At 44.3% G+C, this 144,179-nt stretch overlaps 2 protein-coding genes across 6 annotated transcripts; one reads left to right on the top strand and one right to left on the bottom strand.

Annotated features, from left to right (window-relative positions):
* Positions 1-56,947: 56,947 nt before the first annotated feature.
* HEMK1 (HemK methyltransferase family member 1) lies at positions 56,948-101,525 on the bottom strand. 5 transcript variants are annotated; one of them, XM_044451357.1, is made up of 12 exons: positions 101,401-101,491; positions 99,920-99,985; positions 98,969-99,419; positions 97,109-97,200; positions 93,037-93,130; positions 77,945-78,106; positions 76,219-76,283; positions 69,810-69,859; positions 68,309-68,414; positions 66,101-66,196; positions 61,107-61,220; positions 56,948-60,188 (listed from the first exon to the last, which is right to left on the bottom strand). In XM_044451357.1, exons 3-12 carry the CDS (start codon positions 99,212-99,214, stop codon positions 60,095-60,097), a joined length of 1,119 nt encoding a protein of 372 aa, XP_044307292.1. In that variant the 5' UTR covers positions 99,215-99,419; positions 99,920-99,985; positions 101,401-101,491; the 3' UTR covers positions 56,948-60,094. The 5 variants fall into 5 exon arrangements, with proteins under 5 accessions (XP_044307292.1, XP_044307293.1, XP_044307295.1 ...); XM_044451358.1 differs by lacking the exon at positions 99,920-99,985 and having other exon boundaries at positions 101,401-101,525; XM_044451360.1 differs by lacking the exons at positions 99,920-99,985; positions 101,401-101,491 and adding an exon at positions 101,270-101,289.
* Positions 101,526-101,610: 85 nt separating this feature from the next.
* Positions 101,611-126,082, top strand: CUNH3orf18 (chromosome unknown C3orf18 homolog). Its single transcript, XM_044451602.1, has 5 exons — positions 101,611-101,760; positions 111,049-111,451; positions 112,571-112,596; positions 112,929-113,058; positions 121,950-126,082. Exons 2-5 carry the CDS (start codon positions 111,218-111,220, stop codon positions 122,019-122,021), a joined length of 462 nt encoding a protein of 153 aa, XP_044307537.1. The 5' UTR covers positions 101,611-101,760; positions 111,049-111,217; the 3' UTR covers positions 122,022-126,082.
* The last annotated feature ends 18,097 nt before the right edge of the window (positions 126,083-144,179 follow it).

The raw sequence follows: 144,179 nt of genomic DNA, 5'->3' as shown, positions 1-144,179 counted from the left end.
GCACCACCTGGCCAGCATGTGCTCGGTGCGCCCTGCTCCACCCCCTCCTCTGGCACAGGTGAGAGCTGTTAATCACAGGTCGGTGTGTGTTTTCAAATGGCAACCCGTCTTTTAATGAAGCCCATGGGGAAGTGATGGGGAATGTGCCTGTGATTATCAGGAAGCTTTCCATGGATCCCTCCTCTAAAAACTAGGTGCGTCTTATGGTCAGGTGCGTCTTATAGAGCGAAAAATACGGTACTCATAATCCAGACTCATCTTGCATAGTTGTATAGCCAGACAGTTCACACCACACACTGTCAAAGTAGCTGGATGAGCAGACTTTGCTTAATCCTTTCCTAGTATTCTGGGTGTGTCCAAATGAGCAATACTGTCACATAGAAGTCTAACAAGTGACAGAACGGCCTAGCAGTTATAGCGTTTGACAAGGCATCTGGGTGATCCAGGTTCTAGTCCCCGTTTGGCTATGATGCTCATTGGGTGACTTTGAGCTCATCAGAGGCCCTCAGGCTAACCTACTTCACGGGGTTGTTGTCATGAGGGTAAAATAGCAAGGAGGAGAACCTTGTAAGCCTACTCTGTGTTCCTTTCAAATGAAATGCAATCATAATAATGAGGACTTATTATGTGTGCAACTGACTTTTGCATGTTTATTAAATATAGCATTTCTGTCTTCCAAAATAACTAATGCATAGTTTTCATTCCCACTTACTAAAAGATGACTGCTTAACCTGGCCATGTATCCTTTTACTCAGACAGGGACTAGAAAGCGGAATCACATGAGACATCTGGGGAGGACGCAAAGGGGAGTGAAGTACTCATACAACCCTGGTGGAGTGATTTCCAGATGTCTGGGACCTGATTCACCCTTTCCTTCTGGATTAAACTGGACCCAGTCCACACTTTCTACCCTGAAGAACTTTGCTTGCTTGCTTGCTTATTTTTAATTGTGAAGGCTTATACCCTTCCTTTCTGTCAAATGATTCTCAACATGGCTCATGAAAAGGTGCAATAACAGAAAAAGAAAGAAAAAAGTTTCCCTACTCATAAAGGAACCCATCCCCTTGTATCTTAATGACAGCTCTATAAAAGAAACAGAAAAGAGAAAATGACAAGAAGCTGGTCGTGACCACTTTGCAACACCCCAGCCTGTACTGGCTCTTTTGGCAAGGAACCCACAATGCCCTTCTCATTGTGAACCCTCCTCATAAAGATCTGAGGTGAATAAAATGGAAGCTTGTATCTCTTCTCTGCTCACTATCATAAGAACAGAAGTCTTATGGCAGAGGAAGAGGGATCTGGCACCAGTGATATAATGGAGATGAGGCACTCGGGGTTGAAGCACTGGGATTTTTTAATTAGTGGGGGAAATGCTGTCATCCTCCCTGCTCCCTCAGACTTCCCTATTCCTTCTGAGTTTTGTTGCACTCTGGGCGTAGAAGCACTACTGAAATGTGGAGGAATGGACTTGTCTTGATCTTAAATGGGTTGTGCTATGAAAAACCTTCCAGCAGAAAGCCTGGAACTCACATGTCAACTTTAAGATAAAACCTGTCTTACTGGTTCTGGGAAAAGACATTCCTGGAAAACATCCAGCTTTGTGTGTGTGTGTGTGTGTGGTAGTGGGCTGGCTACATTAGGGATGTCTCAGGAATCTCCTTCAGGGTGGGCTTAACTCCTCAACTGCAACCTATTTTCTTGTAGCCCCGAGCCTGACATCCTGCTGAGCGCACCGAGTGTATAGTTTGTACAGGCACCCACAGGCAGCGAGCCACGTGCAGGCTGCGCAAGTGGCGTCCCTCTTCTGTGCACATGGCTTGCAGCCTTTGTTGGGGCCTCATGTACAGCAGAGGAAGGCCGCTGGTTGCGCAAGCAGACTCCTGCGCATGTTCCTGTTCCTGCACTTCCTCCTGGCTCAGCTCACTTCCTGTGCAAAGGCTGAGTGCAAGAAGAAGCTTGACAAACAGAAGAGGGCCAAATTCGGGGGGGGGGGGGCATCACAACCCAAGACCATACAACTCTTAACGATACTCTAGGACTGCCCTCTAGTTCAAAGGTGGCCTCTAACTGAAAGGCTAGTTGAACAACAAAGATCCACTGAAAGGTTCTTTGATGGGCCTTGAAGTTGCCCTCTGAGAACACCCTGAGAGCAAACTGAGCAATGATCTTCTGTGCTATTTCTATTTATCACATTTTTTCCTAAATTTCCCTCTCTTCATATCGACTCATGGATGCCAGATTTGAATAAATTGGTATCCCCTTTTTATCCTATTTTTGTTGATTCACAAATGGCCACCCTAGTGTATAAATGCACATGCACACATGCATAGAGCACACACAGCCGCCTTCATTTTGGGATTCTCCAGGGAGATGTGGCTGTGGCAGCACTCCTGATGAGCACCTGTCCTTAAAAATGACCACACCACCACAGCCAAGCCCTGGGGAATGACAGGAGCATCCCTACATAAGGGCCTTTTCGGTGGTTGCACCCCATGTATGGAAAATGTTCCCAAGAGAAGTACTCCTGGTGCTGTCATTGTTATCTTTCCAGCATCAGGCAAAGACGTTTTTCTTCAGCAGACATTTATTATTTACTTATTACAAGCATTTGTATCCCATTCTTCCGCACAATAACTGCTGAAGTAATATTTTATATTCTTACGGAATGTTAATGACTGTTTCTGTCACTGCTGTGCCTGAGGCAATTTTACTGACTGTTGTAGTTAACTGTTAGAGTGCACTGTATTTTATTATGTTTCATTGTATGATTTTTATTGTATAAATTTTATGGTTGGTTCCTTTTTATTGTTATATATTTGTTTAAAATAGTACACTGCCCAGAGAGTCCTGAAGGGCTATGGGAATGGTATACAGATGCAATAGATAAGTAAATAGGTAAGTAAATGTAATAAAACAGGCCGCTTCTTCAGTCCCTTCCTACTAAGCTCCTAACTCTTTACTTCTTCCTTTCTTTGCCATTACAGTGATGTAAAGGTTGCTGACGGGGACGGGGCGTTATGCTCACATGACTCCAGTCCTCCATCAGCTTCACTGGCTTCCCATTGAAGCCCGGGCCCAATTCAAGGTGTTGATTATGACCTACAAAGCCCTAAACGGCTTGGGTCCTGGCTACCTGCACGAGCGCTTACGTCCGTATATGCCCGACCGCCCTTTGAGATCTGCGGGAGAGTCCCTTCTCCGAGAACCCTCCATGAAAGAAATTAGGAGAGTAAGTACCCGGAGGAGGGCTTTCTCTGCGGTGGCGCCCAACCTATGGAATTCACTCCCCAAAGAGGTCCGCCTGGCACCGTCGTTACTGGTTTTTCGGCGCCAGGTAAAGACCTTTTTATTTAAACATCATTTCAATTGTTAAAACATATGATCTGGCCTGGGCAACTTCTTCTTCCTTCTCTTTCTCCTCCTATATTTTTATTTTATACTGATAATTTTAATTTTGTATTTGTAAATCAATGTATTTTTTGTATTGTTATATTTAATGGTAATTTATTATGTACTATTGTATTTCAATGTATTTTATCATGTTGTAAGCCGCCCCGAGGTTTCGGCAAGGGGCGGCATAGAAATGTTAATAATAATAATAATAATAATAATAATAATAATAATAATAATAAAGTTGCTGTGAGGCAAACACTGTCACATGAAAACGTACTGAGGAGAATGTTGCTAAGCCACCCGAAGCTGGAGAGGTGCTATTGAATCCAACCAATTGAACTTGGGACTTGGATTGCATCATTACGCTCTGCCAGCCCTGAAGAAAAGGTTGTGAAATGGGAGAATTATGTGCCTAAGGTAATAGTGTAAAAACCATGTTATGACTGCAAAAGGCAGTCTGTCCTTCCTGTATGTGCTTCCTGTCACATCATATCCAGTGACACTGGTGAATGACAGTTAATGACTGTATTTCCAGTGATGGAATTCACAACAAATTGCAAAGTTGGAGAGACAAAACATGTTTTGAGTCTTATTAGGTGTTACTACATAATAATACCTGTGCTGTCCAACATGTAATATATAAGCTATTGACACAAAAAAACAGTATACAAAATAGGTCCAACAATTTGTTGAAGAAAAATGTTCTATCTTTTAGTTTAGTTCCATAATTTAGCCACTAAAAACAATCTGAGGTGCTTTGCTGAGCTTACATTAGCTCACTAAGTTGTATTCCACACTTCTGTAAAATAGGTAAGTTTTATTATCTTGCTGTTGCAGGTATGAGGCTTGAATAAACATGCTTACCCACTGTAATGTAATGTGTTCATGTAATGAATTCATGGCTTAAGTAAGACATCTATGATTTTCTGGCTCATAACCCATTCTACACCCAAATGAAATATACAAAGCAAAACACTTAATTCCAAATCGCGTTTTTCTTAATTGGGTACCATGGTCCTATTGAGTTCTACTGTTGTGGGTTAACTGGTCATTATATGACATTTTAATGATTTATTTAAAAGACACAATATAAAAGGGATGCCTATGAGTCTGTCTAGCTATTCATTGAGCTAGCATGTTGAGTTGCCTTTGCTAAGCTGGAAAGGCATGGCTGTGTAGCTGGATGGGTGACCACATATGGAAGTGGAGCAGGGGGTTGGACTTGATGATCTTATAGGTGCCTTCCAACTCTACTTCTATGCTATTCTTCTTCCGACCCTTTAACTGGGGAAAGAAAGAGGCTGGGGTGCCACCATGACACAGCATGACCTGGTTCTCTCCCCATTCCTTAGAAGGCCCACTTGATCCCCTTCTCTGAGGGTGCTCTTAACCCTCAGTGAGGCAGCCAGTGTGGTTCTTTCTGCACTCACTGCAGTGGGTGGGTGGGGGACCAACCTGAGCACAGGTCACAGGTTTGGTGGTTGGACCTCTTTTCCAACATTAGAGCTGGGATTGCTCTGTTAGTGGTTTTTGTTTTCAAACAAGCTTTAAATTTTTCCACATTCACCATATGATTGATCATATACAGGAAAGGGTATATGAAGAAAAGACAGATTACAAGTGGGAGTAGTTTATTCATATAGACTCTCCCACAAGCCACCATGTGCTGATGGAGGAATTTCATCTACGTTATTTTATGATGCATGACTGGAAAGCAGGTGAGGATTCAGTTGCTGCTCAGCCCACCTGATCTATAGAGACTGCTGTTCAACAAGAGGTGTGTGATCTGCTGAGTTCATCTGCTTCATCTTGACCTGTGTCTTGGTACTCTATTTAGCCATTATACGAAGGAGCTATTTAATTTGTAATACTCCACAGTATCTCTGCACACTGTGTATTCTCAGTGTACATTTTCTGCTGTTTTTATATAGAACATTTGTACTCAGCCTGGGTTTTTGTTTCCATGTATGAATTTCAGGAATAAAGATAGCCCTTCTTCTAATTCAGAGTCTGCCAGTGCTATTGACAGGTTTCAAAATAAAGACAGCTTGGGCAGCAAAACCTTGACTGCCACAATGGTTTCCAGCCAAGATAATTTCAAGTAGGCAATCCTTTGTTCTTTCATTTAATATATTTTGTTACTCCTGTGTAATTTTATTTTCAGCTTGGCTGATACCTTGCATTCCAAAGTATTTCATTGCTCACAGACCGGTATTTTCTGCATTTATTATAACCGAATTTATTCTTCCTTATCTGTATCTATACATAACAAGTTAGATTTGGCCTTTTTATTTGCATTTGCCGTATTCTAAAATTATTTATAATGCAGACCTCAGGCTATTAAATAGGTTTGTCAATGTAAGAATATTATTAAGGTAAAGGTTCCCCTGCACATATACGCTAGTTGTGTCCAACTCTGGGGCCAGTGCGCATCTCCATCTGCTAGCCAAAAAGTCAACGTTGTCTGAAGACGCTTCCACAGTCATGTGGCTGGCATGACTGAATGCCAAGGCACATGGAATGCTGTTCCCTTTCCCACCGAAATGGTACCTATTTATCTACTCACATTTGGATGCTTTCAAATTGCTAGGTAGGCAAGAGCTGGGACAAAGCAGCAGGTGCTCACTTCATCGTGTATATTTGAACTGCTGCCCTGATCAACAGCCCAGCAGCTCAGTGCTTTAATCCACTGCACCACCACATCCCTGTAAGAGCACTATTATTTGCATATAGATTTTATATGAACTCATTTTCTTAATTCCATAATTGATTGTTATGCCTAAGGAGACTCTACACAGGTTAGCTAACGGGTTGATTCCAAATGCAAGCAAAAGAGGGGACAAGGGGCAGCCTTGCTTGGTTTCTCTGTTCATCCCGATTTCATTGGATTCCATCCCGTTTGTTCTTACATCTGGTAAATTTGTGACAGACAATTTTAAAATGTATTGCCCAAGTGAGCCTCTAATTCTAAGATATGTCATCACTCCAATCTGTCCAATGCCTTGGGAGGCAACTAAGAAAGTTATTACATATACGTCTCTTTGTGCTTGGAACAGTCGCGTCTAATTTAAGAAACATTTAATTGGAGCTGCTATAAGACACCACTAGACGAGCCTAAAGTGATTTACTTTTTATATATGGGGAGCCAATTCATTCAGTCTGTTTGCTAATGTGTCAGTAAAAAAAAAAAAAGCATTTTGATTGATGAGGGTGACCGGGTGATGTGGACCTAGTCTTCAGGATTTTCTCCAGTTTCGGATAGGTCTTCAATATGTGATGGATACAATTGTGGGGGCAGAACCTTTATAATCATACTAGTATACAGCACAGCCATTTGAAGTAATTATTCTGCAAAAGGTGTTATAAAGGGAGCCATGTTCATGTGCTTCTTAATTTTCTGTGTAGCTATTTTTACCTCCTCCTCTGTGTTAATTTTATTTAAAAAATCATGGTGTTCTAAAGAGAACTTTCCCAGTATTTTTCTGATTTAACAGATATTAGGATCTTGTGAGGAATCTACATCTGGAAAAGGATAGCAAACAATGGTAGTGGATGGTATACAGAAGTTTTAATTTAAATAAATACAATGACTTTCTGTTGGTTCTGAATCCTTCTGCTGCTCTTGTTCTGCATAATCACTATAGATATAATAGAGACAGCTGCACAGGAAACAGCAATCTTACCTATATTTGCCTCCCGAAGCCAAATACTGTTTCTGATATCAAAATGTAGTCTATTCTTGTATAGCACTGATATCTGAATGAACAGATATTGAGAAACAGGATCCTTCAGGTGTCCAGCCAAGCAACCTCAAATGAAGTTTGTTCAGGACTGCCGCCCACCCTCTTCAGCAGAATCGGGGACTCTGCCCACTGCCCATGTGCTGGATCACAGATGAGATAGCGCGCACGCATGCCCCCAGCACACCTCCCTTTCTTTAAGCTCTTCAGAATAGCTAAGGGCATTCTGGAGAAGGGGAATCTGATCCGTATTAGAACAATATATAGATCCTAGTGTCCCCTTTTCTGCATGTCGCTTGCCCTTCACAAAGGTGCAACTGCCTCTGTCATCCTGCGATGCTCCTTCTACTGCACAAGCAAGACTGATATCCCGCGGTCTCGCCACACATCGGGATCTGATGATCCTTTGGCAAATGTTTTTCATGTGCCCAGATAAACAATCACTCTGCCTTCTGCGATGTGCCTCCTGAAGAAAGATGGCATTGGGCCTTCCTTTTCTTTGTTTTTAAGTAATACCTTGTACTCTCCATCATTTCACAGGCATGCCCAGTCATTGCAGATTCAATGGCACTCTTTTCCACTTACCATCTTCTCCTAGCACTTGCTTTTTCAATTTGGTGTTTCCACCGGCACATTTGTGGTCTTCTCTCGCACAAACAAAGCAACATGGTAGCATCATGTCACGCTCCCTCCCCTACAACATTTTAGCCGTTAACTGTTATGTCAACATCAATGAACTGCTTTTGAAAATGTGCTAATCAAAGCGATTCCTTGTGTGTTGTACTTCATGAGTACCATTGTATAGAAGCCACCTTGTGAGGGATTTGCTCTAAAAGACCGCATACAATTTAAAATAAATAAAATCAACAAATGCATGCCACATATTTTGGAGAGATTTGCTGGAAGGGGCAAAATGGCATAATCCAAAAAAAAAAAAACAGCCAACTTTTAAATGATAAGTTGCAAAATATAAAAGAAGCATGCTTATTTTGACATGTAGGGCTCTGTTGCTTTTATCTACCCTCTTACTTGACAGATTATTTCTTGCACTGACTTCCCTTGTCAACCTGTTGCCAGTTTCAGATTGTCCCAAGGCAGAAACACATTATGTATGAAGTGCCCGGGCTGCCTGAGAAATATGCTTCTTTCTCTGTAAGCAAGGAGGGGATTCCACACTGCAGCAAAGCAAGTGACAATGGGAAGCACCTCGGTGATTATATTATGTTAATTGCATCTTTGATTTTTTTTTCCATTTCCTGCTCTGACATGAAGGTGCACACATGCTAGTCATCTCACTGGAAAGAAATGGCTGAACTAAGAGCAGAGGCAAACAGCTTCACAAAACCACAGTTTCCAGGAAGAACTTTCCTGTTGACATACCCAGGCCGCAGGGTACTTTGTGTAGGTGCACACCTAAAATGTATAGCTAAGAAAAGATGTGAAGCCTCAGTGTGGCAAACGTGTTTGCGTGCAGTGATGAGGTTTCAACAGAGGCTTGATTCAAATTGGCTCCGTCAGGGAATGCAAAACCAAGCACTGGCAGAAATGTGCTTTCCATTTGCCCTCCAAAGTCTCTCTCTCTCTCATCACATCTTGCCAGACGTGACGCAGGCATGAAAAACAAAGGCACCAAAGTGCTTCCCGGAACTGTTCATGAAAACAGGATCTGGCTGGTATGATCCTTCCTCAAACGTGCTGGTATGCATATGGACCGTGGTGCAAAACCCTTGGAAATGGGGCACCAGCAGCATGAGGATTGTGGACTTTCTTGAGGGTGGGGGCTTTACTGCTTTCAGCGTGTTGAAGAAAAACCAAAGTACTGGTGTCCACAGCTTTGAAATGAGGGAACAAGAAGCTATGGGAAAAAGGATCAAAATGTTATGCTATGTCTGACTAATGAAGGAGTGTGATTGTGCGGGACTTCAGTTTCATGGAATCAATTCCATGACTAACCAGATCTGGAATGCACCTCCAACCCTCCTGCAGTTATGTTGTCCCTGTAATTATATCAAGGAATGCATTATATGGGAGAAGGAGCTCACTCTTCCCAATTAAAGAATGCATAGTGTTTTACTTGGAAATTTAAGTGCCCCCATGTCATGACAGGCACATCTTCCATGACCCAGGATATTCCTACCAACAGTACCTGTATGGTCAAGAAGAAGGGTCCCCAACACAGCATCCTGGAGCAGAGAAAGATCCTTCTTTTGCTTAGGCCATAATCCTAAGCATGTCTAGGCAGAAAAAAAACTCCCACCACAAAAGTCCTAGGATTTCTTTCTAAACATCCACAGGTTTGTGCAAGATTTTAGCCAGATGTGATATTAGCACGAGCCACAGAGGTGGACTCTACTCCTAAAGGTAGGAATTGATGAATTTACCCCCAGCAAGACAAAATAGAAGGGTTCACACTTCACAATAAGCCGCAGTGTGCAGAAAGCGATGAGGCAGGGCTTATTGGCCACCTTACCTTTGATGTGCCTGGCAGACTACTGCACACATTCCCTCCGTCATCTTAGGGGAATGTCAGGGTTTCCCCCTCCTTGCCACCACTTGTCAGTAGCACTGGGGAGGGGGAGCAGGGATCGCTGACACCCCACACCCACTGATCTTCAACCTGCATTGCTGACAGATGAGGCGCCTGGCTGTGGTCCTGGCCAGTGAAGTGGCTGATAGAGGTGGCAGGGAAGAGGAGAGAGCTCCAGCTGATTGTGTGCGTGGTTGGATGGCAATCCTTCCTCTTCCCTGCTGCCCCCATTAGCGTGTGGCTATGGCAGGCTGGGCTGCTGAGAATGTGAGCAAGCCTGCTTTGTTGGGAGTGGTGGGGGTCACCCTGTGCTGGGGAAGGAACAGGAAAGGGATCGGACTGGTGGTGGCCCAGTGCAGGGTTTGCTGGAGAAACCTTGCTCATGAGCAAGGTGGCTGCAGCAATTTTGGCACCTCTGACATGTGCTGCTTGGGCATTTCAGCAGCACTTGCCAGAGATGCTTGGCAACAGTCATAGCTGGGCCTAACAAATCCCACCACAAGCTGTGTTCTGCTGCTTGGCTTACAAGCCAAGAAACTGGCTTGTAAGCAGTTTCTGGCTTTATAAGCAACCCATGTTGGGTTTATGTGGCACAACACCGCCTTTGTGGCTTATAAACAGGGTGAGGCTGTCGCTTTGTCTGAACCCGACATGCATTTTTCCTAGCAGCTGTTTTCTGAACAGGGTCATGCCTCTGAATTATGCTAGGAGCAATGGGAAGAAGGAAAAATTTAACAAGAAAACTGGAAAGTGTGTTTCCAGGAACACATCCTAAAATGAGAGCTTCCCACAGAGAGCCTAGGCAAGCTTGCAGGTGCCAGGCAAGCCTTCATTCCCACCTGTGACCAGTGGTGTTTGCAGCCCAGGGAAAGGCCAGGGCTCAGTGGCAAAGCTCTCCACAGTGTGCAGCAGCCTCCATGTTTGTTCCTAGGATCTGTCTGGGCCAGGGAAGGGCTCCTGACCGAGCCTCTGGAGGCCCGCTGCCAGTCAATACAGGAAGAAGGAGCTAGACGGAGCAGTGGTGACTCCATGCAAAGCAGTTTCTGATGCTTCTACTTTGCCTTGCTGAGCAGTAACCAGGCAGTTGCTTATCTCAGGCACTTTTTCATGCTGCAGTTGTTCTGGGCTACCCGATGTCTAAGATTCCTACACATGCAGTAAAGGTCTTGCATCTCATTTCCTCCAGGCTTCTGGTAGCTAGAAACATTTTAACACTGCAGTGAGTGGGATGATGTGACTTGGCATCCTGCACCAAGAGAGGGTTGGGCCTGACGACCTCCTTAGCCCTTTCTAACCCTACGATTCTATGAATCTACAAATCTGTGAGGGGCACAGTGGCTGCCCGAGCAGGCATACATGGGTTCTCCTTGCTTTTGTGCAATTGGGCCCACTTGGTGACATAATCCTTGGAAAGCCACGATGTTACTCTTTGCACCCACACAGGAGGCGTACAAAGTGTGCTCTACAAATGTAGATCCGGTGTGCTTTTCCTATGCAATACAAAAAACTCTAGAACAGCCACTTCGCTCCTCCGATTAGGAATGGCTGTTCTGCAGTATGACGTCTACAAGGTACAGGCCAGCACGCTCTGGCTCACAGGTCACTTTTGAATTTCTCCTCAGCCAAGAGCTTGCTGGATTTAGGCAACCCATTATCCTCAGCCCCACCCACTGCACCTCATCTGCAAACAATAGAATTAGTAATACTTACCTGGATGTGAAGATCAATGATATGCTGCAACACTCTGGAATGCCACGAGTGCCACTGCTTTGAGCGACTGTTTTCTGTTCCTTTGAGGGGGAAGAGTAAGCTCTGTGTGCAGGGCCTGTCACCGCAGCTGACCTCTGCGGAAGCTGCAGTCCAGGCGGGGCTGGGCGCTTTCCCCGTGAAGCGAGGAGCCTCCTGGGGCATCTCCTTCCTCCCGGCCTCCCTGCCTCTCAGAGTGGAAGGAAGCGTGAAATGGACCTTCAAAGCAACTCCGAGGGCCGAGCACCGACCCCTGCGCCCGGTCCCGCGGCCCTCCCTCGCTCCGCGGCCGACTCTTGCTCGGCGGACTCCTGAAGGTCACCGTGGCAGCTCGCTTGCGAGTCACATTCCGCGGAATGGCAGGGAGGATTCCAGGAAGTTTCCCTTCAAGACCGGCAGCCACGATTCCTAGAACTGGGATTCACAGCTGCTGACTCCACAAAGATCTTCCTAGAAAAGCTGGCCTTTTCATTGCCTCAGGATGCAGGCTGCAGGGAGGGGGCAGCGGAGGGGAACGGATACGCCTCCCTCACGGGGAATTGGTGTTTGCCGTTCCCAAACTCTCTCTGTGAGTGTGTGTGTGTGGGGGGGGGGGCGGTTTGGCAGCACGGCACAGCACTGGGCTTCCTATGGCTCTTCCTTCTGTTTTCATTCACGTACAAGCACCACCGTTAGGCAGGCCATCCGCCCTCCAATGGAATTTAGTATGTCTTCCTACTCTTTTCCCCATCCCTGCAGGTCTCACAGGCAGACATTCAGCAGGTGAAGCTTTTCACAATTATCGTTTATTTCAGAAAGATTTGGAAATAGGTGGGATCAAGGAGAATGAGGCTAACCTAATGCTGCACCTGAATGCCAGGCCTCGAGTATTCCAGACGAGGAAGGGCCAGAGGTCAGTCCTATAAGTGTCAAGCAAGTAACAATATCCCAAGTACCACATCAATATCACATGCTCAATATACTCCTTAAAACTATTCTGAGCAAGACAGCAAACTGCCAGTTCTACCTGACATAATCAGTCATGTGCCTCATATTAGGAGCATCCACCGCCTAAACTCCAATTCTAGCATGTTTTTCTGGAAAAATATAATGAATTTCAATGGAATTGGCTTCCATGCAATGTATTTTAGGATTTCATTCTTGAAAGCATTTTCACATAGGACATCAGCATTGTGCTTTGCTTATCTTGCATTTATAATTTGAATGTAAAACTGACATGGGCTAGAATGTTTTTTTTTTTAAAAGACATTCCACTTCTTTTTCACTTCATTAATGTATCACATGTGCACACAGAGGTAGCTCGACTTTGGGGGCAATTGGGGCAGTGACTTCCCATTCACTTGTGGCAGAGCGATCTCACTGTAATCAGGGGCTTTTCCTCCCATGCCCAATGTTATCGCTACACCTTATTTTTGCCTGTCCCCTGACAACCTCTGCCTTGCCTTCCAACCCACCAGATCCAGTGGGCAAAGGCCAGTACCGCATGCCTCAACATGGCAACAAACACTTAAAGGCACTTTTTGTTTTCTGTGTAAAAACACCCTCAGGATGTGATCTGGTTGAAGGGCTTGGGAAGAGGGAGGGCAGCCTCATGCGCCTTGCTTTTCAGTCCAGATAGTTGTTCCTATGGAAAACAGAACATGTACACAGTAGAAAGACCTCTCCCCACCAGACCGGCAGTCCAATTTCATGTTAAGGCGCTTGAGAGGATGGTGCCCTCCAGTGCATCTGAGGACTGCAGGCTAGCTGGGAGCTGCAGGGCAAGAGCAGGGCAGGGGGAAGAGCAAGGCATGGAGTGCATACAGCTCTTTCCAGCCCGCACTTCACAGGACTTGCTCCCTAAAGCAGCCGTCTCTCACACTGCCGGGTGGTAGGAGCAGTCTTCCCAGGAACCAGGAAAGCATCCCTCCCACAGTCCAGTCAAATGTGAGAGGGAAACTGCTAGGAAGTAATAGCACACACCAGATAAACCCAGGATGCTCCTCTGTTCTTCCTCTTTTGCCCTGACTGCTCAGTAACCTCTCTGGAGCTATGTTTTCTCACCCTGTTTCATGTCCACATTCAAGGGAACAAAGGAAGGAAGCAAGCAAGCACAGATAGCGACTGTCACTATTTTAGGGGCACCTTTAGGGGATCATTCTGTCCTCAAGCCGAATGATACGGCATATGCTAAATTTGATAAGAGAACAAGTCAGATTAGCTATCGTTTACTTCCACCAGCACCATGGCTTGGTCTGAATGCCAACTTCATTTGGAAACTGCAGGACTAAATGGTCATGAACTGAGTGGAGGGAGTAGCAAGAAGTCTGGAATCATTGAAAAGAAACCAGAAAAAAAACCACATCCAAATCACGCTGTAACTTCTCAGCACTCTTTACTCAAAAGTCTCAACATGCTGGAACTTTGTCGGCTTCCTGCTGTGTGGAGTCTCGTAAAGCTGCTATTCACTGCAAGCAAGGGCCTCGGTCAGTGAATGGTACGTGCCAAGAGCAAGTGCCTGTCCCCAGCTCTGTCCTCAGCCAGGCTACTTTGTGCACATTCCTTGAATGCCAGTTAGAAACACTGCAGGGATAAGCAACCCAAGAGTGCTCCAGCCTAGACTGTGCCTTGACCACCTGTTAGTCTGGAAGCGATCGCAAGCTGCTAGTGAGGGGCCGTGAGCTTAAACCCTGCACACGGAAGAATCTTGCTTGCCACAGCTGAAAGCAGATGGAAAGGATGCCCTTTAAAGACCCCCGAGTGGAAGCGTCGTTGCACCAAAAGGTCTGAGGTGCAAATGCTGAAATCAGTGAGTAACTAGATCAGAGACTGCTCCAACCAGAACAGAACTTGGTTTGGGTGCCAGCAATTCAGCTCCAGTGTTGCTCATGGGCAGAGGCTGGTCACAGCACTGGTCACCAGAAGTGTCACAAGGGGAACCAGTAACCATGTTCCCATGTTTTCCATGTGGAGTGCTGCTGCTCGGGATTTTTGCCAATCTTTGGTGGGGTTATGTGCCTTTATTTTTGTATGGCAAATTCCATGGTTCCTCCGAGTGTCGTGATAGCTCCCTGGAATGGGCCCACTTTAGCTATATGAGGACACTTAAAAGCTGAAGATGGGAAACTGATGGAAGGAGGACACCAGGCCTAGTGCTGTTTCCCCATGGTCACCAAAGGCCACCCACCAGCTGCCCAGCCCCCTGCCCCCAGCTGCCCCTACTACCATCAAATCCCACCTGCTGGCTGCCAAAACTGCCCCAGCCAGCTAACGTTTCCACTGGGTTACTTGTAAGCTGGCTGTTGCTGGTGGTGGTGAAATGGTGGAAGTGACTTCAGCAGTGACTCATCCTCTTCTTCCTTCCCCACTCAACCCTCTTGCTAGCGGTGCAGCATGGAGCCAGTCCACTGAGCTGGCAGGCTCCATGGTACCTGATTGATTTGTTTGAAGTTACATTTTGAGCAGCTTCCATCTGAACCAATCAGATGCTGCCTTTGGGAGGGGGAAACAAAGCCACTGAAGGCACAGGAGAACATAAACTTAAAGATCTGCTCTTCTTTGCCATGTCCACTCAAAGGATGTGTTTGATTTGTTCAGGTTACTGATACTGAAAAGAGAACCTTTTTGTAGAATGGACTGCTGGGACTCCATCCAGACTTCCTTTGTTGGTCAGGTGGGCAACCAGCAGGGAGGAAGAGGAGGATGCTTGTGGCAGCTGTGGCAGGCTCGGGGGTAGGGATAGGCTCTCCCGGGCTCAAGGCCTTTGGCTTCTGCCTTTCCCTGGTGTTGGTCCTGGATGATCCTAAGAGAGCCTTCCACCTGGTGCCACAACCCCGTCGTCATCCCCACCTTGCTAGCTAGCACTGATGGAAGTTGTAAATTAGCGTGACTAGAGAGCACCAGAATGGGAAAACTATACTAATGCTTTGGGTGTGGCACCATGTCCACATGCTATGCACATGCCCACAGGATCCTGTGGTCTGTAGTGAATCGTGTGAGAGCCACTGTGGTATGGAGGTTAAGAGTGAGGGACTGGTCCTGGCTGCCAGTCAGCCATGGAGCCCACTGGTTAACTTCAGCCTCTCAGCCTAGTATGCCTCCCAGGGTTGTGACTGTAAGGGTAAGATACACAGGTGCACCTTGCAGGCAAAGGAACTCCTTTGGGTTCCTTGCAAGAGCAAGAAAGGTGGGGTATCAGAATAACATGTGAAGATTGGTGAATATTTTGACCTTGCAGCAGGGAGTTGGACTCAACATTCTTTGGGCCTTTTCCCACACTATGATTTCTGAGGATGTACCACAGGTTGATCTTCATCACTGGCTAGGTTTCACTCTACACCTTGATTTTACACAGATACAAGAAACTAGGTAGGAATAACAAACTAACCTGTTGTTCCTCAGCTTGCTAATGTGAAGTGCAAGTTTCAACAAGTCCCGTGTTAGCAATGCTATCTACCGTTGGTTATAATGTGAGATTGGAAGCCCTATTTTAGATCTGGAGGTGGTTACAGCTGCTTCATCTCACCACCAATCATTTTAGGAAGCCATTGTCACCACAAGCACAATGAAGTAACTTGGAAAAAATGTTACTTGCTGGCAGGAAATTAGGCAATGGAACTTGGGCATGGCAAGCAAGGGAAAGGGAAGTCTGACAACTCTGGAAAATAAGAAAAAGGCTAATTCCTATGTCTGGCGCTGATTTATGGGGCAGGGGAGCCCCTAAATAGCAAACATATATTGGGCGGCATATTTTATTATTCAAATAACTTTAGCACTTAACTTGTGGTTGCTCCTGTGGTTTAAGTAGCATTCTATGTTTCGGTGGAATCTTAGCCAATGGGGATGTAGTTTGCTGTTTTCGATGATAGAGCTTCTCCGTACACTCTGTAAATGCACTCCACTGAGAGCTGCTGCATCATGTCGGGTGCCTGCAAGCGCCAGTTTTGCACGGTATCCAGAGGCACCCAGCTTGCCATGGGTTGCCTGGTTGTGTGAATCTACATAGCTAGGGTTGCTTGAGGGATAGACAATCCCAGTAACCGGGGTTGTCTAAGATTCAGGCAACTTCAGTAAGCTGGGTTCAGACAACTCTGAAAGAGTAGATAAAGCCATGGTGGACTGTTGCCTTTTGAGTCAGGCTCTCTGTACTTGTGCTTGGAAGCAACCTCTTCCCACCACTGCACATTTAGCTCAGGCATAAATCATCACCAAGAACTGCCACTTGAGGCTTGCAAGTTTCTGCTCAAAGAAAGAGCTGCGTCTGGCTCGTTACTACTTTCCTCCCAGCAGCAGACCTCTGTTTAGAACTGAACAGGATTCCATATATGGCAGACATGTCGTTACCATAAGGCAAGCTGAGGTGGCTGCCTCACTCTGGAGAGAGACTTCGTGTGCTAACAAGAGTGGCGGAATTGGGGGAAACTCAGACCTGTTCCACAGGGAGCAATCGTGCACAACCTTTGTGTAAACTCCACTGTAATGAATGGAAGCTGAATCAGAGCACTGGAGTTCAGTTTGTGTCATTGTGACAGCTTGAAAAAGGACCACGTGACCACGGAAATTGTGGCAGCCATGGGTATACCTGCCATAAGGAGCTGCCAGTTCAAACAAACACGTTCTCTGCATGAGCATCTTCTGGCTACAGGTACAGTGGTGGTCCCACCTGCTCCCGTGGCCATAAACCATCCTGCAGTCAGCTGTTGTACTACAGAATCAGTACAGGATTATAGATTCAGGAAACAGAGTGTGATTTCATGGGAGTGGTTTACTGGAAGCCCTGGTGCATTATCTTTTTTCTCTTCTATCTAGAAAAAGGCTGGTTCAAAATCCTGCTTACCTCCTCCCTTTTCTGCTAATTTATCAGAAACTTGGGTTTTTTCTTCTTTATGGGAAAGGCAGTATTGTCAATGGTAGAACCTGTATTATTTTCTGTGACTGACAAGAGCAAATCAGTGATAGTGGTTTTGTTTTACTGTTTATTTCACACAATTTATTGTAAGCACCACCTTTATCTTATTTTATAACATTCTATTCTAGATCACCCAGCCTGATTCAGCAAAATAGCACAGCTCAAAAGCAAAGATTTAAGTCAATTCAGATACTTTGACAGTCCCTCTGCAGCCAATTGTTTTAAAAAAGAAAAGATGATTTAAAATATAAATAATGCAACGTATGCCTGATCATAGATGCCACTTCTTAAGATTACATGTATGACTAACTTCGTATTTTGGCTTTGTTTCCTTGGTGTCTTCTAAGAAAGCATGCATTTAAAATTTACAAAAGTTTCAGCAAAGTGGATCATTTTTTTTTACCGCAAAACGTACTAGATCAAGACATTATAAAGAAATAATGGACATTTGAGCCAGAATAGCAGTTTTGAGGATATTTCTGGATTTAAGCCAAGCACTCGTTTGGACGCTAGCACTAAGAAGCTCAAACAATTTATTGTTTATATGTTGCACAATAGAAGAGCAAAAACTAGATCCAATATGCTATAAAGGATTCAGAATATGAAATACATCACTTGGTGCTATTGCTTATGTTCACCCTGGAAGCAGGGATTCCATTTGATATCTACTGTTTTAAATGCCCCTCCCTCACACACACACTTCCTATCCTCTTGACCGTCTCTTTACAGTTTTGATTATGGATATTCACTTTTGCAGAGACTAAAAACTCTGTGGAACAAATTCTGCTTTTTTCTACCTACTGAATTCTAAATTCAGTGAAGGAGCAAACTTTTCTTGCTTCTAATAACCTGCCTTTTGCCATTTGTTTATTCTTTCAGAGCCTACTCATTCCTAGCATTAACAGATAAAAAGAGCAAGTTATAACAGCTTTTCAAACACCCTGTTATTGTATGAGCAAAACCAAAACCAAACCCTGTTCAGAAGACCCTGTTTTGGAGCACCATTCCAAATTCACTGGAGACTGGTAGGAACTTTTGGACATATTTTAAGGTTGAAGTGCCCCAAAACAAATTACACAATTTCCATCTTTCAAGAAAAAAACTGGATGCTTGCAAAGCATGTATGACACAGGTCATGAAAATGAAAATAACAATAATTATACTGACTTCAGGGAAAACCACAAAGATGCCTCCAAAACTAGATCTCTGATGCTAGAGATCGACAAATGGAATAATTTATAACCATTTTGGCATTCTTCAAGTGATTTTCTTGCTTTAATTTTACCCTCTTGTGGTTTTTACTGTTAAAAAAGTATTGGTTCTTTTACAGGCAATGCTAGATATATCAACATTTCTGTGCTTTTTCGAACACCACTCTCACTGAGCCAGTTTGCATGATCATGGCAGGGGAAATAAGCCATGGTGGGTAGCTTTTCCCATTGTAAATAATGTCCCTTACCAACGTGGCTTGCTGTGTCCTGTGATTGTTGGTCTGTTTTGGGGTTCTGGGGTCATTTGTTAACTATGACTATGATCCACCCTTGCTGGCTTTGCACATGGCAAGCTAGGCCAAGAAGGTAATGTGCAGATCCCCTCCCATCATGTGCAGCAGGGAAAATAAAGTGCAGGGACTTACTACCTTCCCCCCACCCTAACCCAGACATAATTGTTTGACTGGATCTACATATTAATGTTTAGCATTTATGACCGTAGAACAAACTCTGAGTGTATGAGTCAAGTAAACCTGAAGTGCTGTGGGCTATTATGTGAGATGAAATATAAAATCATGTCATTACGTGGATTTACGAGTGTTATTATTTGTTACCTTGCTGATACATCTGCCAGAACTTTTTATCTGCACTACAAAACTGCCTTTGGAGAGAACAGATGCTTCTCTGTTTAGAATGAAAAGCCAGATCAAGACAAGGTCAGGGACACAGCTACATAATTGTGTTCCGGCTTCAGCATAACAAATAGCATCCTTTCTTGACAACCTGGTGCTGTGACTGTTCAGATCAAACTACCTATTGTGAGACTGAAATGGACTATCCATCTCTAAGTGTTCAGGAGTAAGTCTGTCAAAGACTTGGCTGGATATTTATTGAAGTGGATTTAGATCCTGGGGCGGGAGAATGCTTGGGATCTCAATCTTAAGGTCAATTCCAGTTCTACAGTCAGTGTGTCCTTCACTGGAGGGGAAGCTGCATATTGCAAGGAGAGGTTTCTGCTTCTGGAAATCAGTAGATCTTGGGTCTAGGATCCTGAGATTCTGCACTAGGTCTTACAATAGGAGATCCCACGGGTCTGATTTAGTTGCAGTCCTCAACCAAAGTTGGACAACCCTTGCTCTGTGGGGCACAGACAGCTGTGTTGTTATGCTACAAATTTCTATCCTCTTTGTGTGTTACATGTGGGAAGGGGGCACCATACAATTACTGTGGAATGAGGTTACGGCTGCAGCCTTGTGTCCACTGCTGGAGATGCTGACGTCCCCTTTGGATGTCCGTGCATTAGCATGAGCATCTACAGTGGGAATGCACTCCCCAGAGAGGTCCGCCTGGCGCCGTCGTTATTTGTTTTTTGGCGCTAGGCTAAGACCTTTTTATTTAAAACTTGTTTTAATTGTTAATTTATTATGTAGGTTTTTTTAAATTTTTAAGCCAAGATGCACCGGGTTTTAATATTTTTATTGTATAATTTTTATATGCTTTTGTTTGTTTTAGTTGTGAGCCGCCCTGAGGCTTTGTTGTGATGGGGGTGGCATAGAAATGTTTTAAATAAACAAACAAAAAAATAAATGAAGCTGCTTTTCATTTAACAGGAGGAAAACAAGGCTCATTGAGGCTTCCACATATTTGCATCAACATGTAGTTGGGCCCTAAAAACTGAAGCTGGGAACCAAAGATTCTCCACTAGAGGAAAAAATAAAAAAGTATCCCACAGCAAAGGAGGTTCAGGACTGTATACAGTGTTAGTCCTACACTGAGTGGACTTCTTGAAATCAACGGAACTTAAGTTATACTAATATAGGATGCTCACCCATATGCTAACGAAGTGAATCTGGGATGAAATCACTTAATGTAACAAGTGTGTTGGGGTTAGCCTTAGTTTTTTTGGCACGTGAGAGAAAAAGAAGTTGCCACCAACCTCCCCACCTCCTCCTCCCTTCCCCAGTTGGTTTCCTCTCCCTCACGCTCACAGCTTGCTGGCCCTTTCCTCTCCTCAGGCAGCAAAGGGCAGTGACTCCAAAATGGTGCAAGCTGGTTGTGCCAGGACAGCACCACTGGCAGAACAATTGCTCTAAAAAAACAGTACGCAAGGGGAATGCCTTGTTGCCATATTGGACATGCATGGGACTCTCTCTTGACCTGCACCACTGTGGTAGAGGCTGTGTCACTGTCACCTTCTGGGGAGTTCCTTCTTATGATAGAAAAGTGAGTCATCCTTCCTCATGTGCTGCCTCTGGAATGGACCTTCTGCTTATTGTTGACCCGTCTGCTCTTTGGGTAGTCCCTCTGGAATGAATCATAGAATAATAAAGTTGGAAGGGGCCAGGAAGGCCATCAAGTCCAACCCCCTACTGTTGCAGAACACCACAGCACACCATCCCACTCAGATGGCTGTCCAGTTTCTTTTTGAATGTTTCTAGTGTGGGACACCACCTCTCTAAGAGGCAGCTGGTTCCACTGTCATATTGCTCTGACAGTGAGGAAGCTTTTCCTGATGTCTAGCCAGAATCTAGGTTGTCACAACTTGAGATGATTATTCCGTGTCCTACACTCTGGCACCAGCAAGAGTTCTCAATCTTCTTCTTTGTGACAGCCTTTGAGGTCTCTTTCCTCACAGGGCAGTGTTTCCAAAGCCTGGATCATTTTTGTTGCCCTCCTCTGGACCCTGTCTAATTTACCAGCATCTAATTTACCTGCATGGAGCCTGTATGCCTTTGTCCCATGCCTCTGTCTTCTACTTGATGGACGGCTTGCTCCCTTCTGACATTGAGCCTCTGAGACTGTTAACACTTTGTGCTGCTGACCCAACAGAGAACCATGGAAGAACTACAGGGAATTTACAGATTTGAGAAGTTAAGAAAATAGGAACCAGAATCATGATGAGGAGAGAGACTGAAAAAAGAGCCATCCAGCTACTTCAACCAGAAGATTTACTAAGCCCAAAAGAAAACCATGGTCTTTGTGAGGTTGTTTCCCCAGTTCATCTCTTGGGAGGTTTTACTGTATGAATCCATCTTCCTTATTATGCCCTCCATAGCTAGGAAGATCTTTGCTCATTATATTGTAACTTTTAAGCTTAAATCAAAATGAAGATGACTTGTGAATACATAGCAATGGATCCAGGATTTGCCTTCCATGGGAAGAAGAGCTCTGCTTGAGGAAGACCCCTCCATCTGAGGGATCCTTCAAAATAAAAAATACCTCTGTATTGCAATTCAAATCTGTAACAACCAGCAATTAAGCCTTAGGAGAGGCTTCCACAATTTGGAATGAGAAGAAGGCTGCACAAAAGCCTCAACCCAACAAATGGGAAAAGGGGGTGAGATCCAGGGAAGGGATGTGGCCTTCAGAGGAATCTTGGATGGCCACACTGAGGCTCTTGGAGGGCCCAATGCAGCCCCTAGGCCTGAGGCTGGGCATTCTCTGGTCTAGTATTTCCAGATTCCATCCTGCCTAAGCTGCCTTCCTATTACCATTACAAAGCAGTGGAAAAGACAGGAACCTTTCAATGACATTGAACATCTTCAAGTGATTGAAGCAGCTACTTTCACAGGTACTCCTTGTTACTAACAGGCCTGTATATGTAAGCACAAGGCCCATGTGAGTAATTAAGACAGAACACAGTTTTGAGTATTGCTTATTGCATGTATTTGTGCAGATTTTATTGGCTAGGAATGAAAGCAGAAAGGCCTCTCAGGATTGTACCACGTAAGTGTGTTACACCAGGCACACATTGGCAACGATGCATTTTCAATGGCAAAGTGGAGAAGGGTTCATGCGTCATTCTGGAGCAGATGACTTGAGCCACTTGTGCATTTGCCTGGGTTGACCAACAGCCTCTTGTAAGCCTGAAGCAAAGCCTTGCCTGTTCCTGTAAGCTGAAGCCAAAAGATGGTGGATCTAAATCTTTGATCCTATCGGTTCATCCCAGGATCCCAGAGCTGGTGGAGACCTCAAAGGGCACCTTGTAGTCCAAGGCACAGCAGCAGATTGGCTGCTGCAGCATGCCTGCCAGCCAGCCCCCAGCCTCATTTCAAAGGCCCTGATTCAGCTAAACCTTGCTCACATCTCTGCCCTTTATGTACAGACCAGGATGAGATGATGGTGCTTCAGCTTTCCAATGATTCTGAGGACCCTCCTTCTGCCTCCTGTTATGCTGAAGCAGTGGCGTTGCTGGAGATGCTAATGTGCCCTAAGCTTGTGGCCCTCCAGATGACTGAGCTTCTGGTTGCCTCCACACTGGTTCTGCTGGCTAGAATTGATGGCAGTTTTAGGACAACAGGTTTGGAGGGCCACCAGTCCTGGCCATCATAAGCTTTTCTGCAAGTACTTAGGATGAGACGGGCCAGGAGCTAGCTACACCAGTCCAACAACTGACAAATGCATCAGTGGAAATGCTTAAATTTGTGATGTGAGAAACTTGGCAACATTTTCCAACATATTTCTTGAGAATTGTAAGCCACACAGTCTGGGAACTGGTTGAAAATAGTCTGAATGAAGAATGGGAGGCATCTTAATGCTCTTATTTTCCAGCTTATCAGTGCAGGAAACCAGGGCTGGGGACCTGAGTTGAGCGACTCTCTCCCAAGATCAACTCAAGTCACCTCAGTGACTCAACTTGGACTTGACTCGGGAGCAATGAGCAAGTGACTCAAGATTTCCATATTTTTTACGACTGTTGCTCCAGGGCTTACTATGTGGCAGAATATCCTAGAAGGCAGGCGTGAACACAGCAGAGGTGGTGGGAGGGAGGAGTTTCAAGGAGTGGAGGCGGATAGGGATTTTATTTACCTACATTTCAAAATTCCACTGCAAACTGTGGGTTCTCTGCAGTGAACGAGCACTGGATTGTTGGCAGAGCTGGATTCAGACCACACAGTAACCCACACTTGAACAAGAACAACAACCCATACTCATCCCATATTGCCCTTTGAGTGTAGGTTATCAAATCCAATTAGAATCTTCCTTTGGGAATTGAAGCCAGTCACACCAGGGATATTGGGTATATGGTATTTCTTGCTAATTGAGCTCCAGGCAATGCGAATATTTTGGCCTGGCCAGCTCTGCATATTAATTAATAAAAAGAGATAACTGCAGGGAAGAAAATAACTGTTGATTGGATTAAAGTGTCCTGTAGAGATTGCCACTGAGTTAGGTTGTTGCCAGTTGGTTGCCTAATTAGGCCACTAGGAGATTTCAGGGGATGAGGGCCATCTTTGCAATTTCCTGGAACATGCCTGATCCCACCTCTTCTCCCTGGGTCAGATTTTAATTTGAAGAGAACTGCTAGGATATCAAAATATATTCAGAAGAGCATTTCTTCATCACAATCAGGAGGAACTAAAAGCTGGAACAGTACAGTCAGCAACACTCTTGTAACCAGACAACAAATGAGCCTGTTTAAGACCTCGATTCAACCCGCAAGTACAATCCAGATAAGCGCCTAGCAGAGTTACGCTGTAATCCCACCACATCCTCTGGTCATCACCCCCATGTAGTAAGGAAGCTATTAGGCAGATGGAACCTGTAGCACAAGTTGACAGTAGCACTGATAACCTGTAGCATTGATAGTAGCACAAGTTATGCTTACACATTAGTGGGGAGAGACAGTAATCTACTGCTGGATGAGGATTCATGCAGATGGATTTATCAGAAGCATTGATGGCATTGAAAACATCTGTTTGAAAGAGTGTATTGCTTCATAACACATCCTCATGCATATTTACTCAGAAATAAGCTGTGCTCACTGAGGCTTACTCCCTAGTAAGTGTGTTTAGAATTGGATCACTACCCCACGCATTTGTATGAGCACTCTAGGTACAGTTCTGTGCAGCAGACAGACTAATTGGAGGGGAAATGAAACTTTCCCAATGGTAAGGCAGTGCTTCCATGCACTGGTAGGTAGTCAGAAACCATTTCATCATCCTCACAACAACCAAGTAACATCTGAAGAAGTGAGTTGTAGCCCACTTATGTTTTTGTGGCAATAAGCCTTTAATTTTATGCACACTTAGCTGGGAAAAAACTCAGTGGGACTTACTTTCAAGTCACCCTGTGTGGGATTGCACTGGAAATGTGTGAGCCCTTAAGAATGCACAGATTTATTTGTTGGTTTTGCTGTGAGAGACTTAAGGTCCCCTTCAAACATCTAGCCAGCCATGTGAGAGTATGTTCTACATGGCAGCCCAGTTCACGTGCGACACTAAATCAAGGGTTCTTTACTGTGCAACCTAGACACACTTACTTGGAAGTAAATCTCCCTGAAGTCCATGGGACTTATTTCTGAGTAGACACGTTTAGGATTGCACTGTATGTGAGAAAGAACGCGGCCAAATGTACAGATATTTGCAATGTGCTTCAGTGTACTTCAACTGTTTGTAATGCAGTTCAATAAATAGGCCCAGGATTGTGGTTTAGATCTTGCTAAGGTTCCAGTGACTGAAAGAGAGACAGGCAAGCTGAAACCTGACCTTGGTAACTTGAATGAGAGAGAATCAAATAGAAGTAAACACTATTATTCCTGGAAAGAAGGGGGCAGAAGCTTCTCTACTCACAGCCATCCAGATTGGATGAGTCCCAGATTTCTTTCCCTGCTGCACCTCTCATTGTCGGGGTAATGTTTCTAGACTAGTTGCTGGCAACAAAACTGCCTTTTTAGCCAGGTTTCCATTCTACAGATTTGCCAGACTGAGGTGCAGGAATATTTCCAGGGGTAGTTTACTATAGTGACTTCCTGAGGCAACTCTTTGCAACAGAAGCCTCCTTTCCTTCCACTGTAATTGGCATCAAAACGTAAGGGACACAGTCATATGCATAATTAGAAAGAGAAGTCCTACCACTTTTCTAAGCTTTTCTGAGGCAGCATGGCTAGGTGGGAATGGGCAGCATGCCAGGAATTGTACGTTTTCTGGACAGGATTACACCCCACCAGAGTATTTGACTCCAAGTCCGGTCTTCCTTAACCTGGCACCCTCTAGAAGGGATGGACTACAGTTCCAAGCATCCTGTAGCAAGCATCCAGTACATGCCCACCCTCACCCTATACATGCTTTCCTGGGGGTAAATTCCATGCAACTTACTTCTGGATAAAAATGTGTCAAACTGGGAAAGGTGGTGAGCTGTGATAAAAACACAAAAAAACGCTGCAGGGTTTACAACTGTAACTCACACAATGTTCCCTGGCTGCTCTTCATCCTGCATTTCATTTCCCTTTCACCTGGCTGTCTTCCTCCCCCACAGCCATGTGCTGTGCTTGCAGCTTCAGATAATATTTCATGCGTCTGATGAAACAGTCTAGTCCACCAAAGTTTGTGACATAACACATGTGTTAGTCTTTCAAGTCCCACAAGACTCTTTGTAATTTGGAAGTATGCCCTGTTGGCTAGAATGCGACTCACTTCAGGGTAACCATAAGCTTAGGCTGCTTTTCAAGCATCGAAGCTGGGAGATTTCTACACTACGAGTTATTTTAAAACAGTCCAAGGATGGGGGCACTCTCTGGATTGGTGAGAGAGCACTCTCTTAGGTCAACCTGGACAAGGGCTGAGCCAAAAGCTATTTCCAAAAATTTAGCTGGGAGAGCACCACAACCACTGGTAATTTTGCAGCACATTTCGTCCCTGTTCATGTTCCCTTCTGAAAGTGCAGAAAAGTGGCCCCAAGCATTGTATAAACAAGATGGCAGGCATGTGTTTGACAGCATGACCTTGTATTGTTGGCATTGCCCTAAGCTATCTCTTATGATTGTTTTGAGGTTGTGTCACCTTATCCTCTAAGGCAGGGAGAGAAGAACACAACACACACAAGATCTGCTCTTGTCATGAATATCAAGTATTTAGAGTACATGGAAGCAACTCCTAGGTATGATGCCTCTGTTAAGATGCTCCTGTCCAAACGTGAAAGTGTATTTTAAGCTATAGGAAATGACAGTCTTGAGTATGCAAGAGCTGAGCCAGGGCTGTCAAGGATGGGACATTTTGGAGGGCACTCACTCATACGGTCACCGTAAGTCAGAGATGACTTGATGGCACATAAGAACATTACCTGGAGAACTTCCAATCCTCTCCTTCCTCCCACCAGCCTTGAAGCATTCAGGGAACAATGCTAGACATGTTTAGGCAGAAGTTATACAACACCTCGGAGGCCCGAGCCATCATCATCAGTTGCTGGGCAATCCTTTTCTGTCTAAACATGCCTAGGATTGTATTCTTAAGTACTTAAAAACAGAACAAAAGCTCTGCAGGATCAGACCAAGAACTTTTAGTTCTATCAGCTGGTCCTGTATTGTGTTCCCACAGTGGCCACCCAGATGCAGCTGAGTGTTTCCTGTTCAAGCTCAAGGCCGAGACAGAGTCTTAGGGGCACTGTGGTGGCGAGGAGCAGGAGGAAATGGCTCCCTCCACTTCTGGTCACTCCCAGGAGAACTCAGGCACCATTTCAGACAGAGGGCAGCCTCTAAAAGTAGAAAGTTTCAAGGCACATAACACAGTAAGATACATATTTACATGTGAATGTAAGTGTTGGCTTTAAAAGATGTTCTAATTGCAAATGCAAACAGAGATGGGATGGGACAAACTTGGGAAAGAATGGTTACAAAAGTGACATGAACTAGAAATTGACTGATCTGTCCATCTTGACTAGTAGCCACTAATAAGCTGTATCCTCTATGAATTTGTCTAATCCTCCTTTAAATCCATTTCCATTAAACGCCTCCCGATTTCTTTAATTGTCCTGCCAATTCTTATGCATGTTTCATCTGAGAAGAACCCACTCAAGTCACATCAAATTCCACTGTAGACATCACTTAGTGGCAACTTCTGTGTAAGCAACCCACTCACAGAATGCGAAACCAAGCTGCTGCGTATTCCCATTGTTGATTTTCCTTTGTCCCGGCTCGGCTCGCATCAGAATCTCTCAGGGCAACTGTCAATGTTCTTGTTTCCATTTGCCTTGTGGGGCGGTGGGGGAGGCTGCATGCCTGTGAGGAAAATCTGGCCGATGCTGCATTTTAAATAACTGTAGATGACACACATGTGGGCTGAGTTTGGTGCTGTGAAGGCTCTCTGTGCAGATGCAAGAGCCAAGCTGCCTGCACTCCTCTGGTTCTGACACTTAGTTTGAGGAAAGTCTTTTCTTCCGCAGTCCCTAATGAAGCAACACTGCTAGGAGGAAGTGAGTCACAGGATTCGCACTGTTTTGAGGGGAAGTGTGATTCAATGTTTGTGGCAATGGCTTTGTTCTTCAAGGACTCCCTAAGAGCTGATTTTAAAAAAAAACTTGTGTAACCCACAGAGACAGCTCACTGTACGACCTAAATCTGTCGATGTTCCCATGGGAGGGGTACTCCTACTGAGGACTGTATGTTAGCTAATTTCTTAGAATAAAACACCCGACCCTGAATGAGCTCACCAAGCTGAGGGCTTCAGCGCTGGGCCGTTTGCCCGCAGCGACAGCTGGGCTAGGAACCACAGAAACATCAAATTTATGAAGAGCTCAGCAACGATTTGGCAGGCACCCCATGTTTAGTCTACTATTTCCTTCTCTCTCATGGGCTGAGGACAACAGTGAAAGAAACCTCTCCGAGAGGTGGCCACTGGCACCTGGCTGAAAAGGAACAGTGGATCTCCAAAAGGGGGCACAGAGAGATGCAAGTCTGAGAGTCATTCAAGGGGAAAGGCTATGACCAGGCAGCCAGCGTGCCTTCCCAAGCGCCTGTCCAGGTATGAAGCGCTGCTGGAGAACATCAAAGCTCCTGCGCTCCCTTCTTAAGCCAACTTCTTTCTTTATTTTGTTATTAACATTGTATAAGATGTTTTCCATTTTTGGCTGCAACACAAACAGCACACATGCCATTAATACTACCTTCCCTGCTCAGGTCTCCTCCCACATTTCCCCTCTTGCTCCTTATATATTCCCATTTTAAAAAACAAAGTTGTTGGGACTGGATATTTCATCAAACGAAGATCCTTTCAAACAGAGGGTTGTCCTTTGACGGTTCTTTGGAGAGAGAACTCTCCAGTGATTATCTTCCCAAGGAAATGAAAGCCAGGGAAGTGCTGTGACCAGGAATGCTGTTGTCAAAATTTATTTATTTGTTTAAAACATTTTTATACCATTCCCTTAGCTTATTGGCTCTCTGGGCCATTTACAACATTTGAAATATAAACAACCAAACCAATAGCAATAGCAAAATTACAATAATAATCAATAAAAATATAACCAATAACAATAAAACAGAATATAAAAGCAGTAACAATATAATAAATAAATAATCCACGGTGCCATAGGATATAATATAAAATAATAAAGTTTCAACAAGTAAAATGTTGGCAAATAAAAAGAGTTTAGCTTGGTGCTGAAAAGTATAGAGTATCGGAACCAGGTGCACCTCTCTGGGAACTTGTTCCACAAATGGGGTACCAGAGCCTTCACATAGTAGCTGCCTTCTTTATATCCTTTAGAGGTGACTCCTGCAGAAGGACCTCTGATGATGACCTTAAGGTCCAGGCAGATGTATATGGGAGGAGACATTCCTTCAGAGAAACAGGTCCTAAACTGTTTAGGGCTTTATATTTCAAAGTAAACACCTTAAAGTGGGCCCAAACTTCAATTGGTAGCTGGTGCAGATGATATAAGACTGGGGTTCTCTGCTCATGTCTTCCAGTTCTTGTTAGGAGGTGAGCAGCTCTTATTTTGGACCAATTGAAGCTTCCGGACCATTTTTAAGGGCAGCCCCACATAAAGCACATTACAGCAGTCAACATGACAGGAGACCAGGGTGTGGATCACTGTTCCCAGGTTCTGTTAGTCCAGATAGGTGCAAAGTTGATAAATCAACTGAAGTTGAGAAAAGGCACTCCTGGCTACAGAGCTCACCTGGAGTTCCAGAGACAGCTCCAGGTCCAGAATTACACCTAAAGTCTACATGTTGTCCTTGTCCAACCCTTTCCAGGACAGGGTGGATATCATCTATTTGGGATCTACAAGGGATCCAGCTACCACCAGAACTTGTCTGGATTAAGCTTCAATTTTTTGGCCCTCATCTGATCCATCACCTCACTCAGGCACTGGTTCAGAACAGTCACTGCCACATTTGGATCAGATGAAAAAGAGAGGTAAAGCTGAGTGTCATCAGTGTACTGATGGCACTTCAGTCCAAACCTCTGAATGACCTCTTCCACATGGTTTCATGTGGATGGAGGATTATGCAGAACCCTGTGGCACTCCGTGGCATAATGGCCATGGCACAGAGCTAAACTCCCCCAGTACCACCTTCTGAAATCAGCCAACCATGAAGGAGGGAAACCACTACACAGCAGTGCCTTCAATCCCCACCCTATCCAGAAGGAGACCATTGTTGATGGTATCAAAAGCCACTGAGAGGTCCAGGAGAACCGACAGGGATGCACTCCCCCTGTCTTTCTCCTGGCAAAGGTCATCTCCCAGGGAGACTAAGGCAGTTTCTGCAGCAAAACTAGTTCTGAAGCCAGACTGAAATGGATCCAGATCATCAGTTTCTTCCAAGAGTGCCTTGAGTTGCTGAGCCACTACCTGCTCAAGCACCTTGCCCAAGAAAGGGATGTTGGCCACAGGCCACAGGTTGTTGATACCCTCTGGATCCGGGGTTGCCTTCTTCAGGAGGGACCTAATCAGCTCCTCCTTTAAAGGATCCAGAACCAGCACCTCCTTCAGAGAGTCATTTACAACCTCCCAGATCCAGGCACACACCCCTCCTTGGCCTGGATGATCAGCCATGAAGGGCAAGAGTCAAGTAAACAGATGGCTGACTGAACCGCTCAAAGCATCTTGTCCACATTATCAGGCCTCAACAATTAAAACTTATCCAGTAGAACAGAACTAGTTGGTGCACTGGATGCCTCTGCTCTAGGGCACGGTTCCTCAAACTATGGCCCGCGGGTCAGATCTGGCCCACCAGGCCCATTTATCCGGTCCACCTCAGAGGTTTTGGACTCGCTCAGAGAAAACAACCTCCGAATGAGCAAGCTGCTGCCTCATCACGTGTGCGCCTGCCACCGCCGCCTCGTGCGCCTCCATCGCCACCGCCGCCTCGCCGCGCCCACTGTCACACCCAGCGCTACCACTGCCTTGCTGCGCCTGCTGCTGCCACCTTTCAACTGGCCCCCCGTTGAAAAAGTTTGAGGACCCCTGCTCAAGGGAATGCATTAAATGTAGAGTTCAATATGAGGTGAATCTGAGGGATTTTATCCTCAAAGTGCTGAGCAAACTTGTCATAACAAGTTCTGCCTAGACCTCCTTGGGCTAGTTCATAATAACACTTGAACCACTCAGAACAGCTCTGCTGGGTGGCACCCCAAGGACATGATGCTGGCAAAAAAACCCACTTTTTGCTGCCTTCACCACCATGGAATTGGCTCGATAATGAGCTGTTAATTGTGTTCAGTCAGATTCAGTACAAGTTTTCCTCCACCTGAGCTCTGGCCAGCTACCTGTTTGCCTCATTGCCTGCAATTCAGCAGTACACCAAAGAGCCAAGCAGACTTTGCATGGGGGAAGAAAGTGTTTAGTGGCAATCATGTTGATTACCCAGGTCACTTCCTTATTCCACAGGGTGATCTGGGCTTTCACCAGAGCACCAACCATATCAACTGGAAAACCCCCCAGAGTCATCTGGAAACCATCTGGAACCATTAGACTCTGAGGACAGAAAATCTAACGGGTCCTCCACCTTTGCAGGGGGAAGAGAAGTCCAAATTTCACCTGGAAGTGATATGACCATGACAAAGGCATTAATATTACACCTTCAAATCACCATCTTTCTGTCCAGTCAAAAATACCTAACCCAATTCTGTCTCAATTGCCCAATACCAGGTACAAACACTCAAAACCCAATTTTGAGTAGACAGGAAGCCTGGAGAGAGGTAATGTTTTCCTACAGACTGTAGACACTCCCCCTCCCTGCTCCTCAGGATGGTGTTGGTGCTGCACTGAGTATCCAGGCGGGCATATTTGGGAGAGAAAAACATATCCCACCTCCCCACCCAGCTCTCAGTAATTCAAGCCAGATCAGCTCCTTCATCTATTATCATGTCATGATTAAAGAGATTTTATTCTGGGCTGACCTGGCATTTAAAAGCAGCTCCTCCAGGCCTGAGGGTAGACTGATACCTGGAATCATCTGGCTGGAGGAGAAGCCAGAGGAGGGGACAGGTGTAAGATATATGACCCCTCTTCCCCTCCGTTGGCTAGTAAGTCTCCCCCTGCTCATGACTACACTAATAGGGGTGCCCTGTTGCTCCTCAAAGTCTCTCAAAACCATGTTAAAATAAAACATTAAAGCCAATCAAAAAACATATGTAGCACTTCCCTACAATCTGCCTCTACTAAGAGGAGCCACACTGACAGAGTGGATATAAAAACAACAGCTCTTGCATTTTCTGGTTGATCTTATAAAAGGCAGGCAGAGTTTGCTCTCTGTGCATCTCATAAAGAACCACAACCACAGCCTGATACAGACTTAGTGTGGGTCTCTGCAGAATTCAGCAAATAAAGAATGGGTGGATAGAGAAAGAAGATATAGCCTCAAACCCACCTTGGAACGTTGCCATTCCCACAAGACGCCATTCCCTCTAGGTGAAAAAATTGGGTTCAGAGTCAAAGACTGCGGGTGGGGGTGGGGGTGGGGGTGGGGGGGGAGAGGGAGGGCCTGTTCTCTTAAATTTTCTCTGCTCCCCTAATTATTTTTACAACAGATGATTATACTTCCTATGGGCATTTTAGAAAACCACCAAGAAAGTTGTTGCTGTTCTTCTTAAAAGGCACTGTGCTACTATTTTGAGGCAGAGCTGCAATGGAATCTGCCCAGATCTTCCTAACGGTACATGCAATACCTGAGATGAAGTACTATTTCAAGTTAGGCAAACAGTTGTAAATAATTTTTGACAGTAGGGCTATGTTGCTCAGATTTCTAAATGCAGTTTTTAAAGCATAGCTGGTTCAACTGTGGAATAGACACTTGAATTCAGTTACAGTTATACAATCAAATGAAGAATTCATCCTGTCTACACTTTGATTAATCATTGCCTCTTCCCCTTGTGCAAAAATTTATCTTCTAAAAACCAAAGGCACTGGATTGCTCAATCAGATTAGTAGTATTTCCTTTCCCTTTCTTACTGAAGTTACACTAAAAATACTGGGATATATTAAACTTGTAACATCTGGATATCAGAGCAGCATTGAAATATACTGACTGTATTAGAAGGCAGTTGCAAGTAATGCAAATTAATACTTTTCAACATTTTTGAAGCAGTCCAGAAAGCATGTCAATCTCCTGACCATGGAGCATCATCAAAACATGTGAACTCCCTTGGATTTCAGAAAATTTGATTTTAATACACTCAGAGCAAGGATAAGTAGGATTCCATTGCAGGAAGACCCAGATAAAAGTGGAATGGAATGAAATGAAAAATGTCTGTTGGGGATCAGGGTGGGGGAATGATCAAATCAGCAGATGGCACACATTTGGTTGAGATAGCTAATACCTTAGGAACATAAATCAAAATAATTTTGAGAGGGTAGAGCAAGGTCCCCAGTTTTTTTGGATCTATGGATACATTTGTAGCCTGTACATTTGTAGCTTCCATGTAGCCTGAAGGGCCTGATCACGCCTCATCTTGGAAGCTAAACAGGGTCAGGCCTGGTTGGAATCTGGATGGGGGACTTCAACGTTGTGAACCACCCAGAGAGCTTCGGCTATGGGTGGTATAGAAATAATAATAATAATTTGTAAATTTGAAAAAGTGCTTTGGGTAACAACATAAAATGCCAAATCAGTAGACTGCTGCTTTGACATCAACCTGTCACGTCCTTGGATCTTCAGCTGCATCTTACCTAGTAAAAACATCGGTTTTGTGTCTATTGGACTCTGCAGCATCTTTAAAATAAGGGAAATTGTCTAATGTGGCTATTTGCTGGAGGTGGATTTTTTTTGAAGGAGATTATTACACAGATGAATTCTCTACTGGAACAGTATTTAATATTCACTGACGAACACACTCTTTGAAATTATTTCCCTGATCCATAGGAATTAAAAAATGGAAAGGGAAATGGGTTCTCTGAGCCTTTTGACAGCTAAACAATTGATATTACAACAATGAAAGGATAAACACCCACCGCTTATAATGCAAAGGATTAAGGACCTTAAAACCGAGGTTTCGGTGAATGGGGCGGCATAAAAATGTTTTAATAAATAAAAAAAAACACTTTTGATACAAGAATGGGTGGCTTACAGATACCAACATCAAATAGTCACTTATTTTGATATTTGGTCTGCTTTCGTTTAAACCTATGTATAATTGCTAGAAAGTCTTATGTATTTCATAAGTATTCACTATTATGTATATATACAAATCTAAGTCCATATATAGGGAACATTTTTGACAACTGCCCCCAGGTAGGGTTGTGATGAAGCTCCATGGAATCTATCCCTCCAGCATTTGCAGATTCCTCTTGTGCTTAGTCCTGGCTTTGAAAGTGAACTGAGCCAGGAGGAAGCCCACGAACACAGGCTGTCCAACCAGCAACCTTCTACATCTTGTGCCACATCACGTGCAGCGCAAACCAAGGATGCTGCAGGTGATGCGGAAGAGGTATGCTGCTGGCACAGCAGTCACCTGGGGGTCAGTTCCTGTTGCACACACACAAGCGCTGGGCAAGCTTGCCAGGAAAACCAGACCCACAGCTGCAACAAAGCCGGATGGAGTCCAAGGAGCTGAGCCCAGGGAATCCAATAGACTTCTGCCCCCAAAACAGATTCCTGACACATCCCTACCCACCACATTGGGCACCCTTCACAGGCACCACTGGAAGGGTCTGTGGGCACCACAGGGGTTGTGTGCATCATGTTGCGATCCCAGGGTTGGAGAACTGGACAGAAAATAGCAAAAGGAAATGCAAAGTTTGTCATTTCTGAAAGTAATAAAACACACAGGTATAAAATGGGAAATGCCTGGTTTGGCAATAGGACATGCAAAAATGTTCTGAGAGCTGTAGTTGATCAGGAGCTCAATATAAGACATCGGTGTGATGCAGATGCAAAAATGGCAAATGCAACTCTAGCTTGCATCAGTAGAAGTATAGTTCCAAAATCATAGAAAAAGGAAGTTCTTCTCTTTTTTATGCTTATCAGTCCTCACCTGGAATAATGAAATACCCTTTAAGAAGGGTTCACATAAATTGGAATTAATTCAGAGAAGGCAAACAAAGATAACCAGGGAACTAGAAACTAAGTCTTACAAGGAATGGCTGAAGGAATTAGGTATATTTAGCCTTGAGAAGACTGAAAGGGATATGATAACTAAGTACCTAAAGTGACAAAAGGGTTCTCACACAGAAGAGAGTCGCATTCTGTTTTCTGTCTACCAAGTTTGTAGGACATGAAATAACAAACTTAAGTTACAGGAATGAAGATTTTGGCTGCACATCAGGAAAAAAAACTTCCTGGGAGCCCTCAAACTGCCTAGGGAGCTTGTGGACTTTCCATTACTGACTAAGACTAAACAGCCATCTGCCAAGAATGCTTTAAACTGGATTCCTGGAATGAGCTGGGGTTAGATTCAACATAGAAAGTGGCCCCTTCTAGATCTATGCTTCTATAAGAATATTTCTGCTGTAGCTTATTCTTTTCTTCCCTGTTAGTAGGCTACTCTTCATTTTCTAAAACTCTTCAAAAATTATTATTTCTAATAATTGCTGGCAAGCACCATAACAAGTGCTGAAATTCCTTAGTGGTTTTTTAAATGTACATAAACTGTAGTATAGCTGCAAAATACAGGTTAAATAAAAAAGAGTTTACAGTTCCACCTTTTAAAAGTCTGCAGCCAGTTAAACTGTCCCCTTCCCAATTTTTAGGGTGGCTACAGGCCTATTCTGAGTGCTGCATACTGAACCTGTTTCACTGGAAACTGCAGTCTATAAGGGAAGAAACACTTTGAATCAAGAATATTCTGGCTGAATTAAGTCATGCCAAGTCAGTTTGGAATCAGTTAGAATACTGCACACTCAAAGTTACATTAGGACAACTCAAAGTCAATTATGGTGAAGTAAATCAAAGTATGTAAAATCAGGTCCAGTTAAGGCAGTTCAAAATGGCATAGACATGAGAGGTTCTTCAGAATTAGGGCTAGGTGAGCTATAGAAAAATGTTGTCTCAGCAAAGAACTGAAGTTTTCTGGGGTCTTCAAAGGCTGTCTGGGCTAGATTATGTTTTGTAATACCTAAAGAGGGCTGATTTTACAGCCTAAAGTTTCTGTTTGGTTCTGGAACTGGAGAAGACACAGGAGAGTCCTCCTTAGAGTGGGAGGACAAAGGAGAGCCTCATCTTCAAGTCAGAAGGGTATAGAGGAGGGAAAGTAAGAGGGGATTCAGCCAAATCCCCCCTCAAAGCAATGCCAGAATCAGGATGCAGGGGACATGATAGACTCCAGTACTTACTCAGAAAACAGTCATTTTAACTGACAGGATGTAGAGTTATTTTAATTTGGTACTTTCCAGCACTCATACCTCATACTTCTCCCACACAAGGAAACCCAAAGTTGTGCACACGGTGGTTGGAGCATCCGCTAGGTAATACCGCTTAGTATGGGCAGAATTTTTGCTACAGCATGGGCTTCCCCTTCCCTGGTGTGTGTTTCTGTACTGCTCTGTACTGTATGAGACAAAGAATGAATGAAAGAAGGCTTGATAGTGGGGGATGAAGAAAGGGCTGCAAAGAGAACTGAGTGTTAGTGGAAGGTAAGCTAGAAGATGGAACATAAGAGTCAGGACTCATTGAAAGGCATGATGGAAAATAATGGAAAGGCCCAGAGAATGACTTACCCACTATCAGCCCAATGGAAGTACTGGTCTTCTCATCCAGCAAGCCTGCATTTGACAACTATTTTAAATCCATTTTATGAAGTGGTCAGAGATCTTTGGCTATTTATTTATTTAAAACATTTCTACTCTGTCTTTACCCAAAATGGGTGTCAAGTCAACTGACAAACCAGTAACAGCACATTAAAATACAATATAAAAGTATACAATTTTATAAAATTCCAATTTTAATAAAACACTAACCTTTAAAATATTGGGTAAATAAAAAGGTTTTGGCCTGCTGCCAAAAAGCATCAGCACCAGGCACATCTCTCTGCAAAGCAGATTCCAGAGCTGGGTGCCACCACAGAAAAGAGGGTGCTCCGTATAAGGAGCTCAGTGGAAAAGCTTCAAGTTGTAATGAGTTGTATAGAAATGAAACACGAAAACAAACACAAGTAACACAGTACTAAGTTTTAAACATGAATTACACCAACACAAATACAACTTTATAACCAAAAAGATAAGAAGAAGAATCACTTACAACAGGGGCACATGAAATATGTAACCCAAGTTTAGATGTACACCTTAATGCGGTGAGGGGATTTGAGAGTGTATGAGAAGCCAAGAGCAGTGCCACCAGGAGACTAGACTCTCTGGTCATGAGACTGGTCTCCCAGCAGGGTCACCCAAGACTGAATAGTCAAACCTGAGGCACCGAACTCAGGTACCTCTTCCCTCGTAGGAGTGACTGTTACATCAGAAGAAGGGAATGGATATTGCTAATGATAATGGGGGCAGAGAGCTCCCAAAGAGCAACACTACTTATTTATTTATTTAGAAAGCTTCTATCCGCCCCATTTGCCGAAGCCTTGGGGCGTCTTACAACAATAAAGGTGCCACTACTTGAAGGCGACACTGTGAAATTGTGAAAGATTTTGGATACCTTGGCTTAATCTTCAATTCCAATGGAGACTGCAAACAGGAAATTATAAGAAGAATGAGACTTGGAAGGGTAGCAATGAAGGAAAGAGGAAAGATAATCAGCTATAAGGATGTTTACTGTAAGTCAAGGCTAAGATCATCCACAGCAGTCTATTCCTGAACACTATGTATTGGTGTGAAAGCTGGACAGTGAAGAAACACTGTGGACATCATCTATCTCAACTTTAGGAAAGCTTTCAACATAGTTCCCCATGGCATCCTGACAAGCAAACTAGTAAAAAGTGGACTAGATTGAAAAACTATTCGGTGTGTCCAAAATTGGCTGCAAAATTGGATACAGAGTGCTCATCAACTGCACCTTCTCAAACTGGAGAAAGGTAACTTGCGGTGTGCTGTAGGGTTCAATCCTGGATCCAGTCCTCTTCAACATCTTTATTAATGATTTAGATGATGAAGTACAAGGAATGATAATCAAATTTGCAGATGATATAAAACTAGGTGGAATAGTGAACAACCTGGCAGACAAAATAAAGATCCAGGAAAATTTGAACGCTGGGCTGAAAGCAACAGAATGAGATTCCACAGGAACAATGGCCAAGTCCTGCACCTCGGAAAAAGAAGGTGGAGGACTTGCTTTGATGCAAGATGGGGAATATGTAGCTCAGCAGAACTGGACAAAAAAGACCTTGGAGTTACTGTAGAGAACAGGTTAAATATGAGTCAACAATATGATACAGCTGCAAAAAGAGCAAATGCTGTTTCGGCATGCATTAATAGGAGTATTACTTCCAAATCTGAGAGGTGATATTTCCCCTATACTCTTCACTAGGCCTCATTTGCAATACCAAGATGCAGAAAAATTAGAAAGAGATAGGGCTTCCCAGAGCAGGGCAACAAAAATGATCCAGGGTTTGGAAACATCCCTGTAAGAGGAAAGACTGAGAGAACTGGGTATGTTCAGCCTTGAGAAGAGAAGACTGAGCGGGGACATGATATTACTTTGTAAGTACCTAAAAGGCTGTCACAAAGAGGAAGAATGAGGTATCTTCTTATTCATACCAAAATGTAGGACATGCAATAATTAGCTCGAATTGCGACAACCCAGATTCAGGCTGGACATCAGGAAAAGCTTCCTCACTGTCAGAGCAATGCAACAGTGGAACCAGCTGCCTAGAGAGGTCGTGGGCTCACCCACACTAGAGACATTCAAAAAGAAACTGGACAGTCATCCAAGTGGGATGGTGCAAATTGGTGTCCAGCAACAGCAGGGGGGTGGACCCGATGGCCTTCTTGGCCCCTTCTGACTCTACTATTCTATGATTCTATGAACAGGTCAAAGCAAAATCTGTTTGCTGTGAAAGGATATTATTTCGCTCATCTTTAAAGTTAGGTCATTCCATATTAATTCAAATAAGAAAGCCAGGCCATAAGTTGTAAGAGGGGGTAACTGCCCATTCAGTAATGCAGCTATGCCCTTCTTGCCATCTCTAGCCGATCTGACATTTCTTCTGACCCAAAATAACAAGAAGGGTCAGATGGAGCACCAACTCTCCTCCAAGGCCATTCTTCAGAAATGGCAGGTGAGGGGGCGTGTCTGCTTCTCGACTGTATCACTTTGGACAATGTGCTCTCCCAAACAAAAGTGTCTCCCTGTACATAGAAAACTGCACACTCGGGGAAAGGACTCTAGCCCCACTTTTCCCCTGCCATTCTATAGAGGGACCTGTTCTTAGCATTACCAGCATGGTGTGGTTGCTGCTCTTTAAGAATCACACGAATGCTCCATTAGACCAGCCTTCCCCAGCCAGGTGCCTACCAGATTTTTAAACCACAAGTTCCATCACCTCTCAGTCAGCATAGCCATTAGTCATGTTTACTGGGAATGATGGGAGTAACAGTCCAATATTTTGGAAGGGCACATGACTGGGTAAGTTGTATTAGACCAAAGATCCTTAGGTAAAAAAATAGAGAAGACTTCTAAGGCCAAATGCACTTTGCAGTCTAGTCATCTTCTAAAATAGGCAAGGTCAGATAAACAGCAACTGGGCTAGAAGAAGGAGATTTCCCTCGGCTTCCTACAACAGTCTCTCCAGCCCCCCAGAAGTGCTACATGGAGGGGAAGGGCATTCTGCAAAAGGGACGAACTGTGGTCTGTCTGTGGAGGTGGGAGGGAATCTCCCAAAATCAGGTGAAGGCACATTCCATGAGCCAAACCCTTTTGTCCCTGGAAGGTAAATACTGGATCTGAGCTATTAGCCTTAATACTTACGGACTGGGTACATTTGTCCAAGGGCAGGAATCAATTTACATGCTGGCTAAACAGCCTCTGGTCCTGCTTCACTTTTCCACTTAGCATGGGTTTCGTCTAACCAGGTTCTGCAGGTTAGCTTTGACTGGATTATTCACATCAAGCTTCCAAGCCAAAGAGGGAGTCCTTGGTACACTCTTCATTAATTATAGAGAAAAATAAACACGATCTCATCCAGTGAAGAGAAAGAAGGATTCAAGGATTCAAGCCTGGAGCATTTGGTGCAATATGCCTTTATTTTCTTTCTTAGTCTACAGCCAACATCGTGGCTATTAATATCCAAGCTTTATAGGTGCAGATCAATAAAACCCAGACAAACTGGGGAAAGGGCAGCAGAGAAAAGACTGCAAAGCTGTTCATCTTTTCCATTCAGCAGTTCCTGCCTACAGAGAATGTCAGTTTCTTGATATAAGCCTACCGGACTTCCAGGAACAGTGAGCTAAACTCAGCTGCTCTTCCCAGCAACATCCGAGGGGGCGGCTGGAGACAGAACACAACTGTGTTCTTAGAAAACCCAGAAAAATAAACCTTTGCCAGGGCTCCATGAATGCCCCCCCTGCTGCCGCCACCTGAAGCTTACAAACTTGGCAGCTCTCTGGTGCCAAACTGAACATACGGAGTTTTCTCAAATGAACACACAAACATTAGAGGTGGGAGCAGAGATAGCTTGCTGAAATAAACTGAGCACTAGAAGTGCAGAGTTATACATTTACAACAGTGGGCTTCCTACATTTTAATAATTCTCCTGAAACCAGTAACAATGAACTTTCGGTGGTTTCTTTCTTGGAAAATGCAAAGCAAAATAGGTAAGTCTGCGGCACGACTGTTGCTTGAAGCAATGCAAAATGACAAAAACAAAGCAAGAAAACATTTCCTACAAAACATAGTTCAGATAGTCATGGCTGACTAGCAATCCGTTGCATTTATTGGGCTCTTTGCTAATGTTTATACCAACAGGCAGTATCACTTACTAGTTAAACTGTTCGTTCATAAAGTGTTAGTTATTATTAGTGATCGTTAGTTATCAGCTTGACAATCGACAGCATGGTCTGTTGTTCCCAAATATTCTTTCAGCCTTCAGTGCAGTTGTATCCAGAGCTGCTGTTTCGCCGGTGGACAGAGACGGATTGTGGAATGGGGCTCCCCATGCTGTCCTTCGCGAAAGCCTCCCCACACCTCATCCTCCAGATGTACCCCACCTGGGAGTAAGCTCCGTTGCACTCCTATTTCTAAGCAGACAGGTGTAGGATCCCACTGTTAATAGATCAACACTTTTTCCTTCCCTCTTTTTCCTTCCTTCCCTCTTTTTCTTTTTCTTTTTTAAAAAGAAAATTAGATATATGGGATTTTGCTATGGCATGCAAGTACTGGCAGTATGAAATATTATTGTGCCCAAACCTCTGTGGGGAGACATAAGCACAATATAAATACATGCATTATTGAAAAGAGTCCCTTCCAGACACAGTCGCATAACATTATTGCTGCATAATCCTTCAATTACAAGGTTTCCTGTTTTTAGGGCTAACTTGTCTTGCAAACTGTTCTGGCATTACTAGAACAGAACTCTACAAAGCCTTCCTCATAATTCTCTAAACTGATCCAATCCCTCCCTCCTTTGCAACCTACAGAAGCCCGTCACCCTTTTCTGTTCAAAATGTTTCCATGCAGCTCTGCTCCAGAATGTACAGCAGCAAGCACGAGCGTGCAGAATAAAAACATTTTGGGATTGCCAGCAAAGCATCAGGCTGGTTGCTGTGCAAATTAACATCCCGCTTTCTCACCAGTTGCATGTTTTCAGAGGGGTTTTGTTTTTGGTTCGTGGTTAAGAAGCTTCCGTGGGAGGTTCTGCTTTTCCTCTTTGCTGCCTCTAGCTAGAGGCCAGCGGCAGTGGTAGCAATAAAAAAAAATAAAAAATAAAAAATAAAAAAAGAGGACGAAGGGCCATTGAAGCAGCAGACGGTCCAGTGATAAGATCGCCTTAGTGGAAGGGGAGGCCCACTGGGGTGTCTTGCTCAAGGGCCCTCAGAAACCAGGAACATACATTGGAGCCTTACGCTGATCGTTTTTAAAGTTTTAAACCTTAAAGTTCTAAACCTCTTTTTGGGTTTGTATGCTGATGTAGACTCATCCAGAACTTCAGGAATCTGAAAATGTTGCTCACATTCATAAACTTGCACTAGAATCTCACCCTCCACCCTTAAATAACTGCATCTCCAAATAGTAAATATTGTCGAGGGCCTTTGTATTTTAGCTCCTCTGTAACCCTTACAAGTTCCACTGTGAAATTCAGCATTTCATGAAATGTAGTCATGTACTTCATAAAAGATACAATTTATGAAGGTCTGATAACTGAGCCACTGACTCAACACGGGCATAATAGCTTTAAACAACAGGGCAAAGCTGAGGCATTCCCTTTAATTAGCACAAGCTGGCTAGGACTCAAAAGTGGTGAGATATTCCAGGCATCCAGAGCATAGGTTTGCATTTAGACTGGTGCCTATATTTAATGTACAGTACTCTAAGGGAAGCAATTCCCAAATAAATGCAGAATTCTACATGTGATCAAGGACTTAGGTTTCTTTCTTGGAACTGCATGCAGAAAGATTCCTGGGCAGAAGGCATGAAGGCAGAAGGAGGCAAGTTGCTGTCAATAAAACGTAGGCTCTACTCACCTAAGGATACTTTCTTCAAGCCACTCACAATGAAGTGTGCCCCAAATCAGGGGGTATCAAATTGTGGAGAGCTATCCAAGACTAGTGCTTCGAAGACCACAGGCAACGCTAGAGGAATTAATGACTACACACACATTCAGGGAGGCGACAGCACTTGCCTTACTCCTAAAGGATGTTTTTCTGCATTTTCAGAGGCCTGGGTCCATAGCTCCCCCAGTAGGTTTTCTGGACAACTGCAGTGGCTGGTAATTCTGTAAACTGCCAGGAACTATCCTCAAAGCTGTGTCCCAACCAGCAGACATGTCATTATGTCTCAACCTTCCCTGGAAAACTATCATGGAGGTCACATGAAATCCTAGACCATCTAGGTCAGGGGTAGGGGTAGGTAACCCAGCACCCTCCACATACTGTAGATTGCAGCTCCCATAACCTCTGATCACTGGAGTTGATGGGAATTGTAATCCAAAAAATCTGGAGGGCACAGGGCTGTCTACCTCTGCTCTAGACATACCACGAAGTCAGTTGCTGCATACATCATTCTTTAAACCCCGTAGTTTGCCTTTGCTGGATAGAGATGGCTTTTCCAGGAGAGAAATGGGCAAGTCAAAGATGTGACTGTTGTAACCATTCCCACAAGCACACCCAATCTGTGAAGATGCCCCAGTTGAGTGCTGTACTATACAACCTACATTCCTAGAAGCATCAATAATTTCACAAACTTCAAAGTCCATGTCCTCTTGTAATCATTACACCATTTTGCAACTAGAAAGTAGGTGGATGATCCTCTCAAATGAATGTGGGATGCGGCATTATTTATGTCCATACAAGATTAATTACTTCACCTCCAAGGACAATTTCATTGCAAATCCACCTTCCTTAATGCCCTATAATTCTTTTATGTGGAAGATATTTGAATCTGATTCATAGCTTTGTTATGAAAGCCCTTGGATACAGAGATCTTAGAAACATAGAAACACAGAAACAGAGCGAGTCAGAAGGGGTCTCCCAGGCCATCTAGTCTGACCTCCAGCACCAGCTGGCTCTGCTCATAACATGTCCACCATGTGCATGTCCAGCCTATCTTTGAACATATCTTAAGGGATATGTCAGGAGTGTTACCTTGAAGAAACCTTTTAGTTAGGTCATATTCCAAAAAGCAGTTCAATGCTTCAATCTTTGAACAGGTGTGTACCTTCCAAACCAAATCTGAAGGCAGAAGCTGTGGAATCTTAAAGGCTCATGTCCTAGACAACTGACTGACTGGGACTCATGCATAGTATGAGAAGAACTGTGGAATTCTTAATAGAAGAGAGAAGTTAAAACTCCAGCAAAACAAAACAAACCCCTCTCTGCTTTAGACAGGATTCTACCACCACACAAACTTTCCTCCATTTTCACAGCTCAATACTTGGAAAAGACTGTGACAGGAGCTTAGAGAGAGTCAAGGTTTGTTCCGCTCTTCTCTTCATGGCAACCTCTGATAGCACTTGGGGAAACTCAGGTAAGCAGGTTTCCTGCTATCTTGTCATGATCAGCTTGGGAGTGGTAGAAGAAAATGACAGAGATAGTGGGTTGATCAAAGGGGAGCTGGCTTATTATTTGTATTGTTTCTTCCTAGTGTATGCTAGGCAATTAAGGAAAAACATACTTGCAGCTTGCATTCCTTGGAAAATGTAGTGTCTCTGTTTTGGTCTCATTCCCTACTTCTTCCCTCACCATTTCCATTAATTCTGTTTCCCATGCTGAATGAGGTGGCATTTGCATCTTGAACTCTTGCCTTGATTCAATTTATTGTCCTTCTTGTTTGTCTAATTTTCTCCTATTTCTACACTCAACAGCAGATCCCAGCTTCCTATAATTTTCTACTTTTCTTGCTTGGTCTTCCTCCCTGCTTGATCTGTTATGATGTTTGACCCCCCAGATGTTTGGACTATAATTCACATCATTTTGGACCATTGGCTAGGCTGAGTGGAACTTGTGAGACCTGTAGTCTAAAACATGTGTAGGGTACCATGTTGACTGTCCCTGACTGAAAGCCATGGTGCTCCGTCTTTGGAGCCAGAAAGAACCGTGCTGGCTTCAAGGGCAGATGTGGAGGGTCCCTGCTGCTCCCTTGGAGGGCTTTTCCTAGGTTTTTCAAACACATTCCCAAGTAAAAACAGTGATTTATCAGGGACAAGTACCAGAAAAAACAGAGTGTCCCCAATGAACAAGGATAGTGGAGAATGTGGACTTGGGAGAGGCTGCCAGGACCATGTTTGCAGCTTGTGGGTTCTCCTGGACTCAGTGCTACTGTAGAAGCCCAAGTGGTGGCAGTGGCCAGGAGTGCCTTTGACCAGGTTGCATTAGGATTCAACACATATCATTCCAACAGCAGGACAGCTTTACTGGCTGCATTTTCACTTCCCGAAGGAATGGGAAATGCTCTCCTTCATTTTTAAAGCTCTCGATAGTTGGGACCAGATTATCTGAGCCTGCCTGAGCCTTCAGAACAGGCATGGAGGCTCTGCTTACAGAGCCAGCAGCAGTACCATCAAGTTGGTGAGTGGTGAAAGAGGGTCCTTTCAATGACATTTCCCATCTGTGCAACTCCCCTGCAATTTTCTGTTTGGTGAGCCATAAAACACTTATTTCAAAACACCTTTGGTTAGGAAGTGGGGTTTGCTTAAATGACATTGTTCTTGCCTAATTGCTTTTTAGACTGTTATGTGACTTGTATGATGAAAGATATGTTTTTCTGTAGTTTCTTTAGTTTTTAGATTAAAAAAAAAACCCTCTGATTTTTAAGAGCCTTCTGTATATGAAGCTTTTAACCCACCACTTTAGCAAGGCTTCTGCTTTCAGATTTTGACTGAAATGTCGGGAGTTAAGATTGGCTCCTTACACATGCTTTCCTCTGGGGGTTTTCTTTCTCAGCCTTTGTATATTTTCCATTATGCAAGGAGCCAATGTGGTGTAGCAGAACTGCAGAAATACAAGATTGCTTCATTCTGCTTCTTTCTGCCATTTACAGATAATGCTTCACTTTCCTTGATCTAAAAAATGCCTTGGAAATACTTGGGAAGCACAGGAGAGGCCCTGGAGTATGGCGACGTTGTGAAAAGCTCCCACAAACCACATGAACGATGAATCATGAACTCACCAGATATGCTTTCTGCAGAAAAGCCCAGAATTTGTTATTTTGTTGTTCTGCTTGTTACTTTTGCTTTAAAACTCTATTTGTTAACATTTGGAGGAAAAGCGACATATAAGTCTTTAAAATAAAAAGGTGTTATGCTTTGAATACATTATTGCAGGGTTGAGAAATCTGCTGGTAGCTGCTGGAGTCCAACTCCCATCAGCCTCAGCCAACTTAGTCAGTGGTCAGGAATTTAAAGAGTATTTAAAAATAACCCTATTACAGAGGATCCAGGGCCAACCCTTCCATGAAGATGAGTGAGACCCTTGCATTAAACAGAGGATTGCGAGAGCTGGCAAATAGCACACGCTCCCCATCCATAGCCCAGAGGGCTTCCTGCTGCCACTGCAGGAACACTGGCCCTGTTCTTCTGGTAGGCTGTGGCCACCACATGCTCATTCTGGGGCACCCGCAGGGCGCAGTGCCTTGCTTTGTAAATCCCACAGAGAGATGCATTAGGCAGCCAGTGCACCTATCCAGAGCAGGCCACATACCTCACTCTGCAGAGTTCTTCCTCAGAGTGAGGCAGTATTAGGGAGGCATCCCACAAGGCCTTGCTTATACTCAGGGGGCAGGGGGAAGGAAGAAGAGTAAAGTGGCAGGATGTGGCCTTGGCTCAGCCCTGAGAAAGTCAATAGCATGTTCAGAAATGCAGAAGACCCCAGATTTAGTTCCTGGCATCTGGGGCTGAAAGGGTCACTGGGCCATGGCGGGCCCACAGTCTCCACTGTCTCCACTGCCTCGAAATAGGAACAGGGACATGATGGTGCCAACTAATTGCATGACACTTTGAAGGCCTGCTCAGGGCTACACCCAGGGACTGATGTGGCCATCCGGTTAACATGTTGAAACTCTGATCATGAGTACTCTTGTACTCCAGGAATCAAATCAGACATTAAGCATATTCTTAAGGTACACAGAAGATGCAACACAACCCAGCATCTCAGAGTATTCAGGTCTATTTTCTAAGAAAGGTAAGTTTTAAGTGTAGCTTGCCAGCCTCCTCTGCCATTTCATGACATGTGCAGTGCTGGGGCTTGCTCAGTTTTCCACGGATGCCAAGTTGATGACCTTTTCCTCTCCCCAGTGAAAGCTGCTGCCACTCAGTCGGTCTTATGATGTCCATCTTACAGAAATACACTGCCACGCAACTCTGCAGCTAAGGACAGGCTGGAATGGGGAGGAAACTCCACCCGATGCCAGAACAGCCTGCCAAGGTCCTTTTGTTCAGCTGAAACTAATTTTCAGTGATCGATCCTCTGTGGTGATGGATTGCATTAAGAGGAAATGGCAAAGAGGCTATCTTCTGCTGCAGCGTGATCCCTCCACAAAGTCAGCATTGGCCTCAAATAGATTTTGTGTGATGCACTGTGGATACTGGGCCAACAAGTGAACCAGACACCAAAGAACACTCACGATGTTCGGCCATCCTCTGCTTCGCCCGCTTGGCCAGACTGCACTGCTCTTCCAGGACCAGAGGCAGCTAAGCAGAGAGCCACGGCTCAGTGGCAACGCTTTTCCTGGGGGTGCTTTGAGGCTCAGTCCTTGTTGTGGGGCGACAGCATCCTAACTGGTGCCATGTGCAACACCTCTGCCATGCTTCTGCCTGCTGCTTTCCCAGAGTGCAGTGATGGGAATCGGTTTCATTCCTAGGAGCAAGCGAGGTCCGAGCCAGCAGTGGCGTGCACTTCCTGCATGCCTGCACACGCGCCATCAGCTCACATGCCTACCTTCCCACACAAGGGCGCAGCCTGTGGCTCAGGGAGCACGGCTGAGTTGTGTGCCAGCTTCACCTTTGCTTGTAAAATATTCCTTGAGGTGCCGGTTGAGTCATACCTCTCCGTTCCCCTTTCCCAACTGAGGGACTCAGCTGTTCCCCTGAGGAGCTGCTCCTTGGTGCCCCCACCAGCGCGTTGGCTTCCCCTACTGCTCACTGACTCGGGGAAGAGTGAAGGTGTCAGAGCAGTGGCCGGCTTCTGGAGGGCTTCTGGAGGTCGCAGCTTAGTTGCTCCCCTTTCTCTGAGTGGAGTGGGCAGCACTTTGGGCAGAAATCACCAAATCCTGCCTGCAAGCCACATGTTCCCCATCCTGGCTATAGCCTCTCAAATTGCTCTTACGCAGTTTCCTTAATTATAGAATAGCCTCTTCTTTACCACAAGTGCAATGCTACTTCAGCATGAAATGTTCTGGGGGCCAGCTGTGTTTCCATGCTATTCCATAACTCCATGGAACTGCTGAGTGGAGTCATCCAATGTTTTGGATTATGCAGCCATCAGCACACTGAAGGTGCACAGATCTTTTTCTCCATTTCATCTTCTGAAGTTGAGCCTGTGAAGGGGCTATGTCAGTGTCAGACTGTGACTGTAGGCTGGATTATGACTAACACACTGAATCTCCATGCAGACAAGACTGAAAGGCTGCTAAGGGGCAGTGCCTCTGACCAGAAGGATGGTGCTCAACCAGTTCTGGATGAAGTTGCACTTGGCTTGAAAGGGCAGGCCTGTCACTTGGGTGTCTTCCTTGAGCCTTCTTTGTCACTGGCGGATCAGGTGGCCTCAGGGGCATGGAATGCCTTCTACCAGCTTTGGTTGAAGGGCTAACTACTCCTCTGTCTGATCAGGGTTACCCAGTTCAGTAAGCTCTGCTTTGGTGATCTCCAAGTTAGATAACTCCAATATACTCCATGTGGGGTTGCCTTTGAAGACTGTTCAGAGGTTGCAGTTAGTGAAAAATGGAGCAACCAGGCTAATAACTGGACCATCTGAGCACATGACACTAACCCTTCGGAACTTGTACTGGCTGCCTGTATCATTCTGAGTCTGATTCAAGGTGTTGGCTCTAACCTATAATGCCTTATGTGATTTGGCAATTCACTACATATCAGAGCACCTCCCCTGACTTAAATCTACTTTGTGCCCAACATCCAAGGCCTTCTTCCATACTGGACCTCTGAGTGCCTTCGTTTAGGTGCCACCTTTAAGGAAGGCTCAGCTGATATCAACAAGGAAGAGGGCCTTCTCAGTGGCAGCCCCCTGATTAGGGAATGCTCTTTCCACAGAAACCTGCCTGGTATCAACTCTGTTATGCTTTCAGCATCAGGATAAGGTGACCCTCTATGCTGAGGCATTTATGGCTTCTCGTGGCTTTTTGTGACAGATTGGGGGGGGGGGGCTTATGTCAGCTGTTTTTAACAGGTCTTGTATCTATTGTGTGAGCCGTCCAGAGATGATTGGACAGGCTAGAAATATGCCAAATAAATAAGTAAACGTTTTTGTAGTGAAATTTTATGTTTTTCTTGCATTTGCATTTTGTATTGTATAATATTGTATTTTGTGGGGCAGTAATGAAAACAAATAGATGAATAGATACTTCAGCCAGTTTTCTGGGGAATGCTCTCCCCAGTGAGGCTCGCCTGACCATGTCATTGCCATCTTTTTGGTATCAAGTGAAGATGTTCTTCCTTGACAGATAGGAGAGGCCTTTTCAGTGCTAGTTTTTATTGGATTTTATTGAAAACCCTAATAGTTTTCTGGTTAAATAATTTTAACAGATTTGAGCTGCTACATTTTTATATGTTATTTTAAAAATAAATATTTTTTCTTCTAAAACACAACTAAAATAAAGATTAGAACTAAAATAGAAACATGTAAAAATAAACACACAATTTAAACAATTCTTTAATATAATGTGCCTCCCCCTACCCCCAGGACCATAGACTACATGTTACAGACATAAAAACTCATTCAACCATTCCTTCAGGACATTTCCCCCTTCCAAAATTGCAGTGATTCTTCTGATGGTTCAAATCCTTTCCCTTTTTAAAACATACTCAATAAATGCAAACTGAATCTAGTTAACTTATTTTTCTTTATTTGCCCTTTTCTCACTTTAATATTGCAGGTTAATTTATTATTAATAGCTATATTCCAAGCATTTTTGTACGTTAAAAGCTGAGTATTGTGTTTTACTAAGTTGCGAAAAACAGCCAAAGGGTTCCTGGAAATAATAGGTATTGCGCCCAACATACTTCAGAAACAATCTTTTTCCTGTTATCAGGGGTTGCTTATGTTTTGTTTGCTGTATCAGAGAAAGAGTCCTTCCAAAATCTCTTCTGTGTTGTACTGCTCAGTCAACTCATGAACAGCCCAGAAAGCTTTGGCTATTAAGTCTTTGCAACATTTGACTCTCAGAGCACTCCTGTTTGTAAGGAGTGTCTTGTTTGTTTCTGTTTATAGGATGCTTGTAAGCATGAGAAGAGAACAGGGTCTTCTGGGATCTCACTAGGCTCCAGACTGACCGGGTGGATGGGACAGCCTATGCTTTGCAGCGAAAAGCACAAACTCATCTAGGCTAGTCTTAGCAGAGGCAATGGACTGCATGTACTGTGGATAATGATATCTTATTATCTCACACCTGCTAAGTTGGCAACAAGGCAAGAGGCAGCAGGTGCAGTTGTTGTACAAACAACAGATATCTAGAATTTTGGAAGGTCCAAGACTGGCTTCAAAATTAGCTACAAAGACAGATGCACCCATGTTTTCCTTTTTCATGAGGCTGCACAGTACACAACCTTATAAGAATCAAAAATACTTATACAGTTTTAAAGAGGAGTTCATTACTGGAAGAAGAATCATAATTGGAGAGCAATAGAGCTTGATGGGAATGACATTTTAACTGAAGCTTCACATCCTTTGGAAAGATTTCTTTAATTTAAAAGAAATAAAATTAATTTTAGTTGACTCTGTCTTTGAGTTATATAATACCTTCTAAGTGTTTCCCTCCATCCACCCCACAATTGTGTGATGCACCATCTCGCACTTCTAACTCGGGAAACCAAAAGTACTCTTCTCTACTGCCCTTGGTACCAGAATTAGAAGCAATGCACCTGGTTTCTGTGCTCTAGAATTGTAATCAGAATTGTAAGCCATTCATTGAAATGATGCTGATGTTGTATGTTAAACACTGCAAGATAGAATGGCTTGCATTTCTCTGCTGGTTTTTTCACAGTTCTCAAGAGATATAAAAATTTGTGGCAAAAGGCCTATTTCTACTCCCACTGCTCTAGTTTTATCTCAGCAAATATTTTGCCATTGGGTGTGTTTTAAGAAATGCATCAAAAGGGATGATGACATTGATTTACACAGTAGTTGTTCCAACTAGGCATGGAAGTTTGAAGGACTGCAGAATAATCTTGAATCACATTCACTCCTGGACAGTAAGAATTGGTCCAAATAACTTGTGAAAGCAGTCTGTGTTTGTACACCAAAGGAGACCAAAGATCAGTTGGTCTGGTGGCATTGACTCTTCCAGAGATGAAGAATCTGTAACTGAACAAGGTTATATGTGGTAGCTCTGTGGGAAAGCTTAACATTTGGAACAACTGCCTTTGAAGAAATTATTAACAGTAAAATTGTAAATACCACTTATCTACTGAATTTCAAGTTTATTTCAAGGAACTGAGATGCAGGATTTGGAACTGGGCTGAGCAATTGGTTGCAGGGATGGAAAAGTGAGAGGACTTTGCATTCCCAGGAGCAAGGCATGCCTTCTTTGATTCTGGCCATTCCCACACTGGCTGCTACTGCTTAAGCAGCTTGTGTTCGCCAGCTTGACCAACCACTCCCTTCACATCAAACTGTGGCACAGGCTGGCTGAGATTCAAGGCACGTAGAAATAGATTTGGGGCATTGCTCCTGTAAACTTGCTGCTAGTCATACCCATGCACAGGAGGAAGGAAAATTGTGGGGAGGGGGCGGGGAGGGGAGAAAGGAGTGACTTGGATCCTGTATGAGGAGCAGTTGACGGTGTAACATTTTATGGTGCTCGCTTATTTCTTAAATCCAGGCAAGGTATTGTACGGGCTTTATGCTGCTACAAAGTTTGGGACACATTGTGAACAGTATCTTACCACTTAGGTCCTACTTTTAATGAAAAGCTTTGTTAGGACCTGTTTTAGAATCCAAGCAAAGGTGGTTCGCAAAACTGTGGCAGGGAAGGAGAGGTGTTTAGGAAGCTCTAAATAACGGGGTGCAAAATCACAGGTTTCACACTCTGGACCCCAGAATCTTAAGTCCAGGAAGTGACAATCAACTGGATTTGTAAGCAATGGGAAGTGGTAACAGAAGATTAGGATACTAATCTAGTATCCTTCATACCCTCTGCTTTGCTCCAGACAACATGAAGGAAAGGGCTGTGGCTCAGGGCAGAGCACCCACCCTTCATGCAGAACTTCCCAGGTTCAATTCTGGGCATTTCCAAGTGGGTCTAGGAGAGGTCCCTGTCAGAAACTCTGCAGACCCATGGCCAAGCAGTGCAGACGATGAACCAACAGTCTGACATGGAATGAAGCAGCTTCCTATTTTGTTGTCCCTGCCTGCACTCCACTTTCATTCACAACAAACATTTTCTCATGGCAGTTCGCCTCTGGTTCTCCATCCGTGCAAACTTTCCTTCAGGCCTGTTCACCTACTAAGAGCCTGCCCAACTGGGTGCCTCCAAATGCCTGGGCCTAGACCTCCCGCCATTCCCAGCCAGCATTGCTAATCTACTGCCGAATGTAGTGACAAACTCAGAGGCACGATCCGAGCCTCCGCACTAAGGAAGGGTTGTTTCTGTGTGAGGCAACTTCCTGTTTAGAGCAGGGGTCCCCAAACTTTTTCAACAGGGGGCCAATTGACAGGTGCCAGCGGTGCCCGCAGGCCGCCAAGGCGGTGCCGCTGAGGGGGGTGCGGTGCACTCGCATGCGAGGCAAGGCGAGGTGGGGGGCGCGGGGGGCGAGGTGCTAGCTTGCGAGACTGTCTTCTCTGAGCGAGTCCAAAACAACCTCCTCGTGAGCAAGCCGTGTGCCCACGCGTGCATGGCGAGTGCAAAACCTCTGGTGTGGGCCAGTTAAATGGGCATGGCGGGCCAGATCCGGCCCTTGGCCCTTAGTTTGAGGACCCATGGTTCAGAGTACTGTGCTAGTGACAAGTGAGCAGAGCTGTGACTGTTGCCCTCGGTGTGGAAAGGACACTTCGGAGTGGTGGCAGGTGCTTAAGCAAATGCATTGGTTTCTTCAGTACTTTCCCTTCTTACTAATGAGGATGAAGCTTGCCTTGTGTAGAATGTAGAAAGATCAAAGAATATTTCCTGGAAAACAAAACATGGGTGTCATTTCCCCACTTCCTGGGAGGACGGGTAAGTCCCTTCTCAGCTCTTTTCATGAGCCATTGCTGCAATCTCCTCCGCCCTGTGCGTATGGGGAAACTCTGCCAAAACTGACTGCAGCTATTCACATCTCATGGACAGAGGTGGGACATCTCTTTCAGCCCCAGAGCCAAATTCAATTGTACAGAAGCTCCTGGGCCTGAATTTCAGTTGTATGTGGCAGCAAAGGCAGAAGGGGGTGGGAGAAAATACAACTCCCCCCTCCCAAGCATACTGCAGTCTAGAGTCTTCCTGCCAGTAACTTGAGAGAAGCATTTCATTGTTTTAGGATGTGGGAAAAACCAGAAACCATAAAATGACTGGCAGCTGGGGGAAGTGGGATGGGCCATCTGTTGAATTCTGGAGGACCAGATTTGACCCCTGAGCCTGAAGTTCCCCACCCCTGCTATAGGAAATGGTTTGGTCCAGTTTAAAGGTCTGTATTCCTTTAGCCTTCTAAGGCAGAGTAATGTTGCCCATGGTGGCAGAATGGAAAAAAAAAGCCTCGCCCATGTTTACTCCCAATCCATGTTCAGCAGCTGATGCACAATGCAGCCATTGCCATTGGCAGAGTCCACACCGGGCACATCCATACTTAGGGTGGTTTGGAGAGGTAGGCCAAAAAAGAAAAAATAATCCTCAGAGGCAGAATAGAGGCAGGCACACACAACTGGCTCTCCTGCGTGGCTTGGCGTACCATGGTTATATAAGGAAGTTCAACCACTTTTGGTCCAAAGGGCAAATTCCATTTCAACTAAGCTTGGGGGGGGGGGGGTCACATGACTGTGATGAAGACAAAAACCAAAATACCAAAATTAACAGCACATTTTAGCTTAATGGTCTAGATGCCAGTAACTAAGCTCTAGGAGAGAGAATCTGGACTTTTAGCATAAGGAGAAAACTGCACAGGTGGGAAAACACCAAATGATTGGTGGCTGGGGTCAAGATTGGTGACCTTCTGAGTCGATTGGGGTATTAAGCAGGCCCTGGGCCTGCGGTTTTGCACCCCTGTGGTACGGAGAAGAGGCCCATATGTGACCCGTGCAGTTAGTGTTGTTGTGACTGAAAACATTCCACAGGAGTTGACAGCACTAGGTCAGAAAATGGTGCTCGCAGGTGCCATGAAATCCTTTCTGTCTCCTCCCAAATGAGCACACTGCTGAGCCCTGCTGTGAGCCAGCCCCCTTTTCACAGGAAAGCAGCGCTGCAGCACAGCTAGCCTCATATTCCCACCAAGGTGCTGACTTGCAAAAGCTTGTCAAGGCTCCAGACAGGAATTCTTGCAGCCTGTCCTGGAGATGTCAAGGATCAAACCTGGGACCTCATGCATGCAAAGCAGATGTTCTGTCACTGAGCTCTGTCCCCCTCACGGGACATACTGCCAACCTCCATTAATGTAATCTCAAATCTTGCATGGATTTCAAGGAGGACAGGATCTCATTTCCCAAAGCCAAGTGCCCCTTCTGAGAAATCTGCAATGGAGCAGTTCTCTCTCTCCATGACAAGCTCCTCGGTGCAGATCAAAATTATAATCCTGTTGTTGGAGTCGTTGCGCCACCTCCTGGCACAGCCCATGTTATATGCAGACACTTTTCCAGGAAAACAAATTGTTAAACAGATGCAGCATGCTGTCCCCAAAGAAACCAAACCTCCAGGGGAGGGGGGAGAACAAAATCCAATCTCCGCCAATTTTATGTCAGAAAAACAACTCCTCTCCTTGTTGAGGCTCAAATAAATTAAAACATGTGCCAACCGAGAATGAGGTTCATTAAATCATGATGTGATTGTGCAAACTGAAAACCCTGAGAAATGTTACCTGCCTGCAATTTTAAGGAATAATTGCTAACTCTCTAGAGAGTCCATGAATCAGTGTTTGAGCATGGTAATAGATTGAATGAGGGCCAACAAACTGAGTTTCAGTCCAGACAAGATGGAGGTGCCGTTAGTGGGTGGTTCGTCTGTCCAGTCGGATGATATTCAGCCTATTCTGGATGGGGTTGCACTCCCCTTAATGGACAAGGTTCGTAGTTTGGGGGTGCTCCTGGATCCAGAACTGTCACTTTAGGCCTAAATGGACTCAGTGGCATGGAGTTGCTTAAGCTGATATACCAACAATGATCCTATCTGGACAGGCAGAGCCTGGCTACAGTAATCCATGCACTGGTAGCCTCTCGTTTGGAGAAGTGCAATGGGCTGTACGTGGGGCTTTGATCCAAAACGGGGCAGCAAGATTGTTAATGGGGACTGGTTTACAAGAACATATTATGCCAGTCCTCTTCCAGCTGCATTGGCTGCCAGATGAAGTCTGGGCCTGATTCAACATTCCAAGCCCTAAATGACTTGGGGCCATATGTACTTACCTTCAAAATGGCTTGAAGGAACACCCTGTCCCATATGTACTTACTCAGACCCTAAAGTCATATTTGGGGGTTCTTCTCCAGAAGCCCCTTCCAAAGGAAGGAAGGAAGGAAGGAAGGAAGGAAGGAAGGAAGGAAGGAAGGAAGGAAGGAAGGGGGTAACTACCAAGAGAGGGGATTTTTGTTGTGGCAGTCTGGCTATGGAAGGAGCTCCCCAAAGAGGCACAACTGAAGCCTACTGTGTATTCTTTTTGGTGCTAGGTGGAAACCCTTTTTGTTTTCCCAGTATAGAAACAATTAACTTGTAACCTTTAGTGTTAACATTCCATTCTATCCTGCATTGCTGCTATACCTCTTTGCTGGTTTGGTTGCAGTTGCCGTAGATTTATTCTTATGTTGTTTTTTTTCCCCCTTTCTTGTTTGTGTTTTAAACTTTTGTCAACCGCCCAGAGAACCTTGGCTTTTGGGCAGTATAAAAATGAAATGAATAAATAAATACTCAAATCGTGGACTTTCTATGTTAGAATTTCTTCTTGTGGGGAAACTGCCAGGCTGGGAAGCAGCTCTGACCCTTTAGAAGCTGCCATGTTAATATGTTCTGAAAGGCTTCTGCATGGAATTTTTTTCCCAAATGTGTATTAGATGCTGTGGTACACACTGTACTGAAAAAACATGCTTTTGTTACCAGGACACTTTGGCAAAGAAATTCAGCCTCACACAAGAGAGCATGGCAATTCTCTTAATGTGTGTCCTTAAGAGGTCAGGACTAGCCATGCTCCACCATTGGCATCAGAACTGTGACGTGAACACTCATGTGGAAAGGAGGACAGGGTACAGGCAGTATAGAAAAGGGCAGGGGGAGCCAGCTGGGCTTTGTAGGGAGAGAACCTGACTGCCTCTCTTGGCGAGCATCCCAGAGTCAACCTGACAGGGATTCTGAAAATGAACACCTTGAAGATGGGAGTTTTGGGAATTCAGGGAGAGGCACAGGCCTTTGAAGTGCCCCAAGATTGCTGCCTACAGGTTCCCAGGGAAGCAGGAGTGTTTTGGAAGGGACAGGAGGGGGCGAAGAAGGGGAGGAGAGCTGTGTAGGTCAGAGTCCTTGTGTAGCTGGCCCTTCAACAGCTGGAGCTACCCTGAGGATGTGGCCCACAGAGTCACTTAAAAGTGTTTTGGGGAGAAGCCCCCAGCTTGGGTTAAACATTCTTGACATGAACAGAGGCTAATCTTTCAATGCACTAGAGTGGGGTGGTCCAACAAGCAGCCTGCAGGCCACATGTGGCCCCTGAGGCCTTGTCCTGTGGCCTTCTTTCCACTCAGAGCACCCCTGTTCTTTCCCGCAGTCCGGATCTCAGCAATGGCATGGGCATGATTGCAGTGAGCTCTCCTGAGGCCACCAGCCCAGCTCTCTCTCATCCTGAGAATGGGTCAGGCTGGGAGCCTTGCGAGAGCTTGCCCCAGCACGTCCAACACTGCTACAGCATGGGAGGGATCTGGGTGGGAGAAACAGGGAAGAAAGGGATGGGCCACCCCAGAGGAGCAGTCATTGTGCTTGGCTGCAGTTGGAGAAGGAGCTGCTTGTGATCTCTGCAGAAATCACAGGTCCACAAAGCATTTAATGGTTAATTAAATAGTGTACATTAAATTCCTGTGTTACAATATGAACATGCAATTCATTGTGTGGCCTCAGGGTTCCATGTCAAAGTCCTCATGTGACCCTTGAAGTGTGAAAGGTTGGCCTGCCCTGCACTAGAGGGCTTAGAGTTGCTTTGTCTTGTAGTTGAGAAATGCCAATAAAGATCTGCATTGTAAAGAAAGTGTTTTTGGAGCCTGAGGGCATGAAGGGAAGGGCCAAGCCTGGGTTTGGGGTCAAATTCCAAGTGGAGAGAAATGTGCCTAAAGCGGTAAATGTGCGTTCTTGGCTAAAGTAGAATTTGAAAGGGCAAGAAGGAAAGATTAAAACATTGCTTTATTTGTGAGCAATGAAATACAAGAACCTACTGTCGAGTATGTGAAATTAAATTACAGGCTTGGGACCTCCAAGAAGCTTCTTTGTCTTATGCATCCCATCTTCAAGAAGGGCACCCAAAGACCTTCTGAGGCAGATTGTAACATATAGCAATTCCCCAAATAATCTGGTCTAAAGCTGCTTGAGGAACTATAGATTAAGACCAGCTCTTTGCATTGTGCCTGGAAGACTGCTAGCAGCTCCCACAGTATCTGTTATGCACTCAGGCATCCCAGCAGTCACCAGCATCAGGAGTGCTTTTTGTAGCCACTGCATCCATCTTCTTTAAAGGCAGCCCTGCATAAAGTGTGCTGCAGTGGTCCAGTTTGGCAGTGGCCACTGCACAGTTAATGGATTCAGTTCCTGCCACTCCAGCGCAGACTGCAGCTGACGCAATAACCAGGCCCTGTAAGAGACACTCGATGGCCAGAAAGCACTGAGTCAAGGAGCATCTCCAAGTTGTACACCTGTTTTTTCAGTGGGGAGGCAAGCCCATCCAAAACCAGTTTCTCGCCACCATTGGAACTTGCCAGCTTTCCAATTCATAGAAGCTCCTTCTTTCCCATACGGCATCATCTTGTTTTCTATCACCCATCCACAAGCACCAGACTACTCAAGTCCACGCGATGATAGAGAGGGTAAATGGTCGGAACAGTACATCTTTTAACTAGCTCTCAGCAGAATGTGACATTTACTAAGTGTTGCCTATGCAGAATCTTCTTGAAGAAACTACAGGCTTCTTTCAAATCTAGAAAAAACCTGCCAACATTTACAAAAGCAGTAATACCTCAGATTCTGTTTACCTTCACTTATAAAGCAACCAGTTTCTACTTAGTGCCTGTACTCCCAAACACCAAACAACTATTTAATGGCACACTTCACCGTTCTTGTGAAAATAACATGGCAGGCATTTTCTACTATTCTTGAGTGTTTATGACCAGTTTGGGTGAAAATTCTAATTTCTGCTCAGAGACTGTGAAAACACCCAAACCTAATCCAAATAAAACATGCAAAGGAATGATAAAATGTATAGTTGCATACATGTGGAAATGGCAGGGATCCTCTCCCATATCATGCCTCAGCCTTAGATTGGTTAAGGATGGTGTCACATGCAAAGGTGCAATTTACTAGCCATGCAATGTTTAAACGGACTTTAGAACTTAGTTTTGTACAGACGAAGTAAGAACCAGGTATCCTAAATCTAGAGTAACAAGGCTGATCTTATGAAAAACTCCTTCTCCCAAGTCCTCTGGCCAAAGGCTTTCAGTCAAACCAATGAGTAAATTCCAACTTATACCTGATTCTACAGGATGCCCAGTTTCTTCCTCTTCACAGCCACTACATAACCTACTGGCTGGCTCAATCTAGGAAAGAAACCACCCATTCAAAAATGAAACTGCACTATTATTTATAACACATACTTTGGTGCTTTCCTTCAACAAATTCATCTCCTGCTTCTCCAGACATTCCTCCAGGATGAGTAATTTTTCCTGATCAGAAACTCTGGATAAACAACTCTGGACCTGGATCTGAACTAAACACAAAGGTCCAAGCTTAATTCTAATTCACTGGAGCTCAGACTTTAAGTGAGCACTCCGTTTTGCACGAGTCGAGTCTACCTCACTGCAAAGGAACTTGGGCAATCACACCTCTTGGATCACAGATGGCTTAACATTTGCCAGTCCAAGTGTCTGCTTCACTTGCTTACATGGCTGGACTTGCCTTCAATGTGTGATAGCATCCAGATTAACAGTTCAAGATGAGCAGCAACATAGTTTCTTCCGGTCCTTCTAAATTTAACATCATCATAAATAAACCGATCGCTTCAAGGAAATGGTGGCTGTAGCCAGCTTATGAATATTTCTTTATCTTATCAGATGAGACTTGTCAATACATAGTTAAGATCTTCCAACTGCTTGTAGCTCCTGTCTATTTTTGCGAAGGTTCCACTAGCCCACAGAGACAGGCTCATGTGGTACGGCAGACTCATCAGGCATTGTTTAATGCTATGATGGATCAAAAGATTCAGTTTAAGCTATTGTACACTATACAACTGGGACATCTTCCCATTGGTGCTTCACAATACTCTGTGCAGAGGGCAGGTTTGGCTAGTGCTCATTATGTTTTTGAGAAGCGACTTTAGAACATGATGACCTGTTTCACACAACATAACAGCCCATTGTGACTTTAGGGGCTGTTGTGCTGTGCGCCATTTTTTCATGGCAGCAGCAGGTGTCCAGCTTGCCATGTCCTTTCAAGTCATGCAACCCCAAGTGACATGGACTAGCCAACCCTCCAATAACCTACACATTGTTCTCCCTCAGTTTGCTGTAGGATGATGTGGGAGCTGTTTAACCCTCAAATGACCCTTCATGGCTGGGTTCATCATGCAGCAATCCTTATTCAAGGCTGCATATTCAAAATATTGGCTGACATGCTGTGGGTTAAGTAAGCCATGGTGAGCTGGCCCTGTCATGCCAATCTCCCCAGTGTGGGTTTCGCTTATGATGAACTACCTAGTCATATTTGCAAGACCAAGTTTATTTGCAGTTCCTCCTGATGCAAAGCACATGCTTTCTGAGGCAGAGGTTGGGGGAGAGAAAGGTGCTTCTAGATCAAATGCAGAGATTGGTACTATTATCATGTAAGAGACTAATCAGATGATGGTTTGATGATTGGATGCTTTTATCCTGTATTATCTACGATTGACAGGGCATTCTGATCACGTGAATGAAGTGTGTCCACCCACATGGGATGAGTCCTCTATGAGAAAACTGGCTGTTTGAGAACGTACTCTCTGAGACTGTTGGTACAGGCCATGAAACACAACACTCAACTTCATTTACTTAAAGTATTTTCCTGCCCCTCAGCCAAAAAGGATCTCGTAGCTGTTCACAAGAAATCACTTAAAGAAGACAAGCCCTAAATCTAAAAATGTGTGACATGCAAAGAAAAAACAGCAGGGAAGAAGAGGAAAAATAAAGTAGCTTTTTGGCGGAGTGGCCCGTCTTCCGCTCTGTTAAAGCCTGCTGGAACTGCTGCGCATGGTGGCAGTTCCCACTGCAGCACTGAGATTCCCTGCTGTATCGCCTAACACAAACGAGGACAATGCTGGGATGAGGGAATTAATCCTGGTCTCCTGCGGTCTTCTTCCTCATGCCTTTGGATATGCAGGAACCTTGGCCTGTATAGATAAAAAGAAGGCAAGGCACAGCATTAGGCCCCACTAGTGAGAATACAAACATTACAAAAAGTTTTAGTATCTTAAAGACCAGTGCATAAGCTTTTGAGCCCATTTTATCTGGTGCATGATGTATTGTAGTTCATTAAGTTGTTGTAAACCCATTCTGGGAGCCAAGTATGGCTGCTGAGTGGTATATAAAAACATTAAACAAACAAACAAACAAATGACATGCTGGAAGGGTTTTAGCTGGGAACGGTAGGGAAGAAGTAATGTTCACGTTCAGTCCCTGAAGGGCCTCCTACTTCCATTTGGATAGAAAGATGATAGCAAGTTGTGATTTCCAAGTTGCTATTTCCCTTTGTAAGGTCATCTTATGAAAGTGCACTAGGGAAAGATCAAAGTATTTGGCTCCAGCTTTTGTACAGTATACAAATTGGCTAGGACATTCCACCATCAAAGCCTCACATTTCACACAGAGACAAGCTCTGTCCAATGTTTGTTATGCTTCTGTGAAGCTCCTTTAGTGGACAGTGACCTGGCTTGCAAGCATAAATCCCAGGTGGCAGGGATAAGAAAACTCTCAAATAATTAATGGTTCATTCAAGGGATATTCGAGGGTTTTCTAAACTCAAACAACTCCTGCCACTTGATTTTTCATAATACAAGCCATTGCAAGCTGGGCATCATGCAAAATTGCACCTGTAGGAACCAAGCATAATGCAATAGTCCATACAGGTATATTAAGCCATGGCTGGCTATTGAATTATGTGAGCCAGCTCAACATTTGTGTATTTTATTGCTTATTTTGTAAACTGCCAAGAGAGCTTTGGTTGCTAGATGACATTAAAATATAACAGGTTGGTAGATAAAAAGACTAACTGAGAAAGAATGTACATGTGGGAGTCCTCCTCAACTCACTTTCCACAAAAGTCATTGTAGGTGGCCAACACGGAGAGGGATAAGTCAGGGTGACAGCGCAGCCAGTTCTTCACCATCTCTGGGTGTCTGGGTTCAACTTCCAGAAACACACTCCTAAAAGCAGAAGAGAAATGAGCTCAATCAAATCTTCTTCAGGACTGAACTTGCTTATTGAAAATGTTGGCACAGTGGCTCTGTGTAGAAGCACACACACACTGAAGCAGGACCTGCAACTGCTCAAACATATTGCACTTCCCCTTGGTCACACTTACTGGTCTGGACAGCTTTACAGGCACATATTAAGTATGAACTGAATGAAGAACCGCTGATGGCAGCCGCTGATGCCATCACGTGGCTACTCCAGCCCAAGTGCAGCTCTTCACGGATCAGAGCCTGGATCCTAACAGGGGGCCTCTTGAATTATTATGCAGCACTTAATCAGAGTACATTCTATAGTGAGCCAACTGATGCAGCCTGAATGCATCACTCTTGGTTACTTGGGAAAATAAGCCTTGACATTTTCATTACATTTCATAATTACTGGGCTTCCAATGCTGGTGCCAGGTTTTCTTATGTGTACCGGGGGGGTTGGGGGGGTTGGGTAAAATGCTCTCCATGGGCCACCTTCAATAAGTGATCCCACCTCTGCCCCCCTGGCACTGCCCATTCACTTCTGTCTCCTGGTCAAAGAGAGGAGGGAAGCATGGAGGCTGCTGCTTTCTCCCTACTTCTCTCACACCATGAAATTAGTGTTCCCTTTTGATCTAAATTTCACATTAAAACCATGAGACCCATGAAGCAATGGGGCACATTTTATTATTTATTTATTTAGGGAACTTCTATGCCGCCCCATTCTGCATGCTTTGCATGCAGATTCAATCCTCAGCATCTCCAGGTAGGGCTGGAAAAAGCTTATCTCTGCACATACTGAGAACAACAGGAAACAATACTGAGGATATTGGATACTTTCAATACACTTGTGAGAGTGAAACTCACCATGCCCTTAAACTGAGGCAATGAAAGGTTCTGAAAGGAGGACAGCACAGACAGGAGCGACCAGAATGCTGGGCCAGGCAAAACAAGCTGAAAACAGTATTCTAAGTACTGTCAGGTAATCCAGAGCTGCTGGGTTTGACTAAGGGGCCATCTAATTCAGCCCTGTTTCCAACAATGCCCAAGAACTGTAAGACTGAGAGAGCCACTTTCTGTTGCTCAATACCTGAACATAAGAAATTGTTTTCAGCTGGTCTGGTTGGCAGTCACTTGGAGCCTCCACCAAGATGAGAGTTGCAATTAATTCCAAACATGGAGGATGTATTATGCAAAATAGTGCTTTGCTTTGTTGGTCCTGAATCTACCGCAGATCATTTCTTACTGAATGACTCTCAGTGTAGTTACAACAACAACAACAACAACAACAACAACGACTTTTTTGCATCAGAAGAGAACACTGCATTCATTATTTTATCATAATCCTCATCTTATCTGCCAAATCAGTTATCACACTCTGGGCATAAATAACTTTCCCTAATTACACTAGTGACCAAATTACACAATATGCTAACTTTTAACGCATCTTGTTAAACAGCAGGAGGGACAATGAGGACCTGGTCAGCAGTGCAGGCAGAGAGCTTTTAAAACACTTCTCAGCCCTTCAAATGCATGATTTGCCCTAAAGGAATTCACCATTAGGATACAACAGCTTCTGGGAAATGATGATTTTCATCAGGAGCCAGGGTCCCACTCCTGATTCCCCCCTTGTGGCTGCTTTAAGAAAAGCAACAAAACCAACCAAGAAACAGTAAATGCAACCATGCATTTAATTCCTCATATAGTTTGGCCCTGAAGGTTATTTTCTGCCCAAAGCTAAAGGATTCAGCACCTCCCCATCAGAATGAATCATTCTCAGAATCTAGGTTTTACATGCACCCTGATAGCCATCTTAATAACTGTGTGCCCAAGCCCATCCCTTAGATTTTCAGCTCAATCACAGCCTATGCCAGTTTTGCTGGATACAAAACAGACTCAGAGGGAAGGAGCCAAACCCAAGCACTAAATGCTTCTCAGAATTCCAGAGCTTTCCCACACAAAACACTCCCTTTGAATCGGGCAGGCTCAGTCACACTCACATGTGGGTGTGGATCCTATTTGTGACCTAAAGAATGTTTTCCCCCCTCAATGTCACTGCCTCCACTTCCGGGTGGGGGATGGGAAAGAAAGAAGGGATATCAAAAGCCTTCATGGATGCTGGGAAACATTGCTTCTGTTTCAAGGTTAAAAAAAGAAAACCTGAGGCTTGGGATTACAAGGTTCCTACTCACATTTTGCCAAAGAGATTTTAAGGTATAATCCTTGGGCTGTTAAAATCAAAAACCCACAAGAATGTAGCAATATACTTGCTACTGGTTTTCGCTCTTATGTTCCAGAAAAAAAATACATTCTTCCCCACACAGAAACTGCTGGAAAAGGTTCAACCTTCTTCCAAACAGTTACTCTTCTAAGCCTTAAAAAAGTATTTACTCTTTTTAAAAGGCTTAAGTCCAAAAGTCTTAATTCCCCTTCTCCTTTTTATTAGTGCTACTTGCAGTCTTTTGGTCCAAGATTTCTCTAAAGCAGGGGCAGCCAACTTCTTTAACCCAGGTGAAGGGTATGAGATTATCCAATACACATTTCCCATTGCTGCGTCTTTTAGCCTACAAGCATCCTCTTCTTTAATAGTGATGGGGGGTCAACTGAGGAGAAAATGTGAGAATAGAGTGTAACTCTGACAAAGCCAAGAACATTCTGACGTTGCTCTCAGTGGGCTCTGCTACATGAGGCTGATAAAATGTAGCACCTGACCACTACTTTGAGATCACATCCGGCTTTCCTTTCCTACTTTTCCACTGCATAACCTCTAGGTGGCACTGTGGTGTAGCAGGATGGTACAAACACACAAGTGGAAATTACACTTTCCTTCATCATCAAGGGAAAAACACACAATTTTTATTTCTCTAAGTGTAGTTTATGAACAGAAACAAAAATGGACGGTCATAACATTGTCTAAAGAACCCCGGAACAACTGTGAGCAGGGAATGGTGAACACACAGCAAATGATCCATGTACCACCAGGCATTAGAACAAGGGCATGCCATCACCACGGAGGTTCTGGAGTATGACCCTGTTCCAGTGCTAGGAATATGTGGCCAGACGATAGCCGAATTCAGACATGACTCTCAGGAACAATGTGCTGAACACTGCACAACCTAAGATCAGTGCTGTGCACCTGAGAGTCAGGACTGCTTCTGAGCTGGGCCATCCCAGCCTTTAGAGAAAAGACATCCAGGGTGGTGAGTCACAGGCCTGGCAGGGGGTGGGAGGGGAGTTGCTTTCTTCAGCACCAGGAGGGCAGAGAGCTGGTTGGCTTACTCAGAAATGCCACTTTGCACACCACTACTGGTTCCAGCGCTACTGCCTGGACCAACAGCAGTGGGACTTCTGAGCAGGAAGAGGCAATACATGGCTGTCTATGTGTGTGTTTGGAGCAATGGACATGGCCCCTTAGCTCCCCCACTGGGAGCCTGCCCCCAGCAAGTGTGCCACAACCACGACATAAAACAAAAAATGACGTTTTCAATGCTTTGTGATTAGTTATGTGAAAGGTTTTCCTCAAGACTTTTAAAATCTACAGGGACATTGTAGTTGTGCAAAGAGAAAGGAAGCTGTTCTTGTTTAGGATGTTGGTTTGGTATTGAACAAGCTGTTCCGTTTGTTGAAATAGAGATTCTATCAAATATTTACTTGTGATAATCAGATTAATGAAGCTGCTTTGAAGAGATCTTTCTCAAACTTGTTTATCAGAGCTACTAGGGTGTTCCTCCTCCAGCCTTTATTTGCAGAGATCTGCAGTAGCAGAGTGAGGTCTTCCGGTTAATGGGTGTACCCTTAATACTAGGGAGTCACACCTCCTCTGTCATTGCAGGGCAGGATATTCTAAGAAACTGCTGCCTACCTGCCTCTGCTTTTCCCAAAAAGAACCACATTAAATAATTGAAGAACTGCCTCAAAGACTAATTTTTGGATCCATTTCTAAGAAGTAGCCTAATATCACTCCACACTCCAGTTTATCCACCTCTCCATAATTCCACCATTTCCAAACAACTTTTTATTCTATACATTTCAGAGACCAACACACTCAGTGGCTTTTGGAGTACCAGGCAAGAGAGGCTTTAGCTAGTAATACTGACAACTTAATGGGTTGGCCTTTGAGTTAAATGCAAAGAACTGTGTGCGTTAGTAAACATTTCCCCTTTATATACTTGGCGTATGGTAATAATTCTGAGGAAAAAACTTCCAAACAATTAGACCTAAGTTATTTTACCTATAAGCCCTTCTGGGGGGGGGGGGTGAGGAAGGGAGGGACTAATCATGCTGAATATAAGCACAGTTCCCTGTGTCCTGTCACTGTCTAGAGCAATATGAATGGGGTGATGGGGAAACTAGAGGTGATTCTCCACAGTATATTCCAGTTTTGGGCCCCTTTTTTCCTTATATAGAAAACCAGGAGAGAAAAAGTGATCAGAGTACATATGCCAGGGAGGGGCTTCCCCAAGCAGTGATGTGGTCCATCTCAGTCGTCCCTCTGTTGAGAGCCAGTGCAGTGTGATGGGAAGCGTAGAGGATGGGGACTCAGGAGACCCAGGTTCTAGTCTCCATTTGGCCATGAAACTTACTGGGTGGCTTTGCTCTCCTTGGAGGAAAGTTGGGCTATAAACATATTATAATGCAGCAATAGTAGTAACAATAAGATACCTGAAGTTATGAGGGTGGAATAAAGGGAGAGAGAACTGGGAAATGCTGGAGTTGCTTTCATTTGCTCTCTCCTGTGCTTCTCTCTCCCTAAGCTACTTTGGCTGTGCAGGCAGAGAGCACCCATCAGACACCCTCTTTCTCCCTTTCTTAACCTGACAACAGAGCCTGTTACATGCTGAAAAGAAGCCAGCATCAGAACTCACCCACAATCCTTGAGGATATATGAAGCCAGATTCAGGATCTCTTTGATAACACCCATCCCATCATCTCCTCCATCCAGGGCTTCCAGATCCTCATAGCTGGACACAAACAACAAAGTCTAATCATGATAATGAAAACCAAAGCATTATGTAGGTTTACTAACAGCAGCAAAACATGCATGCTACTGGAAAACAATTGCAAACGATAATACACCTTTAGATTCTTTTAGAAGTCTAGCAAGCAGAGACTGGAAAGCTGTGAAAAATGGGACACCAAGGACACTTCTGGTGCATCATTTTGGGGGATGATTATTGCTCATCCTGTTGCTGTCATTCACTGTCTGATTTGCCTTGAGCATGTGCGTTCCCCAAGATCCATGGGGGCTGTTACAAAGTTTTTACTCTCATCTCTTATTGTGCAAAGGAAACAATTTTCATTTACATGAAGTACCAAGTGCCAAATTAGATAGAACAGAGGAGGGACTATGTATTGAAACACAGATCTTCCCTAATCACACTGAAGGTGGTGTTGGTGTTTATCAGCACATGGAGTGACAGCAGGTGATGAATCCCAGTGAAACAAGCTGCAGGAAGCTCCCTTCCCACATACTTGGCAAAAGAACAGCCAGCTCCTGCTCACAGTTGCTGGGACTGGAGTGCAGAAAGGAAGCCCAGGCTGGCTTCTGTCATAAGCCATTCTCTTAGAGAATAAGCCATTCTCCAAGAGAATGAGCCCCCTGCTTCCCAGGAGTAACACTGAGCCAAGGAGGAGCCCAGGCTGGCCAGTCTGTTAGTCAAAGGAAGAGCAGGTGCAGGGATTTGCTGCTTCTTCCCTGCCAGAAAGATCACTCACACTTAACTGACTGCTGAAGAACAGAGTAGTCCTGCTCAGCACACAAAGAAAGAAAAGCTGCCAATTGCTATCTAAGCAGGAGCATCGGGAAATGAAGATCACCCTCTATTTCCTTTTCCCTCTACTCTTCTTCCCTTTGGTATCTTATTGTCCCTTTAGGGCATGGGTCCTCAAACTACGGCCCATGGGCTGGATCTGGCCTGCCATGCCCATTTATCCGGCCTGCCTCAGAGGCTTTGGACTCCCCGTGCCTGCGCCAGCCACTGCGCGCATCCACTGCTGCCTCACTGGCCTGCGCCTGCAGGCACCCCCGCCTCACCGGCCTGGACCCGTTGCCGCCACCTTTCAACTGGCCCCCTGTTGAAAAAGTTTGAGGATCCCTGCTTTAGGGTGTAATCCTGATGGCAGTCCTGCCCCTTTATTGATATGGGAAATGACTGTTGTCTGAAGAGCCAGGTAAAAACTGGCTCTTCTCCCTGCTGCTTTGGCTGCTGTTGCAGGCCTAAAACAGCTGGCAGGAACGGCAAGGAGCAGAGGAAGCCTCTTACAGCTGCCTCCAAGTGCCACATGCTCTCTTACTAGCCACTTGGCAAGAGCAGCAAAGGGATTTTGGGTGGCATAACAATCCATGAGGTTGCTACAACACAAACAAACCCTCAACACACCAATGGTGCTTGTTGTGGTTGGTAACCATGGCAACCAACCAGTGACAACAGTCACCACTTTGCTGGCATGTCATGTGAACACAACAGTGTTTTCCAGTTTAGTAACAGTGGTTGTAGTCCTTTGAAGTGAACAGCTAGAAATGCCTCTCGGCAGTTGAAGCATTCCTAGTTCTTTTGATCTTTAAATGCTATTTAGTCACTACCAGGTCCCAGTGCTCTTGGTCTTTTAAAAATCAAAGTAGGCATGACATGGGAGATCTATGAATAGGATCGTGCATCTCCTTTTTAAGGGCTAACAGCAACTAGTGAGTCCCCTGGTGTGACTGGAACTGTGGAGTGAGAGAACAGCACCTCCATAAAGTTACTATGTGCCCCATAGGCGATAACCTATGTAGTTCTTGCACTTTCTTCCAATAGAACAAACAGCAGCTCCAGCAATAACTATTTTAAACTGAGAAATGGCATTAAAACAAAAGGTTATCCCCTCCTCAGTGCCATGTCCCCTATTTTATTTTTTTAGGGCAAGGGGTTGGTTTCAGAGCTGCTAGAACAATTCTTTTAAAATAAGGAGAGATCCTATTAAGACATGACTTTCCCACATTGTGTCTAGTTTGGCCCTTAGAATCCAGCAGCCTTTAGCAATAAGTTAGGGAAGAATACTAGGGATGAGAGAAGGAAGAGGTATGAGACAACCTGAGGATTTCTGCAGCCAGATGAGTCATATCTTCATGGAAAACATAAGGTGGATTACTGATGATAGTATCTACCAAACCCCATGGCAGTAGACATTCCCAATAGCCTACATCAAGGAAAGAATAAAAACAAACATTATGCCTAATACTATGGTAAACTAGCACTCTCTAAATTATATGTGTTATGATCCTACAGTTATCCTGCAGTTGACATATACCTGCTAACTGCAACTATACATTGGTCTGGTTTGGATAATTATTCCAAACTTCATAAACCATTGTCTTGAATCACATGTTGGCTTTAGCACACAATGATTCCAGCTTATAGTAAGACACCACAGTAACATTAGAACTGGGGAACTCTGGCTTAATGTTAATTGACAGACCAGGAAAACAAGTCAAGACACTTGACAGCACTGAAAACAACTGCAGCAGGAGTTTTAAAAGATACATCAGAGGTTAAAAATTCTGGGGGCAGGAGGCTGAAACTTAAGAACATTACCAAAGGCACAAGTTGAGATTCCCTGGGGACAAGATTCCACAAGTTGCAGGAAGGGCACAATTGAAAAGGTCCTTCCTCCATTTCCCTCTTCGTTACCTCAAGAAATGGGGTTACCTCAGGGAGGGGCCTCTGAGGAAGATCTGGATGTGAGACTAGATTGGAGAGGGGTTGCAGTTCAGTGACAGAGCATCTGCTTTGCATATGGGGGGTCTTAACCTCAATCCCTGGCATCTCCGTGCAGTGCTGGGAAAGCCCCCTTCACATCTGAAACCCTGAGAGCCACTGCCACTCTGTGCTGACAATACTGACTTGGATGGACCAATGGTCTGACGCTGAATAAGGCCTATGGGGCTTAAAAGGTATGCAACCACACTTGGGAGTGTGCTCAGAAAAGACAGGAAGCCAGCAGACCTGGTTAAGCACAAGTGAGGCATGCTCTTAAGCTTTGCTCCCAGTTAACAGTCTAGCAGCTCTGCTTTAAAGTAGAGCTGCAGTTTCTGCACATTCTTTAACTGGCAGTCTCATACACATGTTCTGCAGCAGTCTAATGCAAAAGTTATCACTGTATGAATAACTGCAGCCAGTCTCTCTACCCAGGAGGAAGTTTTGTAGGAGGGACAATGGTACTGAAAAGCATTCTGTGCCACCAAGGTAATACAATCAAGATTTGTGAATATAGCCAATAGAAACTTTACATGTGAATACATTTCCCATACTCTATTTCCTCACTTTGCCAACACTGCACAAGTCTGACATGACATTAGAGTTGAGAGTATCACTTCAACTATACAAGGGTGATGATTCATACATATGGGCATACTGCACACTACAACGATACTGAGGAGGGGATGGGGAGATAAGGCCTCACTGGCAACTGTATTCTGCAGGTTACCGAACAGTGTTTGTGGCGTGTGAGTGAGCTAGTAGGCCCTTCTAGTGGGCAGATAGCTTTTCTTCCCTCTTCCTTGTGCCACCGAATGCAAGTAGGAAAGGGACTTACTTGAAGAGACATCATGGCGAAGGATAATGATCCTGTCCTGTAGATGTAATCTATGAACAGGAGAAAACACACAACAAATGCACCTTTAAAATGTTATAATTGACAACGCTTGTTAAAACCCATTCCTTCCAAAATACAACTACCAAAAAAAGGCCCTGAGGGAGATCAACTGCAATGTTACAGAATCACAGAACTGTAGGGAACTAATGTTGTTCTCTCATTTTTACTGATTCAGTTTTAGGATTTTTAATCTCCTTTCCAAGGTAAAACCACCAAAGTAGCATAGAACAAATTGAAACTAACAAAAGCATCACGCAAAACATTACATGGTATCACTACAAGAAGCCCTTCAAAACCGCACAAACTCAAAACAGAACTACCTGCTGTTGCAACCCACCAATTCTGCAGAACTTTTGAGCCATCAGTGTTGCCTGCCCCCATATTATGCTGTATGGGAAGACATTCTCACTCCCATTTTAATGACTCAAAGCTCAGAACTGCTAATCTGCAGAGAGCCATCTAGCACTCAATGGCTAAACTTGCAAACCTCCATCTCCCAGATGCCACATTCAATCTGTTGAGCTCCCCTTACAGTATATCACAGAAGTGAGTACACCCCTCACATTTTGTAAATATTTTATTCTATCTTTTCATGTGACAACCCTGAAGAAATGACACTTTGCTACAATGTAAAGTAGTGAGTACACAGCTTGTATAACGGTGTAAATTTGCTGTCCCCTCAAAATAACTCAACACACAGCCCTTAATGTCTAAACCGCTGGCAACAAAAGTGAGTACCCCCCTAAGTGAAACTGTCCAAATTGGGCCCAAAGTGTCAATATTTTGTACTTTCCAGCACTACCTTAACCCTCTTGGGCATGGAGTTCACCAGAGCTTCACAGGTTGCCACTGGAGTCTTCTTCCACTCCTCCATGATGACATCACGGAGCTGGTGGATGTTAGAGACCTTGCGCTCCTCCTCCTTCCGTTTCAGGATGCCCCACAGATGCTCGATAGGGTTTAGGTCTGGAGACATGCTTGGCCAGTCCATCACCTTTACCCTCAGCTTCTTTAGCAAGGCAGTGGTCGTCTTGGAGGTGTGTTTGGGGTCGTTATCGTGTTGGAATACTGCCCTGCGGCCCAGTCTCCGAAGGGAGGGGATCATGTTCTGCTTCAGTATGTCACAGTACATGTTGGCATTCATGGTTCCCTCAATGAACTGTAGCTCCCCAGTGCCGGCAGCACTCACGCAGCCCCAGACCATGACACTCCCACCACCATGCTTGCCTGTAGGCAAGACACACTTGTCTTTGTACTCCTCACCTGGCTGTTGCCACACACGCTTGACACCATCTGAACCAAATAAGTTTATCTTGGTCTCATCAGACCACAGGACATGGTTCCACTAATCCATGTCCTTAGTCTGCTTGTCTTCAGCAAACTGTTTGTGGGCTTTCTTGTGCATCATCTTTAGAAGAGGCTTCCTTTTGGGATGACAGCCCTGCAGACCAATTTGATGCAGTGTGCGGTGTATGGGCTGACCCACCACCCCTTCAACCTCTGCAGCAATGCTGGCAGCACTCATACGCCTATTTCCCAAAGCCAACCTCTGGATATGACTCTGAGCACATGCACTCAACTTCTTTGGTCGACCATGGCGAGGCCTGTTCTGGGTGGAACCTGTCCTGTTAAACCGCTGTATGGTCTTGGCCACTGTGCTGCAGCTCAGTTTCAGGGTCTTGGCAGTCTTCTTATAGCCCAGGCCATCTTTATGTAGAGCAACAATTCTTTTTTTCAGATCCTCGGAGAGTTCTTTGCCATGAGGTGCCATGTTGAACTTCCAGTGACCAGTATGAGAGAGTGAGAGTGATAACACCAAATTTAACACACTTGCTCCCCATTCACACCTGAGACCTTGTAACACTAACGAGTCACATGACCCCAGGGAGGGAAAATGACTTAATAATACCCAATTTGGACAGTTTCACTTAGGGGGGTACTCACTTTTGTTGCCAGCGGTTTAGATATTAATGGCTGTGTGTTGAGTTATTTTGAGGGAACAGCAAATTTACACTGTTATACATGCTGTATACGCACTACTTTACATTGTAGCAAAGTGTCATTTCTTCAGGGTTGTCACATGAAAAGATAGAATAAAATATTTACAAAATGTGAGGAGTGTACTCACTTCTGTGATATACTGTAGCTCCACTAAGGATCTCGAGACATCTGAAGGCCTTTTTTGTTAAACTACAGACTCATTTCCCTGTTTTTGTTTTTTCTTCCAGCACCAAGTGATAGAAACCCTTTCTTTTAAGTGAACAATACAGGGTTTCCTCCAACACAACTGTGCCATATGGAAGCTTATCCTAGAAGCCATTCTATATTGCTGCTGTGATATGTCCCAGCACCAAATTCCTTTTTGCCTCCACAGTAGAGCTACTCTAGGCTTTGCATTTAAGGACAAACAAGAACAAATGGAAGTGGACCAACTACTCATGGCAAATGATAACAGATGGTAAAGGAAAGACAGATGTGCTCAATTCTTACTTTGGCTATTCTTTTGACTGAAATTATAGCACTCTATAAGTACATGAAAGGTGGTCACAAAGAGGAAGGACAGAATCTGACCCTCATCATACCATAGTACAGGACACAGAATAATAGGCTCAAGTTACAGGAAGCCAGATTCTGGCTAGATATCAGGAAATCCTGCCAGACTAACCTTTTCCTGTCTGTTAGAGCAGTATGACAATGAAACCAATAGGGAGGTTGTGAGCTCTCCCATCCTGGACAGCCATCTGAGAGGAATGGTTTACTTGCACTAAACAGGGGGCTGGACCCAACAGCCTTCTGGTCCTTTCCAATTCTACTATACTATGAAAAGAGAAGAGACAGCAAGTCTTCAGGGTGACTGAAGAGCGCTTAACATCTGATGAAAACATGACTTTAGTAGCAATCCTATGACTTCTAAACATTCTCTGAGAGGCCACAGAACATTTCAGATTCCCATATACATTGAGGTTGGAGGAAACATTCTGACCTTGGAAGAGAGAACCTGAGCTCTGTTTCCCATCCTCCTTCTGGCCAGCACAGAAAGAACTGCACCAGCAACTCTCTGAGATCAGGAAAGTGATCTAGAATAGGGGGTGAAGAGAGTGGGGAGCTGAAGAGACGGGAGTGGCCAGGATACAGGGTATCCTGAAACTGCTTCATTCTCTCTTCCTCCAACCAAGATCTCCCTGCTAGAAGAGCTAAAAAGCCTATCTATTGAGAATACAGAGTAGAAGGGCAAGCAGGTGAAAATTACCTCTGCTGTCATCCCCATTTGGGGACTCACAATGCCAGAGGATTATGCCCTTAACTGCATTTTTAATGAGATAAGAAAACAAGGAGGAGTGTCTATGTGAGTGAGGCCAGGGTCAGGGGTGGGGAGGAATGACTCGGCTCATATTAGACAGAATATAGTACCCCATGCTTCAAACTAGGCCATTGTATATGGCAGTGGCTATGCAACTAGCTTAGAAGATGCAGTACCAGGGATGTTGGTGTGACGCCCCTCATGCCCTATCTTGAGACAGTGATATCACGGAGATAGTATATGACCTGGACCATGGGAAAAATGGTCAGGGTTCATATCCTTGCCTAGGCACAAGGCTCCCTGTGCTCCTGTAGGTCAACTGCTTTCTATCAGGTTAACTTATCTCACACAGCAAGTTTTTATTAATTTATTAGTAACATTTATGTGCTGCTTGCTACAACAAACTATCTTATTGGTTCACATAGAAATAAATTGCAGGGCTACATATGGAAACAGCTTTCAGATCTTTTTAGATATAGTAACTAGGGTTATTTAACCCTAATTTAATTAGTAAAACTTTTTTTCCTAAATGAGTGATTCCCATTACTGTCTTAAGTGGTACAGTCCAGGAGAGCTGAACCACATGTTCATAATGCATAGACTCGACTCAGAGGGGAACATCCCAGTTCTAAAAAGCATGGATAGAAATGCAATGATGCTGAATAAAAAGATTTTTTGCAGTTGTACATTTTTGCAAAAGTGTATTATTATATGAGCAGAAGTACAGTGGTACCTCAGCTCACGAACGCCTTGGTTCACGACCAAATCGGGTCGCGAACAAAAATTTCATGAAAATTTTGACGTGGGTCGTGAACGCTGTATTGGGTGGCAACCAAGATCGCAGCCATCTCCCCACCCCCCAGAGTGGAGAGATGGCCATGATCACAGTTGCGTTTGTGCAGGGAAGATGTGCGTGATCACAGGCGTGCTCCTGCAGGAAAGACGGGTGCAATCTTGGCCATCGACAAGTGAGGAGATGGCCATGATTGTACTGGGGGTGGGGTGGGGAGATGGCCGAGATCGCGCCTGTCTCTCCCTCCCCCAGCATGCCCCGTTTGTGCCCGTCTCCATCCCCGCCCAGCGCGCTGGGATGACGGGCGCGTGCAGGGATGACAGGTACGATCTTGGTTGTGCTGAGGGGACGGGGAGATGGCCACGATCATTGTTGTCCTTTGTCACTTTGCTTCACATTTTTCTGATTTTAAAAAAATGGTTACAGAAAGGATTAACCTTATTTACATTGAAACTTATGGAGAAATTTAACTTGGCTCATGGCCAATTTGGCTCATGACCAGAGTCCTGGAACAGATTAAGTTTGTGAGTCAAGGTATCACTGTATAGAGTTCAGCTATTCAGCAATCCTTACACAACCAATACCAATGTTAGTGCTGGAATTTCAGAACTAAAAAAAACGATGTGCCAAGTTCTTATTACCAGGTATCTTAAGCATCAAAGTCAGTTCCTGATTAGGAAGGAAGGAAGGAAGGAAGGAAGGAAGGAAGGAAGGACGGAAGGACGGAAGGAAGGATGGAAGGAAGGAAGGAAGGACACACACACACCATCACCATGGCTTTAGGAGATGGAGGTGTAACATTAATTTTTTTTGCTCACATTTTTTCTCTGCCTTTTCATTTATGTCCAAAAGTATGACAAAATTGTTTTGGTTTTGCCTTTCATGCTTTTATTAAAATCCATGATATATTTATGTTATTTATTTCTAAGTTTTTCATGTCTTTAAATGCAATTCAGAGTCCTTGAAATTTTTAAAATACATGCTCACAGCCTTTTCCATGAACAAAGATGGCCTTTGTCACACTAGGAAGGTTGAAGCCAATAGCTCAAGACAAGGGGGAGCTGCATCCTTAGTGTATGTACACGGTGAAATACTTGAGTGTGGGTTGCATGAAGTGTGTGCTGTTCGCATAAAGAGTTTACCAAGTTACAGAATATACAGAAATGGTCAAAAGAGCTAACCCTGAAGTTCTGTTGTGGAGCAGAAGGGAGAAAGCTGTGCCTTCCTAGATATTTTAGACAACAGCCTGACCACTGGTCATGTTAGCTGGGACTTATTGGAGTATATTTGTGGATTGGCAACTCCAGGTTCTAATACCTGGCCTGTTTGTGGGGTTGCTAAATATTTGATTTCTCCCCCTAGCAAGATACAAATCCCAAATATCTATTAGATTGAGCCACATGAAAGTTCACTACATTGTTTGGATGATACAGTATAAAATGTAAGTAAGGTGGGACAAACAAGGCAAATGCAAAAGGCAATCTGAAACGGGTTGCTGTTTTAAACTTAGACTGAGTCACAAAGGACAGTCTGGGGAATTTGTAGCAGAAGTGGACTGGGGCCAAAAGAGCCAAAGAATGCTTGCATACATGGAGGCACCACATGCAGAATGTGTATATAGTTCAGATGTTTAAAGCTTGATACCTTAACTTGCAATTTCCATGCATATAAATGTAATAATAAACATGCAATAAATATGCAATATTTGCACGTTTATTGCAAATAATAAATGTGGAATTCTTGCATGTATGAATTATAAGTAACTCTGAAACAGATGACTTTTAAAAACCATTATATTAGCCCATTGTGCTTTCTACACTGGATTTATGCATATGCTACATCAACTGCTGGGGCTAGTGAGCTACTTATTTATTAAAATACATATATATTGGCCAATGGACTGTATTTCAAGAGCCCCAGTGGTGGATAACTGGACCTGACTGACAAAGTAGTAAATTCAACAAATAAAAAGGGGCAGTGTGGAGTGCTCCTATTCTGCGATCCAGACATTTCATTCAATTCTTTCTTTTACTGGGATCCTGTCCCATTCCCGGCTCCCTGCCCACTTTCTGTAGTAACAGAGGTTGCTGGGTGTGTGTGTGTTCCTAAATAATTTTCTGTACTTCTGCAAACCTTGGGGTTTTCCCTAAGTCTGCTGATGCCTTCCTATTGTGTTTGGATGGTGCTATTTCAGCTACAGAAGGAATCACCTCAAATATTTGTTCACTATCAATATTTAGGATGTGCGCTTTTACCTTTCAGCATTTTCTTTGGTTAGATTCACAGCCGCTTCTGATTTATCTATGGCAATGACCTGGCTCTGAGAAAGGAGGGAAGGGGAGGGAAGGGAAGCACACATAAGCCATTTATTGGGTACAAATGAATGCCCTCTGTGGAAAGAACAGGGAATAGTACTTTCCTAAGGCTACTAGAGAGTCTACTATTCTATTATTAGAACGTACTATTAGATATTAGATAATATAGTCTATATTAATAGAATATAAAATTAGGGAGTCTAATAGACTATGAGAGAGCCTTGTCAGGTTATTCAGTGCCCTATAAATTTACAAACAAACAAACAGACTGAGTCATGACCGCCACAGGTGTTTTAAGCTGATCTTAGAAACTTGCTCTGAGGTAAGAGCTGGGACCCTGAATGCAGAGCACTCTCATCCTGCACTCACACAAAAAACTCAGAGCAGAATGTGTGCAAATAGCTTAATTCTTATTTTAATTTGCACAATTGCAGAGGTCTGCAGATGCAGGAGTGTAGGGATTTGAAACCTCAATTGGGTCAAAGTGCAGGAGGGTACCTGCTACCAAAGTGTGGAATGTATCAACCTTGGACATTGCCCCAAAGAGGCTCCAAACAGGTTTCCTTCCTTTTTGCTTTTTTCCTTTCCGGCTGTCGGGAAACAGACTGTCAAGAGAAACAAAGGCATGAGAGATCTCTGCTTGAAAAAGGGGAGAGGTGTGACTAATCCCCTCATAGCAAGATCCTCACCTTTTCCCCCCATAACAGCCCACAGGATGATATACATTATGCACATTTTTAAAGACTCCAGGTACTTGGGAAAATGCACCCTCTTTTTCTTGGGAAAAGGAATTCTGACAGCTAGCATTTGACAGGATAATGGGTGGTCTTTGTCAGGCACATATGGCTCTGTGTGTAAAATTTTCTGATATGGTCATGAACAACCCTGCATATTTCCTTATTGGTAGTCTTGAGGCTCACCATCTTGTCTTTACGCTGCTGTCTGTGCCACATTCCAGCAGGAGCACTCGTTTCCACAGGGAGGTATAGTTAACCCCTGCTCAATGAGCCATTATCCCCAAATTCCTAATGTTCATTAAAACAACCTCTCTTCTAACCCTTGTAGAATTTGAGACAGTAGTCAAAATGTGCAGCCATTATCCTGCACTGTTGTTTTCTGAGAAACCATCCTGCTCGTGCCTTTCATAGTTGCCCTTAGCACTAGGAGCAAATGCCTTTCTGGGTGTGTTAATCCCTGTTGGAGCCTTCCCTGTTAGGAAGTAAGCAAAGCCATATAAAACATTTTAGAAATCCAGGAGTAACTGAATTTGGGCAGCAGTATGTCAACCAAAAGGCAGGAGTTCATGATATCACTCATGTCTTAATATTTTTCTGAGTGAAGAAAATAAAGATGAAAAGGCATTACTCTGACAATATGTGCAGCTAAAGTTCACCATTAGTATATGCATATTGTAGGAGGGAAGGCTGTGTCTGAGCTTGTGGATTATACAAGTCCTAGAACGTAGCCCAGCATCACTAAGTGGCTACTTGAAAGTAGAGCACTTGCAAAATAAAGCGTGAATGTGGTATGCAGTCCTGCCATTAGGCCTTCATTCAAAAACACTTCTAAGACATAGCTTTTCCTCCTCCTACTTCCTTGCATTTTTTGGATGAAATGGGAGCACAGATGAGATGGTTTTTATGCATATAGCGAACAATCCACTTACATGGGGCAACTTTTTCAGAAGACTCAGAGCAATTGCCCCTGAGCCGCAGCCAACTTCCAGGATCACAGGACCATGGGGCTCTGGGGACAGCAAAGGATTCTTGCAGCATGCTGTGGTCACTCTCTTCCTCAATTCTTCAGCCACAGTAAGGGAGACCAGTTCCTAGCAGGCAAAACCAAACCCTGTGATGCTTCCATCCTGAGTTCTCAATTTCCTGTTTGGACATCGTATGCTGTGAGACACTTTGGAGATTGTTTGTTGAGCCTTGTGCTTTTGCAGGCAACAGACCAGGGAATCAGGTGTATCTGTCCATTTTACCATTTTACTTTCTTGATGAAATGTGGAAGCTTATTTCATTGCCAATGAAAGCCCATGTCTCAATGGTACACTAAATTTGTCCTTGCCCTATAAAAGTGTGGTAGCCAATGGTGTTCTTTCACCAAGGACCATGGGTAGAATGGATTTCTTCCGCTTCCCTGTAAATTGCCCCCCCCACAAAAAAAAATCTGTTCCAGATGTGTGGGAAACCATCCAGAGTATATTGACAGTACATGTACAAGTGATCCAGCTCATAGCCTGGGAGCAGCTTTGGGTATGATGGGATATCCAAATTGAAAGGGAGCACAAGACCCTCACATGTTTTCCTCTGCCAACAGTAACTCATATGTAATACAGATTATGCATCTCCCTTGGGAGTTTACACATTTTCTGAGAACGGGAATGGCAGAGATTGCAATTCGGATGTGACTCTTCAGCTCCATGTGACAAACATACTAGAATAAAAGTCATACAGAGGGTAGAGAGAGGAGAAGAGTAGCAATTGACTGCTTTGCAGTTGTGTAACACAGAAACTGGAAGGAGTGGGGCAGAGAGAGTGAGAGAGAGTGAGAGAGAGAGAGAGAGAGAAAGGGATGCAAGGAAATAAAAACAGAGCCTGTATTGATAGTTCAAGTCAGTAGCAGGAAAATTTACCACCAGTATAATTGAAACTGCATCCTAACAGATTGCTTTGTTACAATACAATCTTAGCTATGTCTACTCAGAAGTAAACTACAGTAAGTTCAATGGAACTTATTCCCAGGTGTGTTTAGAACTGCCACCTTGGTTTGTGAATGAAATTAGTGCTTGAGAATTCCTCAAATATAGGATACTGTGAAGTGGAAGTGCCTCAGTTCTAAACTAGGGTTATCTAGAAGTGGGTAATGAGCATTAGAACAAGTGTGTGTGTGTGTGTGTGTGTGTGTGTGTAAAATCTTTGACTCAGCAGAAACATACTCCAGGACAAACACATGCATGCCCATGAGATCATAAAATGATTGTTTGTTGTTTTCAGCACTAATTTCTATTTTTATGTAAATATTAACACAGCATGGAAGCTTGTAGGAAGACAGATTTCTTCATAACTGAGAACTATATAGGCCTCCCTCAAAAAAAAACCTCAGCCTTCACCAACAGAGAGCCCAGATTGTCTCTTGACACACTGGCAAATAAGCAACCAAAAATACAGCAGAAGAGATTACAAAGCCTAGAAGGACACGCATCCATTTCTCCCAGTTATTCTCCACCACAACGGTGTCTGCAGGGCACTACAAGCAGTTGCTGTGGAAACAAGATGTTGCAAACAGGTGACTAAATGCAGCTACTAGGGCCTAAGAGTTGCTGAGGGCATTTTGGAACAGTGGCAGATTGGCAACATTCACACTAATGAAGGGAAAAGGAAAAAAGAAATATTGCAATGGTGTCAGCTCAGTGTAAGGATGACAGCCTTAAGGGACCAGTCTGCCTGCTGCAGAGGCAGACTGGTGGGAGGTGTCCTTCTGCCACTGTTCCACTGGTCATGCATTCCCTTCTCTCTCTCCACTACAGTTGTTCACCACCACGCATAAGTCATGCAAGCCATGCTATATACATGCAGCTCACCCTGCGGGTCAATTCATGCTTCCCACCTGAGGTGAAACCCTCATAAGGTAACCTTTCATTTTTACATCTGTGTGTGTATGTGGGAGGATACTGAAATTACCCCAAACATTAAAACCCCTCAAGGGAAGCATTCATTCAGAACAGTATTACCTAAGATGGAGATGTTAGGCATTTCCATGAGAGTGCAGCTTCAGCCAAATGGCTCCCCTTGTGAAAAGCAGATCCAAAGTCACATAATACCGCAAGATGCTTGCTGACTTACTTCACCACCAAGCCAAGAGCCCTCAAGGTTTCCAGCATATTCTCCCAAATCCAGAGTAGTAGCTCCACCACAGAGGTCTAAGTAGGCGTATGAGATTGGGGTGTAGTGGTTTTAAGATTTAAGTGAGGGGCTACACACTAAGCTGACAACATGCACCCACTTCTGGCCTTTGGACTGAAAGGAAATACTGGTATGCCTTCGTAGCAGAGGAAGCCAGCAACCCACAAAGAGAAAAAGGAATCATAGCTTAAATCTGGAATAATGGCTCATCAATTGTCTCGTAGTCACTTAGATGTTTCAATCGAAAAAGAACAAGCTTGTGCAACTTTATGAGCTAAAGCAAGGAGATGCAGTTTCTCCATGGCTGAAGGGAGAAGGTGTTTTTGTGAACTTGCCTCAGAACATTTGGGACAGAAGCCTAATTATTTTGGAACATGGCCAATCTTTTTAGAAACAGTGATGGAAGGCAGCATTCAAGGGAGGCCTGAGGACAAGAACTGGGAGCACATTGTGCCAAGAATATGTTTCTGGAGAACTAGAAAATGTTGAAATGCCTGCTCTAATACGGGCAGTTTATTAGAATACAGGTAAATCTGGCTCCCATGGAGATACTGCTGCTCATGGAATATTCTTACAATGGCTGTAGGAAGGTCTGAGATCACACACAAACTCCGGAAAGCAGGCCTCTGTATCCAGTACTTTCATTTGTTTTGCTCTCTCTTTTTCAAAGACGAAAACCAGAGTTGGGAATGTACTGTTGGCAGTGGTGATAACAAGAGCTCTTCCTCGAATTTGCAGATGAAGTTTGTACCTATACCTAGAAAGCTTGGTCAGCAAGAGCGCCCTTGAACACGTTGGCCTTCTGGCACTTTATGACTATGTGTTATTTATACAAAGGTTTCAGCACTTCAGGAAAATGTCAAGCATCAGGATGGAACACAGAGAAGTTTAATTCACTAACATGAAGATATAATCCAGAAGCTTATATGGCACTTGCAAAAGGAAGGAGTTTGTTTCCTCCTCTTTTGAGTCTGTGTGCTTAAGATCAAAATTACATATGACAGAGGCAGACCCATTTGTTCGAAACTGGGCAAAGCAAATATTAAGAGAACATGGGGGTGGACCTCCTAGATTCTTTCACTGGGCCATGATTTATCCCCTTCATAGTCTGTCACTTCTGGTGCTTTTCTCACTTCCAGAATGTTCCAATATCAAAAGTGAACTTGGTTGGGAGAAAAGTTCCCAGGAAGGAGAGTTTACGTGAGGCAGGTTCATCTCCCTTTTAGAACTCTTCTACATGAGGCTGTTAATAGCTGTATCTAGAGTTGGATACATTATAGAATAAGATTTCCCCAGTCAACAGATCAGTTAATGTTACTGATGGCATATGAAAAGGCTGTTCTGTTCAATGTAGATGGCATTTTGAATCATGTAACATTGAGTTTAATATGAATGACCCCCCAGCCTAGTAATTATTATTTTTTACTCTAATAGTCATCTCTAAAATCCTTTAGGAGTCTCACGTAAAGAATAATTAAAATTAAACCAACTGGAAAGAATAAAACCCCTGAGCTTTCTTGGACCCTGCTATTGCTATATCAGTTCCCTTGCCCATTTCTGTGCTGTTCAACATAATGCAGCATAATGTATAATGTGGCAAAAACTCATATGCTAATTGTAGCTATTCTTGCTTTAGAGAAATAGCTAGGCATAACCAACTGTGCTATGATAGACAAATGCTCCAAGGGTTAATTCACAATACTAGAACTTGAACCTTATATGCTTATTTTGTGCTACTCAGCATTATACTGTCAGAAGGCAATAAATTGCTGCCTATGAAAATAGGAAACAGAAAATTACCTTGATTCAGCAAAAGGTTGGCATGGCTAGCCAGCTCTCATTGGACCTTAGTCACAATTAATTTTATTTGGATAAAGGCTCAAGAATAAATTGTCCAGGGGCCACTGATTAAGCCAAGGCTGCTCAGACAGTGGGATTTTTTATGTCCGGTCTGCTATAGAAAAATATAAGGGCCTGGTATGGTCCATACAGTGCCCTAGTGTGTCACTCTTTGCACTATACTTTCTGGAAATCCTTTATTATTATTATTATTATTATTATTATTATTATTATTATTTTGTTTATGACCCTGAAAGTCCTCTAAAATGACTAAAATTCATAGGTTTGCACAATGTTTCAGAAACAAAACATTGTTCTTCCTGGTGACAGCCCTGCCACTCAACCTTGCTATTTGCATTTGTTTCTTTTTGCTTTGATAACATAAGAAACATCCTGCTGGAGAAGCCCAGTGTTCTGTTTGCACACTAGGCCATTATAGCCACTAGTGGGAAACCCACAAGGAGGACATGAGTACAATGGGCATCTCTTGCCTGGGTGCCACAGCAACTGCTGTATGCAGGCATGCTGCCTTTGAGGTAGCATAAAGCCTTCGGGACTAGTAATCATTGATGGGTTTATTCTATATGAACTTGTCTAATCACCTTTGAAACCTATCAGTGGCTATCATTACATCTTGCAGAAGTAAATTACATACAATTATGCACTTTGTGAAGAAGTCCTAGCTTTGATCTCTTACCAGTCAGCTTCATTGAATGGCCCCTTATTCAAATATTGCGAGAGGAAGAGAAAAGTCTTTCTATTCACTTCTTCATGCCATGTATAATTTTCTATACCTTTATGTCATCTCCACTCACTTGCCTTTCCTCTAAGCTACACAGTCCCAGATGTAACATTTCTTTCGAGGGTAATTGCTTCAGCCCCTCAATCATCTTAAAGGTAAAGGTAAAGGTTTCCCCTTGACATGAAGTCCAGTCATGCCTGACTCTAGGGGGCGGTGCTCATCTTCATTTCCTAGCAGAGGGAGCCAGCATTTGTCTGCAGACAGTCTCCGTGGTCATGTGGCCGGCATGACTAAACACTGAAGTGCACGGAACGCTGTTACCTGCCCACCGGAGTGGTACCTTTTTATCTACTTACATTTGCATGCTTTTGAACTGCAAGGCTGGCAGTAGCTGGGACAGAGCAACGGGAACTCACCCCATTGTGCAGATTTGAACCAGCAACCTTTCGATCAACCAGCCCAGCAGCACAGTGGTTTAAACCACTGTGCCACCTGCATCCCTCAATCATCTTAGTTGCCCTCTTTTGTACTTTTTTCAACTTAATAATACCTTTTCTAGGAGCAGTGAACAGAAGTTCACACAGTTCAGGTAGTCCCCCAGTTATGAATGTCCAGGTGATGAACAACCCATACTTACAAATGTGTGGACTGCCATAAACCCTATCTGAATACCTCTAGTGAAAAGCTGTGCATATTTCAAGGGAGTTACATGACACATTTGGTGATACATCTTCAGTGGCCATGTAGTTCCCCAGTGATAGTCACAACTTTTCATTAGAGATATTCAACGCTTTTTGCTAGAGATAGAGATTCACTAGTGATAGTCACTGCTACCTCTAAGGAACTATGCAATATTTATCTAGGGAACTATGTGACACATTTGGTGATGCGTCATCAGTGACAGCCTAGTTTTCTAGGGAAACAGAAACATAGAAACAGAGAGAGTCAGAAGGGAACTCCCGGGCCATCTAGTCTGACCCCCGGCTCTAGCCGGCTCCTCTTACGATATGCCTACCATGTCCATATCAAGCCTATCCTTGAACACCCTCACCAATGGGGCCTCAACCACCTCCTATGGAAGCCCATCCCACACCCTCGGGGTCCTAACTGTCAGGAAGTACTTCCTGGCATCCAAATTGAACCTTGGTTTCCTGAGCTTGGCTCTATTGGAGCGCTTCCTGCCCTCCTCTGCAGGGGAGAACAGGTCTCTACCCTGACATCACCTCACATACCAACAGATCCCCTCGGAGTCTCCTCTTCTCCAGGCTAAAAAGACCCAATTCCCTCAGTCTTGCCTCATACAGCTTTCCCTGCAATCTGACTACCAACCTTCATGGATTTTTGTTCTCGGCATTGACTCAAGCATACCCAAGCCTGTGTTTCAGCGCATGCATAGAACACATAGAACAAAAACCCCTTTGGTTTTTCTTTAGCATTTGCCCTTGTAACCAGGCCTTCAGATGCTACAAGGCCATGTATGGTGAGAAAAAGAAAATGGCTGTGCAAACAACCCTTGAGGCCTACTTTAAGAAAGCAATTCCAGTGGTAACCCACCCACACCAGCAGCACAATCGAACCCTGACTCTCTAGCACCAGGTCCATCTCTATCATTAGCAGTTAATGTTAGGCTTAATGTTACCTCAAGAAAGTGCTAAACTATTTTAAGAACTGTTCCTTTTGGGGTTTTTTTTTTTGTTTTGTTTTTTACACTCCAGTGTACCTACATAAATACATACATTTCTCTCTATCTTCAGGACCTGGAGTTACTTTATTATTACTGTATTATTATCATACAATGCTATACAGTGTTTTAGTGAATATGGAAGTGTTTCTTAAATGTTTTATATTCATGAACCGGTAAAATATATACATATACTAAGACAAACATTTGGCTTAATCATGTGATCTGACTTGCTTGCAGATTCAACTTAAGGACATTCTCAGGAACAGAACTTGTCTGTAACCCTGGGACTGCCTGTATTACATGTGTGGTTGCCCCATAGATTTGTAGATAGGGAGTCTAATACAGGCAACATTTTTTTCAACTTCACCTGTAATTGTGCCTAACATGCTTAATTCTAGAGTCTCATTGTGATGCACCTTAAGCTTGGAGGAATCGATACCGTGTTGCTTGCTACTTCATTTCTCTGTAGATTCTTCCATGTGGCACATGAAAGCACTGAAGATACATTTGACCTAGTTTCATACTCACGTAGATGGATGAGTCATTAGGTTAGTGGAGAATTGTTCAATGCAAGTAACTCTTAGCAGAGCAACTTACTGGTTGTTGACTCTGAGTATATCCTAGATGCTAGACCCTCTGCCAGTCTGAATCCCTAGTATTGCCTATAAAAGCAGCTGAGGAATTTCAGTGCCTCTTTCCTAGAATTGATTGAGTGGAAGCATTTCAAAATTAATTGTCTCTCCCCAGGCTTGGAAAAAACCCATCATCAGTTATTTGAAAAACTTTGCTCCAGTACATACAGCATTATTACTAGGAAAGGCAAAAGGAACCCAACAGGGAGGGCTGCTTGGTTTTCATTTACTTTCACTCAACAAAGGACCCAGAGAAGCACTCTCCCCCTCCCCTAGTCATGCCCTGACTTTCCTTCCTTTCTCTTTTTCTCCCTCTCTTCCTTTGCACATGCTTGAACAGCAGCATAAGAGCGAGAAGGTGGACAGGGCATACTTTGAGTAATTTTTAAAAGCATTTGATTTCACCAAAATGGAAGGAAACAGAGCTCCAAGACTGAAGCAAAGTGAGAGAATGAGAAAGAACTCAATAGCCAGTTCCTGAGATAATCTGCCCCTTCTCCTGGTCTACCCAGGGCTCCAAGACAACCTGGCTCAATTGTTGAGGCATCAGGCATAAGGTATTGGTCACTAGTAATTTTGCTCCTGGTTACTAAGATTTATTTGTTGGTTCTTCTGAGAGGGTAAACAGGAACAGGATATTTATATGATCTCTCTGCCCAAGTGTTCTGTTTCCTATCGAACTGGTTTCTAAAAGGACATGCCCTTTTGATGAAAATATCTCATGTTCTCAAGTAAGCACAAACTTTCAAGCAGCTAAGCTAAACCTATGGACACCAGTCCCACAGTCTTCTTGTATTGACTGTTGCACAACAGGCACATCATGAGAAGTCAAGGCTCACTGGAGAAGACAATCGTGCTAGGGAAAGTTAAAGACAGGAGAAGAGGAAGACCAAACAGGAGATGGATTGACTCCATAGAGGAAGTCACAGCCTTGAGTTTAGAAGAGCTGAGCGGGGCTGTGATGGACAGGACATTCTGGAGGGCTTTCATTCAATGGTTAGCATTAGTTGGAGAAGACTTGATGGCATATAACAACAAGCAACAGAGGATTGTAGTATTAATTAGATTTTTCAGAGGGTAGCTGTGTTAGCCTCTGCACCAAAAACAACAAGAATTTTGTATCTGATGAAGTAGAATCTAGTCCCCAGAAGCTTCTTATGCCATTAAAAGAATGTTAATCTTTAAAGTACTACAAGAGTTTCAAAGCATTTTGTCTCAGCAGTTTCAGAGCACACCTTTAGTTAGCTTTCTGGCCCCTGGAAAATCACTAGCTTACTTTTGTTCCTCTTCTGCCTTTGGGATATACCTTGTTAAAATTTTGTTAGTTGGAGGTGCTAGTAATAGAATTGGTTAGGGTTCCTGTGTGTTCCAATTTGGGGGTATGTGATGGTAAAGCATTGTAATCTATAATTGTCTCAGTGTTTATGTAACCTTTGAGGGTTCAAAGTATATACTGGAAAAGTCAAGCAAGATGTTCCTTTATTATACAGCAGCAATGGAAGGGATGATCTGGAATGGAAAAACTGAGTGTTGTATTGCTGTTCAATCTTTTTCAACCAGCCACTTGATCAGCATGTTTATCCATTTTACAGAATTCAGCCATTCAAATTTGGGGGATTAGACCATGGCAACCCTACTTTGCTGTGGAACTATTCAGCTGTCCTCTTTTTGTCTCACTATTACAAATGGTTGAAAGAAGTATTTTTATTGCATTTAGATCTTAGTGGCCTTATTTTACTGTTGATTTTATATGCTGTAACATTTCACTCTTTGCTGTTGGTTTTATTATATGCTGTTTTCATTAATTATTTTACATCTGAATTTTAGGACTTCAATATATTCTGTATCACTCAGAGAACTTGTGCATTAGGTAGCTTAAAATGCATTAAAGAAGCAAATAGACTTTTTTTTGATTGCATTGATTTCCCTCTTATTCTACTCGATTTTTAAATACCTTCTTACTCTGGGATTAGTCTTGTATATTCTTTAGCTCCTTCCCCTTCCTTTACTCTGTGCTCTACTTAGTTCAAAGTTTCCCTTTTTCTTCCTTGTCCTTTTGCCTTGCACTGTGTTTAGATAATAAGTCTGCAGACAGGAACTTGTTTTTTTCTATTTCTGAGCAGTGTAGAGTGCTTATTAGGCACAGTTATAAATATCAAGTGATGTTGCTCCTCTTTTACGAGTTCTTTTATTGACTGCTGCTGCTCATTTTGTTCGACTGCTGCATTCAAAACATTATGTTTTTCATTCTGCTTCAGCTTTAAGCTCTTAGGGTTGGGAGTGCTGTATGTGTTGCTCTGGAGACATGTTTTACTGGAACAATGGCATATCAACATTTAGGAAAGGGGGAAAGAGAGAGAGAATCAACGAGGAGGGCAAAAGATCCAGAGGTGTTTTCTTGTTCCACAACAAAGAATGTCATCCTTGTCTGTGGAACACCTTCGTCAGAAAATACATTCCTAGAATTAGCAAGTTTCCAGCCCAGAGAACACTTTCCCTAGAATGTACATTCTGGGAGCTTTGCCAGAGAAAAATCACGTCACCTGTATGTACAACCACAAACCATGGTCAATCACTTGCAAAGGCTCAACTAGGCCAGAGATCATTTTGAAACAAGCTGGCAAAGCAGAGTGAACTTTTTACAAGTCAAGTGTGGGTAGTATTTGGACATGAACATTAAAAGGTTATTTTCTCTCACTAAATTATTAACAAAGCACGATACAGTGTGATAACATAATCTTGAAACACTAACATCCTCCCACTCTTGCCCAGATACTGTTCACATGTCATTAACTATATTTCATCATGCTCCCTTTCTCTCCTGCTCAGGGGCCAACCCAGAGAGAACTTTGGTCTGGCATGGTTTCCACTGATTTCATGCAACCTACTATTGAGAGATTCTAAGCAGTTTTCCATTTAGAAATAGCCAAGATAGCTCATCTTGTTTCTCAGAAACAACATTCCTTATTTTTCTTACTATAATTGTGGAAAAAAGTCACAGATAGAATGAAGTAAATGTAGAAAACCCCACTGACTTTGTTCTCCTATTCTCTTTGTTCTCTGTAATGTTCTCTAAGTCGCTTCTTTTCCCCATCCCCATGCAAGCCTGTCACATACTGTACAATTTATACAGTACCCTCACAGCACATGGGGTGCCACATCATTCAGAGCTGGTGACAGGCACAGTAGCCAAACCATTCCAGAACCCTGTAACAAGCCATTGGCTGGAAGCCACCCTACCATGCACCTCAGTGGGCTCAGATAACCCAGGGAAGGGCATGCTATGAAGGTAATTAGGCAAATAATGTAGCCTGTGACCAGCTTCCATAGGGGTGCTCATTTGAACTCAACCACCATCTGAGTATCCAAACAATTTTAACATAAAAGGCTTATAGCAGCAATGAAGAAACCAAAGAAAGGAAGGAAGTAAATTACTCTTCTCTACCTTGACTCACAACAGCTGGCCAAGCAATTAAAGAAATGAATAATCCCATGATGTTTTACCATGCAGGACCAAATGGCAACATTTGTCTGTTTCCACCAAATCTCTGAGACAGGCTTGAGGCCCTGGGAACACCCTGATAGACTTTGGGCTACCTTGGGGAAATCCTGCTTTACCTCAGACAAAACTCAAATTGCTTTAAAGCATCCTATTTCATTTCTGGATTCGGGGTTTGTCCCAAGAGGATTCATATCCCTGGTGTTCAATATGTCTTTGAAAACCATTTATTTTGTTAGATTCCTGAAGAAGAGCTACAATACAAGCATATCTAGAAAGGCTCAGAAAGTTACTTGAGGATGCATCTACTTCCCCCTGTCATTCTGTGAACTGATGGAACAAAAATCAGGCATAAATCTTTCCTAGAAAAGCAGGGGGAACAATTTGAGAATTAAAAATGAACTTTCACTAGACTTACTTCAATTTCTATATAAAGGGAAATGCCAAAAGGGAAGAGGAGACACCAGACAGCCTATTAAGAGAAGAGCAGTAATTCCCAGAAGTCAAAACAGCTAACTGCTCTCTCAGCTTAGAGCCAGACTGCCCTCTGGTGGCCAAACAGATGTTATCACACTACAACACAGGCAGGAGACAGGGAAAAAATACCACTGCACTGCGAAATTTCCTAAAAATAGGACAACAAAGCTTAACTGAGCGCTCTCTCTCTAACACTCTTTCACACACAGATTTTGATGTCTCATTCAGCAGATCCTATAGTCCTGAACATGTGTTGAAAGCATTTCAAAACTGTAAGAGTAGTAAAAAAGGATATGCAGCATAGCTGGTGATTTTTGGGAAGCCCCACATCAATGTAGCACTAACTCTTTAAATGATCATACTGTGTAGAATAGACACACAAGGAAAAGGAATATTCTAGCCCTGCTGCTCCTCTCGCATTTCCATAGTCCTGCACTTGTGTAAGGTGATAATCTGAGGAGGAGAGCCTCACACCCTGTGGAAACTGTCCTCTTTAGAACATTGTTCTACGCAAGTCACACATGGTGGGGTGGGGGGGGGGGGCGCAGACCAGGCTAGAGTGCTGCTGCTGGCTCTCAGGTGTTGATTCTACACAGGTGAAGAGCAACTGAACGGGGACATCTGTCTAGCTATGCCCATTCTCCAGGTGATGCTGAGCACTGAACTCTCCTTTATTTCTGTCCAAGCATCAATCTTTGTAGGTGTTCTAGCCTCCAGCAGGTTTTATACCTATATGGTGATTGGAGATGCGATGTGAATACTCTTTCCTATGTTCCTGTGTGTAGCTAGACTATCAACAAACCAAACTAGCACAAAAGACTTGAAATGCATGCACTCTTAGGAATAAAATTTAAATATGACATTTACTTAGCAAACTTCAAGTGTCCCTGCATTTTGGTAAGTTTACTTTTAACTTTGTTTAGTAAATCAGAGAGCTTTGGCTGTGGGCAGTACAGAAATGAAATGATTATTAATAAATGCGAGTCAAATAACTACTCTAAGATATGATCACTCTCTATGTTATAAAGATCAAATTCAAATTGAACATTTTCTGATACAAATCACCATAATTTGCACTGGACTTTTTTCCAGAAAAATGTTCAATTCAGAATTTTCCAGAAATCCACTAAAGCCTTTATCTGCCCTTTGTTTGCTATTTGAAAGGGCAGCGATGGGCAATTCTTAGTCCATCGTTCATATTAAGATCTTGCAGCAGAATTCAAAGGTGGCACAAGATAGCATGCTGAATAGCAAACTAGGTTGGCACACACTGGCATCAATTATGGAAGCACACTTGTACACTTACAAAACTCTCTTGTGCTGTCACTGCATGCACTACCCTCAGTGGGCATTTGCTGAAGGAACAAGGTGGGTGCGGCTGGTGTGGCTTGAGGAAAAGAAGGAAATGGCACAGAAAGTGGCAATAACAGCAGATAGTCTTGTGTTGAGCCACTATGTTGAAGTTCTCTTAGGCAATGGATGAATTGCATACCAGGATTTCTTTGTGGTAACTGAATCTGCAAGGATCCACAAAGGTAAAACTGATTTCCATTCTCTGTCTCAAGGGACTTAGGATCTTTTTTCCCCAATGCATAACAATGACTACCAAGAAAATGTACTTTCTATTACATAAATACTAAGCTTTTTGCTAGGTGAAGGCAGGAAAACTCAAATAAGGTGCTCCTTGGGTACAAGAAGAACCATCAGCAGTGCATCAGGGAATACTATACAGAAAAAAAGAAAGAGAAGAGAATTTAGGAGGTATCACAAAATTATTAAGAGAAGGAAAGCATAATCTCCTTAAACAGCTTGCATTGCACTTGTGTTTCCTGGGACATTTGCTTTTGAAATACAATATGGCTCATGGTTACGCAAAGTGGAGAAATTCTTGAGACAACTTTCCGTACCCTAGTAATTTTAGTGCCTCAGTCTAACCTCTTAGTTTTATCATGACTCTGACAATTTAAAAAAAAGTTGTTTGGTCTTAATATTACCATAGCTTTTGACATAGTGCTCCACAACATTCTGATAAGAAAATTAGCAAAAACTGATCTAGATAGACAAACTATTATGTGGATCCAAAATTGGCTGCTAAATCAGACACAAAGAGTGCTCATCAATAACATCTTCTCAGACTGGAGGAAGGTAACTAGTGGGGTGCTGCAGGGTTCAGTCCTGGGCCCAGTGCTCTTCAACATCTTTATTATTGATTTAGATGAGGAAGTACAAGGAAAGATAATCTTATCTGCAGATGATACAAAACTGGGTGGAATAGCAAACACCCTAGAAGACAGAATGAAGATCCAGATTATCTTGATAAACTTAAATGCTGGGCTGAAAGCAACATAATGAGAATCAATAGGAACAAATGCCAAGTCCTCCACCTAGGAAAAAGAAACCAAATGCATCGATATGAGATGGGAAATATGTGGCTCAAGAGAACTGAAAAAGATCTTGGAGTAATTGTGGATAACAGACAAAATATGAGCCATCAATGCAATGCAGCAGCCAAAACAGCAAATGCTATTTTGAGATGCATTATCAGAAGTATTACTTCCAAATCAGGAGGAGGAGGAGTTCCCCTATACTCCTCACAAGCCAGGCCCTATCTGGAATACTGTGTCCAGTTCTGGACACCAAGATTTTTAAAAAATGCAGAAAAATTAGAAAGGGTCCAGAGGAGGGCAACAAAAAGGATCCAGGGTTTGGAAACACTGCCCTATGAGGAAAGAGACTGAGAGAACTGGGCATGTTCAGTCTTGAGAAGAGGAGACAGAGGTGGGGGACATGATATCCTTCTATAAGTGCCTCAAAGGCTGTCATAAAAAGGAAGGTCAAGATCTGTTATCACTGATACCAGAGTGTAGGACATGGAATGATCAGTTCAAGTTGCAACAACCCAAATTCAGGCTAGATATCAGGAAACGTTTCCTCACTGTCAGAGCAATATGACAGTAGAACCGGTCACCTAGAGAGGTGGTGGACTCACCCACACCAGAGACATTCAAAAAGAAACTGGAAAGCCATCTGAGTGGGATGATGTAAACTGATGTCCTGCAACACCAGGAGGCTAGATCTGATGGCCTTCATGGCCCCTTCCAATTCTACTATTCTATGATTATAAGAAAGGTAGTATAAATACAAATATTTTAAAGGAGAAGCATATTTGGTAGCATAACCAACTTTTAGAAGAGCACCTTTACCTATACCAGTCACAACACTGATGTTATCACTGACACTGTAGAATCTCCACAGGTGCAATGAAGCCATGAAGAGGAGGAGTCTGACCTTGGAACTCCTACACCAGGTTTACATTGTCCTGCCATACTTTCCGGTCTTTTGTTGGAGCACAGGGATGTCATTACAGAAAATGAGCAAGGTCTGCAAGTCCAGTGTGATGCTCAAATGGGAACTGCTAGCTCAGGAACTGTTGGCTAAGGCTGCAAACCTATACAAGTACTTGGAGGTACATCCTAATTGAACTTAATGTGGTTTAAATCTGAGACATGCACAGTATTGCACCAGAGGTGCCTTTGCACAATTATTCCCTGATCCACGATAAAACAGTCAAAGTTCCCCTGTCACCTTCCTACTAGCTCAAACCAAGAGAGAGACCAACAGATTACCCTGCTCCATCTTTCTACTGCCAGTGCTTCTAAACATCCATGTTCACAAAACTGTCCAAGCCAGTGACATTTTAAGTAATGATAAAAACTCACTATATTAAAAAAAATCACAAATACATCTAAACAAACTTTGGCATGATCATAGCAGCAAGTAAAGCAATTGCCATTCCAAAGATTTTTCAAGCTGGAACAGAGCCAAGATAAAACAGGTTAGTCAACAAAGACTGCCCTGATGTCAGGCTCCATTTCTCCTGCTGGAAAGGCAGCAAGGGCTAAAAAAAATGCCTGTAGACATACAGCAATGAAGCAGCTCCTGAGAACAGCTAAAGCTTTCCCATTCTGATTACTTGCCTCTGTCTCTGGTCGAGGAATGAAGACTGGAGCTTTCATCTTGAGTGTCAGATCCTGGAAATCCCACTCACCAAGAACATACTGCACTGGCATTCTGGAATGGGAGGAGATAAGTTACATGGTGTATCTGGCCAAGACTCCGATTACTTACAAGTTCTTATCATCATACTAAATTTACTATCCTCCTCTAAGCACAAACAACAGCACTGGCAGTACCTTCCAAAATGGGTAGAGTGGGAGGGAAGGAGAACATTTAGTGCTATCATAGATGATTTCCAAATGTTCTTTGACAAATGATAAGAATTTAGCTAGTGAGGCTATAAATGATAGCACTGGTTTTCTATGACAGGCTATCTACTACTCTGCCTCATACCTCAGGGTGTACTTACTTCTCTGCTGCCACAGAACTGCTAGCATTCAAGCCACCCAGCATCCCACAGAAAAGCATTCTGCAATCACTTGCCAGAAACTGGTCAAATAGAAAGTAAAATATAATGCAACAAGTCAAGCTACATAAGCAGTATTCTTGATTTTGAAGAAGACTACATTCACTGAAGGTGCCATCCTAATATGCATGTTGAGGCAGAAAAAAATCTTGTAGTTCCCAGCATGGCTGGATGGGTCATGCTAGGAGATGAAAGACTTTTGTTTAATGCAAAGCTTTGTGTCCAAAGCCATGCAGACACTTAACATTCTGGATGAAGAGTCCCTTAGAAACTGGCAAACTATGAGATAAGGAAACTTTCTTCACTGTTATGTTTCCTTTCAACAGTGCTGGTCTCTGCTGAATTCTCAGCTCTATTCATCAAACAGACATCACAAGCTTACCCATCCAGCAGGCATCAATATACTCAAGCACTCTGCCTCTTATCTCTGCATTTTAAGGCCCATCATATTTCCCTATTCATTCAATTTATATTGCACACTTTTTAGTCTAAAAGCCTCTAAGTGGATTGCAAAGAAGCAATAAAAACAGCATTACACAATAGGAAACATATATAGTATAGCAATATACAATAGAACATATATTATGCAGCTGAGGGATCAAGGTATGAATAGATTAAAATAGCATGTTCAAACCAAAGTACTATAAAACTATATACCTTAAAATTCAACAGTATAAAATCAATTATTAAAATGTTTGCAGAATAAAGTCATTTTCATATACATGCTCCTGAACCTTTCCCCCATAAATCACATGTTCTGCTCTGGAAAAGCATATAAACTAGGGGAATTATCTTTCCCCATACTTTTTGTTGTTAAAAGAGTCAAGGTAAATATGCAGCATGTTTAATTTAGAATCCATTCATACATTTAAAAACTGACATGGTTCTATGTTTCAGCTCCTGGCACACTCAGATGTAAGAAATATAGATAAGAGATCTTTGATCAGAGATCTCTGATCAAAGATGCACATGATACATCCTCAGGCAGCAAAGCCATTTTCAACAGTATGTAAAAGTACTGCAATTATAATGTTGAAAGACACTGTGATTAAGACAAGTGAAATGATAAAAGTGTTTGCATCATTTATTAGATATGTTAGGTATCTAAAATCAATCTCTTGCATATTTTTATTATGCTGTCTTCTCCTACAGGAGGGAAAAAACAAAAACAGCAGAGCTTAAATGTTTCCATTTTTTTCCAACAGAAGTGGTATCGCTGAAAGAGATCCCCATACTGTGTGACTTTAATTCCTTGTCATAATTCAGTCTATAAAATGGGACAAGGACAACCAATCAATCAGGTGTGGGTTAACTAAGCTATGGTGAGCTATGCTGATCATGTGAACCAGGTGAGTACCTACTTTTCTAGCTGTTTTTGAATCAAATGCAAGATCTAGCTCAATTCCTTCACTTGAAAAGGCTGTAACTAAGCTCCCTGTATGGTTTTCCTTTCTGATTTTGCTGAGAGGGGTCCATTTTGCTTGGCAAACATCAAATTATATTTAATATAACACATGTATAGATACATGTTGCCAATCATATATTGACTTAATATAGAACTGCCTTATGCACCCATGTGGAGCCACTTTGCTTCTTTCATTGCACAAGCTGGCAAATATGCCAGGAAGTCCTTAGTTAAAAGATACCCATTTCTTGGTTCCAAATTAATGGGAAACATTTTCAAACAATAAAACAAAACACACACACAAATCAACCAGGTACTGAGCCAGCTTTAAGGCATGGCTTCACAACCTGTGTTCTTTCAAAGCTGTTAACCAGCTATTACTGGTTAAGACTAACAGGAAACTGAAGTTAACTGATGATTTCCAGGCTGGTTTGCCATGTTGCACAAAAGATACATGTGGAGGCATTTAATAGTTTAATAGTGCAGTTATTACATTGCAGATGAAAGCCTAATAACAGTTATTAGGGAGTTTGTTCTATTGAACCCAGTGGACAAACATCATGTTACGTGGGATTTAAAGAAAGATGTCATTCCCGTCACTTTGAGTCAGAGTCTTGGAAGATGCAAATGTCCTAGATCTACCTTGGATACATACTGAGACCTACAGTGACTATGTCAAGAGGTCCCTGCATGCCTAAAGGCAGATGATGGTAACACCATAAACTTTGGACCGTAGTGCTCCAGCGCTAGAGGATCCTGTCTTGAGCACAGTGAGAGCCTAGCAGTTTCTGAGGCAAACAAAAATGCATGGCAATGCTTGCTTCCAAAACAGAGCAGTTCAGCAGAGGTCACAGAAGGCAGATCCACTATGCATGACTTTACAATATTATCTGATGTGCTAATATATAGTGGTACAACTTCTGGTACTTGAGGTTGTAAAGCTGTCAAGCTTCCGGACATCCTCCATTAATGAAGATGGCTTATCATTTTGATTTTATCCTTCAAGACTTCCCTAACTTGGTACACTCCAGATATGCCAGTCTACAACTCCTACCATTTATGACCATTGGACATGCTGATGGGGTATGCTGGGAGTTGGTCTGAGCTATCTTGAGGACACCTAGTTGTGGGACGGCTAGTCTACTTTGACCTATTGGCTGTGTTCACACAATAAAACAAGCAACCCTTCATGGTTACCATGGTTTGCAGGTTCCCCACCCACCTACCCACCCACCCACAATCTACTTGACAACCAATCAAGCGGTTTTAACTTTTATCATGGATTCCAATTATTTATTTAAAGTTTTTATATGCCATCCAATACTACAGTCTCTGAACAGCTTACAAAAAACAAAGAACCCCCCCCCCATACAACAAACACACATTCCATTCTTGCCACTCAGTCCTCCCTCTATTGATATGTATCCCATTAGCTACTGTGTGTGAAATTCAATCCCAAGGCATTTCACTTCCTGCCATTATTGCCTGTTCTTTCCTCATTGGTCTACACATAGACCTGGATGGCTTGGCTCCTGCTCCATGTAGGATGGATCACAATCTAGGTCTCTTCACTGCAAATATTTTCTATGAAATATTTCAACATTTCATTGAAATTCTTCATTTCAATTTTCAACATGCTTGAAGAAACCTATGGAACTGACAGATTTAGCTACTCTACACTGACACATTTTGGCATTTGGAGAATGAAATATTTTCTGCCTCTTCTGTGCTCTTGTTTTGCTGGAAATTCTTATTTATTTAAATAATTTTAGGTCACAATTGCTGAATAGTATTCTTGTAAGCCTAGTAGCTGTGTGTGTTACTTGCACCTCTCTGCTGGCTTGGTTCTTAACCAAGGCCCTTTGGATTTCAAGAAGATTTACTCAGAATAAAATGCTAATGGCCTGCTGCTATTTTACAGAGCTGCAGGGATAGCTCAGCAGCTACTTCCAGTCCTAGTACCTTCTTGCATTTTTGCTACTAGGAGGACCCATTTAAATTTTCCATTTAAAATTTATTCCAATTCCTCATTAAAGGAGATACGCATTTAATATATTCCCCCTCTACCCCAGCTTGTTCATGTCTTCCACCCTAACTTGTCTTGTAAACTGCTTGACAGTCTATAGGCATCATGGTACATGCAACTGAGCTCAGGGTCCCAGTCATTTTTTCCTATTCTCACATTTTATGTAAAACATATGAAAAGCAGGAACATACCTACCTTTGTAGCCGCTTTGCACAGAGCTCCTGGACCTGATCCTGTTGTTTTGCCAAGAGGGGAGTAGAGATGCAGCTGGTGCTCAAGCTCTGGAACTGAGAAGGAAGACAGTGGCAGGTGTTTAATAAAGGAAGGCCCCAAATGTTGTTAAACCACAAACCAGATGTTGAAATGCCTGCCTACTCTCATGTCTATGTCTATGGTAATGATAAAAAGAGCTGTGCTGGATGAGAAAAGTCTAAGATGTGACTGACTTGTTCAGCCTTTTCCAACCTAGTGCTCTCCAGGTGCTTGGGCAACTCGCAGCATTCCTGACCACTGACCATGTTGGCTGTGGCTGATAGGAACTGAAGCATAAAACACCTGTGCCATGGGCACATGAGGTTGGGGAAGGCTGAACTACAGGCTGCTAAAAACACAATAAATAGGTAATGGAAAACAACCACATCACCAGTGCAACTGACATTCAGTGGCCTATTGTCTCTCAATACAGGGGTTCCTACTAGCTGTTATGACTGTTCATAGATATATCCACCATGAATTTGACTGATTTCCTTTTAAAGCAGCTTACCGGGTAGCTTTAAGCAACATGGGGTTTCATGCAGGCAAGTGCATAGGATGGCAAAAGATGATTTCTGGGCCCTCCAGAGTAGAAGAGACATTCCATCCGCTGTGGCCACTATGGGAACGCACAGTGAACATGGGTTGGAGTGATCCAGTCTTCTGTCACTTGTCTGCTTTTGTTATAAAGTTATGGAGGAAGGTAAGCTCCTTTCTTTGTAATCAGCCTGGAAATCAACTGGGTTGGTAAGGAGTGACCTACTGTGCCCACTTTCTTCTCTGCTGGTTGACTTGGGAGAAAGTAAACTTTCTTTACTTTCCATACCATGGTAGGTATGGAAAAGAGGCTTCTTTTCCTAGGCAGTCAACAAGGAAATGCAGGCACCTAGCTTCATGGCAAGAAAGCACTTTTTTTTCTTTTCTTTTGCAGCCAAGTAATTCTTGTGGGGTTGTTTATGTGGTTGTTGTAAAGCTATCTCAAATGGTGGCTCTCACACTGTATCACACCAAATTCCACAAATTCTGCAACTCAATCATACAATGTGTTAAGAAATACTTCCTTTTGACTGTCCTCAGTCTACCAGCAACTCATTTCATTGGCTAACCCCAAGTTCTAGAATTAGAGATGTGAGAGAGAGAAAAAACCTCATCTGAGGAATATTAACAGCTTGAAAATAAAGACAAATCTCTTACTCTAAGACTTACAAAAGCTCTCCTGCTTGCCCACATGCACGTAATTCCTTCTCACTGCTACCAAATGAGTAGCTGCATTAGCAAGCCTGAGGATACAGCTCCCCTCTTGCTGAGATTAGGAGTATTTTGCAAAATTTCAAAGTCAAAATTCTGGGCCTCTGAGAAACAGAGCAAGTGGGAACATTGCACAATTCTAAGGTCATACAGTATGGTGCTGAGTATGCAGTAGTTGAGGTAGTTTCCTCTTGGGGAATGGTATAAGCAGTAGCTCAGCCATTTCAATTAATGGCAAGCACAGACTAGTTTTCGTCCAATATAAATAGCAATCCAGAACAAATATCTGCAGTGTAAACAGGATACACTGCACTCAGATGTTACTGCAAATGGCCAACAGCCATGATACACCTGCTTCAAAAGAGCAGTGTTCTTTAAAGACATGCCTGATCTGAGCCTAACTGTCTACAAAAAGCACTATATATTCCATTGGACAGGAGTGAGTTGTAATAAGAGCACTGATGTGCTGACTGGACAGCCAGATATGAGCACTTTTTCAGACACTAATAGTAATTTTTTGCACAGATAACAATGAATTCATGCATGACACTTAACTGTTTTTGCTCCCAGAACTTGTGCAACAATATATTCAGCAGATGTCTGTGGTTCAGGGATTGCATTTGCTTCAAACACATCTTGCCAGTAACTGACCAGATCAGTAGCTGTAACCAGTCCTGCTTTATAACAGGAATACTGTCTTAGTCTATGGCAGGGGCCTTTGGCAGGACTCAGTCCAAAATGTCCGCAGTGTTGGAGCAAACACAAAAGTTTCTTGTACAAAGATCCACGGAAGGGTTTCATGGCTCCAGAGGGTAATTAGGTCCAAGAATGAGGGGAGGTATTCCTTTTTTGGGCTACCACGGGACTTTGGAAGCCTCTATCACCAGTCTGGTTTAAGAGAACATATCACCATTGCAAAATGCTCCAGTCTCGTCATTCCTTTCAAGCTGAATGTCAACGGGAGACATCATGTCCTGGCAAAGCATTCAGATTGTCCTGCAGTAACCTAGAGAAAGTGAGAAAACCAGAGGGGATTCACTTGGGCTGGGTCATTATGAACACAGTGTATACGATAAATCCATGTTATATAGCTGAAGAATATAGAAAAGGTAACATTCTTGTTCTCAACTCTCTGATTGCATAGATAGTAGGTACCCTTGAAACTGCACTGATGTGTTCTCCTACAGCATGCAAGCCTACAGGCCACATCACACATTTCAGAATTCCTACCTAGAAGAAACTTTGAAATGCACACCCTACTATGCCCATGATGTGATATCACAGTCAATTTTGGCTTCACAACACACTTTGAGAAGTGCACATTTGTGGTATGTGATCTCCATGTAGATTTCACATTGGTGGAGCAGTCCTACTGACTGAACTCTCGCTGGTGGGAGACCCCAGAATCTGAAGGCTTTTGAGATTCCTATGCCCTGTGGGACTGAAGCCTGGTGGACACTCAGGATATCTCATATCCTGGTTTCTGTGGTCTCCTTATCTTCTTACCCTCCAGAATGTGCTTTTTCCCTCTCCTCCAAAGTTGCTTTTCCAATCTTGGAAGGCAGCCAGATCCTAAACTCCATCAAAAAGAGCCACATGCAAAGGATTTATACTGAGAATTAAAGCACAAAATGCCTCTGAGCATATTATGACTTTGATTTCAGTACAGGAATGGAATGGAACTCAACTCACAAGCCCACTCTGTGCTCTTTCTCCATTTCAACAGCTTACTTTAGGGAGAAAAATAATTTAGTTTATACTGTTGTTAAACTGTTAAGAGTCAGAAACCCTTGCAGTTTTATTACAAATCATCCAGAGAACAGTCTTCTGTTCAGACTTAAGATATATTTAGGTAGGATGGAAGTTCCATTCTATATAATTTTATCAGTTTTAAACTGCATTTATAAAACACTGCTTTAAATATTTAGGGTGTTCTTTTAAATCTTCTTGCTTGACAAGTTATAAGCAATTAGGTAATCATCCCTTCTTTAGGTAAGTAGAAACAAGTATTAGAAATAATGCATGGATTTTTTATTTTTTGGAGGAAACACATGGATTTGATCTTTATTCTAATCTCTCCAAATAATTAGGAAACAGAAATGGGCATTGGCAAGACACAAAATAATTTATAGCACCTGGAAATGATATGAGATAGCTATTGTTTTTCCTTTGCAAGTCATATTTGTGCATCTGTGTCGACTGTATTCAGTAGAGTGAACATGTGAAGGGGAAACAAGGATGAGCAAGTTGCTTCCATTTCTGATAGAACAGGAACTACCACAGAAACCTGAGGGGCAGAGATGATACTGGATGAAGCATGAATGCCTCTATCACTGAGGCCTGCCTTTACCATACTACCACTTTCACTTTGGAAGGTATCACCATCTATCTACGGTAGCCCTAGCCTAACAAACACATACACAAATGGAGAGGGCATACGTTAGCTCTGCAGCACCTCCATCAATGGATTTGCGAGAGATCCGCTGTCTCTGTGCAGGCTCTGCAATGTACATCCCATGCATAACTTTTCTGATGGCTGCAACACGTAGAGTGCTGAGGACTGAGCTAGCATGCTCATCTGCCAAGTTTGCTATATACGCTATCAAAATGCCCGAATGGGACTTTTCAAAGGCAGAAACAACAGAATAAACAAAAACGAAACGGGAAAAAGAAAGACCTTCTTCCTTATGGTCTTCCAATCTCAAAACTACAACCTAACTTCTCAAGTTTAATCCCAACCACATTTTGAGAAATCTCCTGCCCTCACGCCGCGTTTGGGAACTAATCCATACAGCTGAGGAAAAACATAAAGGCAGAGGTATCGCAACAAGTATCAAATAAATCAAGGAAACAAACCGGGGCCTAAAAATGATCTCCTACTTAACGGCTGGGCGTGGGGTAGAAAGGAAGAAATTAGCAATGTGCGCATTTCCCTCAGGTGAGAAGATTGGTAACATGAAGTCCGGCGTGCTTTTTTTTTTTTTTACCTGTGAACTGACAGATGCGCTAAGCTACGCACGGCGAGTCGGTCCCTTAAAGCAGAAGAAAAGACCACCGAGCGGAGGAAAGAGAGCCCCAGCGCCGCACTTCCGGTTAGGGCTGCAGGCAAAGCGGCTGTAGGGCTAACGACGATGCCGGAATAAAGTTCCTAGAGAGCCAGAGCCCCACCTCCGGGACGCCTCCGCGCCCGGGGAAAGAGCGACAGCGGCGTGAGAGGGACGAGGGAGACCCCGCGTGGAAGCCCGGCCTGATTGCAGCAGGTCCCCCGAAGGAACGAGAGGCGCTGTGCGGCGAAGTCGACCGTGCATGGTGGCGTCGAGCCATCCGACCGTTTGCCAGTTTGCTCGGTAAGTCCCGCTGTGCTCTGCAGTTGGCCGGGTTGCAGCATGGTGCTGACCCCAGAAAAGCAAGTCCGCCGCCCTCCCGCATGAGTGGAGAAGCCGCTGAGCCTGGAAAAGCCCCGCTAGAGTGATGCTCGTCCTATACCTTAACGGGGCTGCTGTTTCTTTCTCAGTATGTTCTTTGAAGGGACATCTTCTGTTATTATCTCTTGGTTAGTGTTCTGTTTGCATTGTGTTAAAAACAGTTTTTAGCTATCCGAGCTTTGCAAACATAAGAACAGAGCTTGTATACAGTAGCGAATGGGGTGTGGCTGCTCCTCTTACATTTTCTCTGCCATTTTTTAAACAGACAAATTTAAAAAGTTTACTTTTTTGCCATTAAAGGATCTGCAAACCAGATGAACTGCCCCAAAACTTTTAGGCTGATTATTGGCCTGCTGCAAACCAACATGAAATTTAAGAGTCCAACTCAGCAAATGGCAAACGCTTTAGTTCTGATGTTTGAATTGTTGCTGTAGACCTTGGGTTCGGATGATCTTCTTAGTCATAAGATCATGTAAGGTGGTTTGCAATACCATGTATGAAACAAAAACTAAAGTATTAGGCCAGTGTGATTCTCAGTAAAAAGCATTGAAGGAAACTAATGAGAATGTGAGGCACACTTGCTGAGGAAGGGAAAGCCAGAGCTGAGGAGCCTAGGCCCATGTGTTTGCCAGCATACCTGCTCTTAAACAGGGCTTCCAAGACCAGGGCACATCTGTATGGTTCAAGACACATTTTCAAATAATCTGGCCTCATCCCGTTTAAATCAGTGGGGGAGCAATTTATGGTGCTCCAGGTATTTTGGGCTACAGCTCTAATCTTTCCTAAGTATAGCCAGTGCTGATTAAGGTTGGGAGCTGTAAGTCATAATATCTGGAGCACCATAAATTGTCCACCCTAGTTTAAGCCTTTTCATCCTGCTGCTCTACAGATGTTTTGACCTATAGTTTCCTTCAGTCCCAGTCAGTATGGGCAATAGTCAATATTGCCACTAGATCAGTGCAGAATAAGACCTGCCTCGTCCTCAGTATCATAGTGGATAAGGCAGCTGCTCTGACATGTGTAACTGAGATGGGCTAGGCAACCAGGAATGAGGTAGCCTTTCCCAATTGTGCCTATTGGGATACTTGGTATAGATTCAGGGTGGACTTCAGGACTGGGGAGGGGTGTTGTCATGATCTGTAAGAATTCTGTCTCTTCTCTCAAGGCACCCTGTCTGTCTGACTGTTGAGCTGGAGAATTTACATCTTGTGTTCAGCCAATGAGATGAATTAGAGATTCTGCTTGTACACTGCTCATTCCTTGATCCATCAGTCTCCCTTCCTGAGCAGACAGAGGTGGTCTTGGATGTGGTGCTGGTGTTCCCCAGGCTGTTGGTTCTGGGGGAGTTCAATATTCATGCTGATGGCATCTTGTTTGGGGCAACTCAGGATTTCATGCCTACCGTAACAACTGTCCCAGCATGTCATCAACACATGCAGCAGGGCACACTCTACACTTGGTCTTTTTGTCAAGCATGAAGATGTTGTTCAGAAGATAGGATCCCTTTGTCATGACTGATCATTGTGTGCTGAAGTTTTGACTAAGGGAAACCTATCCCCACTGCAGGGGTGGAGGACCTATTAAGATGGCCTCACTCTAGAAGTTAATGGATCCAGACTGTTTCCAGTGGTGAGATTTCCAAATGATGTAGCAGGTGCTCTTGCTAAAACCTTGGTTGATCTGTGGAACACAGAGATGACCCAGGGAGTTGACACTATTACTTGTGAGCACCCTTTCTGTAGTAGAGCTTGTATAGCTCCATGGTATACCTTGGAGTGGAGAGTGAAGCAGCAAAACAGGTGACTGAGTACAAATGGAGAAAAGCTCCTACTGGATGCAGTCAAACCATGGCATGTGCCTGTAATCATGCATAATTAGGAGTAGTGAAGGTGGCAAGGAAACAACATTATGCTGCTTCTATCCAGTCTTCTTTGTGCTGCTCAAGGGAGTCCAGAGCCTGTTCTATGCTATTCCCTAAGGATATATTAGACTTGTTCAAGTTGCACTGTAATATATTTGCCAAGCACTTCCAGGACAAAATCTCTGGCATTGGCTAGGACTTAGATGCCAGTGTTACACAGTTACATGAGGTCCTCGGAGGTACAGTTTCCTTGGAAGAGTTTCAGTTCATACAGCTTGAGGCCATTGATGAGGTGCTTGGATGGGGTCATGCAGTCACATCTCCACATTATTCTTATCCTTCCTAGCTTATAAAAGTCAACAGTCAGATAGAACTAATTGGGCCAGGGAACTGATCGATGCCTCCTTGTAAGAGAGAGTGGTCCCATGGCGCCTGAAAGAAGTGGTGGCGAGACCACACCTGAAAGATTCATCTTTGGAGCAGAGGATATCGACAACTGTAGGCTGGTGGCAAATACAGTCTGAGTGGGTAGTAGTCAGCTAGTTCCAGGTACTCGTGGATGAGAGTGATTCTCTGGATCCATGTCAGTCAGGTTCAGGCCAGGTTCTTGCATGGAAACAACTTTGGTTGCCCTGTGTCAAGGAAAAGCCTGAGAAGGTGTGATTCTGCTGATACTCCTGCATCTCCCAGTGGCTTTCATTACCATCCTGGTATTCTTGGGGCATTTGTTTGAGCTGGGAGACCACGTGTGTATGTATGGGGGAGTGCGCCAGAAGCTGGTGTCTGGGGAATATTGTTTGCTGTGGATTCTCTAGCATGGGTTCCTGGGGGCTTGGTTCTGTCCCTCATGCTATTTAACATCTACATGAAAACACCAAGTGGGGTCATCTGGAGTTTTGGAGTGTGTTGCAATCAGTATGCTGATGACATGCAGCTCTGCTTCTCCTTTTCATCCCATCAGGTGAGACTATGCCTGAAACGGGCTAATACGCTGAAGCTCAGTTCAGACAAGACAGAGATGCTGTTGCTGGGTGGAAAAATGTGATGGTGCTTTATCATATTATATCAAGGAACTGTTGTGAACTGCCAAGAGAGCTTTTGTTGTTGGGTGTTACAGAAATAAAAAAAGGAATAAAAGCTGCTGTGCAAAACATCTGGAGGACATATAGTCTATATTTCAGAAATAGTCCACGATCAAAGGTTGACTCTTAATATTCACAAAAACTAATATAGGAGCATCATTAGCTTTAACGACTAAAGTACAAACATATCCACCAAAGAGTTCTGTGGAATCTAATATATAAGTTTTTATAGACATTATCCAGCTCATTAGATGAACAAATGGACAGTGTCTATGAAAGATTTTGGTAGAATACATATGTTTGTGTTTAAGGTGTCACATGACTTGGCTATTTGTGCTGCTGCAGACTTACACAGTGCCTGTCTGGAAATCCTATCCATGTTTACTCAGAAGTAAGGCCCACTGACATCAGTGGGACATACTCCCAGTTCAGTAAGTATGGGATTGCATACTAAAATGTTTTCAGCTGTGAGGATTCTCCTGTTGAGCCATTTCCTAATCATTGTGGTCTGTAGGATGGTGAACATTTGTGATGAAATAAATAACTCTTCATGAAGTGTGTTGTTGTTGCTTTTAATTTATGACCCATGTCCACGGTGGGAAGGGGAACAGTAGTGTTTTGGAAACCATTGCCCTTCTCCATAGGATACTGTCTTCAGAGGAAACGTATGAACTGTGGCATGATGCCTTTGAGCATGTGCAGAGTGACCACCTTGAAAAGGCAGTTCAAACAAGAATACCGCATCATCTAGTACATCCTTCCCCAACCAGGTCCTTCCAGTGTTTCGGAGTTCAACTCCCTTCAACCTCAGCCAGGGAATCCTGTGAACTGCAAACTAAAACCACTGGAGGGCACCTGTAGAAAGTAGACTTGACAACCCTTCTAGGCGAGAACCACTTTGCAAAAAATAAAAGCTGCTCGCACCGGATGGCGGGCTCACCCTGGCAAGGGTGGACCAAGAAGCGAATACTGTGAAGAAGAGAAGCAGGCGGCTCTTCCACCTGGCCGGCCACGCCAGCTCCCTTCGGCTGGCAGCGAGGCCCGCGCAAATCGCAGCTTCTCACTGCCGAACTTCCGAGTTTGCGGCAGTGATCCTCCCCTTGTGAGTGACACCAGACCCGGCCCAATCCTGAGCCAAAGCGCTGTCCTCCGGTACCCAATCGCAGGAAAAGAGGAGATCAAAGCAGAACATCAAGACGGCCGGCGACGGGAGGGGGTCGGGCTGCTCCTAGCATCTTGGAAATCACAATGGCAAGTAAGACCTTGGCCGTAGCCGCGGCCGCCGCCGTTCCTGCCCTCCGGTGCAGGTAACCTGAACAGCAGCAAAGCCCCAGAGGTCCGAGGCCGCCCTGCCTCCCGCGAGCCAGCGGGCTTTGCTGAGGTCCCCCCGGGCAGCCATTGAAGCCGGCTTTCTGCAAAGGAGAGGAGGGCAGAATCATCCCATCTCCGCCAGCACGCTTCATCTACGCTCCCGTCACTGCCACTCTCCCAAGTTCTGGGGAGGGGAAGCAAGCGAGGGTCGCGCTTGCAGACGAAGAGCGGCGGGGGGAGAATTCCCTAGTCGCGGGGAGGGGGAAGCTCCCTCTTCCCTGCTTGCCGCGTTCTTGGCCTGAGGGCTGCTTTCCCAGTCAGAGGTGGAAGTCAAGAACTAGGAGGAGACTGGCCCCCTCCTTGGCTGGGAATCATGTCTGTATCTGTTAAGGTCATGGTTTTGTTTAGGGTTTAGAAGGATTAACCTCTTGGGCAGGCCACAGGGACTGATGGAGAGCAGGAGTGTTGGCTATCCTTGCAAATTGGCTCCAAATAATAATGTTCCAACCTTGCATGCTGTCTATTGCATTAGCTGCTTAGAGCTCAGAATTCCGTTTCCACGCCCTTCCCTTCAGGGCTGCTTTGCCTTACTCTGTAATATCATGAGGGAGAATGAAATTGGAGTGGCTGGGGGTGGGGGAAGAGAAGCTGGACTTAATTGCAAAGTGATGCTTCCTGAACTTCTCCCTGCCAAATAAGAATAATGCTGCCCAAATGAAGCTCCTCTTCTCCTGGAGGGCCAGTAAGTGCATCTTGCTGCATGGTGCTGGTAAGTAGGCAGACATTCTGCAGAATCAGAGTCTGGCTGCCCCAGATAAGCAAAAACAAGCTGTGCCTTTTAAAAAGTTTGGGGAATGTCCATTCTGTTGTGTTATTCTCAGTGCAGGGGAAGGTTTCTTGAGAAAATAAAATCATGCATATACTATAAAAAAGGGATGTTGAACCTCTTCCAGCCCAAGGATGAAATATTATTTTGGCAGGGACTTTGCAAGTGCTTAAAAGATCTGGGACACAGAATTGTAATTTGTGCATGCACACCCATATGCAAGTGCGCACACATGCACACAAAGCTACTTTGACTTGCACCTCAGGTGGTGCTTTGGAAAGCATCCCTGATCTGCTCAGACCCATCTGGAGTTGGTTCACTTTGACTCAGTCCCGAACCCAAGTCAAGGTTTAGAAAGCAGAGGGTTTGTGTTTCCTCTTGGTTGTTATGGGAAACAGAACAAAACAAAACACTTTTTTCTCTTGGTCTGAATTGAGTAATGTTGTTGTTATGTGCCATCAATTCATCTCCATCTAATGCTGACCCTATGAACAAAAGCCCTCCAGAATGTCGTATCTATGATAAACCTGCAGCTCTTCTAAATTCAAGACTGTGACTTCCTTTATGGAGTCAATCCATCTGATATTTGGTCTTCCTCCTCTTCTGCGGTCACTTTCCCTAGCATGATTGGCTTCTCCAGACCGTCTTGCCTTCATATGATGTGCCTGAGGTGTGACAAAGTGAGCCATCTGGATGATAGATGCAGGCACAGTGCGCCTTAGGAAGGGGCTTACACCAGCTCCGTGTCATAAAAATAGGAGTACAGGGGTTATGTCCCTTAACGTTTTGATTTGCTTTTCAGAGAAAAGTCAATAAAGGCTTTTAAAAAATTCTTGGCAGACGGATGAAAACTGCAAGGATCACATCTGTCAGATAGTAGAATGATAGCCACAGGATTTTTTGTACAAGAGCAGCTTGACTTTTTGAGGTTTTCCAAAAGAAGATATAGTTATTTCCTTATATTTTTGTGGCCCATTGTTCTGAAAGTTACATGCAGCCTGGAGGTGTCCCTAAATTAAAAAAAAATAGCAAACAGCGTTTCGGAAAAGTAGATAGAGCACTTAATGTGAAAGGTGAGTTCTCCAATTGAGGAGGAGAAGTGTTTTGCTTTCGGATCCTTTCAGACACTGAGAGAGAAAAAGTGTTGTTTTTTTTACTTGATGGTGAATGTGTATGAAAATGGCACAGACCACTGAGATGTCCTCAAGCAAGACACTTAAAATTTCAGAAGGAAAGGAGTAGGGTCTAGGCTATTATAATGCTTGAAATCCAGTTTAAAGCTTTTTCATAGTGAAGTGTAGTGACTTTGGAAAACGGTCCATTTCCTGGTTCCATCTTTGCCCTGTTGCAAATCACAGTGGTGGAAGCCCATGAGAAAATATGCCCCAGGATCTTAAGGTGGGTCTGTTGGTCATTCATACTGCCACCTTCCCCATGAAGTGTTTAGAGAAACAAAAGAAGTGATTCTGCTGCCATAGACATTATTTGAGGAGGATGTATTTGGATTCCCAAATCCCAAGTTGGAGACAGTGCTAGAGGGGCAGATTGGCCCCAGGTTGCAGCTTCTGCCACTCTGTTATAACATGTCCAAATTGTCTTTCCTTTTCCTTTAGAGTGGGTAACTTGTAGGCCAAAACCATCTGGAGGGCTACAACTCCCTTTGACTATTCTGGCTAGGACTGATGGAAATTGTAAGCCAAAACATCTAGAGGGCTGCAAGTTGTTCAGCCATGTTTTGCATGATTTTGCTTCATACTCTCAAGCAGTTTTCTGGGACAGAGTTTTTGCCCCAGATCTCTGGGCAGATGCGTGACACATGAGGCAGAGTGTTAATCCAGGTGAAATAATGGGTGAAGCATCCCAACTGCGTGTGTGCAGTGACTGATGTGGTATGAAAGATAGTTGTGTTAATGGTTAAAAGTTCTTCTAAAATGCTACTTCAGTTGACAGGTGCAGCAGTATTAAGGCAAATACCTGTGTTTAGTAATAAAGCTTGGGGAAGGATGAAAAGAGGGCTAAGGCTGCAATACGATACACACTCCGTAGAGAGTAAGTGCCGTGATAAAAGACATCGGTGTTCAGAGTAAATCTCATTTTATGACCATTGCATATGTTTGCATAGGGTACAATCCGGCCTTCCTGGTTTTTGCCTGTTCAGTTTTTAAGCTGAAGTTTTTACAGCTGAAGAATATTGTGGGGGGTGGAACAGGAAAAAGTGTGACCATTAAGGATTTTTAGGAGCAATTCAAGAGAAACTGATATAAAGTCAATATATGAGAGAGATGGGTGGGGTGGGGGATATAATCCCCTTCTCTCAAAATAAAAGAAGTTATGTTCTTTTGTTGGTGCCAGCTCATGTCAAAGGAAGTGTTCCTTCACACAGTGCAAGTTCATGGTCAGTTTTTGAACTATTTATGTTGGACGTTATGGTAGAAGTGAGAATAAACACCAGCATTTAAATCCATCCATCCCAACCATAGGTGTAGAGTTTTCCAATGCCAAGGCTGAGCTTTAATAGAGAATTTCTGTACCTATTGATGTGAGCACATCTTGGTTAACATCTTTAGTGAAGTACTTCACTCAGTGATGGTGGTCCATAACTTTCCTTATGTAATTAGACCCTCCTAATTAGATTGCTACTGTAGAGGGTGGGCAGGAGGCAGATTCCCAGAGCTTCAGCTTCAATTTCTAGCAGCCCCCACCAGCATGAATAATGCTCAGGACTACTGGGAGTTGAAGTCCAAAGGTTTTGGAGACCTACTTTCCACCCAGCCATGGCTATAGAATGGGCCAGCGATGGGAGAATTGCTCTCCCATTCCACCTTTAAACTGGGAGAGCAATACAGTCACATACATCTTCCTCCTCACCTGACTGAAGGTTCCGGCTAGCTTCTTAAGGTGGCAGAAGTGACTAACCTGCAAAAGTTACTAACCTGCAAAAGCATGGTGCTATGTGGCCAGTAGCCTGTATTTGCATGCTATAAAAGCCACTAGGGAAAGGCAGCCTGCTAGCCTCTTAGAAGGCCAGAAATAGAAAACAAACAAACCTTGCCTTCTGTTCAGTAGACTGACGGAAGGAAGACAGCATGATATATTTTATTTTGCTACTGCTTTTCTTGGCTTCTGTGTATAGTGTGATGGAATAGGCTTGCCTTTCTCTGCACCTAGCCTGGAAACTAAATAAACTGGTGGATAAGAGATGGATAGATCCATCCATCCTTCCCCCACCAGCCTGTACACTTGCCTGCGTGAAAGTCCTGGTTGTCAATGGGTGCCAGGCAAGCTGCTAAATAGAAAACTGATTTAGGCACAATTGTTTACACATTTACCTGGAACCAAGTATGATTGAACTGAGATAGGTTTGCTTCCTTTTCTGAGTAAACATGCATAGGATTGCACTGTTAAGTACTCTGAGATCCTCTGTAGCTCACGACAGCTTTTACAGCAACTTTTTTTAAAAAGAGAAAATACATTTAGCACAAATATTTAGTATGCATAGCATATATATTGACAGTAAGAAGGATGAAATTATTAATGTCTATACAAAAACAGGAACCAATATTTACAGCAAAAACATAAGATAATTTTATTTATTTTTTATTTATTAAAAGCTTTTCTATCCCGTCCCCTACAGAACGTCTTGGGACGGCTTACCGTAAATAAATAGAATAGAACAGCCCCACAGCATCCGACCACGGCATTTTCACGTGTGCAAATAAATCAAGTTGCAGTTCCCTTTTTAAAGGGTATCGTACTCGTCTAGACCCAAAGCTTACGCACGTGATATTTCTATAAGGCTTGCTCATGTGAGGCTGCTTTAGGTCAGTTGGCTGCCTGGTTGGTCTCAGGGTACACCAGCAGATCCGCTTTCCTTATGAGTGCACTTCTCACATCTGTATATCTTTATAGTATCTGCTGTCATCCTTAAGGCTTGGGTAGCAGAAGTACAACCTTGGTTCAAATCTGCATTCAAGCCCTGCATTCATCCCACTGGCTGTAGGCAACCAGCCCACCCCACAGGTCTCCATCTGCAGTGTTGGCATAAGGGGACCAACCTATTCTATAGGGTTGCTCTAATGATAACTTGGGGGAGGCCAGTGTCAGAGTCTTTTTTTTTCCCTTCCCACTAGGGTTTAGCCAACAGGACATCTTTTCACTGGAGCCACTAAAGAAAATGCAAGAAAACAGTGTTCTCATTGAGCTTCTTGACGGAAGAGAAGAGCTGATGACTTTGTAGTTAATAACTTTGCAGTTCAAGACACCCTTCAGGCAGAAGAGGACAATAGAATCTGGCCCAAAATGAATTACAGCACATCCACTGTCAACACTTTGTATCGCAGTGGCACAGCCACCTCTGAGCCCAACCGGGCGACATCTGTCAATGGGACTGGGTCAGAAACTGCTACGATGACTCCTGAGACCAGCAGCTTTAATGGCACCAAAATCCCAGATGTTGCCAGCAACAGTCCTGGCATGGGGACCATGTTACTGTCCTTTGGCATCATCACTGTGATTGGGCTAGCTGTTGCTATGGTAAGACTTCGTTGTTTGGTGAGGCTGTGATGGGGAGGATGTGAACTGGAGCTCCACTTCAAGCATTTTTGTGCCCTACTTTTAGTATTAAAGTTGGGTCAGCCCTTGGATATATCTCTAGCATACAATACTGTAGTTTACTTTTCTTGGCTTCTTCCAAAGAATCTTGGAAATTAGTCAGCATGCAAAAAATGGTACCACTGGAGATCCACAGCCCCTCTCTCATCACAGAATTGCCATCCCATAGGGGGAGTGAATACCTATTAGACCCGTCTAAGTTGGCAGTGTAGATCTAGCCAATATCCTTTGGGACTGGGTTGCTTGAAGGACTGCCTGCACCTTTGTCAACCTGCTGTGGCCCTAAGATTGACTCAATTACAGCCGTATCAATTATTATACATTAGGAAGTGATACAGCGAACAACTTATGTTCAGGTGCCCACGGCCTGCAATTTCTTACAGACTTAGGAGCTTGAAGTATGCATACCTGCACCTGCTTTCCTATTTGTTTCAGGGGAGTTTTGTCTGCTTTCATTTATTTATTCATTTGATGTTTTTTGTGTTTTTTATTTTGGAACGAGTAAGGATTTTGTGCATGCCCCTACATCACATGAGTGTATGCTCAGACAATCTATTAGGTGCAGTATCCATTGTGAGTATGCCATAGGAAAAACTCGCAGGTTACAAGGGAAGTGCTTAACTCTTGAGAACCTATGAAGAGCCCTTCTGGATTGGACCAAGGGCATTCTAGTCCAGTGCTTATTCACACAATGGCCAGCCAGCTGCCTGTAGGGAACCTGCAAGTGGGACATGTGTGCTGTCGCAGCCTCCCGCTTGTGTGCCTCAGCAATGGGAACACAAGTGTGCTGCCCCGGACATCTTGGTACAGATGCACGTGAGGCAAAGACAAATGGGATGCCTCATCTGTTTTTCCCAGTGCTGAAGAGCATTGTCCATTAATTCACATGTTTTCCCAGACTCTCCTGCCTTTCCCAGGAAACTGGTATAAAGTGTGAGCAACTGCTAGCTTTTTCAGAGTATATATTTCGGTGGTCTAGACCAGCAGGAGTTTTGCTGAAAGTCAGCTTACAACAACAATTTTTGTCTTTTCTCGCACTAGGTTTTGTACATCAGGAAGCGGAAACGGTGAGTGCTCCTTTCTCTTGGGCTGGTTTTTATATTGGGTGGGGTGGGGGTCTCCCATACTGACCTCCGTGCTTAATCAGCAGGGACTGAACGAAGTCTCAAGGATTCTTCTGCAACTTTAAATGCCAGTTGCAGATTGCAGAAGCAATATGGTCTCTGGCCAGAGGGTGTCAATGCTAAATTAGCTTTCCCCAATCTGTTGGATTCCAGCTGTCAGCAGGCTGGGGAAAGATGTTCTCACTGTTTGCAGGGCAAATCTTGGAGAGTCGATGTTGCAGTTTGGTCTGAAGTTTTACAGTGGTGGACCTCTCGTTTTCCATTTTCCCTGGTAGACTAGAGAAGCTGCGGCACCAGCTCATGCCCATGTACAACTTTGATCCTGCTGAAGAACAGGATGAACTGGAACAGGAGCTCTTGGAGCATGGCCGAGATGCTGCTTCTTTGCAGGCATCTCAGAACAAGGTAATGCCCTGTCACTGAGCTGAATGGGACTGGTTTTCAATCACTCTGCACAGGATTGTGGCCTCCAGATTGTAGGCCAATACTTCCAGATTGTATTGGGTGGGCCCTAAATGCACATAAGCACACTGAAGGTTGGAGTGGAAGAATTCAAAATTTAAATGTCAAGTAGGAATAGAAGAGGGACTGCAGGTGGCGCAGTGGTTTAAACCACTGTGCTGCTGAGCTGGTTGATTGAAAGGTCCCCGGTTTGAATCTGCACAATGGGGTGAGTTCCCGTTGCTCCGTCCCAGTTCCTGCCAACCTTGCAGTTCAAAAGCATGCACATGCAAGTAGATAAAAAGGTACCACTTCGGTGGGCAGGTAACAGCGTTCCGTGCGCTTTGGTGTTTAGTCATGCTGGCCACCCGACCACGGAGACTGTCTGCAAACAAACGCTGGCTCCCTCAGCTAGGAAGCGGAAATGAGCACCGCCCCCTAGAGTCAGGCATGACTGGACTTCGAAAACCTTTACCTTACTTTTTTTAGGAATAAAAGAACCTGGAGAGACAGCAGGGGAGGGTGATGGTCATAGCTGCAGACCACGAGGCACTTGTCCTGCAAGTTTCTGATTTTATTCACAGTGGTTCTCGACCTTTCCTTCACCACGGACCCCCTTTAAATACCTTTTGTGGTCACAGACCACCAAGACTTAACTCAAGATTTAAAGCACTAGATTGCATCAAATATTTATTCCAATTTTCTCATGAAGGGCCTTCAAATTTGGAGAGAAGGGGAAATAAGTTAATCTGTTAATGTATACACTCCTTTTATAATATCTTTATTGAAATGCTTCCATACGAATTTCAAATAATAGTATCAACATTCTTTTTTGCTGAAATGGTCCATTTTATGGTATTTGACATGCTAATTCCAAATTTGATGTAAAGTTTTACATTCAAATTTGATGAAAAGTTTTTATAATTCTTCTCACCTTCTCCTTTGTCTGTGTTCAGTCACCGTATATTTTTGTTTATGGGTCCAGGGTCACCACTTGGAACAGACTTCAGCCCTGTTGTGGCCCTAAAGAGGGCCATTGAGTTAAGAAAATGTCTTTAAGAGAAAACCTGCCTCATTAAAGTGGGTCCCACTTTAAACTACATTCACTTGCATGTTCTCAGTGTGTGCAGAAATACCAAAGCAGCTGTTTGCCATCAGACAGCTACCCTTATAGCTGATTCATACCCGATTGTTTTTAATTGAGGCAATAGGTTTAAAAAGCCAAGTTTTGCAAAACAAGAATGGAAAATTAACACGTTCCATTTTCCATTCCCTCTTGCTTTCATCCATTCACTCATTCGTTCAGATTTAACTGTAAAAAAACCATAACATTTCTTCAAGCCTTCATGGACCCCCTGTGATGACCTCGCCCCCCTCCCCAAGGGTCTGCGGACCACAGGTTGTGAACCAGCATGATAGAACTTTTCTGGTTTTGTCCCTAGAATGCTTCTGGGCTTGCACATACAGAGTGGCTATATACTGGGTCCGAACACTGGTCTGTATCATCCAGTAATATCTACTCTGAAGAGCAGAGGCTCTTCAGATAGAAGCCCTTATAGCTCAGCACCTTCCAGATGTGTTGGATCACAAACCCCATTTCCCCTGCCAAGGATTCTTCAACCTGGCATTTGGGATGTGCTGGATTGGGAGAGGTTACTTTAAGTAGAATTCTTTGGGACTGACCCTAGTATTTGGTCCTTGCGAAGCAGGGGTGAAGAACCTGCAGCTTGCAAGGGGCTGTCCAGCTCCCATCAGCCCTGGCCAGTGACCATGGTGGCTGGACCTAATGGGAGCTGGAGTCTGGCAACAGCCAAAGGACAGCAGGTTCTCTCTTCCTACCCTTACCACTGAGCTAGAGACCCTTCCTTCATGTCACACTGCTGAAGTGTGTGGACTTTTTATACAATATTACCACAAGCTAACATTCATATTTTGAAGTCAGGATTATATATGATGGAAAGTTTGGAAAAATATTGTTTTTTAAGGTGCTGAGAAAGAGACACTCTGTCTATATTCAAGCAGCTGATTTTCCATTATTAGTGTTTCAAACCAGGGTTGTGCATCAAATACAAGTTCTCAGACCAAACTAAAGCACCACAAAAATCTGATGGAAAGAGGTGAGAGAAAATTTGATTTCACAATATTCTTTGATTTCTCTGTCACTTTTCTCCAAAAGCCAAGCCAGCAGGGACAGGAAGAACCGGTATGTTACTACATGGGAGTTGTGGACTGTAGAGTAGACCCTTCTCTTGTGCTAGAACCCATCCTATAGCAGACCTGTAGAGAAATCATGGTTGCTTTCTGGGCGACAGGATAGACTCACACCAGCAAAGAGCCTGTTCATTTTTATATTGATAGGTAAGTATCTTAAGAGCAACTGGATTAGCCCTATGAAATCAGTTCTGGTAGAAATATCAGTCTTCAGGAAGTTTAGTCTGATGTTGGGGGTTGGAAGAAAAGCCGAGGAAGAAGTGTAGCACTGCATTCCCTTTGCTTTCTTGCAGGCAGCATGTGGGCATAGAAAGGTGGGCAGCCTGGGAAGAGCTACGGATACTTGGCTCACCTCCAAGGGTAGCTATCCTGTTTCAGGCCAAAACCTTGCAGGGCTACTGGCAGAATTTGACAGGAGGGCAGGTGAAAGCAGGAAATTGGATGCTGGGCCAGCTACCTGCAGAGCAGGTGTGTTGACCTCTGTCAGCCCAAGGGCCACATTCAGTTTTGGAGAAGCTCTTGGGGGCCTCTTTTCAGCAGTGGGTGAGGCCACAGGCAAAAAAGGAGCGGGCAAAAGACCAGAAATACCAACACATTGTAGCAAATTGATTTGAGTGAGTTTGTTTTTTAACTGGCAGTCTTTTGGGGCAGGAGCCCTCCCAAGGCAGCGTGCAGCAGTATAATCCACATAATACAGTGGGACCTCGGCTCACGAACGCCTCAGTTCACGACCAAATCAGGTTGCAAACAAAAATTTCATAAAAAATTTGACTCAGGTCACATTGGGTAGCGACTGTGATCGTGGCCAACTCCCCACCCCCTGGCAATCATGCTGGGGGCTGGGGAAGATGGCCAAGATCGCGCCTGTCTTTCCTGCAGGAGCGTGCCCGTGATTGCGCCCAGCTTTCCTGCAGGAGCGCAACCGCGATCTTGACCACCTCCGCCCCCCAGCATGATCACACCTGTCCCCCCCCCCCCGAGCGCGCCAGGATGACGAGCGCTATTGCAGTTGTGCTGGGGGGTGGGGAGAGGGCTGCGCTTGTGCTCGGGGTGGGGGGAGATGGCCACGATCTTTGTTGTTGTTTGTCACTTTGCTTCACATTTTTCACAGAGAGCCAGTGTGGTGTAGTGGTTAAGAGCTGGGACTGGGACTCAGGTGATCTGGGTTCTGGTCCCTGCTCGGCCATGGAGCCAACTGGGGGACTTTGGGCCAGTCACAGACTCTCAGCCCAACCTACCCCACAGGGTTGTTGTTGTGGGGATAAGATGGAGGAGGAGAATTATGTAAGCTGCCTTGAGCCCTTTGTAGGAAAAAGGCAGGATATAAATCCAAAAATATATAAATATTTTTTTCTGATTAAAAAAATAGTTACAGAACAGATTAACCTTATTTGTTGTTGTTGTTAGTCGCGAAGTCGTGTCCGACCCATCGCGACCCCATTGACAACATTCCTCCAGGCCTTTCTGTTCTTCACCATCTCCCGGAGTCCACCCAAGCTCACACCAACTGCTTCAGTGGCTCCATCTGGCCACCTCATCCTCTGCCGTCCCCTTCTTCTTTTGCCATCTATTGTTCCCACCATTAGACTCTTCTCCAGGGAGTCCTTCCTTCTCATTAGGTGGCCAAAGTATTTGAGTTTCATCTTCACTATCTGGCCTTCTAAAGAGCAGTCAGGGTTGATCTCCTCTAGGACTGACCGGTTTGATCGCCTTGCAGTCCAAGGGACTCACAGGAGTCTCCTCCAGCACCACAGTTCAAAGGCCTCAATCCTTTTGCGCTCAGCCTTCCTTATGGTCCAGCTTTCACAGCCATGCATTGCAACTGGGAAAACCATAGCCTTGACTATACGCACTTTTGTTGGCAGGGTGATGTCTCTGCTTTGTAGTATGCTGTCTAGATTTTCCATAGCTTTCCTCCCCAGGAGCAAGCGTCTTTTAATTCCTTGGCTGCAGTCCCCATCTGTGGTGATCTTGGAGCCCAGGAAAATAAAATCTGTCACTACCTCCATTTCTTCCCCATCTATTTGCCAGGAAGTGAGAGGCCCGGATGCCATGATCTTAGTTTTCTTAATGTTGAGTTTCAAGCCAACTTTTGCGCTCTCCTCCTTCACCCGCATCAAGAGGCTCTTTAGTTCCTCTTCACTTTCTGCCATGAGAGTGGTATCATCTGCATATCTGAGGTTGTTGATATTTCTCCCAGCAATCTTAATTCCAACTGGTGATTCATCTAGTCCTGCCTTTCTCATGACTTGCTCTGCATATAAGTTAAATAGGCAGGGTGACAGTATACAGCCTTGCCTAACTCCTTTCTCAATTTTGAACTGATCAGTGGTTCCCTGTCTAGTTCTCACTGTTGCTTCTTGACCAGCATATAGGTTTCTCAAGAGACAAATAAGATGGTCTGGTACTCCCATCTCTTTAAGAACTTGCCACAATTGGTTGTGATCCACACAATCAAAGGCTTTAGCATAGTCAATGAAGCAGAAGTAGATGTTTTTCTGGAACTTCCTAGCTTTCTCCATGATCCAGCGTATGTTGGCAATTTGATCTCTAGTTCCTCTCCCTCTTTGAAATCCTGCCTGTACTTCTGGTGGTTCTCGGTCCACATACTGCTGGAGCCTAGCTTGTAGGACTTTGAGCATCACTTTGCTAGCATGTGAAATGAGTGCAACAGTGCGGTAGTTTGAACATTCTTTGGCATTGCCCTTCTTTGGGATTGGAATGTAAACTGACCTTTTCCAATCCTGTGGCCCCTGTTGAGTTTTCCAAATTTGCTGGCATATTGAGTGTAGCACTTTAACTTCAGTGTCTTTTAGGATTTTGAATAGCTCAACTGGAATACTGTCGCCTCCACTAGCTTTGTTGTTGCTCAGACTTCTTAAGGCCCATTTGACTTCACATTCCAGGATGTTTGGCTCGAGGTCAGTGACCACCCCATTGTGGTTATCAGGGATGTTAAGCTCTTTTGTGTATAGTTCTTCTGTGTAATCTTGCCACCTCTTCTTAATCGCTTCTGCCTGTGTTAGGTCCCTGCCATTTTGGTCCTTTATCATGCCCATCTTTGCATGAAATGTTCCCTTCATATCTCCAATTTTCTTGAAAAGATCTCTGGTCCTCCCTATTCTATTGTTTTCTTCTATTTCTTTGCACTGTTCATTTAAGAAGGCATTCTTATCTCTTCTAGATATTCTCTGGAATTCTGCCTTCAGTTGGGTGTATCTTTCCCTTTCTCCCTTGCCTTTTGCTTCCCTTCTTTCCTCAGCTATTTGTAAAGCTTCCTCAGACAGCCCTTTTGCTTTCTTGCATTTCTTTTTCTTTGGGATGGTTTTAGTTGCTGCCTCTTGTACAATGTTGCGAACCTCCGTCCATAGTTCTTCAGGCACTCTGTCTATCAGATCTAATTCCTTAAATCTATTTATCACCTCTTCTGTATATTCAACAGGGATATGATTTAGGTCATACCTGAGTGGCCTAGTACTTTTCCCTACTTTGTTCAACTTAAGCCTAAATTTTGCAACCAGAAGCTCATGATCTGAGCCACAGTCAGCTCCTGGTCTAGTTTTTACTGACTGTATAGAGCTTCTCCATCTTTGGCTGCAGAGCACATAGTCAATCTGATTTCTGTGTTGACTGTCTGGTGATGTCCATGTGTAGAGTTGTCTCTTGGGTTGTTGGAAAAGAGTGTTTGCAATGACCATTGTATTCTCTTGACAAAATTCTACCAGCCTGTGCCCTGCTTCATTTTGTACTCCAAGGCATTCCAATCCCCCATGATGATAAGGACATCATTTTTTGGAGTTAATTTTAGAAGGTGTTGTAGGCCTTCATAGAACCGGTCAACTTCAGCCTCTTCAGCACCAGTGGTTGGGGCACAGACTTGGACTACTGTGATTGTGATGTGGAATGGTTTGCCTTGGATTCGAACTGAGATCATTCTGTCATTTTGGAGATTGTATCCCAGTACTGCTTTTCCTACTCTTTTGTTGACTATGAAGGCTCCTCCATTTCTTCTGAGGGATTCTTGCCCGCAGTAGTATACCTGATGGTCATCTGAATTAAATTCACCCATTCCTGTCCATTTTAGTTCACTGATTCCTAAGATTTATTTATTTATTTATTTATTAAAACATTTTTATGCCGCCCCATTCGCCGAAGCCTCGGGGCAGCTTACAACATAAGCCTAAGATGTCGATGTCGAAACATAAGATGTCGATGTCCAGTCTTGTCATCTCGTTTGACCACATCCAGCTTGCCTTGATTCATGGATCTTACATTCCAGGTTCCTAGGGAGTATAGATCTTTGCAGCATCGGACTCTCCTTTCACCACCAGATACATCAGCAACTGAGTGTCCTTTCGGCTTTGACCCAGTCGCTTCATTCTTTCTGGCGCTACTAGTACTAGCCCTCTGCTCTTCCCCAGTAGCATATTGGACACCTTCCGACCTGAGGGGCTCATCTTCCGGCGTCATATCTTTTTGCCTTTTGGTACTGTCCATGTGGTTTTCATGGCAAAGATACTGGAGTGGGTTGCCATTTCCTTCTCCAGTGTAACCTTATTTACATTGACCCTTATGGGGAAATTTGACTTGGCTCATGACCAATTTGGGTCACGACCAGAGTCCTGGAACAGATTAAGTTTGTGAGCCTAGGTACAACTGTAGTAACCAATATAGTAATAAAAATGGCAAACTTTCCAGTAAACAAGAGATACCAGCAGAAGATAAAGCCTGCAACACAAAATTGTAGCTTCAACCCAGTCTAATCAAGCATAATCGTGGAAGGCCAGATTAAACCAGTTATCAGAGCCTTCCTGAAATCCTGCCAAGAGAGGTCCTGTATAATGGCAACTTATTTCAGAACTGTGGGGCCACTATAGAAAAGGCCTTCTCCCTTATTGCCCGCCTAATTGCCATCAAAGGTGGGCAAATAAGGTGGGCTTCTCTGACTGACCTAAAAGGGCAAGCAGGGAGATAGGGGTATAGGCAGTCCTTTAAGTAGTTTGGTTCCAAACCATTTAAGGCATTAAAGGCCCAAACCAGCACTTTAAATTGGGCTCAGAAACACACCAGTAACCAGTGCAGCTAGCCCAGTGAAAAGAATGATCTGATGGAATCGCCTTGTACCCACCAATGCTCAGTTCTGCACCAGCTCATTCTTCTGGACTGTCTTCAAAGGCAGCACCATATACAGCGCATCCCAGTGGTCCAGCCTGGGCCTCGCTAATGCAGGGATAACTGGGGCAAGCTTCCTCCTCTCCAGATAAGGCTGAAGCTGGCATATCAGCCTAAGATGGGAGCATGAGCTGCTACGCACAGCAGCCAATCTGGACTTCCCCAGCTAGCCCAGAGTTCAGGAGGACTCTTGGTCTTTCAAGGACAGTGCAACCCCATCTAAAGCTAGTTAGAATCATAGTAGAGTTGGAAGGGGCCATGAAGGCCATGGAGTGCAGCCCCCTGCTGTGGCAGGACACTACGCTACACCATCCCACTTAGATGGCAGTCCAGGTTCTTTTGGAATGTCTCCAGTGTGGGAGATATTCAAAGTTGTAGGCCTCCATCCTAAGTTATTGGCTTCCTTACCCAAAGTACCTCTTTCTCATCTGGATTAAGCGTCAGCTTGTTGACCCTCATCCACCCCCAAACATCCAGCAGGTCTTGGTTCAAGAGCTGACAGCTTCCGCAGGATGTGTAGATGGAAATGAGAGGTAGGGCTGAGTATCATCGGCAAACTGTTGACACATCAGCCTGGCTCTCCTGCAACCATTTCCTGTAGGTGATAAAAAGCTTAAAACTGCCAGTAGCTCAGCCCTAGGAGAAGGATCCCAGCCTTTCGGGTTGTGGGATCGTGGCACAGAAGCAGCTGTGGCTCTCCGAGGGGCCTTGGAGTGTCAGACCCGGACCCTGCATGGGCTCAGTCTGGCCACAGGGCTTGTGCTTCAGTGCCCTGCTGTAGAAGAGGCTGGACGTAAAGCAGCAAGTTTGGAGTACTGCTCTGTCCATCATTCAGTGTAGACTGCAGGCTTGGAGAGCCCTGTAGCCAGGGTGCCATGTCTCGCTTCCTCCCGGGAAGCTGTTGTGACTGGACATGGCTGTGTCTTTGTCCTCAGTTTAGTCCTAGTGGGGCTGGGAACCCTTCTGCTGTCTCTGATTGAAGCAGAGGGGTGTGAAGCTCGTGAGGATGAGAGGAGGGCTGCTTGCTGAGAGAAAGCTGGCACTAGCAATGCCAGTCCTTGGGGCCTGTTCTTGAAGGGTTTTTCTTGGACTCTCTCCAGGTGTAAGTCTTGCCCCCATTCATTCCTATCCTCTGTCCTAGAGGTCTAGATCCACATACATCTGTACCAGCAACCCCCTGCTTCTGATTCTGGATGCATCATCTTCTCCATTCCACACACTCTGTTTGTTCTCCCCTAACAACATTCATATGAGCGACTAATTCCTGTATCCTAGATCATCAGAGGATAAGAGAGTTGTTGCACATGGACTTCAGGACCACACGCACCTGTCAGAACTTGGCTCAATATACTGTCATTCCCAGCTTTTCCCCAGCTAATTCAACTGTTTAGGACCAGCAAGCCTATGAAGGTCGAGCGCACATACATTTCTTGCATTTCCTCCTCTCACACTTTTTCCCGTTTTTGTTGTAGACAAACCAAGGGGTGCTCCAGAGACCCAGTCGCCTTGTGTTCACAGATGTGGCAAATGCCATCAATGCATGAACTGTGCTTCCTGTACTGGGCACACGGGAGATGACGGCAGCTGATCAGCAACATACCATGGATGGTGTCCATTGACTTCAGCAGGGGAGATGATGGTGGGAAGCAACGTATGCCAGGAGTGTGAAGACTGCTGGTGCTTTGGTTGTCGGTCAAAAACCCCACAAGACTACACTCCAAGTTGGATTGGTAATACTGATAACAAGCTGCGTGTGTTGAAAGATCCGAGGCTTCTTGTAGATAGGTTAATCAGGGAAGGTTAGTGGTGGGAACCAGAACATCCATTTCCAAGGCCTTCCTCCATTGGTTTGTTGTCGTCAGAGTATCCTAACTTCAAAGTCTTGCAGGTTAACCCAAGCCACCCCATGCAATAGACTGAAAAAATGACAACCATTGTCAATGCTGCGGTAGTCATTTCCTGGAGCTGGGAGTCTGGGCAGCTGTGTCTACCATGTTGTCATAGCATATGATTGTCCCAGGACACCTGTCTGTGCAGCTGGTTGTCCCAACTCATGTCTGTGCGCTAGCAACTTTCTTCAAGTGGGATCCCAAGGGTCAGAGGTTCCCTTGTGGATTTCCATTAGATTTCTTCAATGGTAGATTTTCTGCCAGCTAGCATTAGAGAAAGGACACGTTTGGGAGATGGTGCTGCAGGTGGTGTGAACCACATGACTTCTAGCACTGGGGTGGAAGTGTCCAAACACATTTCATGTGTCCAAAATGCACCCCCTTCTGAGCACTTATTGATATTACTGGGGGTATAAAAGTCTTCTGAGTAAGAGCAGCAATATTAACTCATAGATCCTGAGACAATTTAGCTCATCTTGCTTCAGCCAAAGACCATGTACCTTGGCTGAAAAGCAGTCCCCTTTTGAAGAACATTGTGTAGACATGTGTGCTGTTCTGTATGTTACCAGTCAGAAGCTGGTTCTTCTCCATACAGCGTGGATTTAAAGTCTGATCTAATTTGTCTGCTCTCCAGGATCTGCGTTCAAGGTTTTTGTTTCTGTTTTTTTTTTCTTGACCTCCCAAAATAAGCAAGAGTGTTACAAGCAAAGGAAGATATACAGTCTAATGTTACGCTTCAAGTACTCTTTTTGACCTTGGTGTTGGGGATGATCTCATGCTCCATGCTAAAGAAATTCCGATTCTTTTGTGACAACATAAAACCAAATTTATTTAAATAAGTTATTCAAAATAGGCTATGTCCCATAAATTGAAATTGTGCACTTTAGTTTTCTGTCCCACTCTGGGGGCTGTTTGTTTGTTTAGATGATTTAGGTTCTGCTTTTTCATTAAAATACAGCACCCAAGGAATGGATGTGACCAAACTTGGGGTTGTTTTGGTCCAGTTCTTTTGCGCATGAGCCCAGTTCAAATTCATATAACATAAAACAACAGTAATGCAGATGGAGGGGAGCTCCTGAGCAATGGTTTTCCATATGTTTTCTATGCTTTTCTTATAGCTTAACTGACAGATTTCAGAAATATTCTGTTTTTGCTTCCCATTTATAAAAAGCATAAGCTTGTCCATTTTTCTCTTTCCTAGTGATGGCTTACATACTCAGGGATATGCAGTGACAGTCAGCTTCTGCATTTGTTCATGATTCCTAGGGTGATTGTCACTTTGCCTACATCTAATCCCCCTCCTTGGCTATTTATTATTATATATGTATTTATTAGATTTCTGTATTGTTTTTCCATTTTGCTGTTCAAGAAGGAAAATAAAATCTTCATTACACAATATAGCTACAAGAAAGCCATTAACCCTCCCCCCCCACACACACACATAACAGTATGACACACTAAAATTCACACAGGAAAATGATTTTTGATGGGAAATATTGAGAACTGGTTTTAGCCTCCTTGGCTGTTGGTGCTTGGTGTCACCCTATTAGTTCATCATGGTGTGCAAAAGGAAATGCGGAACCACAGATACGGTGGTAGAAATCTCTCTTGTTAACCATGATCACTGTGAAAATCAAAGTTGTATCTCTTCTGCCTTGTCCTCCATCAAAATGCCCATGCCTATTTCCTGCACCTTCATTGAAAGCGTAGGAAATGTTAAACCTCCTTTCTCCCTCAAATACCCCGCACAACACCTGGTGCTTTGGAGCCTGCCACCCCATTGCCAACCTGCTTGCATAGGGACCAGGAGGCTGGGGAAGTATGGGACCCGTAGTCCAACACATCCAGATGGAACCAGGTTGGGGAAAGCTGGTATATAAGCAGAGCTGGATAGAGGAGGCAGAGAAGGCATGCTGTTCGGGCAGCTGTCAGAAGAAAGCACTGACGACATGCAGTAAAGAATTGGTGCTGAGGGGCATGACAGGTTTGGGCTTCAAAAATTAGAATGAGAAGCTGTCTGAATCACGATGAGCCACGGTAAGTGTCGATGTTTATCGGCATGTGCACGCCTCAGTGCAGGTTCAGAGCCCAAGGCCTGTCCATCAGGACAGAGGCAGGTTCAGCCTGAGCAAAGCTGGGCTTTCATGCCAAGATGCACTGACTGTGTGTCCACATCTCTCTCCCCCCGGATAAAAGGTTTGTTTCACATACAGTAGTAGCTTTGCATAAGGGGAAGGCTGGGCGCCACCTGAGACTGAATCTCTGATATTATGCAGATGAGTTCGTGATGTGATGTATGCCGTGCATGCATCTGTGTATCTGTGCTATCGCTATACAATCATCCTTTTTTTAAATGCATGCAGTCTGTTAGTCAAAAATGGGGTCTTGTCTAGTTCCCTAAAACTGTTGTGTAGAAGTGGATTTCACATGTTACTGGCTATGTGAATATACGGTGTGTGATTCCATGGATTGGAACTTCTCAGCCCGTTTAACCCCCTCCCACACTTACATACCTTCCTCCCACAGGAATGCATTGACACAAGCATTGGCTCCACAGTTTCCGCCTTTGGGACTAATTAACGCCCCCTCAAATAATTCCAAAGGTGTAGCTGCATCCACAGTTCAGAGTTGATGGCAACTCAACTTTTCTTCCAGCTCAAATCAACAAGGCTGCTGGTATTGCTGGTGTAGGGCAGGAATGGCGTACGGGCCGCTTCAGATGCCCTTGGACTACAACTCCCATCAATCCTGATGGTGGACTTTCCTGACTGGGGCTGATGGGAGCTGAAGTCCAAAAAGACCTAGAGGGTCATGCAGCTTCCTCACCCCTGCTATAGAGGCTGCTGGTGATTGGGTGATGTTTCTAAGAAACAGTGGTCCTGATTCTAGGCTGCGTTGAAATAGCTTTGCTCTGTTGGCAGCCATTCGGCATGCTCACAGCAGACCTGGCAAGTCTGTTCACATCAGATCTTTTGGAGGGCGACCATTTCGCCACTGCTGGCCTCTGCCACTGGACTGTTGGAGAGTTCCCCGGCAGGCCACAACTGTGCTGATTTTCCAGATGCTCTGTGTTTTGAAGGGCTGCTGTTGCTCAACAGCGCTGGATTCCTTTCCCCTCTTCTCTCTTTTTCTCAGAGACTGCATTCATCCTTTAAGCAATCCCATCACTGAAGCAAAAAATTAAAAACAAAAAGTGACTGGCAAATGGAATGTGTTTCCTAAAGGCAACAATTTCCTCCAAGAAGTGCCTCCTTGCAATTCTCAGGCACTGGAAAGCATTGAGGCGGAGTGATTTAACGTACTGCATTCTTGGTACAAATGTGCACTTTAGTCCTGGGCCGTTGCTAGAAGAGATCCAGCTTGGCACCCTCCCTCCTTCCATATGCATCAGACTATGATCCCTTTCACCCCCAGTCACCACACCAAACGAGGTGGCTGGGAATGATGGGATTGGTAGTCAGCACACCTGGAGGGTGCCATACTTTGTTGGGATGACTGGTCATAGGAAGATGGGTCATTACTTGTACCCTTTAACTTGGCAAGCTCCGTTCTTTGTTGGAACCTCTCCGATCACGTTGGGCTGAGCACTTGACTGAGAGACTGGTGCTGGCATTTTCTAGGCTTGTATGGCAGAATCCTTCTAATGCAGTCAGTCCTTTCTTACCTGGCACTTGGAAGTATCTGCATATGGTAGGATAACTGTTACAATATGTTCCTGTATCTGAAATACTATTAAAATATTTATGTGAAATCCAGTGTGCGTGTTCTGGGTCCCTTTCTTCCCCCACTTGCTGAGCATGGAGAGGTTTACTTGGGAAATGGTTGGGTCTGTTCTACATCCAGATGAATCCTGAGTCTGAATCAGGATTATTCGGACAAATCTAGGAAATGTCTCTATTGAAGCAGAGTGTCTTCAAATCCAAATCTGAATGTTCAAAGCCTGAATTCAGATCTGAACAAATGAAGACTGGAGATTTGAAAGGACACGGAGACATTGACTACATGTCTCCAAAACATGACACATTTCCCCCATCCCCATACATTTTTCCACATAAGGAGAACAGTGCAGGAGGAAAGTTGAAGTAACATATTGCAAGAACAATTCAGTGCTTTTGGCCCGTTCTCTCTCCCAGAGCCGAAGAAATTAAGGCTGCTTTCTGAAGCCCCAGACTGAATCTTGTGGTTGGTGCACAGCCCTAATAAACTGATAGGAGCGTTAGGCCTGGTGCATTCTGGCTTTCTGTAGAAAGGCTCCAAAGTTTCAGCAATGCACGTAGTGAACTGTTCTTGTCCAGACAACACGTTGTCATGGACCTGCCAGAAGGAGGCTAACTGCAGAGTCCCTGCTTCCCCTCTCTGCCTACCATTGGCTACTCCAAAGTGAGGAAGAAGGTAGCACAAGCACCAGGGCATGCGAAGCAAGACAGGTGGTTTCTATCTCTCACTCTCTTGCTACCTGGCAAAGAGGAGGTCGGAGTTATTTTGGGACAGTCCATGTTCACTGCAGCCTTCCTCAACCTGGTGCCCTTGAGATGTTTTGGATCTGTACCCCCTTTTATCCCCAGCCATTGATTTTTGTGGCTGGGACTGCTGTGGAAGTTGCAGTCCAAAACCTCTAGAGGGAACCAGGTTGGGAACCAAGTCTGCAAGTTACATGAGGGCCATGTTTCTGTTATGCAAGTCAGGCCTGATGGACCCTTGCAGGGAACCTTAGCCAACCCCGAATCTCTGCTGAGTGTGCCTCTGTGATATACACGTTTGTGTGCACTGCAATCCCACTTTACATTTTTAGCCATCCATACTTAATACACCTTAGGTGGATACCTTAAAAACCAACGTGCGAAGAATGACTTGCAGCCACTCCATCTATCATAGTAGCTAGTTATTCCATGGTGTCCTGTTTGTCCATGTTGGCTGCACGCTCTCCTCCCTTATCCTGGAAGCGCATGCTGTTGTCAGCTCAAGCAATCAAAGTACAGCTACTTTATGATGTGCTAATGTCCTGAGCTCCCACTGTGCTTATCACATCTCATATGAAAGCACAAAATCCAAGAGAACTGGGAACCAAAAGGTGCAGCTGGAGATACAGGTTTATTAATAGTGGAACCAAAGAATGTCCCAGTACCACTGCTGCCGCCACGCTGGCCATTATCATTTTTTGTTTAAATAGGCAGGATCAATGATCAGAACAGCCAAACCTTTAGACCTCAGATGAAAGAGGGCCTGAGTTTTCTTCTGCCTCGTCACAGAGCTCTTTTGAAAATATAAACTCATTTATCTCAACTGTTTTTGGCCTGCTGCATTTCAAAGATCTTGGCTTCAGAAGCCAGTCCAGGAATCTTTATGTGCAGAACTTCGGTCTAGGCGCATTTGAAAACCCACCACACGAATGGTGATAAAACATTCAGAACTTCTTTAAAAACAACATTGCCAACCATCCATTGAAGCTGCAGCCTTACCACACGCAAAAATATTTGTAAATTGTTCACAGGATCAGAGGTTTAACGAATGAAACAAACATGTCTATAGACTTTGGGTGTGGGGTGGGTGGTTGATGATGCAGTTTGTATTCCGCTATGGAGACTAAGCTCTAGCATTTTGAGAGAGTGCAAGGGCAAATGGGTAGTGGGACGTTTTCCTGTCTCCTGGAAGAGGAGAACCAAGTGTCATCCAAGGCAAGTACTTAGCAGTACATTCAGGGAAGACCTCTCTTTCCCTGGAGGAGCCCAAGACAGAGCACATTGCTCTTCCTCTTCCCCTGCTGCCTTTCTAATCCAGACCCAGTGCAGTAAACGAGGAGATCGTGGTTGGCCAGGGCTCACCTTGTTTGCTCCATCACTGAATGTGGATGTGCGTGTGGGTCTCCTCAACCATCGTCCTGCGAGCTAAACCCCTATATCATCCCGCACTTCTTTACTCAAGGAGCTGCTTATTTTTTTATGGAAATTGCTGCCACAAGGTGACAGAATGGCCACCGGCTGGATAGCTGTAAATGGCGATTAGACAAAGGTATGGAGGAGAGCTCTCTCAAGGCCGCTTGCTCTGCTGGCAGAGAGGGAGGTCCGCCCTGGAACGCTTCCCTGCTGGGGGCCTGGAAGCCTTCGCTGTTCTGCCATTGGTATCAATGGCAAATAGGGCACGTTCTGGGCTAGGAAACTTTGGATCCACTTAATCCAAAGCCCTCCCTTTCTCCCAACATACCCTGACAAGAGAGGGATAACCTGCCAGCCCTGGAAATAGTGTACTGTCTGAAAACAGAAGTAGTCTGCTAAGGACCGCAGAATGCAAGGTGATTCCTGCTTTGCTTGGGGCTGGTGAGCTTTCTTGGGCCTTGCTCCAGACCAGCGGCCTTCTCCAACCTGGTGCTTTGCAGGCATTTTGAATGCCATCTCTTGTCAAGCCCGACCAACATGGTCAATGGTCAGGGATTCTAGAAACTGTTACCCAGACTGTCTGGGACACATCTTGTTGAAGAATAATCAACATGGCTTCTGCAAAGTAAGTCCTATTTCACTAACCTTTTTAGAGTACTTTGAAAGGGACGACAAGCATGTTGAGAGGAGTGATCCGGTGGATGCTGTTTAGTTTGGCTTCCAAAAGACCTTTGACAAACTTTCTCACAAAAGAGGGCAAAGTTAGCAGTCATGGAAAAAGAGCAGAGTTCGTCTTCTGGATTGGGAAGTGGATAAAGAACAGAAAGCAGAGAGTTGAAACAGTTCTTGCAAGGGAAAGATGCAAAGGGGGGGGGGGGGGGGGTCCAATGCTCAGTACTGGGACCAGTAACTTGTTACTTTCTTGTCCCTTAACTTGTTCATAATGAACTGCAGGCAGAGGTTAGGTGGCCAAGTTTGCCACTAACACTGAATTATGTAAAGGGATTAAAACAAAAAGGGACAAGGAAGCCCTCCCAAAGGATTTGGCCAAATGGAATAATGAGCATTGAAATGGCAATGCATTTCAGTGTAAGCAAGTGCAAAGTGAAGTACACCAGGGATAAACAGCCTAACATTGTGTATATGCTGATGTGGCAAATTCTGGTCAGGAAAAAGACCTTGGAGTTGCACTGAATAGCTGCATGAACGTGAAACTGTGTGCAGTTGACAGTTGCGTTTTTCAAGGCAAATTCCATGTTGAGGATCACGAGGGAAGGAAACAACTGCCAACATCATCATGCCTTTATACACATTTGAAATGACCAGACTTGTAACAATGAGTGCAGTTCTGATCCCAGCACATGAAAAGGGATGTTGAAGAACTCAAAAAGGTATAGAAAAGAGCAAACAAAATGCTGGAGCAACTCCCTTCTGAGGAAAGGTTACAATGTCTGGGACTGTTCAATGTATAAAAAATAGAAATGGGGGACATAATGGAAGTGCATAAAATTATGCATGGGGGGTTAGGGTTTCATAATTCCAGATCCCTGGTCATTCAGTGGCACTCGGGGCAGATAGAAGGAACGTCTTCACACAAGGCATAAACTCTGGGATTTGCTCTCGCAGACTCATGGAAGAGGCAGCAAGCAGGGGCTACTAGCCCTGATGGCGATATCCTACCTTCAGTATTGGAGGCAATATTCCTACGTACACCAATTCCTGGGGGAAGGAGTGGAAGGGCACTGCTTCTTCTGTTTGAGGGTTTGGTTGGCCATCGTGGGAAGAGAAGGCTTGGCAAGAGAGGTCTTTGCTCATGTCCAGCAGCGCTCTTGTGTCAGGCTGCCATCTGAGAAGTTAAAAGTAATACCTAATCCATACCAGTCTTAATGGGAAGGGGTAACCAGAAAGCCTGGCCATGCCCACTGCTGCCCCAACCTGAGCTACACTAATGTTCCTGCCTATATGAACTCTGGAGAATATATGAAATCAAACAATTGTGTGGAATCTATAACAGAATGTCCGCATGGGTCCAACAATGAAACGCTGCAGAAGGTTCCCTATGCCCTCCCACATGCATCCTTATGTTATGAAGGAAAGGGGGGGTGTCTTTTCCCTCAACCCTGTAGTCTCCTCCTGCAGGTTTATTATGGGCTGCTCTGATTTAAACAGACTGATTCCCTCTTCTCCCTCCAGCTCCTTTGCACTCTCTCAACTGATACCTTAGTACCACGTAAGCTCTGGAATCATGCAAGTCCTTATCAGGATGCTTTTGGGATTTTGAGAATCCCCGTTCCCCACAACTGCTTTTTCATTTGCAAACATTAACTGCTTGCCTAGTCGCTTAGTAAGTTCAGGTTTAGCAGAGGGAAGGCTAGAGGGGATGCTAACTGGAGCTGATCTTGTGAAACTTGACAATACATTACTGCTCCACTCCTGTCCTTCGTTGTGCCTTGTGCTTAGGATGAGGTTACTCGCTTTTGCACCAGTACGATGCTGTGAAACATGAAGCTTTAAAAGTAAAACAATATACTGCTTAGATAATGCATATCACGTATGGTTTGAAATGATGTTTCCCAGATATTTGATCCTCAGGACACGTTTGTTTAAAAGTCTTTTGAAATTGTGTTGTGACTTAAAAGTAATGCACCACAAAGGATGCACTGGGCAAACTGAATGGTGTGATTGTATGTGGAGTGCAGCAGCTAACTTTCATAGAGCTGTGATGGATCACATGGAGATCAGTAGGATTGGGACCCAGGTTCAAGGAGGCTACCTTACACATTCAGTGGGATCAGCTAGAGATGGCTCGGTGGTTCAGGCTGGGCTGAAGTCGAAGTCTGGAGCAGAAAACAAAGTCCCGAGTGTCCAGAGGCACATGGGCAGAGGGCTTGGCATGAAGAAGCATGACAAACTATGGCTATGCTTGACCTTTTAGGCGCTCAGATTGAGGGGCCAAACCATGCTCGCTCGCTCGCTCTCTCTCTCTCTCTCTCTCTCTCTCTCTCTCTCTCTCTCTCTCTCTCTCTCATACAAGCACACACACTGCGAATCGTCTGCTCTGTCTGGGCTGATGAATCACAGCACCCATCTCTGGCCATGATCTGGGTGGTGCTGTCATGAGAAGAGCTCGCTTGGTCTGAGTGCGACTTTGGGAACAGGGAATAAAGCACCATGGTCCATTGGTTCACCTCTTCAGCGGTGAAAAAAGTATACAGATTATTTGTTCTCATGACTCAGAGACTAAACTTATCAAATCTTTGCAGAAAATACTGTATTTTCTTGCAATATGACATACTATGCTAAAGCTGAGTGCATCCAAGGGACAACAGCTACAATTCCCACAAAGCATTTCTTTTTCACAAAGAATCCGTGGCCAGAAGAGGATGCTGTGGAGGGCATTCATTCCTTGGGTCATCAGGAGTTGGGAGCAACTTGATGGCATGTAATAGCAACAAATCAGATCAGGATTGTATGTCCTTGGGTGATGCTAAACTAACCGAGACATTTTTTTCTTTTGTAAACCATGTGTGTGAAAAACAATATCTGTAAAAATGAAGCTTATGCAATGGGACTTATTTTCCTATTTAAGAAGCGGCCATTTCACATTATAATAAATCACCTGCTAAGCTGGACCCAGGATCTACTCTCCATGAGCGGAAGGGCTCCATCACAGAAAGTCCCTTCACATGACTTTGTAGGTTTCCCTCCCCTCCCCAATGATATAATGTCAGGCATTCGCAGCATTTGGCCCACAGGTTGGATGAATCCCACTCCACCCAGACTCTGGGAAGAGGAAGGGGGGAGGGGGTCATTTCAGTTTGGCATCAACTCTTCACATGGACAGAAGCTATCCACACAAATCAGAGGGATCGTTACTCTGATGTATGCAACTTGACATGACACAGTAAAGGGAACATGACACAGCAAAGCCTGTCAAGTATTGTATGAGTTTTTCATTTCGATCTGCTGGAAAGCAAAGGGTGGGGGAAGATATATGCTCATGACAGCGGAGGGCATGGCAGGACACAAAAAACCCATGAGTCAACCTGGGCAGTAGCAATGCTACCAAATCAACTGCAAATCAAAGCACACTGACAAGGAAGGAAGCTCCATTTTACTAAGTGGAACTTCTGAGCAAACCTGCTGCTCTTAATACCGTTTGTCCTCTGCACTTTTATCATTTATTAACCGCAGCACCGCTGCTTTCTGGAAGACTGAGCCTTCCCAAAGGCACAAATCTGCAAAAGCTTTCAATGAAAGGTGTGCAAGCTTAATCTTGTACAAATGCAGAAACAATCTAAGAACCCTCTTCAGTTAAAGGCTGCCATTTCAGAAGCAGCTGTTTGACCTTTGTGAGAGAAGGCAATTGGATTGGACACGAAGTGGCACCAGCATGCGAACAAAGAAAGCAAGAGCCGCGATTCAGTTTGCACCAATGAGGAACATGGGAAATTTAGGGTTACATGCTACTTCAGTGGCACATCAACAAGAAGACTGCTGCTGGGCCACAATTGGAGCTGGATTCAGGGACCTCCTGTAGAATTCTGTGATCCTGTTGGTTCTGTGACTTTCTTTTCCAGATGTGCCTAAAGAAGAGTGAATGAAATGGAGAGCAAATTAGAGCTCTTGTGTCCAGGTTTTCTACCCTCTGGCAACCCTTTCCATGCTGAATGGAGAAGAGCTTCTGAGCACGGCGGAGGATTCTGGTGCATGTTCTAGGGAGTACACAGTCCGTGCCATGGAGCATCCCTTGCCCAGGAGGATCCCAGGCAGCAGGCAGAGCGCACACCCCAGGCAGGGAAATTGCTAAGCTTGTCCGCTATGTACAACTTCTGTGTAGGTACCCTGAGAAGCCTCTGTGGGAGACTCCATGCTTCTCAGCTCAGTGTGAAAACCGTAGTGTGTGGCATGCTTTCTGTGTAACAAGGCGTGTGGGAGATTAGAGTATTCGGAGAGCACGGAAAGAGAGAAGGAGAAAGAGAGAGAGCTCCCCAACACTGCTGCAAATGGTTTCGATGTAACCCAGGAATACAAGATTATTTCCAGCATGGCTGGTTCGATTTGACTGGGTGTTCCCCACGATTCACTCTGTGGCAGGAGCTATGACATGGGAAGGATCTTATACTTGTGTCTAATACCTTCTGCATTACATGCAAACACACTGAAAAACTTCAGAACTATTTGTTTATGAGAAAAGCAGCTTCAGGGAGGAATTTTAGGAGGAGAAATGGTGGAGGAAGAACTGCTTAACTGGTTCCTCAAAGATAGCTTTTCTGCTTCAAAGACTCCCTTGGTAGTGTTCACAATGAGTTTAAAATGAATGTGGAGGAGTTAAGATATGTGGAGGATAATAAGGAGCAGAGAGATACAGGGCTATGAATTCCTTTTCTCCACTGATCACCAATCCCCCAGCTACCTTTCCTTGGAAAAGCATCAGGGATCTGTTCCGTGCATGCATAACAGGACTGTGCCGTCAGTCCCACAGACCCAGGTGGGGGAGCTGCCTCTGGGGTCTTTTTGTGCATCCGATTTGCAAGTAGATGTAGATGTCTCATGAAACAAACTTGTGGATGTGCATCCATGAATAAAAATGGACTTCCTGACTGTATTCTACAGAAATCGGAACTGACTAGTAGCAGCAAGTACAGCTGATCAAGCGTATGAACTGGGCTTCCCCCTTGCTCTCACTGTGTGCTTCAGCTGGAAGACTGCTGAATGACAGAGGAAAGAGTCATCAAAAGCTGCAGCTGGGCTGGGTCCATCCCATTGACTTCAGTGGGGAATGGGGCGTAAGTTTGCTGCAAGGGCCAGTGGCATCACCTGGCATCTGCGGGAGCTGCCATTCCGCGCGGTTCTGCATTCTCTTGAACTCAGCCCCCCACCTGCCCGTTTTCCCAGGCCTGCATCCCTCAGGTGGAGAAAACAGGCCAGTGTGCTGCCCTTTGCATGTTCCCACAATGTAAAAATGATGGCCCATTCTCAGGAGTTCAGGGATGATCACAGCAGTGGCACTGCTCCCTGCCCCACCAACACAACTGCTGTGTTCACATGAGCGAGGAAGCCCATGTGGATATAGGGTAGCACACCTTTGCTAGGAGCCCCCTCACCTGGAGCTTCCTGGGTCAAGCAGAATCTCTTCTGCACTCATCCGGAGTGTTTCATCTCTTATTTACCACTAGCAGGTGCATGTGCATAGCAAACCTCACCTAGCACCAAAATCACTATAAATCTCTTCCTTCTCACAAAGAAGTGCTAGGGAGGCTGTGTTAAAGCACGATGTACCACGCAGACACATTTTGGTACCCACATTGCTTTCACATTCATGTATCTTTCTTATCGGATGGCACAGGACGGGAGGTTGTGACTGTGGCGACGCTAAGCAGGAAAGCATGACATGTTCTTTGTTGCTCTTCTTTTAAGTGGTATGAAGGAGCAACATGAGATACAAATTTGACAGAGAGCTGGGCAGGAAGTGAGGCTATCACAAAGGAGACTGTGGCTGTGCTGATGTCACTGCGCGTCTTGGAGGTGAGAAATGATGTGATCGCACACGTTGCGGAGGAAATGGACTTGAACAACTGAGGTTAATCACCCCGAAATTTATCAAGTGGCATCGGTGCTGGCTTTCTTAGAAACAAAGGCAGAGCGTGGTTGCCTGGCACTCAACAGCTTACTCTATAACATAATTAAATAGGCAAACAGTAAGCTGTGCGAAGATTAAGAGTGCGCAACAGCTTTGTGATTCCCCCTCTAAATTCCAGGCTTCCAAAAGCAAACACTTGGCAGGTAGTGCCTTGCAATGAGCCGGGTGCCTCTGCCCCAGTTGCAGATCAGGGCCACTTCTTTATGTTGCTTTCAAGAGCTGTTCACAAACCTTCTGTGGCCGGGCGCATACTAGAACTCAGGTTGCTTGTTCCTTGCACACCGGTTTTCTGATATGCTTCTCCCTGGACAACAAGCTGCAAGAGAAACATGAACAGCTGCTAACAGAACACAACATTAAAATGTGCAAGCAACAAACTATAACCAGCTTCCAGGAGATGTTCTTAAAGCATCCCCCACTTGGCCTGCAGAAATGAAACTTCCCCAGCTCCCTCAAGGTTCTTTCAGACATCATTCTGGTTGTGCTTACTATCACTTGGGAAATTTAATTTGAGGCACAGTCCTGTGGCCACTAGCATTTAAAGGGATTTCTTGGAGACCCAGCCACAGGGTCAGAAAATCACTGCGACCTCATAAGCGGGCTCCTGAGTTTGGAGTGTCATTCTCCACACTTCATAGCTGGCATGGGAAGAACTGCACTGGCTGAGACTCCAAGGTCATGTGACTGACCTTGTTGAAGGGGCATTCTGGGGATCAGGGAGCGGAAAAGTCCTCCAAGGCATGAAACGTGGACGACATAGGTGGCCTGTTATCCTCTGAGTTCAAGGGGTTATGGGCACCTGGATCAGATTGCCTCTCACATTTCTATACCATGCAGTAGCCAAAGGTCTCTCTGCAGTTCCCAGAACAAACCTCCAAATAATAAAATACAATAGCATAAAATGGTTAAAAACATGAAACAGTTAAAACAGAAAAAAGTTGTGTAAGCAAAATCCCAAAGTAAAAATCTGCAGCAGTGTAAGGAAATTAAAACTTTCCAGTGCATTTTCTGAAAAGCCTGGGAAAACAAAAGGTTATTCACCAGGAGCCAGAACAGCCACTGGAGAGGCACCAGGCAAGCCCCTCTGGGGAATGCAGTTCCCTGTGGGGGGCACCCTCTGCTTAGGAGCCTTTGGGGGGAAGAGGGAGCTCTTCTGGAAATCTAACACAACACACACAAATGGGGAAGCAGCGCAGGAACTAATGTGACACACTGAAGCAGGTAAGAAGTGTGCACTCAGTAACGCGCTTGTGGCAGAGTCAGTGTCTGTTGCACTCAGCCCTGGCACCACCACTAGCAGCTATTTGGTTGTGTGCTGCCGTTCTACAAAATTGTGCTCAGGGCAGCTCACAAAATGAAATGTATTTGCCAGATAGCAAATAGCAATAAACAAACAACCTGACAAAACACAGTGGAAACAGTTACAAACAATCCTATTGTTGGAAGGTGAATGTGTTGCAGAAATAGCAGTATATACCCTATTCGCCAAACTAATCTTACCATGAGCACTAAACAGGAGAGAAAATAAAGCACAATTATATTGTTTACATTCTTTACATATAAAGAATGCAAGTAAATCTCCATTCTTTATGAGGGGACCCACAATTAGCCGACAAGTGTAGATAGGCAGCCGCACTGGAGGAAGACTCCACACTTATCACTGGGGGAAGCCTGCCTGCCTGCCTGCCTGCTTTCCAGCTCTCACCTGTCTCTTCCCATGACTTTTTAGGATCAGCTCCATGCTTAGCCTGCATGTCAGCAGTTCTCGGGTAAGTAGCAAGAAAAGGAGAGCCCGTGTGGTTCAGCGGTGACTGCCATGTAGCCTTCCACATTCTGGTGTTCCCTGGATGTTTCAGACAGCAATTCCCATCGGCCCTGGTCCATTGATTGGGCACAGAAAATGTGGCTCTGGGTGTTGCTTTCGATGTGTGAATTCCCAGGGATGCCCTGCAACACTCTCACCATGTAGTCAGAATCTGATCCTTGATCTCATTCAGCGTTTCCTACCATATCAGGTCAGTCATGTTTTAAACTAAAGTCGACGGGCATGGGGTTGAGGGGTGGATTTTGGTCCTGCTCCTCTTTGCCTTCAACCTCCCCACCCCCAGCAGTGCCACAGAGCTCCTGAAACTTTCTTCAGAACTGAACTTGGCCCTCTGGATGAAGCAGCTGTGACACTTCTGCTCTGCCATTTCCATCATGGCCTCCAGGAGCACAGAAAAGGGGGTCAAGGGCTGGAGGCGATTCGACCTTGTCTACTACCTGGGAGCACCTGGGCAGGAACTTAGGCTTGGCAATTACAAGAGTCTCCTTCCACTACGGACCCGTCCATGTCTCCAGTGACACATGAGAAGCACCAACTGTTGCAAAGTGATGCTGTGAGTCATGGCTGAGTCTCCCTGCCCCGCCACCCCCGTGTTGCTGGCAGTTTAACCACAGGCCAGCCTATGTCAGCAGGTGTCTTAGAGCCAGCCACTGTGACAGTTCTGAATTCTGCACTCATGATCGCAAGCAAGCAAGCAGCAAGCAAGCATCCCATCTGTATTTTTAGAATGGAGTACAGTTTAACTCTCTTTTTTCATGTGAGCTGCCTTGGCCATTCTGGCAAGACAGGATATAACTATTTTAGATGCAGAAGCATTGAGCCATTTAGGATTCTGTTTTTTGACTGATAAGAGATCTCCCTCTGCAGGTGATATGAACTACCTACTCTACCGACAGTTGCTTTGAAATGCTTGAAATACAGAAACATGAAACAAACTTAAGGTGGCTAAAAGAAGAGGAAGCAATAAAACCCATTTGCTGTCTTCATATGATATTTACTAAGTTCCAAGAGAAAAACTAAAAGCTATTAGGAATCAATAGCCCACTTGATGGAAAGCTCCTGCTTTACAATACTTTGCATATTTAGTTCAGAGCAGGTGTGGGGCTAGGTATCTAACAGATACGGAACTCAGGCCCATGCAACAAAAATTTGTGCAGCTTTTTTTTACATATGCAAATGCATGTGCATAATTAAGGATAATCACTGTAACTGAAATTGTATAGAAGGCAAGCCAATTAACCTCTTGCTTGCTTTCAGGGCAGAACTGTGCAAAGTCCTGCATTGTGCCTGCTTAAAACTAATGGCTGATGCACCCACACATGTCCTTGGTCTTTCAGGCCCAAATCCAGTGGGAGAGGACGGGACCAGCAAGAGCCGTGCAGTGCCTTAAACACCTACTAATCCACTGCAAACTGAACGTGGCACTAGGCATAGAAAAGCTGGCAAAGGAGAGAGCAGCAGTGTATGGTAGACTATAATAACCCATGCTGTGAGGCTGTAAACTTGTATTATTATTAGGAAGTAACCCCAACTAAACACAGTGGGACTTCCGACTAAATCTTCACTCACTCTTCTCTCCACGCCACCCATCGGGCGCAGCAGCTTGCTGTTGACGAGGGACCTCAGCAGCGGAGAATGTTGCTTGGCTCTTGCTGGTCCCAGGAGCAGGTAGCAGGCAGAGGGAGCTGCTGCCAAATGCCTCTTCTCATGTCATTTTATTTCAAAGTATTTATTTTAGTAGTTTGGGGAAATCTAGAACACTTTATTAAACAGTTCTTGGGTTCCAATTTTTGGAAATCCTGAAATCAACACTAGATGTTGCAAAATGAAGTTTCTAACACACTCTTCATCATACAGCTCTGAAAGTATCAAAATGTATTATTAGATACCTTTATTAGGACTAACCAAAATTCCTAAGAAAGGTATTGCCCAAGTGGACCTGTATTTCGGATTGGTTGTTTCGTAAGTTACCAAAGTTCTCAGTCCCCAGATTTCTCTCTAGGTCCGTATGCTGGAACTACCTTCAGAGTGGATAAGGCAGGTTGCTGTTCTCTGCATATTTACTAAGGAGTATGACTCCAAGCCGACATATATTTACTTGGAAGCAAATCCCACTGAACTCAATGCGACTTATTTCTCAGTAAGCATGTTTAGGATTATACAGTAAACTTTGATTTAATCCCGAATATGTTTCCCCATTCACAGATTTCTCTGCAGCCCCAGTTGCTTCCTTATCCAGCGTTACTTCCTATAGCATCTGAACTGTCTTTATGTGGGGTCCACATAACCTCTGTCTAGGGTTGGCCCCAAGATATTGTGCAGAAAATGGCACTTTCCCCCACAGCCCTGATCAAGGTGCACAGTAGACCGCAAGGCAGCAGATCCTACAAGCACCGATCCCCTTCCCTGGCAGTAGAAATACAGTGATAATTAATGCATTAAGTCATGGATAATTTGCTGCTTTTTAATGTCCCAAATCAGCTGTCTGAAGTAGCTACCTTAGGCTCTAAAATGTGTGTGTTCGTGTGTCTTTAACAGTCTCTTAAAGACATCTCTATTTGTAAAAAAGGAATGCATAGAAAAAGGGAAAAGAAGGCATTTGATCTCAGGGGAAAAAAATCTCAGACTGAAAGATTCAAGGAAAGCATCAGGAGGTGAAGTGCATGCAGGCAAAGAGGACTCCTGAACTTTTATTTCAGTAAGTGGCATTTTTCTCCAGTTTGCATGAAAAGCAACATCCTTCAAGACTCTATAATGATTCTGTCACAGTAAATTTATGAATATTTATAGTGCCACAGGATACTGAAGCTTCTGAACACAAAGGGACTCTGTTCAACTTCCTCCAGCCAAGTGTAAAGCCTTGATGCCAAGGAGGACCATGTTCCCACCAGATCTGGCCAAATGGTTCATGCAAGAAGCAGGCGCATTCCAGAAAGACCACTGGAGAGCCAAGGAGCTCCATATGCAATAAGTCAGGTCAGCAACCTGGGAAAGCTGCAGGCACATCCACTACCTTTCTCCAGATTCAGACATTGCTGCGCATTCATATCCTTTTTGCAAGCAAACCTGTTTCTGTTTCCCCCCAAGGTAAAGGACCTGGGACAGCTTTGAGGAAGCAAAAGATGAGAAAGGCTCTGCTCAGTCGATCTGAGATGTGAGCAGTCCTTCCTCTTGTTGGGGCTTCACTGCCTCCACAGCCAAGGCACAAGTGCAATTGTGCAGCAGCACTTGGCTGGGCTGGTCTCAGCACAGTCTGAGATAACCGGGTGACAGTGATGCTGTTACGGGATTCCAGGCTCCAAATGTAAAAGAGTGGATGGAATGATGGAAGTTAAGAAGGTTGGTGCTTTCATGCCTTCCCCAACCGTATGCCTTCCAGCCATGCTTGGACTGCAACACCCAGAATTCCTGGTCAATGACCCTGCTGGATGGGAATTCTGGGAATTGTGGTCCAAATGCCTTTGAAGGCCACCAGGTTGGGAAAGGTTGTTGTAGACCACCCAGAAAGCTTTGGCTTTGGGCTCGTGAAATGAAGAAACAAACAAATAAAAATGCTGCACTTCCCAATAGCCTGCTAAGAGGATGAATCCTCATGTAGCTTGGTAACTACAAGGCTAAGGAGTTCAGAGTGAAGAAGCAAGCCTTCAGAGTCAGATAAGTAACTGGGGCAGTTCTAATGACCAGGTACAGCTCAGAAGATCTGGGACCCAAGCCCAGATGCACCCCTAACTCCATCCATGATGTGGAATCAGCCCTACTGTGTTCACTGGAGATTACTCCCAGTTCAATGTGTTCGGGATTGCAGCTGTAATATTTGTTGCTAAAGAGAGATGGCAAAAATGGACTTTAACTGCTCTGCACACCAGGGATAGGCGAGCAGGTGCTCTTCAGCCTTAAAGGTCTGGAAGGAGCTGGGTTGCCTACCTCTGCTATAGACAAATTAAGACTAAAACTGGGAGCAACATTTTCCAGACCCCTGAAACAGGCTGGTTGCTGATCCTTTCACTGACAGGTTAGAGGCATGGGTCTAGACTTGCCACATTCCTTCTCTTGCTGGTTGATGACAGGGCTTGTTCCCCATATGTCTGTTTGCGCATGAGTAGATCTTGCAAACTGGCAAACCCCAAATGAGGGCGAATGGCTTTAGATATTCTGAAAAAGGCACGGGAAGGGGGACGTAAGGTACGTGCTGCTCACTCCCCAGCTACACCTTGCTTTTAAAATGTTACTTCAGAATCTCTGGGAGAGGGGCTTGGGCAGTCCCTCCTCAGGCTTCTTTGGAACATCAGATGCTGCTCAAGAAAAACAACAGTGACCCTGTTTTGATTCCACACAACACACCCATTTTCGTGGTCTTCCCCTGGGTCTTTTTTCAATTGAAGCTTGTACCTGTAATAAAGAAGAAACCAAAAATAATCTCCCCCTTTGGTAACACACGGGCTTTGCAGCCAAGGCAACACAGCTGGCACTCTCTGGATCGGCAGTGCCTCGAGGTTCCGGGAAGAAAAGGGATCATGAGCCGTGGCAAAAAGAGCACACGGCAATTAAAAGGCAAAAGAGCAGCCACAGATAGGAGGCTGGCAATGGAGAGGCTGGAGCTGAGGAAAGAATGTGCCTGAAGGACTAGAAGTTCTGGCTGCTGGTCCGAGGGTGCCCTGGCCGAAGGGTGGCCCAGTTGACCATGCCTGCCCTGATCACAGGCCTTAGTGTGGTCATCTGGATGCCGTGCTGGGTGTTTGTGTGCAACCAGCTTTCCATTCTCCAGAGATGTGTCCAGATATGTACCCCCCGCCCCCTGGGCCACTCCCCCCAGGAGCACCAAGAGCAGAAGTGATGAGGACACCAGCAGAGGGCAGCTCCACTGGATTCCTGTAGTCATGTGCGTGCTACAATTGAGGTGAGTTCAAATTGCAAAACTGTCCATGCATAGACTTTCTTTTTAAAAAGTCAGAGTTATCAAACATTTTTTTATTTGTTTTAACAAGGCAGAAACATAGAACTAGTTTTAAAGCATGGAATGGTAGGTTGGGGGAGCAAAAAGAAATGCTAGTTGTATAGCTTCAGTTGGGAAGGACACATGTGCCCCCCCCCCATAGGTCTGGGATCTAAAATCATCTAGTTGTACCTCCTCATGGGTCTGAGAGGATGGAAGAATTTCTCCTTGCTTTCCTGCCCCCATCTCAACCCACTTGTGGAGCAGAGGAACCCAAAAGAGCAGTGGATGAGAAGGAGGGAAACATGCAATCTTGGTCTGAAGTGACAGAGGACATAATGGGGATGCTAAGAATAAGGAGGATGAGGATGACAGCAACGTCCATGTTGAACTAGATTCAAAAGGCAGTATTGTCCACACGAAAGATGACACTCAGGATGGCAAAGAAGATTATGTGAAATTAAGTGAAAGGGGTTAAAGGGTAATGAATGAGACTAGCAGAGAATTATGAGAATCCAGCAACAACAGCGGCAGCATGATGAGTAGAATGCAGGAGGGCTCTGTTTAAGCAGAGGTGGGGCCATTAATAGAGGCAAGCTTCCAGCTTGCCTGAATTATGCAAATTTAATCACTTGTAAAGCTTTCAGCAGACCTAGAAATGAATGCATGCCAAAGAAGGCAACGCTTCCCTCCCTCCCTGCTTCTCCTTCAGAACTCCGGGAGGAGATGGGTGTTGTGCCAATCAGCTTGAAAGCTTCCTGCCACTGGTTCTCTTACCATCTGTCCACTAACGGTGCCCAGCTTTTTGCTTCCTTTTGGTCTTCCACGTGGTTTCTTTGGTGGCAACGGCCCAGCAGGCTCCTGTTCAGACAGTGAAAGGGAATTCACTCACATCATATAACGAAGAGATGCTACGAGATAGGTGGAACATCTTACAGTGCTCTCCGAAAGGGCATTACTTTACAAGAAAGAGGAATAAAACATGCTCAGAAGACAAGTTTATCAATCTTGTGCATATTCTTGGGCACACTCTGCACTTGGGATGGTGTAACTGGCATCCTGCACTAGAAGGGGTTGGACTCAATGGCCCTCCTGGCCCCTTCTGATCTGTCTGTTCTGTGAATCCTGGCACTGCCGGCGCATGAGGCTGAGGCCCGGCATGACCGCATAGAGAAGAGTATGCGCTCTAGAGCACGGATGTTCTACAGCAACATCCAGACGTTCCTTGGTAGATATTGATGTAGAAAGTGCTCCCTCCAGATAAAAGGTCTGAAACCCATGGCAATGTACAACCGCTCATTAGTCATCAATACTGATAATGGGCAATAAGAGGTCACTGGATTTTTATTAAACACTCCAAGGTATTAGCTCTCAGATATCAGACGCTGAGGGAATTTTTGAGTAACCAGGAAATATCAAGAAAGTATTTGACATAACACTTGCAAAAGAGGATTTAGAAGAAAATATTGTGGGAACAAATTCTTTTTAGCTGAACAGAGGCTAAACCAGAGCAGTGCAGTCATTACGGAACACAGTAGATTTTAGTGCCTTTTCTTAAGAGCAGTAAACCAACAAAAGTGCATTTAGAGTACCTATAGCATATTAAAGGATACCGGTTTCCCACCAGGTATAGCTGAGTTATTCCATATAATCAACACATGTCAAAAACTTTGCTTGTTTCTTCAGGGTCCTTTTGAGAGTACAGTATCGCCAAGAGATTACCCATAATATTTCCTCACAGCCCTGATGCTTCCCAGATTGCATCAGCACTGGAAACAGCCACAAACTCAGGCATATTTAGGAAGACAAGAAAGCCTTTCTGAATGAGACCAAAGACCTTTCTAGTCTGCCATTCTCTTCCCACAGTGGCCAACCAGGCGCTCCAATGGGAAGCCCTCAAGCGGGGATGATGGAATAGCTCCCTCCCAGTTGGGCTCCCCAGCAACTGCTACTGAGGAGCAGAGTGCTTCGGATACTGCAGGGAATATGCAGCCGTGACTAATGGCCACTGATAGGCTCATCCTCCTTGATCCCGTCCAATTCCCCGTTACAGTCATCCTAAGCTGGTGGCCATCATTACATCATGTAGTAGCAAATGACACAGTTTTTGTGTTGTGACTAGAAGAGCTTTCTTTTATCTGTTCTGAGCTGTACTCAATCTAGAATTATGAGAGAAAAAAAGCTCTCTCTATGCCACACATCATTTTATGCACTTTTATTACATCCTCCACATACCTACTTTTTTTTTAAACCTGAACGACAGACGTCATAACCTTTCTTCGTAAGGCAATTGCCCCAGCGCTTGATCATTTTGGTTGCCTTCTTCCAGATTTATAACATTCTGTGTTGTGGTGGCTAGCGCTGTACATGGGGTCCCAAGTGTGCTAATGGTATATTTGTATAAGGGCCTCATGACTTTGGCAGTTTTATTCTTGGGCCCTTCCTAATGGTCCTCAGTTTGCCTTTTTCACAGGAACCACACATTGGCTTGACATTTTCACTGGGCCAGCCAGCAAAACCTCCGGATCCCTTTCCTGGC

The sequence above is a fragment of the Varanus komodoensis genome, unplaced genomic scaffold (genome assembly GCF_004798865.1).
Source record: "Varanus komodoensis strain SLA01 unplaced genomic scaffold, ASM479886v1 scaffold6_2, whole genome shotgun sequence".
In the NCBI taxonomy this organism is placed as follows: domain Eukaryota; kingdom Metazoa; phylum Chordata; class Lepidosauria; order Squamata; family Varanidae; genus Varanus; species Varanus komodoensis.
This window is presented reverse-complemented; position numbering and strand designations above follow the sequence as displayed.

Excerpts from the sequence above, each read along its gene's own strand:
- CUNH3orf18 (XM_044451602.1), top strand. The coding sequence starts at position 111,218 with ATGAATTACAGCACATCCACTGTCAACACTTTGTATCGCAGTGGCACA. Across the intron at positions 111,452-112,570 it reads TTGGGCTAGCTGTTGCTATG|GTTTTGTACATCAGGAAGCG; the intron begins GTAAGACTTCGT and ends TTCTCGCACTAG. Across the intron at positions 112,597-112,928 it reads TACATCAGGAAGCGGAAACG|ACTAGAGAAGCTGCGGCACC; the intron begins GTGAGTGCTCCT and ends TTTCCCTGGTAG.
- HEMK1 (XM_044451358.1), bottom strand. The coding sequence starts at position 99,214 with ATGAAACCCTTCCGTGGATCTTTGTACAAGAAACTTTTGTGTTTGCTC. Across the intron at positions 68,415-69,809 it reads TCGCCATGATGTCTCTTCAA|GCTATTGGGAATGTCTACTG; the intron begins GTAAGTCCCTTT and ends TCCTTGATGTAG. Across the intron at positions 60,189-61,106 it reads TACAATGACTTTTGTGGAAA|GCCAAGGTTCCTGCATATCC; the intron begins GTGAGTTGAGGA and ends TTATCTATACAG.